The sequence below is a fragment of the Vulpes vulpes genome, chromosome 1 (assembly GCF_048418805.1).
Source record: "Vulpes vulpes isolate BD-2025 chromosome 1, VulVul3, whole genome shotgun sequence".
NCBI lineage: Eukaryota > Metazoa > Chordata > Mammalia > Carnivora > Canidae > Vulpes > Vulpes vulpes.
The window spans coordinates 758,904-891,449 of record NC_132780.1 but is presented as its reverse complement, the minus strand read 5'-3'; the positions used below and the strand labels follow the sequence as shown (position 1 = coordinate 891,449).

The window sequence follows — 132,546 nt, the reverse complement described above, 5'->3', positions numbered from 1 at the left end:
GCGGGGCCCCACCACACGGGGTCTTGCCTGCAGCCCCCTGGGCGGCCTTGGGGCAGAAGGATCCAGCTGAGCCCTCCCCGGCTTCCGACCCGCAGATGCCCCATGACCTGCCTGTTATCTCAAGCCACCAAATTTTGAGATAATTTCTTATGTGAACAGATAACTTCCCATCCTTTTATTTCCTCTAGCCTTTGTGCCTGTGCGTCCCTGCACGTCCAAATGGTGGCGGTGGTGGTGATGCTCCTCGTCGTAATCTTGGTCGTAATCCAGGGCACACCATGGACTGTGCATTCAGGGATAATCTCCGGTGGGTCGAAGCGGTTTGCAGAGGTGGGAGCCAGTGCAGGGCAATGAGACCTGGCCCAAGTGGGCTCCTCGTGAGTGCTCAGCGAAGGGGAGGAGGACTCGAGTGACTTCCAGGGGTGCGGGGCGGGGGGGGGGGGGGGCAGCCCACGTGCAGAGCTTGAGCAGCGCTTGGGTGCGGAAGTTTCACACTAGCTGCCTGCAGGCTCACAGACCCTCTCTGTTTGGCCGGCACGCTGGATTTCAAAATCTGAACTCGAAAAAAAAAATAAAAAATAAAATAATGAAATAATAAAATCTGAACTCGACACCCACCAGAGTTGCCAAAATTACAAATGTTGACGATGTCAAGTGTTGCATATGTGGCTGGAGGGAGTGTAAACGGATGCAACTATTCCAGAAAACCATTTGGCAGAGTCTCCTGGGCTCAACCTCTGCGACCCTGTGGCCCAGAAGTTCTACTCCTCAGTGTTTAGCTCCGAGAGGAACGAGAACACGGGCCCACCCACGTAAATGTGCAAGAATGCTACACGCTTGTCCTTCCTAACAGTAATTAATCCAAAGAGGGATTTGGGTTAATCCAAATTAATTAATCCAAGCCAAAGAGGGATGCGTTGAAACAGGTGACAGGGAGGGAGTCCGTCTTGTGGGACTGAGTCCCTGGCCTGTGGGATCTGATGCCGTCTCCAGGTAGGTCCGTGTCAGAATAGAGTAGGACCGTAGGACGCCCAGCTGGTGGCCGAGAATCGCTTGGATGTGGGGGGAAGCCCCATCCATTGCAACCGGATGCACAAAGCTGATACCCCCTGACCCCCCCCACCTGCTGCACGGTGGGTGGGTGGCCCAGGCGGATGGCTCGGCTCCCTCCCTCCGTGCCGACACCCTGCTGCTGTGTCCACCTGCTCCTGCCAACGGCTGAGCATCCAGGGTGCTAGTCCGGGTCTATTCCCGTGAGATGTGGGCCCCGGGCCAGGTCTTACTTTGGGCTGTTTTCACAAGTGATGGACGGGGAGGTTAGAAAGGAAGCAGTGATTTGTGCCCCCCTGGAGGCTGGAAGTCTGAGCTCAGGGTGCTAGCGTGGTGGGGTTCCGGCGAGAGCCCTCTTCCGGGTTCTAGACCGTCATCGGTTCCTTGAACCCTCACATGAGGGAGAGGGGGTGCGGGCTGGCTCTCTGGCCTCTTCTCATGAGGGCCCTAATCCCGTTCCTATGAGGGCCCCACCCTCAGGACCTTGTCCCTCCCGAAGGACCAAACCTTATCACCTTGGGATTAGGCCTCCATGCACGCATCTTGGAGGGGACACACTCAGCTCATGTCGGGCTCCGCGGGCTCAGGGATTCCCCGTCGGCCCGGCCGAAGCGTTCCTGGAGCTGCTCTGCAGCTTGAGACTCTTTCTCCCCCAATCCTCCGTCTCCCCCTCTTCCTGGGTGTCCCACCGCAGAGCCGTCTGCAGGCTCTCCCCACCTTTCCTGGAATCCTCTTCTTTATCCTTCTTTATCCAACTCAGGCGCCCCCCGCCTTGGTGTCTGCTTCTTGGAAGACCCCAAGTAGACACGGATACGCCGGTAGTAGTACTCCCGCCTCCCAAGGCCGCAACCTCCGGACACCTTTAATGTCTCCAGACTCCCTGCCTCTGCGCTTTCCCAAACCCTCATCTCTCTCCTCCTCTCCAACTGAAGAAATGCAAGAGCTCTGATTCACCCAGCGGAATTTTCTTTTTCCTTTTTTGATTAAAAATTTAATTTTCTTTTTTTAGTTTTCCATTTTATTTTTTAATTTTTAATGTTTTAAAAAGGATTTTACTTATTTATTCATGAAAGACACAGAGGGGCAGAGACACAGGCAGAGGGAGAAGCAGGGTCCATGCAGGGAACCCGATATGGGACTCGATCCCGGGACTCCAGGATCGCACCCTGGGCCAAAGGCGGTGCTAAACCGCTGAGCCACCCAGGGATCCCCAAATTTTTCATTTTATTGTTTAATTATCATTGACATATAACATTGTTAGTTTCAGGTGTCCAACATAATGATTCGATATTTGTGTATGTCGTGATCACCGCACGAAGCCGCCCTTGTTTATTTTTGCTTTTGTTGCCTTTGCTTTTGGCATCAGATACAAAAAAAAAAAAAAAAAAAATCAACAAAACTGATGTCAAGGAGCTCAGCCCCCGTGTTCCCTTCAGGACTCTCATGGTTTCAGGACTTACAGTCAAGTCCTTAATCCATTTTGAGTTAATTGCTGTTGATAGTGTGAGGTCATGGTCCAGTTTCCTTCTCTCGCCAGTGCCGTCCCGTTTCCAACCCCATTTATTAAAGAAGATGTCTTTTCCCCGTTGTATTTCTCGGCTTCTTTGTTGTAAAATAACTGGTCATGTACGTGTGGGTTCATTTCTGCGCTCTTGATTCCGTTCCACCCAGCTGTGTGTCTGTTTTTAGGCCAGCACCATACTCTTTTGGTGACTGCGGTTCCGTAATGTAGTTTGAAATCAGGGAGTATGATGCCCCAGCTCTGTTCCTCCTTCCCGAGATTGCTTTGGCTATTGGAAGTTTTCTTGGAAACAAAAATCGTCACCTCTTTCATGATGTGCTCTATTCCTGTTGTTTTTTTTTTTTAATTTATTTATTTATGATAGTCACAGAGAGAGAGAGAGAGAGGCAGAGACACAGGCAGAGGGAGAAGCAGGCTCCATGCACCGGGAGCCCGACGTGGGATTCGATCCCGGGTCTCCAGGATCGCGCCCTGGGCCAAAGGCAGGCGCCAAACCGCTGCGCCACCCAGGGATCCCTCTATTCCTGTTTCTTGAGACAAACTCTGGCAGCATCTTCAAAAGCCATCTCATCGAACTTCTCTGCTTAGACTCCATAAAGAGGATGAGGAAGGACAGTGTTCCTAACAAATGGTGCTGGAATAATTAGATGTCCAAATGCAAAAAAAAAAAAAAAAAAAAAAGAAAGAAAGAAAAAAAGAACTTCCAGCCACTTCCAGCTATATCTCATATCTTATGTAGACATTTACTAACAGTGGATTGGAATCTACACGTAAGCCATCAAACTCTAAAACTGCTAGGAGGAAACATTGGGGAAAATCTTTGAGCTTGGGTGAAGCAAGGAGTCCTCAGACAGATACCAAAAGCATGATCCAGAAAGGAAAAAAAATGAAAAATTGGACTTTACCAAAATCAAGTTTTTGTTCTGTGAGATACACTTTTAAATAAAGAGAAAAGCCACAGGCCAGGGGTGTGTGTTTGCAAATCACACATCTGACAACGGGATAAATATTCAGTGTATATAAGGAACTCCCAAAACTGGACCGAAACAGAACTGTCCGATTTTTAAAAGGTCAAAATAGCTCAGTAGATGCTTTACCAAAGGAGGTACGCGGATGGCAAGTAAGCAGTGAGAAATGCTCCATCCCGCTAGGCAGTAGGGAAAGCAAATGAAAACCATCCTGAGAAGCCACTAGGCCCCCTCTGAACGGCTTTGGGAACCAGACCCAACAGATGCCAATACCGGGTGCTGGCGAGGTGGTCCGTGACCGGAGCGTTCACACTTGGCTCCGAGGAGTGCGAAATGGCCCAACCGTGGGAGACACAGGTCCACAGTGTCTGGGGAAGTTAGGTGTGTTCTCCCCGTGCGGCCCGGCAAGCTCACGGGCGCGTCCTCGGGGAGACAGAGACTCTCGTCCACACCAGGCCTGTTAACTGGACCGCACAGAGGAAGGCCCGACCGGCCCTGTTGCTGGTCAGGTGTGGGGTTGACGGCACGGGAGCAACATGAGGCCGATCTGGGGGGTGATGCGTGTGCTTTTGTGACACTGGAAGTCAATTTAAATAACGAGTCTTAGTAAAACACACAGTTGTGTCATCTGTGATTTAGGATCTCCGGGCACACAGAGCACTTCCCACATTGGTTCTTTGCACGATTGCCAATTATTTTCAAATTTGTGTGTGTGTGTGTGTTTCAAAAGTTTAATGTATTAGATTTTTTTTTAAAAAATGGTAAAGTCTGGGAGTTGAGGATTAGTGGCCATCTAGGTACTAAAGAAAATCATGCTGGGGACGCCTGGGGGGCTCAGACGTTGAGCCTCTAACTTTGGCCTAGGGTGTGACCCCGGGTCCCGGGATCGAGTCCCGCATCAGGCTCCCCGCAGGGAGCCTGCTTCTCCCTCTGCCTGTGTCTCTGCCTCTCTGTGTGTCTCTCGTGAATAAATAAATAAAATCTTTAAAAAAAGAAAAGAAAAGAAAATCATGCTGGAAAACTTCCAAGTTACCTATTGTTAGTGAGGAGGGGAAAAAAAAAAGCGGGCTCCGTCTTCCGTTGTGGCCAGAGGCCTTAGGGAAAGGGCCCCCTTCCATTCTGCTAGGAATTCTTCGGTCATTTCCTGACTGGGAAGCGGGGTAGGAACTTCCCTTCCCCTGGGGAAGCCACTGGGGGGCATTTCCCAGGTACAGAGCCGCGGCCTCCGGCCTCCGTCCCCAACCCCAGCAAGCAGGACTCGGAATAAATAAAAACGAGTCAGCAAGAATGAAGGACACGCGCCATCAACCACAGCAGCAGCAACGCACCACTCCGCCGCGCCAAGTGCAATCGAGTACGACTAGAAAGATCCAGAACAGAACAATTCAAACCCCAGCTAGGCCCGGAGGCCTTCGGCCCGGGCGGGATAGCGCCGCACCCACGCTTCCAGGCTCCGGAGTCCTGGGGGAAAGGAGCGGTGCCTGAGGCTGCGGACCCCCGCCCCAAGGCCCAGCCTGTAAGGGGGGCCGGGGTCGGGGACCGCGGGACGTAACCCCGCATCCCAGGCGGACAGGCCGGGTCCTGAGCTGCTTGGGGGAGAGATGCGCCCCCGCGCCCCCACGGTCCCCTGGCGGTACGGGACAATCACGTCACAGCGCTCCCACTTCCTGCCCCGGGGCCCCTGACACCTGCCATGTCTGCCCGACCAGCTCTCGGATTTCCTTTGCTTGCAACGAGATACATGTCTAGGCCCCAGAGGCACAAACTGTGCTGACCCCAGAAGGTGAGCACCCCGCTGCGCCCGGGACTGGGTGCCCCCGCCTGCCTGGGCCTCCCGGCACCCCTGCTCCCCATCCCGGGCGGGCAGCACCTCTTTGGAACCCAGGGCTCTTGCCTGGAGCCTGTGGCCAGGCCCCTGCGGGGACGGCGGGGCGACCGATGTCCAGCAAACGGCGGACACTGCCCCCCCCCCGAGCCCCCTCACCAGGCTGGGGCAGCTCCGGCGGCCGGAGAGCTCCCAACCGCCAGGGTCAGGGCTGTGAGGAGCCTGTGGGCGAGTGTGTGCGGGAACGGAACTGGGAAATACCGACCGTAAAACCAACAGACCAAAAATAATGGCAACAAAACGTCCCAAACGCTTCATCAAATTAAATCTCAAGGTTTAAAAAAACCAAGCAGAGCAGCCCCCAGAGGCCTACCTTGAAGTGCCTCCCTCATCCCCTCTCCTCCCCCAGCCAGACACCTGCCGCTCTTCCCTGATTGGCCTCCGCCGTGCAGGCTTTTAAGTTTAAAAATTTTTTGGTTTTTGATTTCATTTTAAAAAATATTTAACTTATTTATATTCAAATTCGATTTGCCAACATGTAACACCCAGTGCTCATCCCGTCAAGTGCCCTCCTCGGTGCCCGTCCCCCCCGTCACCCCCACCCCCCGCCCTCCTCCCCTTCTGCAACCCTTTGTTTCCCAGAGTCAGGAGTCGCTCATGGTCTGCCTCCCTCTCTAATTTTTCCCACTCAGTTCGCCCTCCTTTCCCCTATAACCCCTTTCACTCTTTCTTATATTCCCCAGATGAATGAGACCATATAATGCTTGTCCTTCTCCGACTGACTTATTTCACTCAGCATTATACCCTCCAGTTCCATCCATGTTGAAGCAAATGGTGGGTATTTGTCCTTTCTAATGGCTGAGGAATATTCCATTGTATACATAGACCACAGCTTCTTTATCCATCATCTTTCGATGGACACCGAGGCTCCTTCCACAGTTTGGCTATTGTGGCCATTGCTGCTAGAAACATCGGGGTGCAGGTGTCCCGGCGTTTCACTGCATCTGAATCTTTGGGGTAAATCCCCAACAGTGCAATTGCTGGGTCATAGGGCAGGTCTATTTCTAACTCTTTGAGGAACCTCCACACAGTCCTCCAGAGTGGCTGCACCAGGTCACATTCCCACCGACAGTGCAGGAGGCTTCCCCTTTCTCCGCATCCTCTCCAACATCTGTTGTTTCCTGTCCTGTTAAGTGTCGCCCTTCCCACCAGTGTGAGGTGGGGTCTCATTGTGCGATGTCTCCCCTACCCAGAGCAACTTCCGCACTCATGCAACCCCCCAAACACCGTGCAGCCCGAAAGCCTTGTAGCCTCAGCCGGAGCTGGGCGTCCCGTGCGCCTGGAGCTCAGGGGACTGTGTGTGACCTTACAGACTGAACTTGCAGCTTCCTGGAGGAAGGGATCTGCCCCCTTAGGCTGTGGGTGTTAGTGCAGCGGAGCCTGTGGGCAGCTGAGCGTCATGGGGGCAGCGGAGGGTCAGGGGGGCAGGGGAGGGTCAGAAGGGCAGGAGAAGGGCAGGGGGCAGGGGAGGGGCAGGGGGCAGTGGAGGGTCAGGGGGGCAGGGGAGGGTTGGGGCAGGGGAGGGGCAGGGGGCAGGGGAGGAGCAGGGGGCAGGGGAGCAGGGGGCAGGGGAGGGTCGGAGGCAGGGGAGGGGCAGGGGGCAGTGGAGGGTCAGGGGGGCAGGGGAGGGTTGGGGGCAGGGGAGGGGCAGGGGGCAGGGGAGGAGCAGGGGGCAGGGGAGGGTCGGAGGCAGAGGAGGGGCAGGGGACAGTGGAGGGGCAGGGGGCAGGGGAGGAGCAGGGGGCAGGGGAGCAGGGGGCAGGGGAGGGTCGGAGGCAGGGGAGGGGCAGGGGGCAGTGGAGGATCAGGGGGGCAGGGGAGGGTTGGGGGCAGGGGAGGGGCAGGGGGCAGGGGAGGGTCAGGGGTCAGGGGAGGGTCGGGGGGCAGGGGAACCTCAAGGGGCAGGGGAGGGGCAGGGGCAGGGGAGGGTCAGGGGTCAGGGGAGGGTCGGGGGGCAGGGGAACCTCAAGGGGCAGGGGAGGGGCAGGGGCAGGGGAGGGTCAGGGGGCAGGGGAGGAGCAGGGGGCAGGGGAGGGTCGGAGGCAGAGGAGGGGCAGGGGACAGTGGAGGGTCAGGGGGGCAGGGGAGGGTTGGGGGCAGGGGAGGGGCAGGGGAGGGTCGGGGGCAGGGGTGGGTTGGGGGCAGGGGAGGGGCAGGGGAGGGTCGGGGGCAGGGGAGGGGCAGGGGGCAGTGGAGGGTCAGGGGGGCAGGGGAGGGTCGGGGCAGGGGAGGGGCAGGGGGCAGGGGAGGGGCAGGAGGGCAGGGGAGGGGCAGGGGTCAGGGGAGGGTCGGGGGGCAGGGGAACCTCAAGGGGCAGGGGAGGGGCAGGGGCAGGGGAGGGTCAGGGGTCAGGGGAGGGTCGGGGGGCAGGGGAACCTCAAGGGGCAGGGGAGGGGCAGGGGCAGGGGAGGGGCAGGGGTCAGGGGAGGGTCGGGGGGCAGGGGAACCTCAAGGGGCAGGGGAGGGGCAGGGGCAGGGGAGGGTCAGGGGTCAGGGGAGGGTCGGGGGGCAGGGGAACCTCAAGGGGCAGGGGAGGGGCAGGGGCAGGGGAGGGTCAGGGGGCAGGGAGAGTCAGGAGGGCAGGGGAGCCTCACGGGGCAGCGGAGCTCAGAGCACAAAGGCAGCCGCGCTGCGTCCTGAGCACGAGGACTGGGGGACACGTATGCCCCGTGGAGAACCTGGGGGCTCGGTTTCCCTCCTGCGGTGCGGGAGCCTCAGAGCCCCGAGCCCTCCCCTCCGCACCCCTCCCTGGCGCCAGCACGGGTCGCACAGGTCGCACGGCCCCGCTGCAGTCGCGTCCACCAGGGCCGGGCTCCCCTGGCCAGAGGGTGTCGGACCATCTAGAGCCCAAGCGTCCGGCTGCGTCACCCGCTCCCCGACTTCACCGTGGCCTGCAGCCCGGCAGCGCCGCCGCTGACCCCCGCGGCAGGTGTGCCCCCGAGCCGGGGCGTCCCTCCGATGTCGCAGCACACGCCGAGGGCCTGCTCACCGCCCGAGAAGCTCAGCAGAGGCGAGGGACAGCCGGGCCGCAGAGCGCCGGCAGCACAGGTCACCCCACGGACGCGGATGGCCCATGCGTGGGCTGCGGTTGGGAGGCCGCGTCCCCCTGCCCGGCCCTCAGGAAGGCCTCCCCCAGGGTCGGAGTCCCCGTGTCCTCTCTGGGCGGCGGCCCCTGCGGCCTCATTCCTGGGTGGGGGCGGCCCTGCCTGCGGCTCCTTCCGGGGCCCCCGGGGCCTCGCAGCGCCTCTGGGTCTCGTGTCCACGCCCGGCCGGCGGCCTCCTCGCACGTCTGGATTCCCGCTGCTTTCTGGAACTCTCTTCCGTGGGAGCTCCACCTGGGAGAGGCAGCCCCCGGCCTCGGGGGGCTGGTCGCCCAGCACGCGGCGCCCCTGATGCCCGGGCGGCCCCGGCCGCTGCTCCGCGGCTCAGCCTCCTGACCATCACACGTGTGTGGTCGCCGTGGGTGTGCCCCGAGGCGCGGGGGGCTCGAGGCAGCCGCCTCCCGTGCAGCCACGCACCACACACACGGGAGCTGGTTTCTGCGGGAGGAGCCCCGGACTCCAGAGCCTGGCGTGGGGCTGCCACTTACGGGGCCGTTTCCCTGCGAGTCTCATGCCGCAGGAGGGAGCCTCACGGCCGCGCCCGGGTCTGTGGCGCGTTCAGGGCCTTCTGATCCGGGCGAGGGGGGGATCCCTTAACGGGAGTCACTCTCCATCAGAGAGAATTTTTATTTTTATTTTTATTTTTTATTTTTATTTTTTTTCAGAGAGAATTTTTAAAAAGGGAAAGTGACGTGTCCTGCAGGAATGGGGTCAAGCTCCGCGAGCGCTCGTGTCCCCTTGAAGCCGACGCATGTTCTCGGGGCCGACGCAGCGCGGATCAGGGCAGTCGGGTGGCCGTGTCCCCGGTCAGGCACCGTGTGGTCGCGCGGTGGGACACCCTCTGCGTCACGGGCGCCTCTTGTTTCCGCGTCGCCAGAGTCTGCTTTGCAAAAATATGCAGCCGTGTTAGCAATTTTCTGAACCCACTGGAATTCAAGTCGTTCTCCTCCGCAGCGCCTGGCGTGTCGTTATCCGGGTTGATGTTCTTCCACTGTTGTCTGGTCTGTCACCGTTTTTCTTGATGATTTGTTCATTTTATCGAAAAGAGACACCATTTATTTATTTATTAAAGATTTTACTTATTTATTCATCAGAGAGACACAGGGAGAGGCAGGGACGCAGGCAGGGGGAGAAGCAGGCTCCATGCCGGGAGCCCGACGCGGGACTCGATCCTGGGACCCTGGGATCCAAAATGAGACATTTTTTAAAACGTATGTTACCTTGAGTTCTACTCCTTGATGCTAATATCATTACCCCCCCCCACACGCACACGGTGTTGTGTTTGCTAAACCGTCCTCGGGCACACGAATGTGGCCCAAACAGTCTTTTCCATGACGTGAAATTGCATGTCGCGGCGGCTTGCGCGTGGGTGTCTTTCTCACCAAAACCGCCGCCTTCGCGCCGCTCCGCCGGGCGCCACAGAACCCAGAGCCCGGGAGAAAAGTCTCCCGAAACCGCCTGTCTCGGGGGCGACCCAAGCAGACCCCACGGCCTCAGAGCTGCACACGCGTGACTGACGAGCGGCCGGAGCCTGGGGACTCGGTCGGGACAGTGGGCCAGCGGGCGGTGCCCCGGGCCCGGCAGGAGGTGCAGCTGCCGCGTCCCCAGGATGTGGCTACATGACCGGCCCCGAGTTCCGCCCCATGTGCACAGGCCGGGCCCGTCCTGCCAGACGGAGGCTGACGCAGGCACCTGCACCAGGAGCCCTGAGCCCCGCCTTACCTGCGGCGGCTTCCTCGGTTCCCCTCCGAGTCTGTCCCTGCCGGGGTGCAAGTCCCAGCCGCCACCCTCAGGCTCCCGGGGCCGCCTTCGTCCCTGTTGGGGACCCGAGGTACCGGGGCCCACGCGGAACCGCAGTCGGGATACCTGAGAGGACGGCTGCGGGCCTGGGGGGCGAGGCTCCGAGGAAACCCCGCGTGGAGCCAGGCGTCCACGCTCCCCTCCTCCGGGCCCTTCTCCCCTCCCCGGTCTCCCGGCGCTGGCTCCTCCCCCCGCCCCTCCCACCTCTGTGTGTCCAGGTTTCTGTTTTCCGACCGTCCAGACCCAGCGCACGTGGTGACGGGTCACTGCGTGACTCAGACAGAGAGAAGCCGTCACCCGGGGAGCTGTGGGGAGAGGGAGGGAGAGACGGGGTGGGGGGGAGCCTGGGGGGGGAAGGGGAGAGACGGGGAGGGGTGGGGAGGGGGAGAGGGATTTGGGAAGAGGCTTTTCTGTCCCAGGAGCCGGACGCAGGGAGCCTTGCTCCCAGGCCGCTGGCGTGTGGCTCGCGGGGAGAGGCGAGCCCGGCGGAGTCCGAGCCCTGCCCCGCTGCCCTCGCTCCTCCCCCGAGCGGCCTAGTCCTGGCTCGGGCCGTGGGTTCTGAGCGACGCCGGCAGGTGCCGCCCGGGGCCACCCACAGACCCGCGCGAGCAGGTCGGCGGCTGCCCTGGCAGCGTGGCCGCTTCCCTCCGGCCTGCGGACTGTGGCGGCACCAGGACCCCTGGGGACGCGTCTCGCGGGACCTGGGGGCAGCACCTGAGCGCCCCGGGCTGAGGCGGGGCTCGCGCCTGGACCCAAGGCCTCCGCACCCGGCAGCGGCTTCCTGAGGCCGCGGCCGGGCCCCATCCAGCCTTATTGCTTAATGAAAAACAAATTCCTGAGTAATTTATTTTTCTGAGCTTTTTTTTTCTTTTTTAATTTTATTGTTACTATTTTGTGTCCCCCATAAAACCGCCGGCCGCACGAAGGCGAGGGGGAAGCCCAGGAGCGGGGAGGCAGCTGAGGCTGGGCGCGGGCTGCTGGGCCGCCGCCGTGCTCCCGCCCGGGGTTGGGGGTTGACATTGGGGAATCCTGTGGTGGGGCCGGGCCCTGCGGGGTCCCGAGGGTGAGGGGGCGCAGCGGGCGGCCCGAGGGCAGGACCGGGGTCCCTGGGCCCCCGCCCCGCGCTGCTGCTCCCTGCGAAGGTACAGTCTGCGCCCCAGGCGCCCCCGCCCACGTCTCCCGAGGGGACTCTGGCCTCGGCGCCCTCGCCTGGACCTGAGGGACAGATCCCAGCTGCATCTCAAGGTCACCAGGGCCCCGGACTGGACGCGGAGCCGGAGAAGCTGGAGCTTCCTCCCGCCCGTGAGGACGAGGAGGGCCGTTCTGGCGCCGTTGGGGTTTTACACGTGGAGCCTAGAGCCGCAGCTCCCAGAGCTGCGACAAGGGAGACTGTCGGCGGGTGCAGAGCCTCGGGGAGGGCCAGCGGCCTGGGGGGCTCCCTGTGCCGGTGTATTTGTCCCATACTCTGGGGCCAAGCTGCAGGGCCTGGGATCCCAGCTCCGCTCCGGCCCCTGACTTCACTCCTCTGGGCCTCGATGTCCTCGTCTGCAAAATGGGAACAAGACAGCACTGACCTCATCAGGTAGCTGGGAGGACAAAGTGTGCCAAACGCTCAGAATAGCGCCTGGCAGGTGCTTCCTAAGTGTTCAGGCGCCAAGGAGCTTGTGTGCTCCACTTGTTAAAAATCACGTGTATACGGACTTCACCAACTCAATTCACATTTTCCCGGAGACTTTAATTTCGAAAATGAGGGATGAGACGTCTAGAAGTAATTTTGTCGCCGTGATAAACCCAAATCACCGAGAAATGGGGGCCAAGCCCTCCGTGGCGAGTCAGGCCGCGTGCAGGTCAGCGTGGCTTACGCTCGGCACCGACCCCGGGTGCTCCGCGCTCAGGAGCGACAACAACAGACAACATAGAGCTCCCCCGTCTGTTGCGACTGGATCCGCAGCTCTGGCCCTGGACTCAGGGCTCCGCAGGGAGCTGAGCCCCAGGTGGCCCTTCTCACCCTCCTCCCCCCACGTCCGCCAACACCGCGGACGCAGGAGCCCAGTGGCCAGAGTCCGCCCTGGGCCGACTGCAACCGGAGCGGAGACCTGGGGCCTCTCCAGGAACGGGGGCTTCCCTGCGCAGAGGGGGCCCGGAGGGCGACCAGAGGCAGAGGCAGGCCGCGGTGGGAGCAAGACGACGGGCGGGAGATGCTCCCGTCGGGGTGCTGGGCAGGCGCCCATGTCGCGGACCCAGGGGTCCGTTTCCAGTAGGAGTAAGACACGCAGAGAAACAGTGGGAACCTGGGCTTCCCCGACGAGCCAGGGGACCCTTCCGTGCCCTGCAGGAGGCCGCAGAGGTGGGATCCCCGGGCTGGAACCCGGTCCCTGCCTCCTGCACCCACCCGGGGCTGGCGGGTCCCTGGGGACGAGCCCACGCCCAGAGCGCCGACCCTCCCAGAGGCAGGAGGAGGTGTGACCCCGCACTCCTGGGCCGGCAGCGTGACCGGAACAGCGTTAGGGTCACACGTCCTGGGGAGACAAAGAGCCAGGAGGTGCTTTCCGTCTCAGCTCACACTGGGGAATGGGGGGGGGGGGTAGGGCGGCTGCACCCCCTGCAGGGCTCAGCTCCTGTGGGTTAAATGCATCAAATGCATCGGTCAAAACCACCACACTCCCCGAATCATGTCATTCGGGGCTGAAAATGGAGGTCAGGGGTCAGGGGGGCCTTGAGCTCGGGTTTCCTGAGGCAGGTCACCTCCCAGGCAGGTCGCCTGCACCGGGCCTACGGGTGAAGCTGGAGGGGATGGAGGGGACAGGGAGGGCACGCCCCTGCGGTCCCTGTAACTCAGGAGGGCGGGTCTGGGGGGCGGGACCCTGGGGGGGCCCATGACCCTGGTCAGACCCACGTGTGGGTTTGGAGCAGGACGGTGACAGAGGCCCTGGGCCGTGGGGTGGGGGCGGGGGACACAGATGCCTCAGGACGGAGCGAAGGCTTAGCCGCGGCAGGTGCCCCGAGAGGCCACAGGAGATGTGCACACGGGGAGCGAGCGCTGGCTCTGGGACGGCAACGCAGCTGCTCCGTGCAGGGGTGGGGGCAACACGGTGCACCCCCACTAACGCACGCCCGCCGGCCCCGCCTGCCCCCCCATCCAGCCCTCGGGCTCCGCGGTGGCAGGTGCACCAAGGGGAGGCCAGGCCACGGGGGTTGGGCCCCTCGGGGGGGCCTGGTCGGTTCCGGACCCTGCTGGGGACCCTGTGCGCCCGTCTCTGCGGGTCCACTTAGCACCGCGCGTCCTTCACGGCTCAGGAAAAATTACCAAGAATGTTATTGACTCTAGTTCTAATTTGTCTAGCACTCGTGTTAATGACGCCTATTTAAGACATCCATTAGAGGCCCGTGAGGTTAATTAAACGGACGATTCCAGAACAGTTCTATTAGGAACCCCCCCCCATTAAATTAATATTATAGACATTTAACAGATGTCCTAATTAGGCATTATGGCGAAGAAATGCAAACTAAATTAAAACAAAAGCCGTTGTCCAGAAAGAAAGCTCTTTACCGTAATTTACGGCTTTTTTGGGGAATGTGACTGTTTCCTCCTCGGAACCTGAGATGAGCCCTCGGACCGTCTTTCCCAGCATCTGGAACTCGTCACCCCGAGAGCCCCAATCTTCCGTCACAGGCAGACGTCGCGGCTGGACCCCATCTGGAGTCCACGGGCCTCACCCGCGTGACGGAGCAGAGCAGCGCGGGCCGCAGGAAGGCCCAGGCTCCCACGGCAGGAGGGGACCGAGCCCGGCCCGCTGGGGGGGCACGGAGGGGCTCGGTGGTCTGGGGACGCGGGAGCGGGGCTGGCGAGGGCGGGGCGGCAGCAGCTCGGCTCCTGAGCGGTGCTGCCCCAGCGCTGGGGGGAGCCGGCTGGGCTCGTGGGACGGCGTCCTGCAGCCCGGCGGAGGGCTCCAGCAGGGGCCCCGGCACGTGCCCTCGACGACGTCCCACCAATTCCCTGCAGCCCTCCTGCCCCGGGTGCGGGAGGTGGAGGGAGGCCCTAAAGGCGGCGCCCTAACCCGCAGGGCGGCTGTCCTAACAAGGGTTAGAGACGCCAGACGGCGCTCCCTGCAGCTGCAGAGGCCAGGTGGGGACACGGCAACAAGGCGGCCAGGGAGACGGCCCTCAGCGGGCCCAGCCTGCGGCCCACCCGAGTCCTGGGCGTCCAGCCGTGGGGCAGCAGGTGGAGAATTTTCTGGTGTCCACGCAGCCGACGGCAGAGCGGTTAGGCGGCCCGAGCCAGCGCCGCGGCGACGACCGTCCCACAGCGTCCCTGGAGAGGCTCCGGCCTGTCCTGTGGGCCCTGCAGTCGGCCGCTCGGCCCACTCGCGTTTGGGGGAACAGTGGGTCCCGGGCTGATGCCCCCGGCCCGCAGCTCCCGAGTCTCGCCCTGAGGCGGTGACCACTCTGCTGCCGCGCGGCCCTCCCGGGTCTCCGGTGCCCGACGGTGGGTGCAGGAGCCCGACAGGGCCTCGGCCCTGCTGCGGTCCTGCTCCAGCCGTGGAGGAGGGGACTGGGCTGCAAACGACCACACGCCCTCCAGGAGCGGCCCCGTCCACCTCCCTAGGCCTCAGCCTCTCGGGGCGCTCCCTGAGAGCCAGTGTCCGCCTGGGCTGGGCCCTTGGAGGATGGCCGGTCCTCAGGGCACAGGACCCCAGGGCACCCTAGAAACAGGCAGGCGCCTTCTCCGCAGGCGTCCTTGGGGGAAGGGGACGGAAGCCCACAGAGGAAACGGCCGTTCACGCACAGACGTGAGTCTGCACCAAACAAGAGCGGGTTTCACGAGGCAAGTGGCACCACCACGTTTCTGTAAAGCAGCCGCATGTGCACCCCGGGGCGCCCTCCCCAGCGGAGGACTGGCACGCGCAGTGCGGTTAGGGAGTCACGGCGCCCCGGCCGTGGGCACCGGGCACAGGCAGGTGTCGCGAACGCCGCCGGCCCCAGCGGGAGCCCAGGTGGTAAAGGCCCACGTGACGCCCGCGGAGCAGCCTCCTCATCCCTGCGCTCAGACCCCAGCTCGGCAGCCCGCGGTGCCACAAGGCTGTTGGGGCAAGGCCCCGTGGGCCTGGACGCGGGCGACCCCGAGCCCTGGGAGGCGCCGAGGCAGCCCTTCCTGCTCGGCCAGTCCCAGTTCCCATTTCCCGTCCCAGGGGGTTTGTCCTCCCGGGCGGAGGCCCCGCGGGACCCAGGGACCACGCGTCCGGCCCTGCTGCTGCTCCCAGCCCGTGGTCTGCTGCGCGTTTGCGGCCAGGAATGTTTCTGGCCTCCCCCGGTTGGGGGCACACCGACTTCTCCCCGAAAGGGGCCACCGGTCCTGAGCGTGTGGCGCTCCGACCACGGCACACGGAGGCCGGCCCAACCCCGTCTCCACCCGGGCCTGCCCAGCTCTCCCTCCCAGAGCCGACCAGCCCACAGCCCCTCGCTCGTCCGCTTTCCCAGAACAGCAAAGGAAACCGCAGTTGGCCAGAGGTTGAGGGCGGGCGTGAGCTAAAGCAGCCACTGTCCTCGGGAACGGGCGCCCGAGGGCAGCCGTCTGCACCTGAAGCGGAGCCGCCAGCAGGCACAACCTTTCACCCGCAGCCTCTCAGCGCCTACGTGGATGTTTTACTACTACGTCAGCAATGGGTTCATCACAGAGCGCTCACGACACACAGAAAGGATGAAAAAGAAGTAAAACCCTACTACTGCCACCAGGCAGGTCGCCCTGTGCGGGTCCTGCCAGGCTCTTCTCCCCCGGGGGCGGGACGGACTCGTCGCCATCCAGACACACGCAGCCCCGTTTCCCTGCTCCGCAGCTCAGTGCAGGGTTTCTTTCCAGATGATGAATGGTTCTTTTTTTTTTTTTTTAAAGATTTTATTTATTTATTCATGAGAGACACACACAGAGAGAGGCAGAGGGAGAAGCAGGCTCCGTGCCTGGAGCCCGACGTGGGACTCGACCCCAGGACTCCAGGATCATGCCTGGACCAAAGGCAGGCGCCAAACCGCTGAGCCACCCAGAGACCCCCTGATGAATGGTTCCTAACTCTGGTGGTGACGCGCCGCGGTGGTCGAGAACCACAGCCACCTCGTGCAAGGAGGACACGTGGGTGGTCCCAGTCCTTGGGGCACACACAGTCGCCTCCGCAGCAAAGACCTCACAGGTCCACTGTTCCCTTTGCTTTGAATTTCTTTGCCGATCGTTCACTTGACCGGAGCTGGAATTTGCTTCCATAAATGTAGGAGATGAAACCATCGATTTCCACCGTGAACACGCAGTTTAGCTTGGGGATAACTGGAAGAAAAGGAGGAAAAAGGACAAAAAAGTCCCGACAGTGAAGGTCATGTTGGCGCATAACGTTATCCCTAAAACATCTCGTGAGAAGTGGGGACCCACAGAGCTTGGCAGGACCAGGACGGCAGGTGCTCTTGGCCATTGTTCAGATTTAAACACAATTTCATACGTAGCTTCTAGGGTCAAAGGCCCTACACCAAGTTCCCAGAAAAAGTGCCAGGAACGGGCACTCTTCTCACATAGTTTTCAGACGGGCTCGTGGCTCTACGCCCAGTGGGGACCCCAGACGCTACTTCCTGGGGTTTAAAACGAGACAAGAACATTCAGGGAAATGAAGGAAGCAGAGGGAAAAACCAAGCTGCAGAAGGAACAGCTCCCGGGGTGGTGCTGGCCTCAGGTCCGTGGGCAGGGGGCGTGGGCGTGCGCGTGCCAACACCCTGGAGCGTGAGCCTGCACTCGCTTCCGGGGCCCCAGGGTCACCAGCGGGCCCAGGTCTTGCAACTCCAGGGCAGGCGCTAGTTAAGCCTCCCTGTCTCTTTAGCTCCACCCTCCGGGGCAGCAGCCTCTGGGCAGGGACGCCCCAGCCATGGACACGGACCCCCGTGGCCGCACGCACACCAAGCGGCCCTTCCTGCGATCCCATCGGGCCGAGGCTGCTGGCCGCGCTCCCGGACGCCTGAGGGAGAGGCCCAGGGCAGGGTCAGGGGTGCTCTCCGCAGGTGCGGCTCGCAGTCGGCAGCGACCTGCAATCTGTGCTGACGGAGGCCAAACTGCCCCGAGAGGCCACGAGGACGGGGCTGACGAAGCGGGTGGCCGCGGGCCACGTCACCGAGACACATGCACTTACCTTTCAGGCGGTCTTCTTTGGTGATGATTTTGAAAAGGTGCTTCGTTTCCTGTAGGAGGATTCCCGTGACACCCACGTAGGAGGGGCATTTGGATTTTGTGACTGCGGAGAAAAGCACGTTCCAGGCCTGAGCGTCGGTGGTGCTGGGGGAGCCACAACCAGCGGGGTGGGGGCGGCTGGGGAAGGGCCGTCAGCGGGACAGGGCCCGAGCGATGAGAAGCAACGTCCCAACCCCCCCGCCTGTGGCTCCGCAGCCCATGGGCTGCCCTGATGCGGCGTCCCCCGGAGGGCCTGCGGCCACGGGGCCTGGGAGGGCCGAGGAGCCAAGAGGTCACGGGCGTGTCCAGCAGCACCGAGACCCAGAGGCGGCTGGGCGGGACCTGAAGGCGCACCTGCCCATCGTGGCCCTCCCGCCACCTCCCAAGCTCTGTCCACAACGGGATCCTGCCACAGGCTGTGGAGCAGCGCGGTGAACAGGCAGCCGGCCCCTCGCCTCTCCTGACCCGGGCCCTGTAGCCGGCGGACGTTCACGGAGCACCAGCTATGGGCCTGGCACCGCGGGAGGTCGGCGCCTGCGCGGCAGGGACCAAGGCTGTTGTGGGCTCTGCTCTCAAGGAGCAGGAGGGGAACGTGGGCCAAATCAGACAACTGATTTTCTCTGATCACGTAAGTGCCAGGGTAACGGAGACGGAGGTCAGCTCTAGTGATGGCAGGCCCCCGGGTCGTGACACCTGAGGAGGGACCTGAACACCGAGAAGCGGTCTGTGAACGCACAACCCTGGCACGGGGAGAGAACACGTGCAAGGGCCCCGAGGCGGGGCCAACCCTGGTGTGTGAGCAGCAGAAAGCAGGCGGCTGTGCTCAGACCGGTGCCTCTCAGACGCAGCAAGGAGGGAAACACGGCCTGAGCTCAGGGACAAGACCTTCCCTCTGGCTGCCTGCTGGGGGCCAAGCGGCGTGCCCGCAGGGAGGGGGTTAGGCTCGAGGCATCCAGAGGAGATGGTGCGGGCTCAGCTTCGGTGAGGACATGGGAGGGCTTGGTGCTGAGGCTCAGGAAAGAGAAAACGCAATCCCGCCTGGGGTTTGGGCCTGAACAGCCACGGTACGCACCGGTACCGAGAGCGGACATGGGGACGCCAGGGGCTGACGCGAGGAGGGGCGGAGCTGTTGTGGGATTGGAGGTTGTGGCGCCCTCTGGACCTGTGGGTGGCTTGGGGGGGGGAGGGCAGCTGGAGGAGTGAAGAGGCGAGGGAAGGGCTGCCCTGGGGAGGGGACTGCGAGCGGATCCTCGAAACTGCAGGGAAACGGACCCAAGGGACCCTGTGTTCTGTTCAGGGCTGGGGGCAGTGCCGGCAGCTGCTGTGCCCTCGGGGGGCAGGAGGTCCCGTGCGGAAGGGCGCACAAAGACCATTAGAGGATACAGAGTGGCCAGAACTGCTCACCTCCCACCCTCAATGCTGGTGATCGCGCGACAAGGAGCGTGTCTGACTCCGAGCAGAGCCGCGCGGCCACCGAGTGACGGCACGGGCGTGCGGGGACCACGCGCTTAGGCCAGTTACCTGAAATGAGAGCCCCGTGAAGGTCTGCCTTTAGCAGCTTGGCCTGAATCATCTGCGGCTGCCTGGGAGGTAAACAGAGGCCTCAGTATACGACCATCTGGAGTCCCGAAGGGAGCACACAGTCCGCAAACTTGTGCGGCCAGCTGGCCCCGAGGCCATTCGTGTGGTCGTAGGACTGGGGCTGTGCCAAAGGGCGAGGCTTCGGAAGAGCAACTCACGTGTCCGGCTTGAGACCGCCGCACAAGTCCCGGATGTACTGCTTCCAGAGCTCATGCAGAGGGAGGAAAAGACTGTACCTGCGGCAAAGTTAGAGAAGCAGAGTCAGGCAACGTGAGCTCGGGACGGAACATCGGAAGAGCCGGCGCGTAGCCTGAGGCCAAGGACTGCGAGCTGGGTCGGATCCCGGTGGTACAGTGGGGAACGTGACTACAATCAGGACTTCCGGCCCTGAACCTCTAGCGGTCCCGCTGCCAGAGCCCTCTCGAGGCCACGGCAGGAGGAAGCTGCCGGCCTCCTTGGCCCCGCCGTCCTTCCTGCCGGCCGGCTGCAGCCTGGACAGCTGGTGCCCAAGTGGATCCCACAGACCACGAGGCAACACGCGGATGCGGAGCAGCCAGGATGCACCCAGGGCGACACACCAGCCCCCGGGGGTGCTCACCCACACTTCCTTTCATGAGGGTTGTCTCGCTTAAGCGCTGCTGTGAGGTCGTGTGCTAAGAGCTGACCCCGGGGGGAGGCGGGGGGTACACGGGAGTTGCTGGCTGTCGTGCACGTCCCCACATAAGGTAACGGGTCTGTCTGGAAGGTGAGTGAGCAAGGGGCAGGCCCAAGGGGAGGGACCAGGTGAGGGCACCTCAAAGGCTTTTGTCTGGGGTCACGATGACTGGTCCCGGCGGCTCATGGGGAACCTGTTTCAGGAAACTGTGGTCAGACAAACGGGAACCTCAGGCTCTAACTCCGAGTGGGCTCTACTGGTGCAGACACCAGCCAGGAAAACGTGGGCAGCAGTGGCCCCTTCCTCCTCCTCCACCCGAAGCCCAGCTCTTTCTGCAAGAAGGGCCACGGACAAAGTGACTGACTTGGTCTCGAGGGACGTGGGCGGCTTTCTGGCTACCCAGCTTGGAGCCAAGTCTACACAGTCTGAGAACATGTGCACGCAGAACCGCGGCCAAGGAGGGATGCAGCGTGGGCTGGAGGGAGGAACCCCCCCCCCCAGAGGGACGCATCCTGCCCAGAAAGTTCTGGCTCCCGTGGGCAGCACCATCTCCGGCAGCAGAACCCCAGTGGAGGGCTCCGCCTAGGGCCACTGAAAGCTGTAAAGAGCAACGTGCAGATGCATCAGGTCCTCTTCCTCTAGGAAAGCTGACAGACAGACGGCCTGCTGCCAGGGTGCCAGGCTCACGTATGGTCCGGGCCTCAGCTACGGCGCAGACAGACGGACAGAGGCCAGACAGTACAACAGCCAGAGCCGCTCGGGCTTTCAAAGCCACGTGCAGGCAGGCTGCCCCCTGGTGGCCGATGCAGGAGGAGCGCCCCAGGCCCAGCAGGACCCAGAAGGTGGGGCTGCTGCAGGGGCACATGCAGGGAAGGCACACAGGCGGGGAAGGCGGGCACACCTCTGCTGCTCTGCTGTGATGTCAAAGAGGTGCAGCTCCCTCCTCTGCCTGGCGGACAGGCCTTTGGATCTTTTTCTCTTCTCTTTCCGTTTGCGGCGGGTGAAGTACTCCAGGACCACAGCCTTGCGTTGCAGCTGGTCCTCGCAAGCCTGCTGGCTCATGCGGGGCATGCTGCGCTTCAGGAAGGCTCTCACGAAGGCCTCGGCCTGCTGCGCTCCCGGAAGCTGCACGGGGACAAGGCGGCTTGCTGTCCACTGCTCTGGTTGGGGCAGCCCCAGACCCCGGGCCCCACTGCACCCCGCAGACGGGGTGCCTTCCTGATCACCCACCTCCCCGCCGGGCCTCACACAGCCTCTCATCTGCTCCGTGTCAGCTAACCCCAGCTGTCCCGATGCAAAAGTCACGTTCAAGTACAGACGCGTGACTGCCCCACAAAGCAGCCTCGTCAAAGTCCAACTTCCTACCCTACTTCTCTGAGGCATACTCTGGTATGGATTGAAAAACAAAAGAAAAAAACACCCCAATAACAACCAACCCCTTATATTTGGAATAAAACACTTCTCTGACTCTCGGCAGGGAGGAAAGGCTGAGACACGTACGACAACAGTATTCACTCAGTCACCGCGCGACAAACGCAAGCTCAGAGTAGAACCCAGCTACGCCCTGGAGCGTGAGACGATCCTAACACTTGGGAACAGGGCACCACGTGGTGCCCCGGAGTGGGCCGGGCCTCGGGGGGTAGGAATCGGGACGCTGTGTCCCTGTTGCCATCCTCCTGTCCGCCTGCGCGGGGCCCTGTGGACGCATCACGGCTGCTCGCTCAGTGGGCTCGCACTTCACCGGCAGAAAGGGGGTGCCGGGGCATCCCAGCCTCCCGTGCTCACTCTCTCCCACAGCACAGCGTCACCTGGTGTTGACCTAGCACAGGCTCTTCGGACTTGTGGGCATCAGAACTGCCACAGCTGTGCGCGATCCCGAGAGAACTCCTAACGTCACCGCCTCTCGGGGTGGGAGTTCCACTGCTCACCCGTCCTTCAGGCGCCTGTGTCCTGGGTCGGCCCCAGCCCCGGGGAGCACCGTCTTCCCGCGTCCTGCCTCTCGGCCGAGCCACTCCCTGAAGCCCCGATGCGCTAACCAGGCTGTACATACATGAGGCCGATGTGTCGGGCATCAAGCTCTCCCTAATGGAGAAGCAGGTGACACGGCCGTGAAGATGGGATCCACTTAGTCCTCAGGGCGCTCACAGCAAGGGTGGCAGCCGGCTTTGGGCTCTAACTAGGTTCGTTATCATTGTTATTATTACAGCGACAGGACAGTTATTTGCTTCCTTTAGGTACTCAAGTTGCCTTCCTTCAAGAAGAAACCAAATAAAGGTCAATCGGTCCTGTAGGACCTTGCGCTCACGTTGGGTCCCTCATTACGAGTCGCCAGTGGAGCTTCGGCCAAACTGACAAGGTGTGCGGGATCCCGGTGTCACCCATGAACCACACTCGTGAGGTGCCGGTTGCCTGGCCTCAAGGGTCAAGGGGCTCAGCAGCAGCATCAGGTGGGCCCGGCCCAGTGGCCCCGGCACAGCGGGAGAGCACACGGCCGGGGCGTCCCAGTTAACCCGGCGGGGGCGGAGAGGCCAGCGCCGACAGGGGCCATCACAGCAGCCGGCCTCGACCCGCCGAGCACGGCGCTGAGACGAGGACGAAGGCGCGGGAAGGACATGGACGCCCGGCGGCACCTTCCTGGGGCTCCCGCGCCCCGCGCCTACCTGCACCTCCAGCTCCTTCGCCTCTTTCTGGGAAAACGCTCGGTAGGTGGCACCTGCGGATTCAAGGAAACCAGAGAACAAGTGATCAGCTCCGGCCGGGAAGGCCCAGACCCGCGGCTTCTCTTTTCTTTTTTTTAAAGAGTTTGTTGATTCATGAGAGACACGAGAGGCAGAGGCGGGCCGGGGAGAAGCGGGCTCCCCGGGGACCCCCCGCGGGCCTCGATCCCGGGACCCGGGTCACGCCCCCAGCCCCGCCCCCCCGCGCCCCCAAACCGACGCGTTTCATGTCGTTCTGCTCCCGAACGACCCTCGGGAGTCGCTGTCATCCCGGGTGTGGGCGCGCACCGAGAACCCGGACCCGGGATGCGGACGCCAGCGCCTGCGCGGGCCGGTGGGGGAGGGGCCCGCCGTCAGCCCCGCCCCTCCCCCGCCCCGTCAGCCCCCGCCCCTCCCCCGCCGCGTGCAGCCCCCCCCTCCCCCCCCGCAGCGCCGGGCCAGCGCGTCCCGTACCCTTCATTCTCGGGTCCTCCCGGGCCGGGCTGGGGCGGCCCCGCGTCTCGGCCTCCGCGCCCCTCCGACCGCCGGGGGCTCCGCGGACCTCCCCGGCCCCGGCCCCGTCCCCGGCCCCGTCCCCGGCCCCGTCCCCGCGCCCCTCGGACGCCGCACCGCACGCTCCAGCCGGCAGCCGGGCTCGGGCGCGGGGCTCTGACGCGCCGCCTGGGACGTCACTGACGCGCGACCCCGCGGCCGCGCCTGCGCAGGAGGCCGGCCCCGCCCCGGAGGGCCCCGCGGGTCAGGGCGTGGGAGGCGGGGTCTGCGCGCGGGGCTCGGCGGGGGGCGGGGCGGGGGCTGGGGCGGGGCGTGGGGCTGGGGGAGCGGGTCGTGGGCGGGGGTTGGGGGGCGGGGGCTGGGGCTGGGGCGGGGCGTGGGGCTGGGGGAGCGGATCGTGGGCGGGGGTTTGGGGGCGGGTCGTGGGCGGGGTCTGGGGCGTGGTGTGGGCGTGGCTCTGTGGGCGGGGTCTTGGGGGCGGGGCGTGACCGGGGGCTGGGGGCGGGGCCGGGGCTCCGGGGGCTGGGCGTGGCTCCGGTGGGCGGGGTCTTGGGGCGGGGCGTGGGCGGGGCTCCGGGGGCGGCGTGGGGCGCGCGTGGGCTCCTTGGCCCTGGCCCTGGCCCTGGTGACCGGTTCCGAGGAGCGTCCCCGAGGCCAGGCCAGGCCGAAGCACGCGCCGCCCCAGCGCGTGTGGGGGCCGGTGCCCGCGTCCCTGTCTGGCGCCGCCCGCAGCTGCCGGTGCGTCGGGGACCCGGGGGCGCCCCGGCCTGAGCCCCGCCAGGCCAGCGCCATCAGCGGTCTCCGGCTTCGGCCGCCTCGGGGGGCCGCGTTCTGTGCCCAGGGCCGCCGCGTCGTGGACATCGGGTGCACCTCCCCGTGGAGCCTCTGCCCCCGTGCGGACCGCGGAGAAGCATGTCCTGGGGGTCTCGTCTGTGCCGCGCCGCGTGGGGGAGCCGAGGGGGTCCCGACCGCGGCCTTGGGCCCGAGCACAGACGCCCGCGGCTCCTGCGTGATGGGGCGTCCTGCGCGGCTGCACACACCTGCGCGGCTGCACACCCCTGTGAGGCTGCACACACCTGCGCGGCTGCACATATCTGTGAGGCTGCACACACCTGCGCGGCTGCACACCCTTGTGAGGCTGCACACACCTGCACGGCTGCACACACCTGCGCAGCTGCACACATCTGTGAGGCTGCACACACCTGCGCGGCTGCACACACCTGTGAGGCTGCACACACCTGCGCGGCTGCACACACCTGCGAGGCTGCACACACCTGCGCGGCTGCACACACCTGCACAGCTGCACACACCTGCACGGCTGCACACACCTGCACGGCCTGCTTCCGGGCAGTCGCGGTGAACCGAGCAGCGCGGGGGCTGCAGACTTGCTCGTGCCCCAGTGCAGCCTTCCTCTCGGGTGCTCATTCCTCCCTCCGGCCCAGGGCCAAGCCCCCACCTCCCTGGCCCGGCTCCGTCGTCATCCGCCTTCTGCCATGTCAGGCTCGCCCCGTCCCGGCCTCTCCTTGCTCAGACCACGCACGGACGAAGACTTGCGCACTGAGCAGAAGGCGTCGCTTCCTCACCCACCCTCTTGGTCCTGCCTGCCCTCGCTCCCCGTGTCCCCCCTTCTCTGCCAAGCTTCTGAAAGTCTGGCCTGTGCCACTTCTGCCCGTCTCATTCCCTCGCTCCCACTCGAGTCTTCTCTGGTGAAGGGGACCAGTCTTCCACGTTGGCAAAACCAGTGAAACAAGCATGTAGGGCCTATGGAAGGTCAAAGCCCAGGATGTGCCCACGGCGCGGGTGGCATTGTGCCGTGTAAGCCCCCCTGGTGCTGAACCCAGGGCCTCTGGGGCAAGGACACTGGGAGCCTTTAGTTTCTTAAGACTCTCCCTGCCCTGGTTTCCAGAACTTCATTCTCTGATGAGCTTCCTTCTACTGGTGTCTTTCTCCTCCTCCTACATCACAGTCTCTTTTGTGTGTGCTTTGTCCCTGGGGGTTTTATATTGACGACACCGTCCTGCCTCCACCACAAGCTCTTTCCCTTTGCCCTTGCGGTTTTACTTACTAGCTCTGTGTACTTGCTCCCAAATATTTATTTCTGGTCCCAACCTCCCCCATGAGGTAAGTGAGTTTCCAGGAAGAGAGAGGTCCATACAGAGCCCAGGGTTCTCCTCAAGATGAGGAGACGGAGTTGGAAAATCAGGGAGGCCAAAGTGACTGGCATTTTCAGGCAGCCTGCCAGAGGAGGGGTGGGGTGGGGGGTGAAGCGAGAGAGCTCGGAAGGGAAGGAGGGAGAGGGAGCCCCTGGAGTCCTCACGTTCCACTCAAGTCAGTCACGCATGGGAGGAAAATTCTTGAGGCATCTGAAAGTGCTTCTGAAAAGGAGCAGGTAGAAAAAAATCTCTGGACTCCTACGGGCGGGAATAAGTCTTGCTCCCAACAGCAAACATGGAAAAACCTTGTAATGCCCTGTGTGCGAAAATACTCAGGACTCCACAATTTACACGAAATGGACTGATTTCCTGAAAGACACAAACTACGAATGCCTAGTCATGAAAAAAATTAGATGACCCAAATGTATCTATGAAAGAAGATAAATGTATAATTTAAAACCTTTGCCCAGGGTACCTGCCTGGTTCAGTCAGTAAAGTGCGTGACGCTTGATCCTGGGGGCATGAGGTCAAGCCGTATGTTGGGCGTGAAGCCTACTCAAAACGAAACACAGTGAACAGACAACCACCACCACCCCCAACAACAACAACTTCTCATTAAAAATATTCTACGCCCTGGTGTCTTTAGTATAGAAGTCTACCGATCACTGAAGAAGAAATAGAGTCAATTCAATCCAAACTCTACTAGAAACATGAAGATGAGGGAAGAGTTCCTAATTTATTCCAAGGCCAGCATTACCTTTAATTTGAAACCAGAAAAGACAAAAGAGTGGAGGAAGGCACATTAAAATTTCTCATGCACATTAGATGTGAACATTCTTTTTTAAAAAAGATTTTATTTATTTATTAATGAGAGGCGCAGTAGAAAGAGAGAGAGAGGCAGAGACACAGGCAGAGGGAGAAGCAGGCTCCGTGCAGGAAGCCCGACATGGGACTCGATCCTGGGTCTCCAGGATCACACCCTGGGCCGAAGGCAGACGCTAAACCACTGAGCTACCCAGGACGCCCAGATGTGAACGTTCTTAAGATTTTAGCAACTTGGATCCAACGAAACATAAAGAATATATCACAGCCAAGTGGCACTTACTGTAGGAACACAACCACAGTTTAACATTTGAAAATAAATCAATGTAGTCATTTTTAAGAAAAAGGAAAATCCTATAATCTCAGTAGATGTAGAAACTAATTTGACATAATCCAACATCCAAACATGGCAAACTTGTCAAAAAAATAGTATTCATGCTAAAAATACATGGTAATCTAGGAATAGAATACAATTTTGTCATGGTGATAGTTTCTGTGAAAAACCTGCTAACATCATCCTTAATGGTGAAAGGGGAAGCACTTTTCCCATAAGATCAGGAACAAGACAAGTACATTCATTCTTACCACTTTCATTCACTTCTATGCTGGAGGCGGTAGTTGGTGCAATAAGACATGAAAAGAAAAAAGCCAGCATATATTTCGCAAAGGTAAACCCTATGAATTTGCTGACAGTATCCACCTAAGTAGAAAATTATAAGGAATCTACAAAAAACAGCTATTGAACTTATACAGGGGGTTTAATAGGGTTGCAAGAAAAAGATCAACGTGAACGAGCACATTGCATTTCCTTAAACTAGCAACAGTGAGAAATTTAAAGTTAAAACCACTCACTTTATGATAGCATCAGAAGTTCTAACCACCGACAGATAAATTTGGTAAAAGATGTGCAAGTCCTGTAGACTGACACCCAGAAGACACTGCTGAGAGAAATTAGGGACTCGCAGAAACAAGGGGACGTAGGCCACGTTCATGGGTCAGAAGACTCAATATTGTCAAGCTGTCAATTCTCTTCAACTTGATCTATGGATTTCACGTTATGTCCACGAAAATCCTAGATGTGTTTTGTAGAAACGGACACGTTAATTAAAAATGTATACGCGGGATCCCTGGGTGGCGCAGTGGTTTGGCGCCTGCCTTTGGCCCAGGGCGCGATCCTGGAGACCTGGGATCGAAGCCCACGTCAGGCTCCCGGTGCATGGAGCCTGTTTCTCCCTCTGCCTGTATCTCTGCCTCTCTCTCTCTGTGACTATCCTAAATAAATAAAAATTAAAAAAAAATGTATACGCAAGTGCGAAGGTCCTAGGGTCGCCTACATGATTTGGAAAGGAAGAATCCAGTTGGAAAACCTGCACTAAGTAGAAAGGGAGCACGTGCGTTGCCAGCTGCGCTTGGAGCTTTATGGCCTGGAGCTTTATGGCCAGGTGTGGAGCCGATCGTCCACCCGTATCTCATTGCCAAGCTTGAGTCCGTCTGTGCACACACTGGGTGTTGGGCAGCTGATCTCCTTGGGTCTCTTTCATCTACCACACCCCCCTCTCCCCAACCATCTGGGATTTGGCTCACAGACCACACCCACAACCTTCTGTGGGATGTGCTGGAGCCCCAGAGCCGCCTCCTTGTGAGCGGAGAGTATCTTCTCACGTGGAGCAGCCCATAGACAGGAGGGCCCGCCGTAGGGGAAGAAGCCCTTTCCATCTCTGCCTTGAGGCAGGTCAAACTCTGGGGTGTAAGGGATCGTTCGGAGCCTCCCAAGGGTCCGCCCCAATGTGCGGCCCACTGGGAATCCGCCCTTGCCGTCTTCTCCCTTCTCCTCCTGCTTCCCTGCCACCCCTCACTGGCTTCTTCAGAAGCTCGTTCTCAACAAGTCGGCCACACCCAAGGGAAGCAAGTGCTGGCGGGGACCTAGTGGCCTCGCTGCCCCTTTCCTTTCCTCCCGCTCTGTCCTTTAGGGATTCGGGGCTAGGCTTCCTGTTTTGGAAGAAACCTCCTCCAGGTGTCTCCATCAGCGAGTTCTGCTGACACGCGGGCCTCCTTCAGGAGACCAGCTGCCTTGTGCTCAGAAAGGAGCCACGTTCACCTGGTGTCCCTGCCGCTCATGCAGCCTGGCGACAGACACGGTAGCTGCTGGATGACCCAGCATTCCTGGACTTCCATCTCCTCGTGAGGTTCTGCTCTAAGGGAGCATAAGGCGCCACCTGAGGACGTTGTGTTCTCTGCTGCCTCCCTGACGTGGACGGTTGGGATATCCCAGAGGGCAGCTGGGGGGAAGCTGGATCCTTGCTGCTGTTCTTGGTCCAGTTTCCGGAACCCTGGGCTTTGCGTGAAAACCTTCCTTCCCCCGTGTCCCCGCCTGATGACAGCTCCCACGTTACACACTCTGGTGCTCTGCGATTAGGCAATAATGCGATTGGAACTAATGCCGCAGAGATGATGGTCTGCGGGGCCTGTTCATAAAGCTGCTTCTACAGTATTAAGCTTGATGTGGAGAAAGAGTAAACAGACCTATTTCTTTTTTCCCCTTTTCTTCTGTTTTACATTAAAAGGAATTGGTCTCAAAGCGGTTGTGGGTTTTATGAGTCCTCACGTCTGCTCAGCCTGTTGCTTTTGGGCCGAGACGCATCAGAGGAGCCTTCCCCTGGGATCCGTGTCTGCCGTGCAGCTGGGCAGGCTCTGCAGGCAGATCACGTCCTCGCACCTTGGGCAGCCCCTCGGATGCTTTGCCAAGCTGGTTCCCAGGGACCTGGTGACGCGGCCTCGTACCCTCCTCCCTTCCCCCTCCTGGGTCGCCTGTGGGTGGGGAGGCAGCGCAGCGTAGGAGGGCCCATCAGAGCAGCTTAGCCCTCAAACTTCTTTGCTTCAGCCCCTTTAGGAGCGTTCTGAGGGCGGCCATCCCTTTTAGGCCTGCAAGGCCTAGAGCTTTCACACAGCTGTCAGAGGCTGCGGAGGGCAGAGGCAGGATCAAATCGTAAATGGGTATAAAAAGTCTGGATTGCATCTCCCAGGAAATTATTCAAAAAATTCATAGAATCATTTGAAAATCTGGACCACAAAGGCATTCCTAAGAGGCAATTACATAGCAATATAAGGCTTTCTTAGGAACGAGGAAAGTCTCACATATACATCCTAACCTTACATCTAAAGGAGCTGGAGAAGGAACAGCAAACACAACAGGAGAAGAGAATTAATAAAGATTAGTGCGGAAACAATGATATAGACAGCGAAGGACGGTGGAACAGATCAAGGGTTCCACCGTTCAGAGAAGAGACGGCTTCCCAGGGGAATTGCACCAAACATTTAAAGAAGAACAAATGCATATTCTTCTGAAGCTGTTTCAAAGAATAAAAATGGAAGGAAAACTTCCAAACTTGTTTTATGAGGCCAGCATGACCTCGATCCCCAAACCAAAGGCCCCACCAAAATGGAGAATTACACACCAATATCTCTGATGAACAAGGATGTAAAAATTCTCAGCAAGACACTAACCAATAGGAACTAACAATACCTTGGATGGATTATTCATCACAACCAAGTGGGATGTATTCCTGGGCTGCAAAGGTGGTTCAACCGATCAACGCGATAGATCACATTAATAAAGGAAAAGACAAGAACCATACGATCTTCCCAACTGACGCAGAAAAAGCATTTTATAAAATAAGGCAACCTTTCTTGATGAAAACACTCCAGAGTGTGGGGTTAGAGGGAACATATCTCAATATCACCCAAACCATGTATTAAAAACCCCACAGTGAACATCGTTCTCAGTGGGCAAAAACTGAGAGTCTCCCCCCTGAGATCAGGAACACGAGGGATGTTGATTCTCACCTCTGTGGTTCAACACAGTACTAGAAGGCCCAGCCTCTGCAATCAGCCAACAAAAAGGAAAGAAAAGGCATCCAAATTGTCAAAGAAGAGCTCACTCTCACTCCTCCCAGATGACATGATTCTCTAGGTGGAAAACCCAAAAGACTCCACCCCAGAATTGCTAGAGGTCATATAGGAATTCAGCAATGTGGCAGGATACGACATCACTGCGTGATCTGGCTCAGAGGACTGAAGGGCTCTGGCCCGCAGGACACCTTCCCTTTGCCACCCCCCCCCCCAATCCTCGCAGATCCACACACACGAGGGTCCGCGGGGGCTTCCTGCAGGCCCGGCGCTCTCTGGCCAGGCTGTGCCCTGTGGCTCCCTGCTTGCCGGGGAGGGGGGTGGCAGAGCGGCGCCCTCCCCTGCCCGCAGCAGAGGCCCCGGGGCCTTCGTCCCGGGGAAGCAGCGGGCTCCCCACCCGGCGCTGGGAGTGGGGCACGGGGTGCCCGCCGCGTCCGTGCTCCCTGCGCCGCGCCCTTGCCCGGTGCTCCCCGGCGTCACTGGACGCGGCTTTGCTCCCACCGCGTGGCCTGTCGTCTGCGAGGTTCCTGGAGATGTTCTGAGGAGCTCGCTCCACGGAAATGCCTGGCTCCCGCGGGCCACCCCGCCCCCGCCGGCCCAGCAGGGCCCCCACCCGGGCCACAAAGGCCTCCGCCCCCCAGGCAGGTGCCCCCCCGCCTGCGGGTCTCGGTCGGGCTGGCTCCCCAGTGGGCTCCGCGGCCAAGCCTGAGGGCAGCTGCCAAGGGAACCCCCGTGGCGGGTCCTGCGTAGGCAGGGGGACGGGGAGCGGCCGTGGCCAGAGCAGGGCCTGGGGGACACGGCGCCCCTCGCATCGCTGACGTCCCGACCCACGGAAGCTGCACAGACGCCGCCTGTTTATCCGCCCAGGCTTCCCCCCGGAGTCCTGCTCAGGGCCGGGCATGGGGGTGACGGAGCCTCGTGCACCTGAGGCCCCAGCCGGGAAGCCCTGGGGGAACACGGACGGAGTCTCCGCTGTCCTGGCAGAAAGGGGGCCCGAGAAGGGATGCGCGCCCACGGCACCCCTTTCCCCGCCGCCTTCCAGCTTCAGGTCCGGCGGGTGCCCCCCAGGGGAGCAGGGACAGCCAGCTGCCGGCGGGAAGGGGCGTGGGGGCAAGGGGAGACCCCGGGTAGCTCCCAAGGCTGCGGCACCCCAACAGAGCTCCGTCCACTGCGGGGCGCCCCTCTCCCAGGAGCTCCCACTGAGGGGCGTCTCTGTGCTGGAAAATTCCCGGGTCGTTCTCCCGCCAGGGGCTTGGTTCATGGGGGGGGGGTGCGTGTGTGGCTGGGGCAGGGGAAAGGGGGTGTTCTCCATACTCCCCATAGCGTATTGCCTGCCGTCCCTCCACACACACCTCTGCACCCTCCCTAGAGGTTCCCCAACCTCAGCTTAGTCCTGAAAGCTGGACACCCCTTCCCTTGAAACCCTTAGCCTTTGAAGCTCCCGAAGCCAGAGATAAATGCTGCCAGCAGTGGGGAGCTCGTGGAAAGCCCCTGATGTTGGACTTTGGCCACACATTCAGCAAATATTAACTCAGCACCTTGAGCTCTCCCCAGTCCAATGAATGGAGGGAGGGGCTTCTGTGGGCCCAAGGCTCAGAGATCCGCATCAAAGGCCAAGGGGAGAGGCCTCTCGGCATTTCAGGAAAGTCCAAAGTAAGCTCATCTTAGGTGAGCGGAGGCTGCGGTACAGGGCTGGGGTTGCAGGTGCAGATGGAGTGCGGGCAGGCGGTGCGTGTGGTGGACATGGTGGGCGTGGTGGACGGCCCTCCGGGAGAGCATGTGGAGGAGGACAGCCCTCAGGCTCTAGGCTCTAGGCCAGCCCCAGTCCGGAGGCTGCATAGAAGGAGGCCGACGGCTCCACAGGAGCAGAGCATGAAGAAGGCTCCAGAGCAGCCGAGGGCGAAGGAGAAGGCTCCAGAGCAGCCGAGGGCGAAGGAGAAGGCTCCAGAGCAGCCGAGGGCGAAGGAGAAGGCTCCAGAGAAGCCGAGGGTGAAGAAAGCTCCAAAGCAGCACAGGACGACCGCGTGGGTGTTGACTGTGGCAATGGTAGTGGTCACAGTGGTGGTGGCAGTGCTGTTGAAGAGGACAGTGACCGCAAATGTGAGGATGGCTCAGGACATGGCAGCGGTGACGGTGGTGGCAACAAAGGCAAAGGAGATATTGTCGGAGAAGGTGATGGTGGAGGGGAGGCCTGCGATGAAGGAAGAGAGGACAGTCCCAGTGGAGGGGAACACGGCATGGGCAGCGAAGGCACAGAAGACGGTGGTGACAGATCCAGATATAGTGCAGCAGGGGAAGGCGGTGGTGGCAAACGTGGTGGCACACAAGTTGGTGAACACTTTGGTGGACGGTGTGGCACCTACAAAGGAAGAGAAGATGACGACGGCAGATGCAGAAAAGACGATGGCGGCAAAGGCAAAATCGTGGCTGAGAAGGGGTATTGATATGCTCCTGGAGATGGTGATGCAGAAGACAATCGAATGGTTGCTGGACAAAGCGATAGCAGTGGTGGCGGGGATGACAGTGAAGCAGAGAATTGTGGCATCGGCAGTGCTGGTGGTGATGGCAGCGGTGGTGGCCATGGCACTAAGGTGATTGGAGACCAAAAGGCTGGGGCTGGAGGGGGGTGCGAGGAGGGGGGACGCGCTGGGAGGGTTACCTGAGGCGAGGGGAGTGCGGGCCTCCGTTGCCTGCAGCTGCGGCCCAGCAGGTGCAGGGCCTGGGTCCCCCCGGGTCACTGCCCAGCAGGTGCAGGGCCTGGGTCTCCCCGGGGGGTCGCGGCCCGGCAGGTGCAGGGCCTGGGCACCCACGGGAGAGGCCAGCCCCCGGGGCGTGGTGCCAGGAGACCTACGGGCTGCGGGTCCCGCCCCCGGCGCCAGGTGTCCAGGGCCCCTATGAAGCCACTGAGGCATGGAGAGGCCGAGTCACGGCCCAGGCAGCACAGGCGGCCTAGCGGGCTGCGACCCCAGGGGCGGGACTCAGGGCGCTGGCACCCAGTGGGGCGTCCGCAGTGGCCGCGTGTGCGTGGGCTCCGGGGGCACCGGCTGTGCGCCCCTCCCGTGTGTGCAGGGCGGCGTCCTAGGAGGATGCGGGTGCCAGCACCCGGCCTGCCCGCCCCGCCAGCCGGAAGTCCCGGGGATGGGGGGATGGTGAAGATTCCCCGGGGGCTGGAAGTTAGCCTTCACGAGAAGACACGGGGAGACGTTGAGAGGTCGCAGGGTGACCTCCCTACGGCTGGGAGGGCAGGGACGGGGCGCAGGGAGGAGGCACCTGCTCCCCTAAGGCGCTCCTGCCTGGGCCCGGGAGGGGCCGCGTCCACCACCCGACACCGGCTGGCTCCCCAGCTCCGCGCAGCCCTGGCCTGTGCCCTGCGCGGCCCTGCTGGGCTCCGGGGGGCCCGGGGGTGCCATCTGCACCACGAGGCCTCCCTAGCCCCTGGCGTTGCTGGGGAGTCATTCAGAGCAGCTGGGAGCTAGGTTCCCTGAGGGACGCTGGTTGGGGGGGGGCCTCTCCTGCCCCTTTCCGCGCATTTCCTCACCGCGCAGTGTGAGTGCGGGTGCGTCCTCCCCACCGGTGAGGGCAGCGCCCGGGCAGCCAGCCCCGCAGCCCATGGTGGGCTCCTCGGGAGCCCGCAGTGGGCAGCTCACCGCAGCCTCCAAGGGCCCGCCAGGACTGCCCGCGGTCCCCTGCTCCCCAGCACAGCGGACGGCCAGAAAGCCGGCAGGAGCCGGGTGTGAACGACACAGCGGGGACCCGGAGGACCGCTCGATCCACGAAGGGACCTACCGTGAAGTGAGACCCGTGGGTTCTCAATACTCGAAATCCGTTAGTATTTGACACAAAGCTCATGTTATTGGCATAGCTGCGCGGCACCTGCGGACTGGGTACACCAAGTCACAGCCCGCGCCCCCTCCTCTCTCAGTGACTCGCGCCAGGTGCAGTCCGGTTGCTGTTAGGACTCCAGTGCGTCACTGTGACCTGTGTGTGCACGGGGCTCGCCCGTCCCGGCGGCTCGCTTCCAGGGTGGAGGAGGGGCCTGGACTCTGTGCCAGGGCTGCAGTGGGGGGAAAGGAGCCCGGGTGCCACGGGTGTCCTGGCAGGTCCAGGACGCAGGGAGCCAGGGCGGGGCAGGCGCACCTGACCTCCTCCAGGCCCTGGAGCACCCTGCGCGGCCTCCACACCCCACGTGGTCAAGCAGACACGTTGGGGGGATGTTGGTGGCACCTTCTGAGCTCGAGGGCAACGTGGTAGGTGGCAGGAGCCCTGGGTCGTGCTCTCCTAGGCTCTTGCTGTCCACAGTGCGGTTAGGACGCCAGCTGGAGGCTTGTGGCAAAGGCAGCAGCTCAGCCCGCATCGTGGCTGTACGTGGCAAGGCGGGCAGGGAGTCCCATGCACGGTGGGGACCCCGGGACCTCAGGAACTGCGGGGGCCAGAGCGCGGGACGCTCTGACCGCTCCTGGGACTGCACAGAAGCCCTGGAGCCTGCCCGTGGCCACGCCGCAGACCCGCAGACTTGTGGTAAGGGCTCCTGGTTCTCTCCCAGGACCGGGAGGGTACCGTCGCCTTAGAGCCTGGTGCTGGAGGACCCTTGGGGGGAAACATGTCAGCAGACGTTATTGAGCACCAGGGTCTGCCCCCTGCTGAGTCGAGGTCCCTCAGCGATGCTTGAGGACTCAGGCGTCATGGAAGGGAGGGGCCCTTCCCACCTGGGGTCCAGCTGAAGCCAGGGGAGAAGCAGCAGCTCCCGGCCTCTTGGGCTTTACTTCCAGGGCCCGTCAGGTGGCCTGTCAGCGCTGTGCTCCCCACGCGCCCCAACTGGGCAGAGCCCAAGCTGCCCGTGCCCCGCTTGCCTGCCCGCTTCCCACCCGTGTGGCCAACAGCTTCCTGACCTCAGGGAGCTCCTCAAAGCTCATCGTTGCGAAGGTCCGTCTATCTGTCCCGACCTGCAACCCCCCGCATTTCCACGGCTGTGTCACCTGTCACCTCTTGGGTTGTGGTCCTTCCCAGGTCACCTGGCCCTGCCTTCGCAGCCCACATGCGGAGCCCCACTGGCATCAGTGGCGTGTCAGAGGCATGTATGGGTGAGAGAACATCCGCCAGGGCCACCCTGACCCCCGCCGGGTGCCCGCCTCCGATCCCCTCAGACCCTTGGGAGCTCAGCCTGTAGCTGGTGTGTCTCACTTCACACGCAGGACTGGGCGAGTGTGCTCAGGGGCCCAGGGCGGGCACGCGTGGTCCCCGGGTCCAGCGCCTTCCCCTGCCCCATCCCAGGGCCAGGATCGAGGCCGGGGCGTTGTGCCCCCCACCAGGCCCAGGTCCCGGGGATGCGGGAGCCAGCAGAAGGCCGCGGACACCAGGAGGGTGCACTGGCCTCCGCGGTTGGCTGGGGGGAGCGCGTCCTGGCCTTGCTCCTTCCTGTCATACAGCAGAGGTTAAGCAGAGGGCAGGGAAGACCTTCCGTCCGGTCCGGTTCCATCTGCTTGTTAACTAAGTGCCACCTGCTTCATCCGAGCCAAGGAACGGCCCTCAGGGCCGGGGCCCTCTGTATGCATACGGCCGAGCTGCTGCCGTCCACTCGGCCTCGACACTAGGAGCAATAGCGTTTGGGCAGAAATACTCCAATGCTCATTAACACTCTCCGTTTGAAAGGCTTCATTCCAGGTTCATCAAGGAACCCGTCCAAGAAGAAGGCATCATGATGGTGCTCTGCTCCATCGCTGAGGAGAGGAAGAAAATAGCTAAACAGAAGAAGAAGGGCACAAGGTTTTGGGCTTTCTTTGTAGGTCTGTTCAGAGCCCAACCCAAAGAAACTGTTGGTAAGTGCAAGCTCCGTGCGGGGCGGCCGCCTCCAGGGCGTCGTATAAACAGCCCTTGACACCACAGAGACCCCACGGAAGGGTGACCCATGTGCGATGCTTTGCGCTGAGGTTGCTTCTGTGACATGGTCTCCGTGGACCTAACTCATCCTATGGGCAACACGGGCTTGAGTGTGAATGTCTCAGGAATCCGGGCATCCTTGCAAATGGCACGTGTCCACGCAGACCCGGGGCGTCTCTCCCCACAGGGACGTGTCCCAGCGTCCGACAGTGGGGCTGTGCTGGGTCCCCGCCGGCCTTCTGGCCCTGGCACCATTACGTGTCCCTGCAGAGGGAGCTGGGGGGAGGCTGGCACGGCCGAGCACCCACGAGCAGAGCCGGGGGGCCCTTCTCCACTTGCTCGTGGGGAGAGACGGCCGGGTCCCGGGTCCGGGAGCAGACGGGCCCAGGCCGGAGCAGCAGCAGCCGTCCAGGTGCAGATGAGTGCACCTGCCGCCGGCTCGAAGCGTCTCTCGGGCGTCGTGGGGGACGTTCAGCAGACCCTGGGAACGGCTGCTTTCCCCTCCCGAGTCCTCCCTCCTCTGCAGCCGAGGGGCAGCCTGGCCGGGGCTGCGTTCCGCTTCGGGGCCCGAGGCCGGCCTGGCTCCGTCCCGGGGAGGAGCGGGTTTCCAGCTGCGTCCACGCCGGGCCTCCTGGGAGGCTGCAGGCTCCCGCCTCCTGGCGGGGCCCACCCAGGCCCGGGCCCCTCTGGCCCCGGCGTCTCCATTCAGAGAAACCCTTCACTTGGACGGGGCCGTCGAAGCACAGAGCGGTTGGCGGACCGTGCGGAGAACCCCCCAAACCCCTCAGCCGCTTCCGTTCCCCCCACGTTCCCATCCTGCGTCCTTGTGGTGCATTCGTCACAAGTCAGCAACCAACCCCGACGCGTCACTGTTCTCCGTTCCCGGGCTCGATCGGGACTTTGCTAGTTCTCGCATCAAGGGTCCCTTCCTGTCCCAGACCTTCGGAGGAGGAGTGGCGCCCGGCTCGTGGCCCCTTTTCAGGGACACGTGACCTCCACGGGGCCTCCCTGGGGACGCCCGCCGCGACCTCTGGTTCTGGGGGTCCTTGCCAGGTTTGTCCACGTGACCCCAGCGTCTCTCCTGTCCAGGCTCTGCCCTTTCAGGGTCACTAAGTAGCTGCGCCGCATCCATTAACATCTCGTCATGATCTTTAAGAATCATGGGACTTCTTATTTTTAATTAAAATATATTTAGAGATTTTTCAAAGAATGCTGGGCTTCCTCATGTATATTTTTTCATCTTAAGCATTTTTACTATGTTCAATTTAAATAGAATAACTTCCATATAGTATATTGTTAGTTGGGGATCCAGCAGCTTATGTAATACCCACTGCTCATTAAATCGCAGGCCTCCTCACTGTCTATCACTGGGTACTCTCTCCCCTCAACCCCCATCGTCTGCAACTCTCAGCTTGTTTCCTATGATTAAGAGTCTTTTATGGTTTATCTCCCTCTTTGATTCCATCTGATTATTTTTTCCTTTCTTCCCTATGACCCTCCATTCTGCTCCTTAAATTCCACATATCAGTGAGATCATATGATAATTCCTTCTCTGAGTTACCCCGTTCACTTAGCATAATACCTTCTAGTTCCATCCATGTTGTTGCAAATGGCGAGATCTCATTCTTTTTGATGGCCCAGCAGTAGACCATTGTATCTACACAGCACCTCTTCCTTATCCATTCACCTGTGGATGGACATCTGGGCTCTTTCCATAATTTGGCTATTGTGAACATTGCTGCTATAAACATTGGGGTGCAGTTGCCACTGCCAATCACTACATTTGTATCTTTGGGGTAAATACCCAGTAGTGGAATACCTGGGTTGGAAGATAGCTCTGTTTTCAAGATTTTGAGGAACGTCCACAGTTTTCCACGGTGGCTGCACCAGCTTGCATTGTCACCAACATTGTTGAGGGTTCCCCCTTTCTCCACATCTTCACCAACATTTCCTGTTTCCTGACTTGCTAATGCTTGCTATTCTCACTGGCGTGAGGTGTTATCTCATTGCCGTTTTGATTTGTATTTCCCTCATGTGGAAATGAGGAGCATTTTTCCATGCGTCTGTTTTTCATGTGTAGGTCTTCTTTGGAGAAATGTCTGTTCATCTCTTCTGCCCATATCATGACTGAATTGTTTTTCATGGGTGTTGAGCTTGGTAAGTTCTTGACAGATTTTGGATACTAGCCCTTTATCAATAAACATTTTCAAATATCTTCTCCCATTCTGTAGGCTTTCTTTTGGTTTTGTTGATTGTTTCCTTTGCTGTGCAGAAGCTTTTTATCTTGATGAAGTCCCAATAGCTCATTTTTGCTTTTGTTTCCCTTGTCTTTGGAGACAGGGCAAGGAAGAAGTTGCTGTGGTTGAGGTTAGAGGTTGCTGCCTGTGGTCTCCTCTAGGGTTTTGATGGGTTCCTGTCACACATTGGATCTTTCATCCACTTTGAAGTTTTTTTTTGTTTTGTTTTTGTTTTTGTATGTAAGAAAAGGGTCCAGTTTAATTATACTGCACGTGGCTGTCCAATTGTTCCAAAACCATTTATTGAAGAGACTGTTCTTTTTCCATTTGATATTCTTTGTTAAAGATGAGTTGACCATAGAGTTGTGCATCCACTTTTGGGTTCTTTTTTTTTTTTTTAAATATTTTTATTTTTTATTTTTTATTATTTATTTATGATAGTCACAGAGAGAGAGAGAGGCAGAGACATAGGCAGAGGGAGAAGCAGGCTCCATGCACCGGGAGCCTGATGTGGGATTCGATCCCGGGTCTCCAGGATTGCGCCCTGGGCCAAAGGCAGGCGCCGAACCGCTGCGCCACCCAGGGATCCCTCACTTTTGGGTTCTGATCCAACATGTGTCTGCCTTTATGCCAGGGACATACTGTCTTCATGATGACTGACAGCTTTGTAATAAAGCTTGAAGTCAGGCATTGTGATGTCTCCACCTTTGTTTTTCTTTTTCAAAATTCCTGTGGTAATCTGGGGTCTTTTCTGGTTCCATGCAAATTTTAGGATTATTTGTCCGGCTGAATGAAAAAAGTTGATGGTATTTTGATAGGGATTGTATTAAGTGTGTCGATTGCTCTGGGCAGCATAGATATGTTAACAGTATTTGTTCTTCCAATCTATGAGCATGGAATGTTTTTCCACTTCTGCGTGTCTTCCTCAGTATCCTTCATGAGTGTTTTTTTTTTTTAAATTGAAGTTCGCCAACATATAACACCCAGTGCTCATCCCATCAAGTGCCCTCCTCAGTGACCGTCACCCAGTCACCCCAATCCCCCTGCCCACCTCCCATTCCATTACCTCTTTTTTGTTTCCCAGAGTTAGAGGAGTCTCTCATGGTTTGTCTTCCCTCTAATTTTTCCCACTTAGTTCCCCTCCTTTACCCTATAATCCCTTTCACTATTTCCTATATCCCTGTATGAGTGAAAGCATATGATATGGTCCTTCTCTGAGTGACTTTACTCACTCAGCATAATACCCTCCAGTTCCATCCACATCGAAGCAAATGGTGAGTATTCATCCCTTCTATTGGCTGGGTGATATCCCAGTGTATCCATAGACCACAGCTTCTCTATCCATCATCTGTCGATGGACACCGAGGCTCCTTCCACAGTTTGGCTATTGTGGACATTGCTGCTAGAAACATCGGGGTGCAGGTGTCCTGGCGTTTCATTGCATCTGAATCTTTGGGGTAAGTCCCCAGCAGTGCAATTGCTGGGTCGTAGGGCAGATCTATTTCTAACTCTTTGAGGAACCTCCACACAGTTCTCCAGAGTGGCTGCACCAGTTCACATTCCCAGCAACAGTGCAAGAGGGTTCCCCTTTCTCCGCATCCTCTCCAACATTTGTGGTTTCCTGCCTTGTTAATGTTCCCCATTCTCACTGGTGTGAGGTGGGATGTCATTGTGGTTTTTTTTTTTTTTTTTTTTTTTTTTTTTTTTTTTTTTTTTTTTTTAATTTTATTTATTTATTCGTGATAGAGAGAGAGAGAGAGAGAGGCAGAGACACAGGCAGAGAGAGAAGCAGGCTCCATGCACCGGGAGCCTGACGTGGGAATCGATCCCGGGTCTCCAGGATCGCGCCCTGGGCCAAAGGCAGGCGCCAAACCGCTGCGCCACCCAGGGATCCCCTGTCATTGTGGTTTTGATGTGTATTTCCCTGATGGCCAGTGATGCAGAGCATTTTCTCGTGTGCTTGTTGGCCAAGTCTACGTCTTCTTTGGTGAAATTTCTGTCCATGTCTTCCGCCCATTTCATGATTGGATTTTTTCTTTCTTGGGTGTTGAGTTTAGTAAGTTCTTTATAGATCTTGGATACTAGCCCTTTATATGATAGGTAATTTGCAAATATCTTCATGAGTGTTCTATAGTTTTCTAAGTACAGATCCATTGCCTCTTTGGTTAGGTTTATTCCTAGGTATATTATGATTTTGGTGCAATTCTTTGAGGGATCAGCTTCCTAAATTCTCTTTCTTCTGTCTCATTGTGAGTGTACAGAAATGCAAAGGATTTCTGTGCACTGATTTCGTAAAATGCCACATTGCTATTCCTGTAGGAGTTCTAGCAATTTTGGGGTGGAGTCTTTTCGGTTTTTCACAAACTATCATGTCAGTTTGCAGAGATAAGAGCTTGACTTCTTCATTACTAGCTGGATGCCTTTTATTTATTTTTGTGGTCTCATTGCTGAGGCTAGGACTTCTAATACGGTGTTGAACAACATAGGTAAGAATCAACATCCCTGTCATGTTCCTGACCTTGGGGGGAAAGCTATGTTTTCCCCCAAGGCGAATGACCATTGCTGTGGGGTTATCATAAATGGAATTTATGATATTGAGGTATGTTCTATCCCCACACCATGGAAAGTTTTCAAGAAAGGATGCTGTACTTTGTCAAATTAATTTTCTGCATCTATTGAGAGGATCCTATGGTTCTAGATCTTTCTTTTTATTAATGTTGTGATGCAAACTGATTGATTGGCAGATGTTGAACCACCCTTGCAGCCCAGGAATAAATCCCATTTGGTTGTGGTGAATAATCTTTTCAATGTACTGTTGGATCTCACTGGTTAGTATCCTGGTGAGAATTTTTGCATCATTGTTCATCAGGGATATTGGTCTATCGGTCTCCCTTCTGGCGGGGTCTTTGGTTTGGCATCAGGTTTTGCTGGCCTCACAGAACAAGTTTGGAAGTTTTCCTTTCATTTCTACTCTTTGAAAAACTTCAGAGGAATACATATTAATTCTTTAAATGTTTGGTACAATTCCCCTAGGAAGCCATCCAGCCCTGGATTCTTGTTTGTTGGGAGATTTTCTATTACTGCTTCAGTTTCCTTGCTGGTTATGGATCTGTTCAGGTTTTCTAGCTCTTCCTGTTTCGGTTTCATTAGTTTCTAAGTTTTCAGGAATGCATCCATTTCTTCCAGATTGCATAATTTGTTGGCGTATACTTACTCATGATATGTTCCTATAATTGTATTTCCTCAGTGTCGGTAGTGATCCCTTTCATTCGTGATTTTATCTATTTGGGTCTTTTTTTTCGTTTTCAGAAGGCAGGCTAGGGGTTCATCCATGTTATCAATCCTTCAAGAACCAGCTCCTAATTGCGCTGATCTGTTTCACTGTTCTTTTGGTTTCTATGTCATTGATTTCTGGTCTTATCTTTATTATTTCTCTTCTCCTGATGTATTTCCTGTTTTTTTCTCCAGGTTCTTTACATGTAATGTTGGGTTGTGTATTTGAGACTTTTCTTGTTTCTTGAGAAAGGCTTATATTGTTGTGTACTTCCTCTTCAGACCATCTTTGCTCTATCCTAGATATGTAGAACAGTTGTGTTTTCATTTTCATTTGTTTCCATGAATTTTTTAAACTGTTTATTTTTCTGGTTGACTCATTCATTCTTTAGTAGGATGCTCTTTAATCTCCAAGTATTTGAGTTCCTTCCAAATGTCCTATGGTGATTGATTTGTTTTCAGAGGATTATGGTCTGAAAATATTCAGGGAATATTCCCAATCTTGTGGTACCAGTTGAGACCTGCATTGTGACCCAGTATGTGATTTGTTCGGGAGAATTTTCCATGTGCAGTTGAGAAATGTGTATGCTGTTGCTTTAGGATGACATGCTCTGAGTATATCTATAATGTCCATCCGGTCCAGTGTGTCATTCAAAGCTGTTGTTTCTTTGATGATTCTGCTTAGATGATCTCTCCATTGCTGTGAGTGGGGTGTTAAGAGTACCCTATCGTTACTGTATTATCAACGTTTCTTTAATTTTGATATTAATTGGTTTCTATAATTTTCTGCTCCCATGTTATAGGCATCATTTACAATTTTTAGACCCTTTTGCTGCATAAACTCTTTAATTATGACATAGTGTCTTTCTTCATTTCTTGAGTCTTTAAATTCTAATTTGTCTATAGAAGGGTTCCTACTTGAGCTTTCTTTTGATGTCCATTACCATGATAGATGGTCCTCCACTACCTTACACTCAATCTGGAGGGGTCTGGTCTTTGAGTCTAAAATGAGTCTACAATTCCTCTACCATCGTGAAAGCCTTCTCACTGCACTTTTTAATGAAGAAAACTGGCTTCCGTGTGGTAGCCATGGGTCAGCAAGGGGTAGCCACCGTCCTTTAGGCAGGGACCCTGCTCCCGGTCACTCACAGGCTCCCTGAGCCGCCCTCATTCCTGCCTGGCCCCAGAGGGCACCCGAGTGTGATTCCCCCGCCCCAGGGCCCCTTCCTGTAGCAAACCTGCGGCCTACCCGACCAGATACAACTATCCCTCGACCCAAGCCCTTGAGTCCCAAAGTCATGCACCTGAAACTGGATCCTAAATTTACCTTTAAAAATGTTGATTATGCCCCTTTGAGGTCGCGGGAAGAGTAGGAGTTGGGTAACCTACATTGGACGACTATCACTATACAACTCTGGAGAGCTGGCGTGGACAACCACTGCCTCCAGAGTACAGGTCTCCTCTGTCCCCAGGGTCCCTTAACCACGTGCTTTCAGTTGACATTTCCAAAGTTCAGGGACAAAGAGCGTATGATGGGGAAGACCCAGCCCCACCACGGAGATGATTCTCCTTGAAAACGCACTTGCTTCTCAGCTCTCTGCTTTCAGGCGAGAGGGTTCTGTGGGAGGCAGGAAGCCTCCAGGCTCTGGAGAAGATTTTAGTTGGCACAGGTGCGAGGAGACACCTCGTGCTGCACCTGTGAGGGCAGAGCTTAGGGAAGGGCATGCTGGGTGTCAATTATCTGAGCCAAATGGACCGAAGTCCCCATAAACCTCTGCCCCCCAACTGTGGGTGGAGGGGACATGAGGCCGAGGCTGTGCTGGCCTGCTCAGGAATGTGGCCACTCGTCATGGCACGGGCGTGCTCCCAGCAGGAACCTAGGCCTTTGTGTATGCATAAGGCCCAACTTATTCAACCTTCCTTGTTTTTAGAGGAGGAGGCTTGGAGTCCTTTAGATGCATGGATTAGGAGACTCTCGAAGTCAGTTCTTCAGGCCCTAATGGAGCTGCCACCTGATAAGAAGCAAAAGCTCTTGAATGAATGTAAGGGCATCATCAGGGATCTGAAGTACACAGATGACAAGGAGCTGAACAGACTGGTCATGGGTAGTGAGGACCTGAAGCAGCAGCTGATGTGGAAGCTGAAAAAGTACCTCAATGAATAAAGTTCGGTACGTTGACTAGATGATTCTCCTGACCTACAGCACAGTAGGCCTAATTCATAGGTTCTCCTAATTCATAGGTGATTGGGAAGTTGGGGTAAGCCTCACCCATTCATTATTCATGTGTTGGGCTCAACTCTCTGAACCCATGAGACATGAGAGTCCTGGTTCAGAGGTCCCACACTGATGTCCCCTGGAGCCCCTCCCACCCCCTGGCCTGCCTGCCTTTATTCCTGGGAAAGACACTGACCCAACTCCTGACCAGAGTTGAAGCAGATGGAGCAGCCCTTCCTGAGTGAAGTCACCCAGGACCAGCGGGGTTCTGGGGTGCCCTGGGATGGGCTTTGGGCCCAAGAGGGCAGAGCAGACCTCCAGTCCTGTCTAACTCGGGAGAAGAAAACATTTTCCTGGCTCTCCCCTCGCCTCCCGTGCTTTAGTGTTTCCTTCTGTGTCTCCTTTGGAAAATCTTCATTTATTTATTCTTTTAACAGGTAATAAGAGCCTGGTGCAAAACTCGGAAGACTCCAGAGAGGACAGACGGAAAGGCGAGGCTTCCCCCTGCATGCAGCCTGCCCCAGCCCCCTCCCCAGAGGCAGCCACTGTGCCCCCCAGTCTTGGGTATTCCCTCACTCGCCTTGAAATGGTCTTTGGAAACCATAATCATTTCCTTGCACTTGTGTTTACTGATGAAAGCTTAGAAAAATCCAGAAAAGGATCAGGAGACCACTATCAATGTTACCATCCAGAAAATCATCCTTAAAGGAATGTGTGAAACGTTCCTCCGGCTTCAACACACCTTCTAATACCAGGTGTCGGCATCTCCGACACACTCACATTCTTCCGTTCAGACGTCTTTGAACATCGTTACCAAGTAACACTAACATCTGTGACGTCGTCCTTTAAAATGTCTCGTAAATATGCGTCATGGCCGTGGAGCATCCCGGCACTGAGCCCGGTCCCCGGTGTGGTTTTCACTGCTGCAGCGAACATTTTGCGTTAACCTTCCTTCACATCTTGGACTCGGACAGACACTCGTTCAGACACATTCCCCAGAGTAAGACTGCCGGAGCGAAAGTCTGCGCTGTTTCTGAAGGTCTTACATTCAATCAAAGTTCCTTTGAGACAGGGAGTGTCCGTAAGGTGCCCTCCCCGCCACAGGGTTTGGGGTACACATCTCACTGCATCTGCACCAAGACACAGGAGGATGGTGTATCACAATTCCTTACTAGATGGGGGATTATGGGCATCTTGGTTGGATTCGGTTTTCTTTGCTAGTGGGGGTGACAAGGCCGGGGTGGCCTCCTGCTGGCCCTCTCCCCAGGTGGTGGTGACGCACGCCCCCCAGGCCCAGTGGTTGACTCCCAGCAGAGGGTGAGGGGGTCCCAGTCTGAGCAGAGGGCTGGGTGTGGGCTGGCCCCTACGCTGGCAGAGTGGTGGCCAGGTGGGCAGTGACAACGGGGTGGCTGGAAACAGCTGAGGGCTGCCAGCAGGGCAAAGAGGCAGCCGAGGAGGAGCCTTGGTGGTGGTGGGGGACCCAGTAATCATAGAAAGAAACCACCTGTTTGGGCCGGTTATTAACCTGCTTCGGGTGTGCACATGACAGCGCCGAGCAAGGCTCTTCACAGGCAGACGGTTGTATTTTTAGCTGGAATGAACTCTCTTATTCTTCCGTCTTCTGAGATGTCTGGGTTGGATGTAAACACGACGGAGGTGTGTTGCGATGTGGGGGGGCAGTGAGGCCTGGGGCTCCAGGGTTGGAAGGAGGTGGTCCTCTCCCCATTACTTGTTGAGAGGAGCCATCTAGTGGGCAAGGCGGCGCATCCTCTCTCCTCCCTCCCGCCTCCCTGGGTCACCTGCCACCTGCCAGGCCAGGAGGTGGCTCCTCAAGGATGCCCTGTTAGGACTTCCCCTGGGCTGGGGGGCTCGGGTCTTCCTGAGGTTTGAATAAGCCACGAACACAGCGTCACCATGTGTCCTGCAACATGTCTGCAGAGAAACCAGAACGTGTCTCGATCCCGAACAATCAACACATGGGAATGAAGACCCGCCAGGACTGGCCTAAACCACCCCGGGAAGGGGGCCGTGGGGAGGTAAATGGCTTTACTGGCCAGAGGAGGCTTCTCGGAAGACTTGCTAACAGCGGGTCAGGAGGCGAAGCTGGGGCCTGGCCGCCTGACTCGCAGCCTCGGGGCAGCCGTGGGGACCCCAGATGCTGGCAGGCAGGGGGAGCCGCAAGGGGTTTCTCTCCACTACTGACGTGGTGGCTGTTTCTTTCATTCGTGGGCGTCTCAGGGACGGCCTTTCCCCGTTCTCCTTTGCAACGAAGCAAAGCCCTGAACGATTAACGGGTGAACGTCCATACAAACGACCCAACCCAAACTGGCAGGGCCGTAGGATGACGACGCACACGGAGCGGCGGCGACCACACGCGGGGACACTGTCCTCTGGGAGAGCGACTTGAAGAAGAAAAGCCTCAGGAACCAGGAAGCTGCACACACTTTCCAGCCAACACACTGCACTTCAGGGAGACAGGACGAGACAAGAATCTCAATGGAAACGAGATCAAGATGCCCAGGGCCCTGCTGTTTGGGGCCGCAGGAGAGGAGGGAGCTGCCCCAGGGCCGAGCACCAGGGAGGGAGTCAAGGTGCCTCCTGGGCAGCCTCATCACTGAGTGTAACGCGGAGGAGACGGGGACGGGCCTCTGGGATTCAGATCGGCTGCCTACACCGTGTGCCCCACAGCAACTTCACACTTACGGGCTTGGGGGGAATAAAGAGAAAGACAAACGGGAACTGGTGCTGGGGACCGCTCAGGGTTCCCGGGCAGTGAGAGCCTGGCTCAGAGGAAGCCGCACAGGTGGGCCAGGATCTCCGGGTGTGGCACCGTGCCCGGGGGATTCCAGGGTGTAAACATGTGGATTATGCACCTGTCCCGAAACCAAACAAGAACCAGCCTGGCCCCCAGCTCCCGGGGCTGCCTCTCAGGGACCGTCCACCGCCGCCCTGACTGGCCTGGAGGCCCTCCCTCTCAGAGGCCTGGCCCCGCTGGCACGGGAACGGGTCCCGCTCATCCCCAGGCAGGTGGCACAGGCACCTCGGCTTCCGGGCAGGAGGGCCTGCTGAGCCGGGAGCCCTTTGGGATGTGGGGTCTTCTCTCTGGTGTCTCTTTTTTTTTTTCCTCTGGTGTCTCTGCAACAGGACGTAATGCAAGCCACAAGTGTGAGCCCGTCATAAAGGACCACAGAGAGCACAATTCCACGCATAGCAAATGTTCGAATAGACAATCTGTAGAGATTGAAGAGCAATGAATAGGGGTCAGATTGAAGAGCAATGAATAGGGGTCAGGGGCTGGGGCAGGGCAGAATGTGCTTGGGTGCCCACGGGTGTAGGGTTTCTTTTGGGGTGTTAACAATCCCCTGGAATCAAGTAGTAGGAACGGGTACAGGATTCTGTGAATACACCAGGAATCTCTGAATGGCAAACTTTAACGGATGGATGGATTTTCTGCCATGTGAAATTAATCCCAATACAGCTGTTTAAAAAGCAACTTTTACCTCTCTAGCCACTGCTTCATTTCTCTGTCCCTGTGCAGTGCAGTTCCTCAAATGACTTTGCCAGTTTGGCTTCTGGCTGCTTTCCAGCAGACATTTGGTAGAAGAAATAAAAATAAAATGGTGTTTCGCAAACGCTAATTCACGTGGGAACCGTCGGTGGTTCCTGCTGACATGTAGATCCTGGGGCCTCACTCCCGGGTCCTGCATGTGCAACAAGTTCAGATGCTACCTCGGGTCAGTAGACGACAGCAGGAGGTGACTGGTGCAAGATACGGCAAGTCAGGAGCTTGAACGGTTGCTCTAGAAGTCTAAGTAGCTCAGTTGAAACTTGTAGGATGGGGGTCCCTGGGAGGCCCACTTGGTGAAGCATGTGCTGTCAGCTCAGGTTGCGATCCCAGTGTCTTAGGTTGTGCGCTGCATCAGGCTCCTGGATAGGAGGAGGGGGAGGAGGGTGTGTTTCTCCCTCCCCCCAGGTCTTGCGTTTTCTTTCTCTCTCTGAAATAAACTCGTAAAACTTAAAAAAATAAGTCACGTGCTAGAGCTTCCTGGGACGCGGAGGGTTGGAAGTACCACGCTTTGTTAACAGTAAGATGTTTGGAAACAAAGGGGCTTTTCACAGCGCGGGGTCAGTGACCTTGGGGCCGTCGTACAGCACAGTCTGGTAAAGCAGGGAAGGTCTTTGTTCACGCTCAAGACCTAGTTTCAACGTGGTTTCCACCTGTAAAGCTTGCAGGCTCCCGGGTCTCACGTGCTCGGGGGACAGAGCGTGGGTGTCACTGGAGTACGCGTAAGCGAGGGGGCTGCTGTCAGGGCCGAACAGTGGGCAACGCGGCTGACGTGGGCCGTGGGAGCTCCGCTGGCCCCGAGCTCCCGAGCGCCGCTGAGCAGGCCGAGCTCCCGCGGTGCAGCACACGGAGGCTGTTGTCCTGCAGCGGTCGCGGGGCCTGGTTCTCCCTCCCCAGGACCGAGGCGAGGAGGCCTGTGTCTCAGGAGCTGCCCCAGCACCGAGCGCGCTTCAAGGGTCCCAGGCGCCAGCGCAGGCCGGGAAGTGGTGCCGCCGCGTCCGCACCCACGGTCCTTGGTCCTGGAGCCTCGCGCGGCCGCGCCCTGGTCCGCGCCTCCGCAGGGTTCATCGTTTTAGACGCTTTATCACGAGAGAGGCAGACGCGGGCCGGGGAGAAGCGGGCTCCCCGGGGACCCCACGCGGGCCTCGATCCCGGGACCCGGGTCACGCCCCCAGCCCCCCCCCCGCGCCCCCAAACCGACGCGTTTCATGTCGTTCTGCTCCCGAACGACCCTTGGGAGTCGCTGTCATCCTGGCGCGCGCCGAGAACCCGCACCGGGGATGTGGATGCCAGCGCCTGCGCGGGCCGGTGGGGGAGGGGCCCGCCGCGTCAGCCCCGCCCCCCCCCCGCCGCGTCAGCCCTCGCCCCCCCGCCGCGTCAGCCCCGCCCCTCCCCCGCCCCGTCAGCCCCTCCTCCTACCCGCCCCACCCCCCCCCCCCCCCCCCCCCCGCCGCGCCGGGCCAGCGCGTCCCGTACCCTTCATCCTCGGTCCTCCCGGGCCGGGCTGGGGCGGCCCCGCGTCTCGGCCTCCGCGCCCCTCCGACCGCAGGGGGCTCCGCGGGCCTCCTCGTCCCCGTACCCGTCCCCACGCCCCTCGGACGCCGCACCGCACGCTCTAGCCGGCAGCTGGGCTCGGGCGCGGGGCTTTGACGCGCCGCCTGAGACGTCACTGACGCGCGACCCCGCGGCCGGGCCTGCGCAGGAGGCCGGCCCCGCCCCCGAGGGCCCCGCGGGTCAGGGCGTGGGAGGCGGGGTCTGCGCGCGGGGCTCGCGGGGGGGGGGGGGGGGGGGGGCTCGGGGGCGGGGGGCTGGGGCTGGGGCGGGGCTCCGGGGGGCGGGGCGGGGGCGGGGGCTCGGGGGCGGGGCGGGGGCTCAGGGGGCGGGGCGTGGGCGTGGGCGGGGGCCTCGGAGGAGCGGGCCATGTGGAGTAGCTGAAGTAGCTGCTGCGGCCTGGACCGCCCAGGGTGACACCGGTGAGACCAGGGCTTGGGCGGGACAGTGGAGGCTCACGGGTGGGTCCGGCCGGGCGCCCTCAGTGTTCAGGCCGACGTCGGGAGCCTGGAGAGGTGGGATTCACCGGGGAAGGAGGGCGGGGCGGAGGGGCCCCTCCAGGGCCGGGCCCGGCGGCAGGCGAGGCCGCTGACAGCTTCACTGGAGCAGTCGGGGCCGCTGTGCTGCGAGGAGATGCAGAGTCGCCGGTTCCGTGGTCACCGATGCTCCCGGACAACCCGGCCGAGGCGGGAGCGTGAGGCGCAGGGCTGGGTCTGGTTCACTGGTTCGATCATCACGTGGTGACGGTGACTGCTGGACCGACTCTTAGACGTGCGGCTCGTGGGCCGTGTCAGAGCCTTCTGGGGAGCGAAGCGCCTGAAAACGTCGCTGACATCTGGCCCCTGCCGCCCCCCCGCCACCGAGGAGTCCTCCGTATCGTCTTTGCTGGGCAGCCCAGCGGTCCCTGGTCCCTGGTGGCTTTGGGGAGGGAGGGATGCGCCCTGGGTGAGGCTGGAGGGGTCCCCCTCGGCGGTACCCCAGGGCCTGGGCCTCAAAGCACGGAGCCGCCCGGCAGCAGCAGCGCCACGGATAGGGATGCGGACGCTCAGGCCCTCTCTGCGCCTGCACCTTAACCAGAGCCTCCAGGGACCGGTGTGAGCAGCCCTGACCTAACGGACACCGTATAGGATCGTCCCGGATCCCAGTGGCTCCCCGTTCGCTCAGCAGCAGAAGGAGGTGGGGCAGGAAGCCACCTGGGATAACTGAACCCCATCTCCTTCCTCGTCACCTTTGATGGGATTGGGGCCAATCACTGCCCTTCTCTAGGAATTTGGATGGGGCCGTGTGCGCGCGTGTGTGCGTGTGTGTGAGGTGCACACCTTCTCCCTGGGGCGCCGGATGTAGAACTTACACACCTGAGAGCGGGTCATCTTTAACCAGCTGCAGGGCCCCGAGCAGGTGGATGTGTCAGGCAGCAGATAGCGCCGGCCTTTAGGGTTCTGTGGCAGCCCCATCCTGAAGCACAAGCTCCTCTCCCACCCTGGGGCTCCGTGAGGTACCCTGCATCCCGGAACGTCCCCGTGAGCCTCGTCTGCCTTGAGTGGGCCGGCTGTGTCAGCTGGGACTTGCGGTGGCAGCAGGGAGCCCGGACGCTGGCTGCCTTCCTCTGGAGAGGACGTCTTGGTTGCTGAGGGCTTTCAGGGGCCCACGGGAGGCAGGTGGCCCCAAAGGAGCCGGGCGGGTGGGCAGCGGAAGACCGAGGCAGGGCGCTGCGGGGCGGACAGGCCAGTAAACATAAGCCACGGCCACGGGGAATGGCCCAAGCCGTTCTCACCCTGGGTCTCCCTCCCGGGGCTGTCCAGGGCCGCAGAAGGGGCCGACGGAGCTGCCCTGGCTCGCGGGCCCCTCTCAGATCCCCTGCCACGGATCTGCACACAGCGAGGGTGTAGTCAGTCCCCAAGGGAATATGGTGATGAAGGAAGAACGGCTGCTGGGCAGCCCCGACGTGCACGGCTCTGAGTCCCGGTCGAGGCAACTAGTTTGAGGGTGATTCTGCAAAGCTGGCAGGAGGGAGCAGAGAGCGAGCCCAGAAGGAGGAAAAGACGGTAAAGGGCTCTGTCTAGGTCACCTGTGTGGGCGACGGGACTTGGTGTCCTGAGGCAGGCCGAGCGCCTTTGACATGACCCACCAGGGATGGGAGAGGCATGCCCAGGGGACCCCCGGGCCTCACCCGAACTCCTGCGCCGCCCCTGTGCCTGTGCCACACTGAACAGGCTCTGAGGCTTAGCAGAGGCCCTGGTGGAAGAGCAGAGGACACGGACCGGGCCCCTGGGACGGGCCCTTGGGCACCACCTGGGAGCAGAGGACACAGACCGGGCCCCTGGGATGGGTCCTTGGGTGTCACCTGGGAGCAGAGGACACAGACCGGGCCCCTGGGACGGGCCCTTGGGCACCACCTGGGAGCAGAGGACATGGACTGGGCCCCTGGGACGGGTCCTTGGGTGCCACCTGGGAGCAGAGGACACGGACCGGGCCCCTGGGACGGGTCCTTGGGTGTCACCTGGGAGCGGAGGACATGGACTGGGCCCCTGGGATGGGCCCTTGGGCACCACCTGGGAGCAGAGGACACAGACCGGGCCCCTGGGATGGGTCCTTGGGTGTCACCTGGGAGCAGAGGACACAGACCGGGCCCCTGGGACGGGCCCTTGGGCACCACCTGGGAGCAGAGGACACGGACTGGGCCCCTGGGACGGGCCCTTGGGCACCACCTGGGAGCAGAGGACATGGACTGGGCCCCTGGGACGGGCCCTTGGGCACCACCTGGGAGCAGAGGACATGGACTGGGCACCTGGGACGGGTCCTTGGGCGCCACCTGGGAGCAGAGGACATGGACTGGGCCCCTGGGACGGGCCCTTGGGCGCCACCTGGGAGCAGAAGACATGGACTGGGCACCTGGGACGGGTCCTTGGGCGCCACCTGGGAGCAGAGGACACGGACTGGGCCCCTGGGACGGGTCCTTGGGCGCCACCTGGGAGCAGAGGACACGGACAGGGCCCCTGGGACGGGTCCTTGGGTGTCACCTGGGAGCGGAGGACACAGACCGGGCCCCTGGGACGGGCCCTTGGGCGCCACCTGGGAGCAGAGGACACGGACCGGGCCCCTGGGACGGGCCCTTGGGTGTCACCTGGGAGCGCCCACCGGCGCTGGGTCAGTCCGAGAAGGCCGAGGGGAGGGCCTGCGTGGTGCAGAGCATCTTTCTGGTTACGACACACCGATCGTGTTTAAATGCCCCCAGTAACCTAGATGCGGGGACGGAGTCGATGCCCCCAAACGGGACTGATGCAGTGAGTACCTCAGAACACGCCACGCCAACCATGTCGTGAAAATTTCCCTTTCGGTCTTGACCAATGGCGTGAGTCGGGCACTTGGGAACCTTACTCGTAGGACCGAGCAAGGACAAAGGCTCTGGTCTTCCTCTCCGGCCTGTGGGCGCCTTTGCACGGCCTCTTCTACGGAGCACGCACCGGTAGGAGGCCAAACGCCTACGTCTGTTCAATAAATAAAAACCAATTGCTGACATATCTGCTGTGTTTAGGGCATTTTTCTTCGTCCCTGCCTCATACAACGGAGGGGGAAACGGCAAGTTCCTCATTTATTTGACTGATTTTAGTTTTTAACAGGTCAGCCAGCGCAGGGCTTTGACCCGGGTCTGCCTTCCGCTCGCCGAGCCGCCCTGGCCCCGGTTCCGTCGTCCCGGGGCGTCGCTCTGGCAAAGGTCGGGGCGGACGGGCTGGCGCTTCTTTCCTTCTGCGGTTCTCCTTGTTAGGTTTGCTTTGCCGTGTGCGTGCCGTGTCCCCCCACGTCGTCTCCACCGTGACAGGTGCCCTGACTGCCCACGCCGTGCGTGGATGGCTCAGCCCCCTCCCCCCTGCGGCTGGCTCAGCCTCCGTCGCCGCGCGTCCCGGGCCCGTGCGGAGACCTCTCCATGTTCCCGAGGGGCCTCTGAGACCCCCGCGAGGGCCGCCTTTGCTCAGCCGCCCCGAGACCCGCTGCTTCTTGTTTCCACACCTCAACCCATCTGGGAAGGAGTCTCAGTGAGGCCTCCACCTCCGGGGACGCCGCTGTGGAAAAGCGCTGAGTTTCGCTGCAAGGAGACGGCTGCGGTCCTGGTTGGGGACATCCCGCTGCGTCCGCGTCACAGGTCACAGGCCTGTCCCGCGGCAGGGAGGCCGGGAGGCTCCTAAGGCCCAGCCTAAATGCTGCTTCAGTTCAAACCACGAATGGGGAGCCCGTGCTTCCCTCCCGCACCTCGTCGCAATTCATGGTTTCTCTCCCTGGGCCCCTTCCCACCCCATGACTGTGCTGATCTTGGTCCACGTGGAATTCCAGTTCGCTGTGGGTGTGCTCACCCCTCCTGTGGGGCCACCAGCTCCTTCGCAGAGTGGGGGCCGGGAATCCTCCCACCGTCAGCTCTTTCTCCAACTCGGAGCTGCGTGTGTCTGACTGACTGACAGGAGGTAACGGCCCCGCTGAAGACCGCAGGGCCCGTGGCACACGGACACCCGTGTCTCCAGCCTCCCCTGCCTCTGAGTCCCGCTGGCCACCTCTCCCGTGCTTGGGCCACACAGCTTTCCCTTTTGGGGTGACGGTCTGTGGTAGATCCCCACCTCAGGGGAACCCCAAGCTCCCACCTCAGTGACCTGCTGATGCTCGGCCACCGGGGGGCCTAGTGTGAAAATCAGCATGTCCCAGGAGAGCCCTTCCCAGAGCAAATGTTCTGCTGAAAACCACTGGGAAGTTACAGTTTACACATTGAATCTTCCCTGTGTGTGACAATTGCTTTAATTAAAGATATTTTATTGCTTTGATTTTATTACAGAAGTAGTGTTCATCGTGGCAACGTTGAGCCTTGCAGTCAGCCACCAACGCACACACCATCCCACCCACCATGGTGACGTCAACCCTTAACACCTTGGGGTATAACCATCTAAACCTGTGTGTGTGTGTGTGTGCGCGTGCGTGCCCCAGTGCTTCTAGTCTCTGTGTAATAAAATCCAGATTCAATCCTTATTTTAAACATGCTGCAGGAACTTGCTATTTAAACGAATTCTAAAGTAATTCCTTTCAGGATATGAATTAATTCCTCTAGGATTTATTGGTCCCATGGGGTCAGGGAAAATCTGAAGTTATAAACTGTTTATGGTTGGGAGTGTCTAGGTTTGAAAATCTTTGAAAATTTCTATTTCTGTCCTGCCTCCATATCCATGCATCCATGTATACTTCTTCCATTCTTCCATCCATCCATCCTTCCGTCCATCCATCCACTCATCCATCCATCCATCCTTCCATCCATCCATCCATCCATCCAATCTTCCATCCATCCATCCATCCATCCATCCATCCATCCATCCATCCTTACATCCATCCATCCATCCTTCCATCCATCCTTCCACCCATCCTTCCATCCATCCATCCATCCATCCATCCTTCCATCCATCCTTCCACCCAATCTTCCATCCATCCATCCATCCATCCACCCATCCTTCCATCCATCCATCCATCCATCCTTCCACCCAATCTTCCATCCATCCATCCTTCCGTCCATTAATCCATCCTTCCATCCACCCAGCCTTCCATCCACCCATCCTTCCGTCCATCCATCCACCCAATCTTCCATCCATCCATCCTTCTGTCCATCCATCCTTCTGTCCATCCATCCACTCATCCATCCATCCATCCTTCCATCCATCCATCCATCCATTCATCCACCCATCCATCCATCCATCCATCCATCCATCCATCCTTCCATCCATCCTTCCATCCATTCTTCCATCCTTCCATCCATCCATCCTTCTGTCCATCCATCCACTCATCCATCCATCCATCCTTCCATCCATCCATCCATCCATCCATCCATCCATCCATCCACCCATCCATCCATCCATCCAATCTTCCATCCATCCATCCTTCCATCCATCCATCCATCCATCCTTCCATCCATCCTTCCATCCATCCATCCATCCATCCATCCATCCATCCATCCTTCCACCCAATCTTCCATCCATCCTTCCATCCATCCTTCCACCCATCCTTCCGTCCATTCATCCATCCATCCATCCATCCATCCATCCATCCTTCCATCCTTCCACCCATCCATCCACCCATCCTTCCATCCATCCTTCCACCCATCCTTCTGTCCATTCATCCATCCTTCCATCCACCCAACTTTCCATCATCCATCCATCCATCCATCCATCCATCCATCCATCCAATCTTCCATCCATCCATCCTTCCATCCATCCATCCATCCATCCATCCATCCTTCCATCCATCCTTCCACCCATCCTTCCGTCCATCCATCCACCCAATCTTCCATCCATCCATCCTTCCATCCATCCATCCATCCATCCTTCCATCCATTCTTCCATCCTTCCATCCATCCATCCTTCTGTCCATCCATCCACTCATCCATCCATCCATCCTTTCATCCATCCATCCATCCATCCATCCTTCCACCCAATCTTCCATCCATCCATCCTTCCATCCACCCAGCCTTCCATCCACCCATCCTTCCGTCCATCCATCCACCCAATCTTCCATCCATCCTTCCTTCCATCCATCCATCCATCCATCCATCCATCCTTCCATCCATTCTTCCATCCTTCCATCCATCCATCCTTCTGTCCATCCATCCACTCATCCATCCATCCATCCTTCCATCCATCCATCCATCCATCCATCCACCCATCCATCCAATCTTCCATCCATCCATCCATCCATCCATCCATCCATCCATCCATCCTTCCATCCATCCTTCCATCCATCCATCCATCCATCCATCCATCCTTCCATCCATCCATCCATCCATCCATCCATCCATCCATCCTTCCACCCAATCTTCCATCCATCCTTCCATCCATCCTTCCACCCATCCTTCCGTCCATTCATCCATCCATCCATCCATCCATCCATCCATCCATCCATCCTTCCATCCTTCCACCCATCCATCCACCCATCCTTCCATCCATCCTTCCACCCATCCTTCTGTCCATTCATCCATCCTTCCATCCACCCAACTTTCCATCATCCATCCATCCATGCATCCATCCACCCATCCATCATCTATTAGCGTGTTATATATTTTTAAATTGAGTGTTGAGAGACTGACATGAAGAGACAGGCCGGGAACAGGGCTGGGCTGATGGAGTGCCCTCCACAGGGAGCCTCGCACACTCAATGCCACATATTTATGGTGTTCCCCAAGGACTGGATTACACCAGGAGAGATGGACATCCCTGCTGCACAAATTAAAAATATTCCGCAGTGTGGAGCAGACTAGCTGAAGATGAGCATCTTCTCTCTTTTATTATTTATTTTTAAAAAAGATTTTATTTATTTACTCATGAGAAACAGAGAGACAGAGAGGCAGAGACACAGGCAGAGGGAGGAGCAGGCTCCATGCAGGGAGCCCCATGTGGGACTCAACCCCGGGTCTCCAGGATCACGCCCTGGGCCAAAGGTGGCGCTAAACCCCTGAGCCACCCGGGCTGCCCAGCATCTTCTCTTTCAACAATGTAGTTGAATGTCTCTCGGCCTGAACCCCTCGCTGTATTGATTCGAGGTAATTATTTGTGCATTCGAAATCTGGCCGCCCCAGCCTGGGAGTGCCCCGCATCGCCACACTGCACGGCCACCTCCTCCCCAGCCGTCACTGCCAGGCCGGAAGCCGTTGACAGTTCCGAGGACAATTAATCAGTCAAATGGAATCAGTTTCTGCTGATAAAGGAGCGCCTTCCCTGTAAACCTGCCATTCCATTTTATGGGAATTAACGTTCTGAAAAGGGACTGTCGTCTGCTTTAGTTAAAAGCCCCGATTCATTAGGACCCTGTTTGGAGAAGCCGTGGGAGGTGGTGGTTGGGGGAATTAAGTTTTTACCATCGAGGGGCTTAGAGCTGGGTCACTGGAGAGGAGCAGCTTTTGGGGAGTTAGGGAGCAGGACTATGTTGGGCCGCAAACAGGGCATTGGTCGGTTATGCAGATAACATTGTGTTGGTAGATTGTGCTGTGGACATACTGCAGAGCCTCCAAAGCAGAAATGGAAAATCTTGTATGCCATAACTTACTATAAATAAATAAATAAATAGCACCGAAAACCCAACATTTGCAAGGAAAAGAAAACCCCGTTTATCTGCAATCCGATTTCACTTTCCTATGTTCTTAAATGGAAAACTGGATACATGTTATACAAAAACATCAATTATGTGCTTTGGCGATGGGATTGTGCTTAGCCCTCAGACTTCTTTGCTACAGCCCCTTTAGGGAGCGTTCCGAGGGCGGCCATCCCTCCTGGGCCTCCGGGCCTGGAGCGTGCACACAGCTGTTGGAGGCTGCGAGGGCAGAGGCAGGATGCAGGCTGGCCAGGGCCTCCTGGGGGCGGGATGCTCCCCCAGATGCTCAGGGATTGGGCCCCTCACGAAGCGGGCTGGGGTGGGGAGAGAGCCCAGGGCTTGTCGGGAAGTGGGGAGATTGCTCCTACTCAGCTGCTTGGCACCCATCGCCTGTCGCCACATAGGAATGTGGGCTCCGTCAGCCACATACTATGATTTTCTCAAGAGAAGCCAGAAATTGGATTTTTACATGAGGTGTACTAATATTGTAAAGTTTGCAGGCCAAGCAAAACATGTCTGAACCCACCTCGGAGGCTGTAGGAAGGGAAAGCTGAATGTGGCTTTTGTGATGCAAGACAAACCCCGGACGGGACTGTCTCTTTTTCTTCTGGTTTTCACCTCGCCAGCGCTGAGTTGGCACTGGCCAGGGACTGGAGTGCGGGGTCACTCGCTCCTTCATTCGAACGAATGCAACCGGGACCCGGACTCACCACTCGGTTTGAAACGAAGATCTTGAAAATCCCCTACAACCGCTGTGGGCTCCTCCTTCACTCCATCTCTCTGCCTCCTTGGGCCAAGGCAACCATACCCATCACTCTCCTGCTTTCCTTTTAGGTTTATTTCACCTATAGGTTTTTTTAAAAATATTTTTCATTTATTAGAGATTCAGAGAGAGAGAGAGAGAGAGAGAGAGAGAGAAGCAGGCTCCATGCTGGGAGCCTGACGTGGGACTCGATCCCGGGTCTCCAGGATCACACCCTGGGCCGAAGGCGGCGCTAAACCGCTAAGCACCGGGGCTGCCCTCACCTATTGGTTTTTAAAGAGCCTGTTAGTCCATCCGTCCGTCCATCCATCCGCCCATCCTCTCTCTATCTTTTGGCTTTCGTTGGGTTTTGTAACTGTATAAACATATTATACTGTACGTAATCTTTTGGGACTTACCTTTTTCAACCAATAGGTGATAAGATGCAGTTCATTTGTTTTATGTGAATGTCCAGTCCTGAGAGTCAGTGGCAAAGCGTTTCCAGCGAGGTTGTGCCAGTTTATGTGGAGCGCGTGATCCACATCCTAACACCTGGTATCGTCAGACGTTCGCCTCGTTGGTCGTGATCATTATGGACTCGGTCTGCCCTCCCGTTATCCCTCGTGACGCCGAACACGTCGCCAGTGTTTACCGGCCGTATTTTTTGTGGTTCTTGTCTTCTGTCCTTTTCCCCATCGTATCATCTGTGCTTTCCCGACCGATTTCTACGAGTTCCCTTGCAAGTGCTCGATATTAATCCCTTAATGGAGGCATTTTCCGAGTCTCTTTCCACTTTCTTTATAGGGCTCTTGATAAACAAAGGCTCTTTATCGTACTTGGTCACGATCCTCCATCTGCTCTCTCATCGTTACCATTTTTGGAGGGTTATTTAAGAAATCCTTCCCGACTTCACAATCTGAACGATGTCACCCTTATTTTCTAGGGCTACCACTTATTGATAAGAATATTACTTGTCACTCACCCTCTCAAAAAAAAAAAAGAATCAAGTGCAGGGAACAAATCTGATTTTTGTTGGGTCTCTGCTGGTTGGTGGCACATTAGACCCGGCGTCGAGTCATGTTCTGTGACTCGATGGACATTTTCATGCTCCGCCGCCCTTTGTCATCTCAAAGGGGTCACTGCTGGTGTTGTTTTGAGACTTGAAAGACTCGTGTTGTGTCTGCAGGCACAAGAGGGGGCAGGTCTTTCCTTAGGGTCCTGGGTTATCCATGCATTTCAGGGCCCTGGCAAAGGCTCTTCCCGGCAAAGGCAGGCAGGGGGGCCTGGGGGCAGCAGCCCCACCACGTGGCCAGGCTGACGTTCCCCCAAGCACTGGGCCGCTGCCACCGCGCCACCACTCACTGCACAGAAAGCCCAAGTGTTCTCAAGCTGGACACGCGTGTGCATACACACGGGGAACAGCGGCACCAAGCCTCCTGCCGCTTCTTATCCGGAAAAAGCGGGGTGGGGGGTGCACCCTCCCAAACGCCGGCCACCGGATGCCCGATGCCATCGGATGTGGGGATGAGCCCGTGCGGGGGAAGCGGCCCCAAGACAAGCAGCAATCACAGCCCCTCAGCCACGAGCTCAGGGTGGCTCACCTTGGTACGTCCCCACCGAGGCCAGTGCCCGTCCGTCAGAGGACACGTGCGGGCCGGCGCTCCCCGGTGACTGGGGTGTGGCCCACCCTCCCCAACAAGCCCTCTCCCCTCACCTCCTTCCCATCTCCCCCACCCTCCCACCCAGTCTCCCCCTGCCATCCCTTCCCTCCTCCCCCCTCCTGCCTCCTCACCCTGGGTTTGGTGTTATTTGCAATGATGCCCCCCCCCCCCCCCCGCCGCCAATCCCTTCCAGTCCACCGGGTGGTCTTCACAGCCCAGGCCCACTGAGTCACCGCAGTCCCCCTTCTCAGATCAAGACATTCAAATTTGTCCTCGTGCACGAGCCCCTGTCTGTCGTGGCCTGGGACCAAAATCCAAAGGAAAAGGTGGTTCGGTGCTGGGTCCAATGCCACGGTTTCCATTTCGGGTGGGTGCGTGTTCCTCTGGCTTAGACAGGTCCCATAAAGTTCAGTGCGGCCTGCCCCTTCTTGATGGTCGCCCCGGGGTGCTGCAGGAGGGACCTCAGGGAGCCCGTGTGGAGGTTGCTCTGTGTCAATCTGCTCGTGGGTGCACAGGTGCAACTGCACGACTCCTTCCTTTGAGTCCAGGGCACGTGGTCCGGGAGGTCCACGGTCAGAGGGATTTGCTTCTGCCCCTCATGGACCCCACAGGGCCTTGCTCTGCCCTCCGCTGGCCTCTGTTGGGGGGTGTGAAGCGCAGCCTCACTTGTGGCTTCCTGCACGTCCTTGGTCTTGAGGGGACGACGGGGCTTGCTCCTCCGAGTGAGGGGCAGCCCTCGGTGCAAGAGCAGGCCCCGCAGAGCGGCTCCGGAGCCCAGCTGCTGGCTCTCTCCGATCACCTTCCGCCTTGATGGGTGCTGATCGGCAATAGGGGGTGTGAGCAACTTGCCGTATCTGCGGAAACAGCAGACGCGGGGAGGTCTCCCCACGGCCTCGCCGGGCATCAGCTCCTCCCTGGGGTCTCTGCACCCCGCAGAGGACCTTGGGGGGCTGGGGACTGGCTGGATGGCGGGGCGCCCCCCACCACGGCCTGAGGGCACTTCCAGCACCGCCCTGCACGGGGTGCGCTGTGCACAGGATGCTCGGGCCCTGCGGAGCCCCCAGGCTGTGGCCAGTCCTCCCTGGAGGACCTTGCCTGCGCCTGGAAGTCACACCAACGCCTGCTGTGCTCCACGCACAGGCCACAGCTGGCTCCACGGCCCCACATGCCACAGGTTGTGAGGCGATGAGCAACATCCAGCACAAACACACCTGCTTAGAGACCACCTGGGTGAGCCGAGCCAGTGGGTTCCGGCTAATGCCAGCCGGTCGCGGACTGAGGAGCGGCCCCCAGGCCACGCCGGTTTGCTTCGGACGCGTGGCACCTGCCCACCGCGCGTCTCCTAGAGGCTCGAAGCCACCTCTCCGTGCCAGACGAAGGAGCACCCCTCGCCGCCCCGAGTTCCCTTCTCAAACGAGCAGCGCACCCAGGAGCACTAAATACCCAGATGCACGACTGTGTCCCCCAAGGGGGCAAATGCACGGCACAGTTACCCCGAGCAAAGGGGCAGCGCTCGTGACTTTAGGTGCCACCTCCTCCCAGAGCCCTTCTCTCCTCCCCAACCCGGGCTGGGGGCTCCTCTTGCTCCGCCCGTGGGGCGCCCTGCGCTCGAGGAGGCCGGGGCACGGCTCCCTGCGGCGTGGCACAGCGGGCACGGCGGCGCGCGCCAGGCTCCCGGGCTTGCCATCCACACATGCCCGCAGAAGCGTTACTTCAAAGTCGTTTTTTATTCAACTGTTATCCAGCAGGTATACAATACGGTCTATAAACAAGTGTCTGACCTTGTTTCCAATCTTTATTTAAAAATAAATATTATTGACAGTGGATTTTAATCATGATAAGATGTATCTCTTTTTTTTCTTTTTAAAATCAAAACGTCTCAAAAGAAATAACTTACTTTAATAAAAAAAAAAAGGAAAGGCCCCCAAAGGAAAAGAGTAAATAAAAAAAAAATTCCTAAACACAAAAATCTACTAAAAATAGTTTTGCTTTGTCAGAAAGGCCTTTGACCCAACATTTTTTTTTCTTTTTTTTTCTTTTTTTTTTTTTTTACGTAGTATCCTAAAGATAACTGCTCAACAGTTCGTGCAAAATGAAGACCTGGAGGAAAAGTTTAGAAAAGAAAAAATACATTGAAGTAGAGAAATCACTGGTCCCATGCAGGCCGCATGGTCCAAATTCCATCTTATTTGGGAACTAGATGCGTGATTCTAGGTGTTGCACGTGTGTGACCTCCCCCAAAATGTGACTGGGTAACTGTCCTCGTGGACCTTGTCATGCTTCCCCCAGGCTCCCGGCGGCGTCCGAGGCGTCCGAGGCAGGGGCCGTCACGGGCGTGGGCGGGGCCGTGCCCGTCAGTGCCCCAGCAGCAGGCGCAGGAGCTCGTGCAGAGCTAGCAGGAGCAGGGACAGGAGGGGGTCTGTGGCGGAGCTGGGGCCCGTGCCTGCAGGGGATGAGACAGCGGGCGCCGTTAACACCGGACCCACGAGCCCCGCGGGGCCACGAGCGCGGGGAGAAGCCGCTGGGCGCCCTGCGACGTGCCTGTAGGGGGCCGCGGTCAGAGGCGAGGAGGCCTGGCCCACGCGGGATCGCAGTCCTGGAGCCCAAGTCACTTGAGCTAAATGGCAAGACGACGCGCTTCCTCCCCCAACGCTCCCCTCGGCGTGTGCTGGAACGCAGCCGGGCACTGGCGGCCCAGATCCCCCCCTCCGGGGAGCCTCCGTCCTTGCACACGACTGAGCCCTCCAACCCCGGCCGCGACCTCACGAGTGCCGTCTTGGGCATCCTGTGTTCCGGAGCCTTCCCCGTGGGCTGTCGGCGGGGCCTCGGGGTCAAGGTGGGGCGCTCGGAGATCTCTGGCTCGGGGAGGCGAGGGGTCAGGTCCTGGAGGATGGAGGGTCACCCCCAGCGGTGCCCTCCCCAGGCGGCCGGTCAGCAGGCCTGCACTGTAACCTGCGGAAGCCCCAGGCCTCGCCCGGGAAGCGGGTGCTCCGGGGTCCCGAGAGGAGCCGGTGGGGGACGCAGCGCCCCAGCCCCGGGGAGGTGACCGCAGCGCGCTCGGGGCCGGGCTGCAGGCGCGAACCCGGCCTCTGGCCCCCCCTGCCCACCCGCACCACGCGGAGGCCTCTCCCCTCCCGCGGCTCCCGGCCCAGGGGAGACACGCAGGACGCCGTCCCCCGAGCCTCGCAGATGGGACTCCCGCTGTGGCCGCCCCTACGCAGCCGCCCCGACAGGCTGGGCCCGAGCCACGACCTCCCCGTGGCTCCCAGTCATGTGTGCAAGGGGTTTCCCCCGACCCCGAGTCCCTCAGGCTCCGGCAGCAGAGTGTCCTGGGCCCCAGGGTCCCTCCGTGCGAGGGACGCGGATAAGGATCCAGGGGCCGCTCCTGCCGCAGACTCCGGATTCCACCTGCGGGTTCCGGGAAGCGCGGGCTGCACTCAGGTGTCTGAGTGGGAAGGGGGTGGGCGGTGGCGCTGCGGTCTGCCCCCCCCCCCCCCGCCCCCTGAACCCCGAACCCCAACGCCGCGCTCCCAAGCTGAGAGACACAGGGAAGCACCAGGAGGCGTGCGCCTCCCTCTCAGCCACTGATCCCGCGCCCACAGCCCTCCTGGCCCCCCTGCGGCCCGGATGTGCCTCTTGCATCCCCGAGAAGGACCACGGGGGGACGTCGGTCCAAGGGCCCGGGTCCCCCTTCGCTGCTTTTCCAGTCACGCATCACAAGGGACGGAGGTGGACGCCGCTGCGTGGCTGGGTGCCTGGACTCGGGCGCAGGGAACAGGGGCGCGGCTGGGTCAGCGCTGCCCCCGGGCGCCCAGGGCTCGCGTGGCCGGACGGGCCTCCAGGCCTCCAGGCCTCCTGGCTCAGGTCTGACCCTGACCCTCGTGTGGCACAGGGACAGCGCGGGAGGCGGAGAGCAGGTGCCGAGCAGCGCCGCGGGCCCTGTGATCCCGGCCAGGTGACCGAGCCGGGGACCGCGGGCACGGGACGGGCAGGGGACTCTCAGCTGGCCTCCCCGTACTGCTGCCGGCCTCCCGGCGCCACGCGGGGTTGTAAGATGGAACGAGACTCCGTAGAGACCCTGGGTTAGAGCCAGCCCCCGCCGCGCCGAGCTGGGCCGGGGTGAGCAGCGGGCGCTGGCCGGGCACTCGGCGGCCCCAGGGCCACGCGGGGGGCAGGCGCCTGGCGTCTCTGCCGACGGCATCTCGGGGGCACAGCCAGGGTTGGCTCCCGGTGGCACCTCATCTCCCCCCTGCCCAGCCTCCCAGGGAGGGGCGGAGGGCGGGCACCGGGACGGAGGCGCCTCGGCCAGCGCCGTGACCTCTGTGGGGCGCCCGCCCTGCCCACTCCCTGCGGGGAGCACGCGCCGGGGGGGTCACCAGCTCGGGGGCCCGGCGAGGCCTGACCACAGTGGGAGACGGCCACGATGGCCACCACCTCCTCCCCTCGCCCCTGCGGCCCCGGCACCCACACCTCCTCTGCTCACCCCTGCGACCCAGGCACCCACACCTCCTCCCCTCGCCCCTGCGGCCCCGGCACCCACACCTCCTCTGCTCACCCCTGCGACCCAGGCGCCCACACCTCCTCCCCTCACCCCTGCGACCCAGGCGCCCACACCTCCTCCCCTCACCCCTGCGACCCAGGCGCCCACACCTCCTCCCCTCACCCCTGCGGCCCCGGCGCCCACACCTCCTCCCCTCACCCCTGCGACCCAGGCGCCCACACCTCTTCCCCTCACCCCTGCGACCCAGGCGCCCACACCTCCTCCCCTCACCCCTGCGACCCAGGCGCCCACACCTCCTCCCCTCACCCCTGCGACCCAGGCGCCCACACCTCCTCCCCTCGCCCCTGCGACCCAGGCACCCACACCTCCTCCCCTTGCCCCTGCGACCCAGGCGCCCACACCTCCTCCCCTCACCCCTGCGACCCAGGCGCCCACACCTCCTCCCCTCACCCCTGCGGCCCCGGCGCCCACACCTCCTCCCCTCACCCCTGCGACCCAGGCGCCCACACCTCCTCCCCTCACCCCTGCGGCCCCGGCGCCCACACCTCCTCCCCTCACCCCTGCGACCCAGGCGCCCACACCTCTTCCCCTCACCCCTGCGACCCAGGCGCCCACACCTCCTCCCCTCACCCCTGCGACCCAGGCGCCCACACCTCCTCCCCTCACCCCTGCGACCCAGGCGCCCACACCTCCTCCCCTCGCCCCTGCGACCCAGGCACCCACACCTCCTCCCCTTGCCCCTGCGACCCAGGCGCCCACACCTCCTCCCCTCACCCCTGCGACCCAGGCGCCCACACCTCCTCCCCTCACCCCTGCGGCCCCGGCGCCCACACCTCCTCCCCTCACCCCTGCGACCCAGGCGCCCACACCTCTTCCCCTCACCCCTGCGACCCAGGCGCCCACACCTCCTCCCCTCACCCCTGCGACCCAGGCACCCACACCTCCTCCCCTTGCCCCTGTGGCCCCAGCGCCCACATCTCCTCCCCTCACCCCTGTGGCCCCTGCGGCCCCAGCACCCACACCTGCTCCCCTAGCCCCTGCGACCCCACACCCACACCCTCTGGCCGTGTCCCACCACACTGACTCCCGCCTTGCTCACGTGACTTGCCGAGGTCAATGAATACCATCAAGGGTCTGGCAGACAAAAGCTGGGAACCTACTGCACACGGAGCTTGCCCTTCCCCTGGGCCTCTTGGGGGCCACCGCCCGTGAACAAGCCGGGCCAGCCCGCCACGGGACAGAAGCCACGAGATGTCCGGCGGAAGCCGCTCCAGTCCAGACGGCCGTCGGCGAGAGGGCAGCTGTCCCCAGCGGCACGCGTGAGCCCAGACAACACGGGCGACGGGCTGCCCACCCGACGGGCGGGATCGTGAGCTGAAGGAAAGCTTCCCGTATCACAGCAAAGCCACCGAGTTGGAGTCCCTGCTGCCCAATCACGGAAACGACAGTGCCTCCCACGGAGTCGGTTGCTTTGCGGACAGACGTTACTGAAAAGGGTAACACGGCGACTTTTCCGAGAAGTGCTGGAGAGCAGCGTGGGGCACTGTCGTCCTCTCAAGGAGAAAATTTTCCAAGATAGAAAAGGTGGGGAAAGTAATCTCCCCAACCTTTTTTTTTTTTTTTAAAGATTTAATTTATTTATCCGAGAGGGAGGGAGTGTACAAGCAGGTGGAGGGCACAGGGAGAGGGACAAGCAGACGCCCATGGGGCTCAATCCCAGGACCCCGAGGTCGCAACCTGAGCCAAGGGCAGACGCTTCACCGACTGAGCCCCCCAGGCGCCCCTCCCCAACCATGTCTTACAAGACAGACAGACATCGCTGGGCCCTCAGTGGGAGAAGGACCCGGGTGTGGGGACCTCTGGCTAATCTCTCCCTAGATATCCAGATGCACCCCTGGCTTCCAGGCGAACCAGGTCACAGCGGGCAAGACTGACTTCAGGTGGCCCTGCAGGAAGGGGCCTTGACGCTGGAAGGGGCCCAGGGGTCTGGGAGCCCAGGGTCCCCTCCCCCAGGGCCGGCTCCTCGGAGGGACCTGCTGAGCCTGTGGCTGCTGGGCCCCTAGGGGCTGCCATCCTAGGCCCTGTCCGTGCCAAGTAACTGCAGCAGCGGGTCTGCCCCCCTGCTCCGGGGTCACCCGACCCTCCAGGGCAGGGCTGGGGGTGGGGGCGTGGGCTCAGCAGAGGTTGGACCTCCGGGCCTGGGTGCTCACGGTCCCTGTGCCACGTCCTCCCCTCCCGACAGCGGCAGGAACACGGCGCTGGCACGTGCAGCGGCTCATGCGTCGTGATTAAGCTGGCAAGTCGGGCTGCTGAGAAGCAGGCGGGAAAGCCCGAGGCGAGGGAGGCCGTGTGACGGGGTAGAGGCTGATCCAGCCTGTCACGGTTGAGTCTCACCGCTCTGCTAATCACTCGGGAAGAAACGAGAACTGCTCTTGCTCCGCGAATAACAGCTTTGAGCACCGAGACGGTGAGCAAGGGGAGACACCCGCTGGAGCCGCTTGAGCGGCTCCCAGAGGGCACGGTGGGCACCCAGCGCCCGGGGCGCGGCTGGAAGGCCCTCGTTCCCACTGACACTCCACGCACAACGCCGAAGGCCACGTGTCCAAAACAACCTGGAATCTCTGGGGCCGTCGGAGGCCTCACGATCGAAGCGGAGGAGGAGGTTTGGCTTGGGTCACCCTCTGGGACGGTGGCCGCGTCCACGCTGTCTGGAGGCTGGGCCTGAGTCAGGTTCCTGGTGGGCGTGTGTCTGCCGGGGATCCAGCAGGTCACCCCCGGTGAGTCCCCGACTCCCACGGGTGCAGCAGCACCGGGAGGCCGCCCCCCACTGCAGGCGCCAGGAGCAGCAGCTGTGCCGGGGGCACAGACGGCTCCGCGGCCTGGTGGGGTCCGTAGCACCCGCCGTGCTGGCCGCGGGCGGAGGGAGCTGTGGGCCCCCGGTGGCCTGGCTGCTGCAGCGGCGGAGCTGCCCTGGGTCAGACTTGGCCAACGATGCCCCCGCGGCCCGTGCTGCCCGGACACTTCTTGTCTTCTGCTATAGATTAAAACCTAAAATTTAATTCAGGTTTGCAAAGAGCAAATAAAATTCAGCTACGTGTGGAGCCTGACTCCTTATGCAACAGGGAACAGGCAGGTCTGGCTCTCGGGGCCTGGGCCGAGGGGGGGTCACTCTGAGGGCTGACGGCGCAGGGCCCGGCCCCCGAGTCCCACTAGAATATTCACCGCTGAGCACAGGTGCCAGAGAGCGAGCCCAGTCTCTGTGGGCAGAGACGAGCCGCCGCTAGGCCTGGTGTCCCAACGTCAGGGCTGCGATGCGGGTCCTGAGGACAGTCCCCCCCCTCTGTCACCCAGAGCACAGCAGCATGAGTCTGTCCTGCCTTTTGTGCCGTCGTGACCCACTGCTGACACACGGGCTTCTGGGCTAGAAAAGGTGGGAACCAAGCTGGTGCCGGGGACGAGGCCTTCAGGGCTGATGTGCAGAGCTGGGCCTCTCCCCTTCGGCTCTGCCTCCCCGGCCAGGGGCCTGGCCCCCAAGAGGCAGCAGCCTGCGTGTGGCAGGTCGTGGCAGGTCGTGGCGGGCTGGCCTCCGACCTCCCCTTAGCCAGGGGACAGACGCCGTGTGGTGGGGCAGCCGGGCTGGCCTGGCCCCCACTCGTGTCCCCACCTGCGGCCTGGGCCCCAGCGCACCCTGGGTCCGTGGCACCCCAGCCGACGGCGAGCAGCCAGGGTGCGAGCAGCTGCCGTCGGGCAGGGATGGCACGTGGGGTCACCCCGGCCACGACGGAGACGCCGATGATCCGGGGGTGCCGGCCCAGAGCGAGCGCAGGGTGGGGGTGCTCCCGGGGGCTAGGCTCGCCCTCTACCGTGCCCCCTTCCCCAGCCCTGCCCCTGATGGTGGGGGGGTCCCACAGAGCCCGGCCATGGGCAGGACGAGGGGCTCGGGTCTCAGAGGGGTCTGGCTGGGTGCACACGGATTTTACGATCATAAACTATCCTCTAACACGGAACACTCGGGAGGCGCTTCCGTGAAAGCCCGGACTCGGGCGAGCACAGCCAGCCAGGCCCGGTCCCAGCCTCCTGGGTGTGCTCCCCGCAAGCCACAGCCCCGTGGCCGCCGCTCCTGCCGCCTGCTGATCCCTCCTGGCCCCCAAGGGACCCCAGTTACGTGGCCCCCCTCCAGCAGGTGGGGCGCCCTTGGCTCAGCCGGCCTCGCTCGCCTCCACCACCCAGCCTGGCCCTCGGTGGCACCCAAGTCAGCAGCTGGGCGGCAGCCTCCAGGAGGCCGGGCCTTGACCCTGCCTGGGACCCTGCCGGGCACTCCCGGGGCGCCCAGGGCCACCCTCTGCCCCCGCCCCCCGGGATGCTGCATGGGCCTCCCCCGAGGGGGCAGGTGCCGCCGTGCAAGGAGGCTGCTGCCCTCGTTTAGTTTTAACTAAAGCCTCCCCCCGGGTACTTACTCCCCGGGAGTCCACGCGGAGTCACCGGGCACCAACAGAACCGGACAGAATTAATTTCTGCCATAAAATTAACGGGGGCTGGTAACCAGGGCAAAAGCTAGGCGCCACCCGAGCCTTGGGCTTTAAAGGAAGGCGAGACCTTCGGGAGGAAGGCTGGGCGCGGAGGCCGAGGCGCAGGAGGGCACACTGGGTGCCCGGGGCCTGCCGACTGCCCTGCCGCCTGCCGCCCGGGCCCGGTCCGAACACAGGCTGCCCAGGGGCGGCCTCGGTCCCGGCAGCGGAGGACCCAGCCCCCGAGCTGCTGGAGGCGGGCGCAGTCGGCCCGAGGACGGGCGGGGAGGGCGGCGAGGCGGGAGGGCAGGCGGAGGCGCAGCCGTGGCCCCTTCAGCACGCCCTTCGCCACGGTGCCAGGGGCTGTTGTGTGTAGTCTGGGGACACGGGGATCGGAGACGTGTCACGCGTCCTCGAGGCCGAGGGCTGCCGGGGGCGACAGGGCACCAGTTCGGCTCGAATGTCAGGGAAACGACGACGACGTAAAGCCCGTGTATGTCCCAAAGACCACGCGGGACGTACTGACGCTCAGACGCCTTCACTTGTTTGCCTGAAACTCAGTGAACCGGGCGTCCCACGCCTCCTGTGCTACACGCCGCCCTTCCGGGGCCCCGAGGGTGCACAGCAGAGCGCCCCCACGCGACCTCGCAGGCCACGCCCCAGCCCCCAGCCCCCAGCCCCCAGGGCTCCGTCCGCTCTAACCTGCGGGGCCACTCCCAGACCTCCTGGCACCTGCAGGTGCCTCCCGGCCTCGCCAGCCGAGCCGCCGTCCCCCTCTGCGCGCTCAGGGCCCCCGGCTCCGCCTGGACGCTGCCCGCGCCCTCCGTTCCGGTTCTCCCCAGCTGCACTCGGGTGGCCGCGGGGGTGACCCTTCGACTCCGGCCTCCCGGCTCCCCCTGCCCGCACCCCCTGCAATGCTCACAGAGCACTGGCGGGGCGAACGGACGGAAGAGCCTCTCAGCCCGCGCCTCCGGGGTGCCCCAGACCCCCAGCGGACGCTTCACGTTTGCAATCTCATTTTTCATCCTCAAGCACAAGCCGGCGCCCGAGGCCCCTCGCCGTCACCCATCTGAGCTTTCAGCCGCCCGACACCGAGCGCGGCCCTTCGCCCACCTGCTCCTCCGGCTGCCGTCACCGTTCCACGTTCACCTCCTCTCCGTTCTGCTGCCCGCCGTAAAGACGTGTTTGCTTCCACTACGGTCACGCGCAGCGGCGTGGGCCGCCTGAGATGCCTCCCTCGCGAGGCGGCGTCAGGTTCATACGAGAAACAGACACTTGCATCCTTCACGTAACTGGTACGTCTTCGGGTGACGTCACGGAGGTATTTGGGCGATACCAGTAGCTTTTAGATCTTCTAAAGCAGTGGAACCCGCTTCTAAAGCCGATGGGGCAACGGACGACCTCTCCGGGCCTCAAATGAGTGGACCTGGCCCTCCCTTGGGGGGCACCCTGGTCCCATTGAGTCCCACGTGTCCCCTCCGCAGCCCTCCTGCCCTTGATCCGGAGCCCGCCCAGGTCCCGCTGGGCACCCAACGCCGGCTGCGCGGAGGCTGCACGGGGGCTTCTGGGCCTCGGCCTCCCCGCCGCGCCCGGAGGAGCGCACCTGGCCGTGGGGAGGACGAGGGCGGCAGCTCCCATCAGGACACGGCCGCTCGCCCGGGCCCGGATCCTTCTTTCCTGCTTTGCGCTGAAGCCTTTTCCTTAGAAACACAATTTAGCTGAAAAGATTCACACGCGTGGCGTCAGCTGCCCAGGATGGGGCTCTGAAGAGTCTGCGGCGCGAGCTCCTTAAAGCCAGCGCAGGGGCGCGGCCCACGACGTGTCACCCGCTGGAATACGGCGCCGTGGCCGAGGACGCCGAGGGAATCACCGCCCCGCCTGCCTGCTGCTACGCGGTCTCCGACCTGAATACGGCCGTGACCTGCCCACGTGCAGATGGGGATCCCGAGACGCTCGGACACCGTGTCCCCGTTACCTTCTACCTGGACGGAGCCACCGAGCCTGGGTCGGGCCGCATTCGCCGGCGCCCGCGTCCAGCAGCCGGAGGACCCCCTGCGGGCCTCCACCCGTGTGTGGTGGCCGAGCCCCGGAGACGCCGAGCGTCGGGGCAGCGGGAGCGGCGGGGCCACTGCTCACCCACTCTCACTGGGGCCTGGGCCTGAGCAGAAGCAAGGGCGGGCGGGCACGGGGGCCACCCAGGGCCTCTGGCTGGGGAGGGACGATGGGCCTACGGGGTCGGGGGGACAGCTGCGGGGGGGGCCCTGGGCACGGGGGCAGGTCAGCCTCCTCACCCTCAACCCACTGGAGCCCACGAGCACCCGCCTCCCCCTCCTGCCCCACCCACCCATCCACTCATCCTTCCTTCTCTCCCCCGCCACCCGCCCATTCACCTCCGTCCTTACATCCACCCTCACCTCTGCTCATCCTTCCACCCCTGCACCTCCCTCACCTCCGCTCATCCTCCCTTCGCCCATCTGCTCCCCGTGCTCCCATGCTATTGCCCTTGGGACAAAGCCCAAGCTCCCGACTCTCTCATAGGCCTTATGGAGCCGGAGCTCTGAGCCACCCTTTACCTCAATTTCCCTCTGTGCCCTTTCTTGCCTGCTGCCCCAACCATAGTAACGTTCGGTCATGCCTTTGCTCTCCTCTGTTCTCTCCTGCCACAGGATCTTTGCACGTGCCGTCCCTCCTTCCTGGCAGGCCTTCCCGCTCTCTTTACCGTCTGTCTTTGCTCTTAGCCATCTTTCGGGTTGTGGCTCAGGTGTCATTCCCTCAGGGACCTTTTCCTGACCGGGCCAAGCCCCCCTATTCCTAGCTCCCGTAGCCCATGAGTCTCTCACGTAGGGAAGTAATCTCCACTGCGCCCTGAACTCATTCTCAGAGAACTTCTTGCTCATCTGACTGCCATGCGAGACTGTGAGCTCCTCCCTGAGACAGGGCTGGGCCTACCGGATGCTCCGGGCAGCCCCGGGCTCCTTGGCTCTGGCCACAGCAGACCTAGCTGGCCCACACCCCCCGCTCAGAGTGAGCCACGACATGATGTCAGCTCTCCCTCCTTTGCATTTGTTAAAGATGCTTTATCTGTGCCAAGTGGCATTTGTGTGAGAATCAACTGCAATAGACGTTGCTATAAGGGGACGCACGCCGCAGCTGGGGTTTCCTGGCTCAAGGAAAACTGACTCCCTCCTGAGAGGAGCTGAGGGGCAGGGGCCAGGGATCGGCCCAGCGCGGGGCTCCCTGTCTTTGGCGACTGCTACTAAGAGTGGGTGGGCCTCTTCGGGGTGGGCCTGCCTGGGCTCCCGTGCTGGGTGGGGGCGGCTCCCATGGGGCAGGGAGGGTGTGGCTGGGCACGAGGGGCCCGGCCTTGTGGCCCTGCAAGCAGCCTGCTCAGGCTCCCGGCACCTCCCCGCGGCGGCCACTGACCCGAGCACCACGCAGCACCCTGGTCAGCAGGCATCCGGGGGGAGAGCGTCTGGGAGGAGCGTGAGCATGAAAGGCAGCCGCGGGCGTTCACGTGGAAGAGCCAGGGGAGGCCAGGCCTGGGGCGGTTCTACCTCGAGGGGGACCCGGGGCACCTCCTCCTGGGCCCCGGCCTGCTCCGGAGCGGGTGCTTCCTTCTGCTCCCTTCTCCCGTGGAGGGGCCCCTGCCTAGTGCTACGCCCCCCAGGCTGTCCTCAGCCCTTGGCTTTGCAGCCACAAACAGGCGCCTCCTCCCATTGCCCTGGCCTCCCTGCCCACGCGGCCTGCACCACAGCGAGGGACGCAGGCGTATTGCGGGTGCACAGCGTGGCCTGTAGCAGGTGCACGGACGTGGTGGGCCTGAGAAACCAGGAGGAGTTGTCCTTGCTCAGCAAGGAGCCCCTAACTCGCTGAAAACAACCGCAGCCAGGCCAGGACGAGGACGATGTGTCCCCCCATTTCCTACCCCCCCACCCCCCGAGAAAGGGCGCGGGGAGAAAAGGGACAAAACTAGAGGCCGCCGAGCCGTTCGCAATCTGAAGGCGCTTTCTGTTCTGCAGCTCGGGGCTCCCTTCTATCACGCTCCGTGGTGCTCCCGGCATGGGCAGCGGCAGAAATGCCCCGGAGCGAGGCCTCAGGTCACAGGCCACGGAACGACCCGGACGGTCAATGGCATTCGCCCAAGATGGGGACGAGAGGCAACATCTAAGCAGCACTGTGTGGGTGCCAGGCCCCGAGCTCCGCTCTGCCCGTGGATCCTCCATGGGACGGGCACCACCCGCACGACGGCACATGCGGATGTCGGGGTGCAGGGCTCAGGATTCGAGTCCAAGCAGCTGGACTCCCGTGGAAGACGGGAAGCACGGTAGTCGCGAGGGTTAGGAGGGCACGTACCGCGCCGTCGCGGAGGCCGGGGCTGAGCGGGGCCCAGACCGGGCAGGCTGAACAGTGAGGAGCACTGGAAGTGCCAGGACGGAGGCGGCGAGGAAGACGTCCTCCCGACTTGCCCTCGGCCTCTTTGGGGTTAGAGCTTTGTCTCTCCCATCGCAGGGGGCAGCTCCCGGGGGAACGGGCCAGCCCACGTCCCCCGGGCTCGTCCTTGGCGCACGCTGGGCGTCCAGCTGGGAGCACCCAGGCAGCGCCCTGTGCGTACTCGGCCTCCACGGGCCTCGGGCGTCTCTCCCCAGGTGGCAGCCCTCCCGGCAGGGCGGTCCCTCCTGAGCTGGACGGAGCAGAGCCCGCAGGGGTGGCCCGTGCGCGGATGGCAGGGGGCACAGGCTTCCGGAATCTCTACCTGGGCCCTGCGTCGTGCACACCGGGGCCCCCCGAAGCCAGTCACAGCAGCTTTGATACTTCAGTCCAGGGAGTGGTGACGCACAACACGGCGGCCGGGAACTGCCCGCGGATCCCGTCGTGGGGCGCACAGGGCTCATGTGACAGCCCAGCCCCTCGTGCAGATACCTGCATGGTGCACTGCGCAGTAGCAGCCACACCGCGGCCCGAGGAGCCCAGGCTGGTCCGGTGCCTCCCAACGCCCCCCGGGAGGGATGTTTGTCAGCCTTGGAGGAGCAGGAAGGGACCAGCGGGTACAGGGGCCGGGCCGTGGCCAGCCGGCGCCCTCCCCCGCCCTTCCGTCAGACAGAGGGCAGCTTCCCAGGCCCGGGGTCGAGCTCCTGGGAGGAGCCTGTGACCGTCAGCGAAGCCCGAGCGGACAAGGACAGCAGCGTGTTGCTCCCCCTCCGGTGCCGCACAGACGTGTCGGGCCGGGCGGCGTCTCCGGGAAGCTCAGGGGCTCAGGCCGCAGCGGGCCTGGCCTGGTCCACGCGGGCATGGCCCATCAGCGTCGTGTTACAGAAGCACTTGACCTCATTTATCCCCACAGATGCTCCGGCGGGGGGGGGATCCTTCACATCCGGAGCTTTAGAAGCCTGCGCCCGGCGTCTTTAATGAGAAGCTCGTCGGTGGGCTCGGCTCCCGGTGACGTTCGGAAAGGCTGGCTCTCCTCTCCCGGCCGGGGACGGGGTTGGGGACGGGGCCGGCTGGGTGATGGACAGCGGCTGGGCAGCCAGGCGGGCGACGTGTGTGGCACAGAAGCCGTGCTCAGTAAACTGTCGTCTTTGCAGCCCGCAGGGGGCCTGATTTGTCGCTTTGTCCCTTGTGGGGGGAGAGCGGCCACAGAGCCCGCCGGCTAACCACCCAGTGGAGGCGAAGGCCAGTCCCTGTGTGTGACTTCCCCGAGGGCACAGGATGGGCCGGGGCTCCCAGCAGCTGGGACCGACCCCAGAGCAGGAGGACAAAGCCCCGGTGCCTCTTCCCATCCTCAGCAGCTGCACACTGCCTCCAGGAGGCCTCCTCGGATTGCTTCCGCTGGATTAGGGCTACCCCTCTGGGGACTCCCGCCGACGCAGCCCGTGGTGGAGACGCTGCAGAGCGGGGTCCGCGGGTCCCGCTCACGGCCACCACGCCCTGGCCGACGAGGGACGGCGGGCCCCGCGGCCAGTACTCACGCGCGGTGGCGGCCGCCGGAGAGGATGTGGGCATCCCCCGCCAGCGCTGAGGCTCAGCCGTTTTCCCTATGAAATCCCTCAACTTTCTCTTTCGGGGATGCTCAGGGGGCCTCGCCCTCTCCTCCCCGGGACACATGTTGCCAGATTTATCTTCTCTTGCATTATAATCCCTGCACGGGGCTGCTTATGGGAGGCAATGGTTGGGGTCCTCGCGGGTCCGGGGCGGAGGGAACGCCAGGGGACGGTCGCCTGGCCCCGCTGGCCCCGCTGGACGCGTTCCCAGCCCCGCGGAGCTTCTCTCAGGCCACACAGGCACCATTTCCACCAGCTTTGTCGTACACGGGGCCCCGGGTGGGGAGTGAGCGCCTGCACCTTGTCCACTGCTCCCTCCAGCGATGGTTTGCAGTCGCTGGGCGACACCCAAGGATGCTCCCCTCCCCTCTGAGGCTCCCTGAGGCCGGCCCGCCCAGCCCTTGGCTGTCATCCTCTCATTAGTCCCTGAGATATGGGGCCAGGGCTCTGCGGGCGCCAGGCAGTGCTTGGCCACATCGGGTGGCTCTCGGCAGGGCCCAGGGCGCCTTCCCTGGAGCTGGAGCCTTGAGGCTAATTAACCACAGAGCTGAGCCCCATCCGTCCCGTCCCTGTCCCCGCAGAGGGGGCCTCCTGCCAACCCGCAAGCCATTCAGGTGCAAACTGTTCTTGTGAGGCCGCACTTGGCTCCACCGCGGCGCCCGCCGGCGCCCTTCCCGATGAGAAGGCTTTGAGTGCAAGATGCCCTGTTTTGTTTTGTTTTTTTTTTTCTTCTCTCTCTTTTTTTTTCCTCTAGAAACGGCAATCAGCAACAGAGTGTTCATAAAAAAATAGGTCAGCGTTCAGATTAATTAGGAGCCAGATGTACGAGGACGTGGCTACGAAGGGGCCCGGTCTCCTGCGCTAGCTCTGCTGTGCTAATCCAGCCCGTGTTATTTTTAAGCACAAATAATCAAAACGTCTCTTGACAAATGAGACGTGAAACGAATGAGTCTGTGCACACGAACTTTTAGCGCAAATACGTACGTGGCCGTGCTGGGCGCGTAAGGGGCGCAAGAAGGGTTTTCGGGGCTGGCCGGGCAGGAGCTGAAGGACAGGGATCCAAGTCGGTGGCCCCCCGGCCCCGGGCCCGGGCATCACCGAGGTCGCTTGCCTGACCAGCGGGCGGTGGGGGGGGGGCACAGCGTGGTCTGGGACGCCTCCGGCTCTCTTCCGGGCGCAGACACGGTGCTGGGGGCCGGGACTGTCATTCTGAAGCGGCCACAGTGTCCACTTGCCCCAGGCCCGGAGCGGAGTGTCCTGGGGTCGGGCGGGCCGGGGTCCGTGCTCCCCCTGAGCGCTGGCTTAGCACTTGGTGCCCCCCAGCCCCGCCGTCCAGCCGGTGCCCTTGCCCGAGGTGCTCGGGAGGGTCTGGCCAGTGAGGGGCGCTGACGGGAGCTGGGGGCAGCAGGAGAGTGAGGCCCGGGCACCCGGTGGTGGGGGGGCGCTCAAGGCTCCCACGGCCAACCCCTGGAGACTGGCTCCCACCCCTGGCTGGTGCCCTAGCCCTGCCCACACCCGGGGCCCTGCCTGGAAGCGCCGCCTGCCTTGCCAGCACCCTGCCTGGTGAGCGCTGACGACGCTCGTGCCGACCAGCAGCGGTGACAGTCCTTGGTGCTCCCTTGCCCTAGGGGCTGCAGGGACCCTGAGGCCACTGCGTCACGCTCCCCGGCGGCTCTGGGCCCCAGGGAGGCTCAGGACTTCACGCTGCTCCCGGCACGGCCCTACGGGGCAGGGGGATTGGTGCCGGCGCTCAAAGCACCACCTCAGGCTTTGTCCCACCCACAGCCCCAAACCCGGGTGGCCCTGGGCGGTGGGCAGCACGGGGCTTGTAGGACGGCAGGGGTCCCTCCTTGGGATCAAGGCACCGAGGGCATGTGTGTGGATGAGGGGTCTGCTCACGCGCGGCTCCACGCCCAGGGCGGGACGCAGGGGGCCTGCAGCACCACGACTCTCGACACCTTCCCGTGGAGATGGAGGCGGCAGGCGTCCTACCCACCTTCCAGCCCTTCGAACGACGGGACCTACAAGGACACTCGGGGTTCTTTCTGAGACGTGTCTACATGGCTCCTGCCCTGTTCTGGAGCTGGCAACGGTTTCAGGGTGACAGAGGCCTCAGGGGCCAGGCACCGGGTGGGAGCCAGTTGCTGTGCTCCGAGCCAGCCCATGGGGGGGGGTGGAGGAGCCCCAGCCTGGCTGCTGCCCCGATCTGCGGGGACATTGAAGAGCTGCCCCGCGGCTGGCCAGGGCCCAAGGCCCACGTGTGGGAGGTCCTGGGTGCTGTGCCACCAGAGCCCAACAGCCGCGAGGACCTCCAGATCTTCCAAAAAGGGCACTGTCTGTGCCCCCGTCCACCGACGGGCCCCAGGTGGGGCTGAGTCACCCCGGCGCCCCGCAGCAGCCAGCCCAGAGTCGGGCGGTCGGCGCCGTCCAGGCACAGGGGTCAGATGAGCCTTGGCGGGCTCAGGGCGCCAGGGTCCCGGCCAGGGGGAGAGGGACAGTCAAGCAGAGTGAGCTTGCAGCCTCCGTCTCATCAACATCTTCCGCGAACGCTCCTGAGTTCACCCTCAAACATCTTTTTCACGGGACCCTTGGTTGACCTCCGCTGGAAGGGCACCGCGGGCTCCCTCGGCCGACCACTTGCTGCCCCCCCCCCTGCCCCCAGCCAGAGCGGGGCGCGGCGGCCGCCTGGATGATAGCGAACACGTCACGGACACCCCCACTCCGAGCGCCCCCGAGGCCCGGGATTCCCACCCCACCTCCCAGGTTCCTGTCCACCTTCCAGATGAGGACACCCGCGCAGATGCCCCCACCTGCTGGAGGAGCGCTCACCGGCCTCCGGACTGCCCTGGCCGCCGCTCTGCTCACGGGCTCCAGACGGGGTTTCCTCCCTGGGGCCCAGGGCACTGAGCATGGGGTTTGTGTCCCCAGCGCCCTCCAGCCAGTGGCTCTACAAGCCAACGAGCACTTGCCCAGGAGCCCGACTGTGCTAGGCAGAGGCCGCTCCCTCCCCGCAGACTCCCGATCCCCTTCCACCAAGAAGAGACAAGACGCAGGGTTGGGGTCGCCCCGTTTCCCCCTCCTGCCTTGCATCTTTGTTGCACCACGTGACCCAGCTCTGGCCAAAAAGCGAGCACAAGTAATATTTACCCCGTGTGGGCCTGGCTCTTGCTGGACAGCCTGCCTTGCCGTCCTCTACAAGGGCTTTCCTCTGAGACGACGACCCCCGCCCGAGTGATTCCAGGGGCCGAGCTCTCAGGTTTCCAAGAACGACGCGTCCTTAGAACCAAACGTACAAGACAGAGCTCAATTCATTGCACGCAACGCACGCCCTAGAGCATCAGGGCCCGTTTCCTTGGGAAACTGGATCAAGAAGCGTTGCTTCCAGGGCCACTTGTTGCAGACGGTAGAGTGTGGGTCAGCCTGGGTCCCTGAATGAATTCAGGGAACACAACCCACCCCCCCCCAACAGCGGCACAAGGCACAAGATGTGACCCAGAAATAACACATTTGCATTGTGCTGAGCCGCTGGCACTTCAGGGTCTATCTGTCACGGCAGCCGGTGCTGTCTTGCACTCACACACTCACACGGGGAGAGAAAAGGCCGAGTCAGGTGCGGGAGGTCGGGGCTGTTTGGGGAGACGCCCTCCCCCGGTCGCAGCTCACCCACCTTCTCCCACAGCCTGGGGGGACGCCTTGCAGGGGGCCAAGAGGAACGAGGCTGCACAGAGAGGCCCCCAGAGGGCCCTGTGACGGAGTGAGAAACTGGACGGACGGGTCGGGTGTCGACTGTTGGGAGGCCTCAGACTCAGCCGGGGAGATAGGCTGGGGTGGCAGGAGAGCCCGGGAGCCTGCATCCCGGACGAGCTCTGAACGGCTGGTGGGGGGCCTACGCTTGCAGGAGCATGAGCGTCGTCGGGCGCAGTGCTGCGCCCCATCCCGCAGGCACGGTTACCCACGTCGCACAGCCCAGGCGTCTGGTGCTGCAAAGCCAGGAGAGCCGGCCTCTCTGGGACTAAGCATCAAACCGGCCGGGATGGGGGGCCGGGGGGAGGCTCAGAAAGGGAGTTCCCGGCCTAAAATCAGACACGGAGGGTGATGGCTGGAGGTGGCCTGAGTCTGAGGCCCACCTTGGAGTGGGCAGAGGGAGTGGGGGAGGCCTCGGGAGGAGGTCCCTCCCCGCAGTAGACCTTGGCTCCCTCCACAAAGCCTCCTGCCTGGAGTGAGCGGCCCGGCCTGGCAGTCAGCCTGGTCCCCTCCCTGTGCTCTGACCCCCTCTTGCCTGCCCCCCTATGCCTCCAGCCCCTGCAGCTCCCTGGGAGAGCAGGTGCTCGCCTCGGGGTGCCCTCCTGTCCAGGACAAGGCTCCATCCTCTCCCCACCCGCGGAGAAGCCCAGGACCACTGTGGACGCAGCGGGGGGAGCAGAGGCTCCCGGCCAGGCCGGCGCCCACAGCCTTGCCCGAGGTCTCCGCGGTCCTGCCGCCGCCTTCTAACCAGCTCCTCCCGCCCTGGGCGCTAGTCCTCCGCCCTCTGGGCCCTGACGTTTCCGGGAGAAAACGGGCGGGTCCTCCAAGCTCAAGACAGGGCTCCCACACCGCGGGCGCCGCTGCACCCAGGTCGGCACAGGGCGCCCCCGCCGCCTTCATACGCGCTCGACTCCGGAAACAGCAGGAGGCAAGTGGGCTGCGCTGCGGAAGGCCTGGCCCAGGCGCACCCCGGGGTGCCAGCAACCCGCGGCCGAGCCAGGTCACCCCGCCCCCCCGCCAGGGCCCCCCCACCCACACCTGCCCTTACCTGAGCCGCGCCGGTGGCACAGAAGGGCCGCCTGACCCCGTGGCGGTGACGCTGAGGATGCCGCGGCCGCGACGGTGGTGGTGGCTGTGTGGGCCGTGGAGGCGGCTGCCGCCTCAGGGACTCCCGGGCTCTGGGCGGCGGGAGGACTCCCCGGGGGCGCGCTTTTGTCGCCGCGGCCGGGGTCGGAGGTGGCACGGCCCGTGCCGCCGGTGGCTCCCACGGTGTTGGCGTTAGCGGCGCTGGCGGGGCCGTGGCGGCGCGGGCCGCTGCTCTGCATGTGCGACACGGCCTCGGCGGCCTGCATGTTGGGCGGCGCGAAGCGCGAGAGCACGCGCAGCAGCGCCTGGGCCTTGTGCTCCTGCGTGTCATCGTCGCTGTAGTCGGACACGCGACATTCGTACACGCCCTCGTCCTGCCGCCGCACGGCCGACAGCCGCAGCCGGTGCGAGATGTCGTTGCCCTGGACGCGCACGGTCTGCAAGAGAGCAGGGGCAGGGTCAGAGGCCGGGAGCGCAGGTGCCCCGCACCCGCCGCTCCCCCCCCCACCCCGGCCTTGGGCCCCCGGGCGCAGCGCTCCAACACCTCCTGGACGCACGTGTGCCCCTGGCCACCCGGTTTCCTTTCATTCCATGCTTCCCCAGGGGCACGGGGCGCCCAGCCCTGACTGGCCCCTGGACGGCCCTACCCGTTTCGTCGTGTCCACGTCCTCTTAAGTGAAGCACCATGCTGCACCCCCCGCCCCGGGCTTCTGCCTTGCAGAGCTGCGGAACCTGGGACCCATCCGTCCTCCCTCCCTTCTGCACCTTGGAGCAGTCCAGGCGGGCCTCCTGCGGCTAAGCACCCACGTGTCCGCACATCTGCACCCTCGCTCCTTTACTCCACGGCCGCCCCACTCCCCAGAGCACGTGTCAATAAATACCTGCCCCCAGCCCTTCGCAGCTAACCCTCTGCCCTCCTGAGGAGGTGGCAGGCGGCGCTGAGGCTGCTGCTGGGTCCCCGGCCCACTGCCTTGCAAAGCGCCTCCGCGGCGGCCTGGAGGACACGCCGGCAAGCACCCACTTCGGAGCCCTCCCCTCCGAACTGAGGCCCGGTGGCCACTTCCACGCTCCAGCTGGGAGAGCCCCGGCGCAAATCCCCGGAGTTCTGAGCCCCGCGACCCCCGCCCACCCCATTCCCACCAGCCTACAGAATCCAGCGCCGGGACCCAAAACCCAGGCCGAGAAGGCTGCAGCGGAGGGAGGGCGCCTCTTGGGCACCGGGCGGCTGCATGCCTGGGGGTGGGGGCAGGGGGAGGCCTACGGGTTGGCGGACGGTCACCGCCTGCTGGGGGGCAGCGCGCTCTAGTCGCTGGGAGATGAGCCCGCAGGGGACGGGACGCGACCGCAGGGGCCTGAGCGCTCCCGCCGGACCGAGGAGAGTTTTACAGGTGAGCACCGAACCGCACGGAGGAAGGAGACTCAAGCCCGAGACCCTTGATTTGCACAAAAGCGAACCGATTCCGCTCGCGGCGACAGATGGCGCCCCGACCCGCCAAGCAGCCGGCAATGCGGGGCTGCGAGCGCGGCCCAGGAGCGGGCGCCCGGCCTAGGAGGGAGGAAGGTGTGGGGCGGGAAGCGGCCAGAAGGGGTCTCCCGCGGCCCGCGCTGGGCTCCACACTTACGCTGATTTTAGTTGCATCCTTATTTGTTACCTAAAATGCAAAGAGGGGGAGAGACACATTAGGCTCTTGGCCTTCAGGCTCCGGGAACTCAGACGCGCCTCCGGCAAGGGGGCCTCTCCGCGGGTGGGCTGGGGCTCGCCGGGGCGCGGGATGCGGCCGGGCTGAGCGGGGCAGGGAGGATGCGAGGATTTCCTGGAGTTTTACCCGGAAGGAAGGAAGCAGGGCTTGGACTCGCGCGGTGCCTGGCCGAGGAGGGGCCGCCCCGGCACACCTGCCGGCAAGAGAACGGGCTGGATTGCCACCAGGGTGGGAAAAGGCTCATCTCCCTGCCCTGGAGCGCCCTCGTTCCCTGCCGTGCGTCTCTAACTCCCCGTGGAAAGCTGGATGGAGGCCCCGTGTATCTGGACAGGACGCACAGGGAGACGTGAGCAGTAACTCTGGGTGGGACCCCGGGGAGAGGCTGGTACGTGTGTGCGTGTCAGAGTGTATGTGGGACGCTGGCTTAGGAGGTGGACAGACAGTGGGGGCCTTCCCTCCCACCCTGTGGGGGCTGGGGGTGCTCCGGCGGCCTCTGGATCCCGGCCCAGGGAGCTTAACTCCCCGGCCCCGTGCCTTGGGGACGTCCGAGCAGCAGAGGGCAGGGAAGGCCCCGGCCCCACGGAGCGGTCTCCCTTCCCGGCCCAGCTCCCAGTGGACTGGGGCCGCGGCGGCGAGCAGGAGCGGGCCAGCTGGAAGAGGGGCTGCTTTTGTGGGGCGAGGCTGCAGCTCCCGGGGTTTTAAGGGAAAGGAGAAGGGACGGGACTGCGAGGATTTGTGCGGCCGTTGGAGGTGCGGTGGGGAAGGGGAGGGTGGGAGACGGGCTGCTCCCCGGCACCCGCCGGGCCCCGGTCACCCCGGCCGAGTGGCCTGAGCCCGGGAGCGCGGGCGCCGCGGGGCTGCGGGTTACCTTGCTCCGGGCACCGGGCACGCTGAGCGCCAGCTCGTGCAGCAGCTCCCGGGGCGGCTCCTTGAGGTACCACCACTGGATCTCCAGCGAGTACGAGGCGGCTCCGCGGGCCCGGAAGGCGCAGGGCATCTCGATGTCGTCTCCCTCCCGGACGGTCACGTCCTGGGGGACTTCGGTGAACGTAGCTGGGGCGGGGGCGAGAGGCGTGACCGGGTGCGGGGCGGGGGCCGCGTGCTCCCCCCCCGCCCCCCTCCCAGGGCGGCCCGGGCGCCGGCAAAGTTGGGGGAGGCCGGGGGGGACCAGAGCAGCGACCTCCCCCCATCCCCCCGCGACCTCCGGCGACCCCGGCGGGCCGGGCCAGGCGGCGGGTCCCCACTCACCGTGGGCCGCGCAGAGCAGCAGCGCGAGCAGCAGCGGCGGCAGGTGTCGGAGGGCGCCGGGCCGGCCGCGCTGCTCCATCCCGCTCCTCGGGCTACGGCGCCTCGGAGCCTGCCATGCCCGCCCCGCCCGCCCCGCCCGCCCGCCCGCCCGCCCGGCGCCAAGCAGCCCGCGGCTCCCGCTCGCCCGGAGGATGGGGCGCGGGCCCGGGGGCGGCGGTCGGGTCGGTCCGGCCGTGCGGGGCGCGGGGCGCGGGGCGCGGGGCGCGGGGCGCGGCTCAGGCTGTGCCGGGGGCGCCGCGCGGAGGCCGGGCCGCCCCGGGACCCATGTCCCGCCGGGAGCTGCCGCCGCCCCCGCCCCGCCCCGCCCGCCGGTGCCGCCGCCGCCGCGTCCGCAGGGCCACTGGGGCTCAGCCGGGGCGCGCACACCTGGCGGCGGACCCCGCGCGGGCACAGCGGACCGGAGGGGCGGGCCGGAGCCCGGGGAGGCGGGGCGGGGAGGGGCGGGGCGGGGGGAGGAGGGAGGGGGAGGAGGGAGGGGGAGGAGGGAGGAGAGAGGAGGGAGGGGGGAGGGGGGGAAGGGGGAGGGAGGGGGCGGTCAGTGCCTGCGCGCCAGCCGCCTCCACGCGGCACCACCCCGCCCCCGAGCGCGCCCCCTTCCCCTCCCCCCCTCCCCCCTCCCCCTCCCCACCCCGCGGGGGCGCCCGGAGGGACCCGGCTCCTGCTGGAGCGCAGCCCGCCCTCCCCGCCCCTGCGCCCTCCCCGCTCCGCCCCGGAGCGCGCCCCCTCCCTCTCCCCTCCCCTCCCCTCCCCCTCCCCCTCCCCACCCCGCGGGGGTGCCCCCCCCCCGGCCGCGGCCCCCCTGCCCCCGCGGCCCCCTGCCCCCGCGCGCCGTCCCCGCAGCCCCCCTCCCCCCTGCTCTGGGCCAGGAGCCGCACCGCGCTTGGTCCGGGCCGGGGTGGGGGGCGGGGGCGGCGCCGGGGCCGCAGTGCCCGAGCCTAACCCGGCGAGCAGGTGCGGGTGGGGAGCGCAGAGCGGGCCCGCGGGCCGAGGCCGAGTGACGGCAGGGGCGGGGCGGGGCGGGGGGGCTGCGTCCCCGGGGTCCCGGGCGGGGGCGGGAGGCCGCTGCGCAGCCCATGCCCCGCCCCTGCCCCGCCCCCGACCGTCCCCGCAGCCTCCCGGAGCCCTGGGCGGGGAGGGGGGCGGGGAGGGGGGCGCGGGGGGCAGCCTGACCCCCACGGACCGGCCACGCGTGGCTCCAGCGGGCACCGGGCTGCAGGGGCGAGTCCCTCCTCGCCGGGGTCTCCCGTGCCTCCTGCCCCGTGGGAGCCCCCAACTGCGGGTTCGGGTTTCTGGGTCGCTAACCTCCAGGCTGGAACCTCGGGGCCAGTCCTGGGCAGGGGCGAGGGAGGGCGAGGCCGCAGCAGGCGGGCAGGGGCGAGGGAGGGCGAGGCCGCAGCGGGCGGGCCGAGCTCCTTTCCTTGCTTCACCAGTTTCCCCGCAGCTGGGAGTCGAGCCCCAGGGCAGGTACCTCCCGGCTGCCGCCCGCTGCCCTCAGTCCCTTCCCAAGTCTTGCCCTTCCCGCGGGATGCCCCTGGACACTGAGCCCTCTGCCCTGCCTGGCCCCGCTCTCCGCACCCCCAGCTGTGACCCAGGAGTCATTGCCACCCCTCGGGCCACTGCTGCTTGGCTCAGGAGCCCTTGTGTGCCGAGGTCTGTGGCTGGGAAGGGACCGTGTGTAGGGACTTCCTCTCCTACAGTTCCCCGGCGGGGACTCCAACCCGAGGAGGCAGCTGCCAGCTGCTTGTCTTTCATCCCCCCAGGGCCCGCTTTCCCTTAGAAATCCTACCTGGGGGGGGGGGGGGAATCCCTGGGTGGTGCAGTGGTTTGGCACCTGCCTTTGGCCCAGGGCACTATCCTGGAGACCCAGGATCGAATCCCACGTCGGGCTCCCGGTGCATGGAGCCTGCTTCTTCCTCTGCCTGTGTCTCTGCCTCTCTCTCTCTCTCTCTGTGACTATCATAAATAAATTTAAAAAATTTAAAAAAATATTTAAAAAAAAAGAAATCCTACCTCGGGTTGCCAAAAGGAAGATCCCGCAGGCCCCACTGCTGTCCTCGGCTTCTGAAGGGAGGGGGCAGGCTTGCACTGTGCTGCAGAGGCTCAGGCCCTTGATGGCATTCTAGGAAAGTGGATTGGGGGCACCGACAGCAGACGGCAGGCGGGGCTCTGGTGGCGAGGGCTACCCCTGGGGGACGGCAGGTGCCTGAGCGGCAGCCGTGTGCTGCTCTGAGGCCAGACCCAAGCAGAGACGAATGGCCGGCCGTCGGGGATACGCAGCCGGAGGGCTACACCGCGGCTCCCCCAGAGACCTGAGTGTTCCGACCCTGCAGCACCGGGGTTGGGGGGGGCAGGTGTATTGGTGTTACCATCAAGGAGGGTCACGGCCATCCTTTCACCTGCTCTTCAGGTACCAGGCGCCGGGTGCACCCTTCCCTGGCGTTAGTCCCCACCGGGACAATCAAGCCACCCTTTCCGCTCCTCTGCAGCGGCTGACAAGGCCCAGCCGCCGCCCTCTCTGCCGCTCCACCGCGCGGTGCTCGTTGTGGGTTTTCTGTCCTTTCCCTGCTCTCTCCATGGCCGCCCGGCTTCCTTCCTCCAGCGCACCACGCCGTGCTCCCGCCCCAGGGCCTTTGCCCCAGCCGCGTCATCTGCCCGGGATGCTCCTTCCCCGTACCTGGCTCGCCAAGCGTCCTGTTCCTCTGCTTTTAGCTCAGCAGCCGCCTTCTCAACGAGGCCCTGGGCCGTCTGCAGGCCCCGGCCCCCAGCACTCCCTCACCCGCTCTCCTCTTGCTCCTTTCCTTGGTACTGACCCCCCTCCGGCGGAGGCTGGGTGATGTCCTCACCTATCCGCATCCACCGTGCTTCTCGTCCGTGGCCTGCAGCCTCTACGAGGCTGGGGCTTCTCTGCTGGTTTGTTCACGAGGCTCCCCGGCGCCTACACCGGGTCTGGCGCAGAGTAAACCCGATAAGTACTTGGGGGACAAGCGAGCAAGCGAGTGAACACTCACCTGACCCGTCACTGCCCTGCGGGGGTGGAGGCCGATTTCACTGCACCTTCGAGTTGTTGTGGCTGAAGCTCAGAGCTCCCAGGTCCCCAGGCCGCAAGCTGGTGAGCGGCAGAGCCCTGTGGCCCAGCTCTGTCTTCGTCTGGGGCCCGATTTCTGAACAAAACACTCAAATGTTTGCGCTCTGGGTGCGGCTCTGGTCCCTGCACCCGGAGTGCGTGTGAAGAGCAGCGCCCCTCTGCCCTTGGTTGGGGCGGACGGGACCCTCCCTGCGGCGTCCTCACGGCTGGTTGGGGGGCGCCCGCAGTTCTGTGTCCGGGGACCGTCTGCTCCTCGGTCCCCCGTCGCCGAGGCGAGGGCAGCAGGTGCGCCTTTGGGCCCCGTGTCTCTGACCCCAGCTGGGCCAGGCCCCGCTCAGCTCAGCACGTGCCACGGCCAGGAGTGTTAGTTGTGGCCGGAAGGGGCCGGAAGGGGCACTTTGTCTCCCCCCAACCCCGCAGGGGAGCTGGTGCCTTCTCGCTGCGTCTTGAGTCGCATCGGGCGGCTCTAAACAGGCGCGTGGGACGGAGCAGGCGTGTGGGTTCTCCTGTTCTCAGAAGGAAACGTCTCTCTGCGGACGCAGTCACCCCGCTCACCCCTGCCTCTGTCCCTTGGGCTCCCACAAAGGTGCCCCGTTGGGAGGACACGTTGGTCGCGTGAAGTGAGGCTGGTTGCCCACTGACGGACTTTTGAGAGCATTTTGGAGCCGCTACAGCCCCAGTCCTGACCGTTCATCCGTAGGCAGGGACAGACGATGTCCTCCGGGCTGCAGGGATTTTCCTCTCGTCTCTCCATTCACGGGCCCCGAGATGCCTGCAGGGTCACTGTGAACTGGGACCGCGGGTGGACGGCCTGTGGCGTGGCCATTAGGCCCTCGGTGTCCCTGAGCCACCCTCCCCGGCCCGCGCTGCCTGTGCTCCTTGTACCGGGGACAGAGTCGTGGCCTCTCGGAGGCACTTCAGTTTGAAGGGACTGCCCAGCTTTCCCGAAGGCCCCTTCCGTGACAGCCCTAAGTGAATGTCTTTCCTGGAATTCACTTTCAAAATGTATTTATTTTAACGCTCAGGTCCTCTCGGAGTTTTGGTTTCCACGTTCTTGCCTCGGCCGACCTTTCCTGTCTTCCCCGTAGCGCGTGGTACAGCAGCGTTGATTCGGGGTAATGTATTTTGGTGTTAAGATGTGGCCCATCCATAAACTTTTCTATCGATAATCCCGGCGCACTCTGCGTACCCGACAGCCTGAAGGAAAAACGCTAGATTTATGGGGGCCTGTGTTTTTGGCCAGTTGAGTCGTTCCCTGGGCTTCGCCGTCAGGGGATAAAGGCCTGAGGCCTGGGGACCACCCGGGGCAAACGCGAGGTCAGCTCCTCCAGATGCAGGGGGCGCGGGGTGGCCCTTGCCGTGCCCTGGACGGTGGGGAGGAGCCGATGACTGGCTCCCTTGGGGAGGGACATGGGGGAGGTTCCTGTTGTCCTCTTCCCTTCCCAGAGGATGGCAGCTGGGCTCCAGCCACTGCATCACGTGCAGACGGGAGGGTCCTCCGGCCACCGGGGAGGCAGGTGGGCCCCGGCCCTGCCCCTGTCCACGGGCTCCCAGAAGCAGGCCTGGCTTTTGCAGCCCCGGGTCTGGCCTGTCCTGCTGTGCTGGTGTCACTGCGCCGGGTGCCCTGCGCCTGGGGCTGTTTGTTTGCTTGTCACAGACAGGATTGATTGGGCTTGCGGGTTGCCTGGAGGGACGCAAGGAGGGGGGCAACTCCAGGCAGAGCCTGCTTCACCTCGAGGCCTATCTGGCCCACCTGCCTGAGAGCCCCGTCTGGGTTGAGCCGGCTCGGACCGGCAGGCGTGGACTCCAAGGCGTGCTGCCCGCGGGGGAGTCCGTAGCCTCCTGCCTGCAGGGAACCTGCATTTCAGCCCAGAAGAGGGCAGAGGTACACCTGCAACGAAGAAATCAGCCCTAAGCCTGATGCTCTTAGCTGTGTGCAACACGCAACCCGCCGCCCACACGCGCACGTGCACCTACACGCCCCTCGGCGCACGCTTACCTGCTTACCTGGAGGGAGCCCCGGGGGACAGAGGAGGACCCGACACGGTCAGCCAGGCGGAGACTGGGAGAGGCAGACGACCTGGCCAGGGTGGAGGCCCGGGGTCGGCGAGCGGGGCGGCTGGAGGGCAGCAGGCGGCCGGGGCTCCTAAGTGGAGCGTGCGTGGTGGGGCTGGCAGGACGGGGCCGGCCGGGGCGCGTGTGGCCTCCCAGCCACGTGGGCCTTTGTGTGCCTGGAGCAGGGGCACTCAGACGTGGACAGGACAGCGCCCCGGTCCTGGCCTTGCAGCTTAGCGAGGTCAAGTCGGGTGCGGGTCCCGGGCAACTTCAGGGAGCTGGGGGGCTGGGTCCCCCCTGGTCCAACCTCTGAATGTGTGGCCCTTTGGCTCGGGCCCGCGAGAGGAACTTGAGCGGCGGGGTCAGTGGCCCGAGGTTAGGATGCGTCAGGATCCCAGGGGAGCAGCGGCCCGTGCAGCGGGGAGACCCGGGGCCCCGAGGAGCCGGGGAGGGCCAGCAGCAGAGCCCAGGGATGGCGGCGTGAGGTAGGGCTGGGAGCAGGGAGCCCTGGGGGGACAGGCGGGGAGCCGGCAGCAGCGGAGGGTGGCCGCGCCCTGTCTGGACTCCGAGAGGGGCCTGTGCCGAGCGCCCCCGTCCCCGCTCTTCCCCCTGCTCTCGAGAGCTGCTGACGACCAACAGCGCGCTGGGCGCGGGGGCTTCAGGGTGAGCCCCTCGGTGCCCAGGTCTAGGGGCACCTTCCCTGCCCCTCCCTGCGCCGTGGCGCCCCGGAGCTGCCTTGGCCTCCGAGGTCTGCCTGGAAAAGCCCCCGAGCCTCCGTGCCCCAGCTGACGATGGGATTTCGGTTCCGGCCCCCGCGGCTCTGTCCCCGGCGCCTCCGTGAACCCGCCCAGGGGCGCTGGGCCGGCCTGGGCAGGAGGGTCTCGGTGCTGCCCCGGCGGCCTGGAGCCGGGGGTCCCCCGTGGGCCTCATTACAGCCCGTCCACGTGGCGTTCATGGGATCTTGTGCCAAAGTAAATCTTACAGACCCGGGACGACTTTGTTTTTAGATTTTTAATATTCTCCATACACTTGGGGTTTCATTTCCCACCAGATCTATTAGTTTAATTTAGTAGAGGGCGGGCTGTACGCTTAACCAAAAATTGCTTTGACGTTATGGGGAGTTAAGAGGCCGGGGCCACACGGATCTGCACAGACCGATGGGTCTGAGATAAGACCCTGTTATTTGCCCGTGTGCCTGCTTCACCTCCGTGGCGAGGCGGGCGATCAGGCCAGGGGTTGGCCCCGGGCTCGGGGTCGGGGTCGGGGTCGGGGTCTGGCTCCGGGCTCCCTCCAGACCACAGTGAGGCTGCTGTGGGACAGTCCCAGGGCGGATGCTCCCGGGCCCCAGGCGTCTGTCGGGGCCGAGCAGCCTCGTGCACCCTGGGGATCCCCGGCCCGGGCGCGGTGCCGGAAGCCAGGCGGGTGTTGACCCCGCTCCCCCTCCGGGCACTTCGACCCCTGTGCTGCTGCTCCCGGGGCTCGTGTCCACCAGCTGGCCTTGTGCACAGTCGTGGGGGGACCCATGTGGTGACTGTGGGCCGAGTCCCCGGTGTTTCTGGGCCCCGGGAGCAGCTCAGGACCTGCCGCACAGGCTGAGCGGACCCCGGGCCTCTTTCCACGCCTGGCTCAGTGCTGCTTCCCGTGGCAGCTCCGGGGGTGGGGGGCACTGGCACCCTGGGGCCACGTCTGGGCCCCGCCAGCGGTCAGTGGCGTCTGCCCTGGGTGGGGTGGAGGGGCGGGGGACTGGCCGCCTCCAGGGAAGCCCCCTGGGCGCCCGGAGCGGGAGCGCCTCTTCCCCACCTTCCGGTCGGGGCCGCAGGTCTGCGCCTGCCCTTGGCCGGCTTGGGCGTGAGCCCCGCGACCCTCCTGGTGGAGCCTTCCCGCGTGGGGCTACCTGCAGGGACAGCGCGCTGGCCTGGCCCCTCTGGACCCCGGGCACCTCCCGCCTGTGCCGCCGGCGGCTTTCTCAGAGGCCGGTCCGTCCGTCTGTCCGTCCTGCTTCTGTCTTGGTCGGTGGCTGCTCCCCGCCCCGGGCCGCCGCGGGGAAAGCCGGGGGTCAGGGGAACACGCGGCGGCTGCGGGTTTGGCCTCGATGATTTCAGGGTGGCTGCGCGTCCGGTCCGGGGGTTCGGGGGTCACCCGTCGCCCTCGCTTAGCGCACCCGGGCGGATGCAGGGGCCGGGAGGGCCGGGACCCTGGGCAGGGGCTCCCACGGCGGCCTGAGCACGCTGGCCCCCCCCCTGCTGACCCAGCCCGGGAGCACCCCCCACCCCCGGCAGCGCCGTGACCTTCACGCGGACTTGCCCCCTTGTCCCTCCTGCCGGTGGACTGGCAGCTGCCAGAGCCGCTGTGTGTGAAATGTCAGCGGTTTAATATCAATTCTGGAGGTTTTATTGCCTTTCCCCCCCGTGTTCCGGTGGGATTTTGATCCAATCAAGGCCGATGCCGAGTGACGGTGGATTTGTGTTCCCGTCCCAAGTTGACAAAAGGTCACCCTGCCTAGGAGCGGGGGCTGAGTCCTGTCCCGTCCCGGCCCCGGCCCTGCGGCGTCGCCTCCCAGGGGGCCGGGGAGGGGGGGGCGGCCCCTGCTTCCCCTGGGCGCCGGGGCTTAAACCTGGGCGGTCGCCAGCCACAAAATGCCCTGGTTTGGCTTGCAAAGTGTCTTTGATGCTCCAGACCTAAATTAATTTTTCACAGTAATGTTTCAAAATGTCATTTTTCCCTTTGCAACAACAAAAACGCGCCGCAGAGAGGGTGCTCTCGTGGGAAGCGGCATGAGGCAGGGCCCAGGCCCCGGCTGCACTGGCGCCCGGTCCTCCTCGGTCTGGCTCGGCGCCCCACTGTCCCCAGACAGCGGGACACCTCGTCCTCGTGTCGGCCGGGGAGCTGGCACGGGTGGCGGACGGCTGGGAGGGTGTGGGTCACGCCTTGGGCTTGCCCTGCGGCACGTTGAGGGGAGGTATCCGGAGCTGCGACCCGGCCTGGCAAGCGCCCCGAGTCCCGGTGGAGGGCCAGCCCCACAGGCGAGCCGCGGCTCCCTGCTGCGTCCTCGCGGGCCTGCCCCACGGGCTCCGCGGTGCCGCGGGTGCCGAGGCCAGAGGGACACAGGGCTGCTGGGACCGCAGCTGGGCGGCCTCGGGGAGGCCACGCGGCCAAGCTGAGCGGAGGCAGGGGTGGGCGGCACCTGAGCGCAGGGCGACAGAGGGGCGGACGGTGCCTGTGCGGAGACGGCACAGCCCCCCCAGCAGCCCTGCCCACGCCGCACCCCGCACTGGGCCTCGCCGGGCGTCTCCGCACACGTGCAGGGGGGGCGTGTGTGCACACGTGAGTGCACAGGTGTACCTGCGTGCAGACGGCCTGCCTCTCCGGGTGCACGTGGGCGCCCGTGCACGGCCAGCATGCATGGGTGTGAATGGGGCGCACCTGCCCAGCGTGTGCGTGGGGGGCTGGCGTGGGGGGCTGGCGTGCGGTGCAGGAAGGCGGGGGCCACGCCGCAGCCAGGCGCCCGCAGGCGGCGAGCAGGAGGCAGGAGACCAGCTCTGCCCCCACCCCCTCCCGGCTTCTCCTCGCCCCCATCCCTCCCTCTCCTCCTGCCCCTTCCTCCTCCTCCTCCTCCTTTGTTCCACGCTGCTCATCGCCCTGGGATGGCAAACGCACGCTGGCCCCTGCCCCGGTGCCCTTGGCCAGTCCCCGTCATCCTGGCTGCTCCGGGAGGCTGAGGGGCTGGGGGTCCGGGCAGGCCCTGTCCACATGCCCCGTACAGCCCCCCATGTGCGCGCCCCGTATGCCTGCCCTGTCATGTGCCCCGTCCACGTGCCCCATCCACCTTCTCCCATCCACCTTCTCCCATCCACCTTCCCCCGTCCACCCTTCCCCATCCGCCTGCCCCGTCCACCCCACCCCGTCCGCCCTTCCCCATCCAACCCGCCCCATCCACCCTGCCCCGTCCACCCCATGCCTCAAGTGCTTCCCGTCCCCGTGTGGCCCGTGTGGCGGGGGCTGCGGTCCCATGTCTCTCTCCTAGGCCTTTGGGGCCCAGGTGGACGTGCCAGGCGTGAGGGGCAGTGAGGGGTGCTGGGCAGCAGCGTGACGGGCCCCCCTGCTCTCCCGCCCCACCCATGTGGCCCCGGGCTCGGGGCTCCAGGTGATCCAGCTTCCACGCAGGGTCTAATTTTTCCATGTTGGTCCCACCAGGAGGATAAACATCCGGGGTCTGGGGGCTACGCCCTGGCCCCCAGGGCCCGTCCGCCGTGTGGGTGGAGCACGCCCGGGTCCCCAGGCCTTGTTCCTCGCCAGCCCCAGCTGCACCCCTGCCCCCAGCCGGAGCCCCACGGAGCCCTCGCCCTCTCCCCTGCAGGCCTCCGCTGGAAGCCTGGGCGACCCGGCCGGAGACGGGGCCTTCGGGGACCCGTGAGCCTCAGCGCTCCTGTGACGTGTGGCACCTGCGGATGGGGAGGCCGGTCACACGCGGGAGGAGGAGCCGGCCCACGGGTCCTGCAGCGCCTGCCCGGTCCTCTCGCCCTGGCTGCAGGGTGAGGGCCTGTCCCGGTTCTTCCTGCGCAGGCGGCGGCCCCCACCTGCCTCCCTGCGCCCCCCGAGGCAGGTCTGGCCCCATCTGCGTTGTCCGCGGCCCCTCAGCCCGGCCAGCGCCCCGTTCCTTCACCGCAGCGGCCCTGGAAAGGTCCCTCGGGTGCCGATGTTCTCAAGCCGGAGGGACCCCTTGACCCTCGGTGCACCCGGCTCGCGTGGGCGCGCTCTTGCCCCTTCCTGCCCCGCCCCCCCCGCTCCCCGCGGGCTGGATGCCTCTGTGCAGCTGCCGGGCGCTGCCGTCTTCGACCCTGGGGCCTGGGCTCTCCCCCCGGCTCCAGACGGGGGTCCTCGGGGTGTGTGGCGTCCGCGGGGATGGTGCACAGGAACCTGCCAGCCGGGCCTGCGAACCTGGCGGTCACGTCCGCCTAGTGACCGGCCTGCCCTCCCGGTAGCCCACCCGGACAGATCCCAGCGCCTTCCGCCCCCTTCGCGCCCACGGACGGGGCACTTGTGATCCGACCCTCGGGCTGGTTCTCAGGTCGTTTGTTCCCTTCACCTCGGCTGCCACCCCGTCCTGCCCGGCCACCTGGGTGACGCCACGGTGTCCCCTGGAAGAGTTGCTGGCGCTCTGTGCTGGGGGCTGGCCCTTACGGGGCCTCCGCCCGTCCTGAGACGCGGCGACCGTCGGGGCCGGGGTGCCCGGCCAGGCCGGTCAGGGCCCCCGTGTAGCCGTCACTGCCGTGTCCCGTGCGTCCGCTGAGCGCCCAGCTGAGAGTAACCTGCCGTAGACTCTCCTGGAGCCAACGGGCTGACGGCACCAGTGCCCGACGCCCTGGACGCGGCTCCGGGGTCGCTCCCGTCCTGCAGGTACAGTCTGAGCCCTGCGGCACGACAGTGGGACGGGCGCGCGGTGGAGCCGGGCCAGCCCCCCAGGACCCCCCACCCGGGCGCCCCTGGGCTCTCCCGGCTTCCTCTCCGATCCGGGGATTTCCCCTCGTAGCAGCTCAAGTGGGGGGGGGGGCTGTGTAGACGCAGCTACTGGGTGACTCAGTGCAGACTCTAGTGAGCAACTGGGTAATTATTTCCAAAAATATTGACTTGTAATGTGAAGAAAGCTCTTCTCCATGCCACCCGTCAGCAGAAAATTGCCTTTGGTATTAACATTTCATCAACCGCATAATGTGAATTGATGTAAATGCATAATTAGATATAATAGCCTGGGAAAATTCACTCTTATTTATAAAATTGGGCTTGTTAAATTAGAGCGGGAGCTAACGGTTTCCATCTCGCTCTTAAAACAGGTCGGAGGCCTGCGCCGGCCTGGTGTTGCCGCAGCCCCGTGTCGGGGGCGCCTGGGTGTGCCCGCGGCCCTGCAGGGGGACCCGGGACAGGCCCCGGGGGAAGGGGGGCGTGGGCACCACGTGTCTGAAAGGCGGCTCCCCCGGGTCACGAACGTGGTGGTCAACAGGCAAGGAGGCCGCTCCCCGAGGACAGTTTCCTCCGTCAGCCCTTGTTGTTCTAGGAGGATGGGGACCCCCCGCCCTGCACCCCCTGAGCCACCCGAGTCGGGGATGTCGTGGGCGGTGGGGAAGGTGCCGCACACGCAGGTGCCTCCAGTGTGCTCCCCGGGCACCGGGGGCTCGCGGGGGCGGCGGGAAGAGTCGCCTCGCTGTCCCGTCGCCCGTGATAGTCTTTCCTTCATTGGCCAAGCCCTCCGTACGCCTCTCCCCCCGACGCCGGACCCCGTGCTGGGTGTCGGGCCCCCAGAGACGGAGAAGATGCGACTTCTGATGGTTTGGAGCTCAGCATGTTGGTGGCAGGGCAGGCATTTAGATGCATCCTCGCGTTGGTGGCAAGTGACAGAGAATGAATTCACGGGGCCTGGCGCAGACAAGAAAGACGTCTACGGACGCTCGGGAGTCGTGTGGAGGTCAGGCAGGGCTCGATCCAGGGGCTCGATGAATGGATCCGGGCGCCTGTTGTCTCGGCTTCTCTCCAGGCGCTCATGCACGTCGGCCTCCTTCTCTCCCCTCCTCACACCGCAGCCCCCCGCCCCCCCGAGGGGACCTTCATAGGGAAGAGCTGATTTAAGGTAACGCCCCCCCCCCCATGTCCTCCTCTTACGGGGTCTGCAGGCCAATCCCACTGCCCAGCGCCTGAGATCTCGGAGTGACCCAGTCCTGGCCACTGGGAGTGCACGGCGCCCGGCCGTGGTGGGAGGCCCAGGGACGCGCAGGGCCCCGGGCTGGACGTGACGTTGTGTCACAGTGAGGGGCCCGGCCAGGGTCACCAGGAAGGTGTCTGCATGGCAGGGCCGCCCCAGACCCTCTGGGGAGAAGCCTGAGCTGATGCACAGAAAGACGATCTTGTGACGTCCGTCACGCCCTGGGTCGGCCTGGACGCTGGAGCACCCCTGCCCCTCGCTTCCGCCCACGGTCCCCTCCTGGTCTGTTTGGACGCTGCAGGTCCCAGCCTGCTGTTGGGGGCGGCCTGGTCCCTCCCTGCTCCTCGCTCAGCAGCCGTGGCTCCCTCCTCGATGTGCCCCTCAGGGCGCTCCCCGCCTCCAGCCCCGGGGCCCACTGCCTGACCCTCTCCCGTAGCAGCAGCTGCGCCCTCCTGGGTCGGGGGACGCCCCCCCCGGCCCCCGTGCTCTGCCGCCAACCCCTGAAAGGCCTGGTACGCAGGCAGGTGGGGCAGACCGTCCTCCGTCCTCAGCCAGGCCTGGAACCTGCAGGGAAGCCGGGGGACAGGCCTGCCCGGGGCTGCCCGGGGAGCGGGCGTGTGCGTGGGGGGCACCGGCGTCGAGACGGATTTCTTATTTCTCAGGAACGAGGCGAACGGTGAGTGATGAGCCCCGGGACGTGGAGGCGTAAACGGGGGCCTGCCGTGTTCTCGGAGGGGGACTGTGGAGGCCCCCATTCTGCGACGTGCTCACCGCCCCCCCGTGGGAGTGGTTGCCCCGTGCCCTGTGCCCCCGGGCCTACTGGTCCACCTGCGAGGGTCCTGCAGCAGCGCCACGCGGACCCTCCTGCGTCCTCTTGGCGCCAGGAGCTCAGCCTTCTGGGATTCTGGGAACCGTGCGGGGATCCAGGGAAAGTGCTGCAGGTCCCCTTCGCGCGGAGAACAGCGGCAGAGGGGGACGGGGAAGGGCCTGCAGGGCTCGGCGCAGAGCCGGCCGCGCCTCGCAAGTGCCTGCAGGAGCCCGAGCCGCCCTCCCCGTCGCCCACCTGGCCCGCTCCCGCCCCCGGCACGGAGGGGACCCTGGCCACGGAGGGGACCCCGGGCAGGGGCGTTGTGCGCCCTGCCCAGGCATCCCCTGGCCCCTGTCTTCCTCCTCCTCCTCCCCTCCCCCGGGGACACAGGTCCCCTTTTCATGTGGGAAGAAAGCTGCCCGCTTGTCTGCAGGAACAGCTGGGCCTTGTCCCCTCAGCTGTGGCTGAGCGCCGCCGCGGCTGCACAATTCCGGCTGTGTCCCGGGGAGCCAGGGGCCAGCGGAAGCGCCTTGGCCCCGGCCCAGGAGCCGCGGGGGGCACGGCCAGGGCTGGAGGCACGGGGAGAGGGGAGCCCGTGGCTGGGGGCGTCTGTGTTCTCCCGCAGCCCCTCCTGGGGCCCCTGCGGGGCAGCTGAGGGCCTGCTCCTCCTCGCTGGGGCGGGCGGCAGATGAAAGCGGCCCCGGGGTCGCCCCCTTGGGCCCCTCCTCTGAGCTCAAGGCGCCCCCGGGCTGGGAGCTGCTCCGCGGGGCAGAAAGGAGGAGAGCGGCGGGAGACTGCGGGGTCGGGGCGGCTTCCCTGCCTGGCCATCCCGGGGACACTTGCTCCTGGCCCAGGGGCCGCACCGTGGATGCCCCCAGGCCCCGCCACTGGCCTGCTGTGAGCCCCTGTGCGGGCAGGGCCCTCGGTGGCCCCAGCTGCTCCTGCACCCGCGCTCCGCAAGCACCGCCTCACCCCCTCCGAGGGCAGCGGGCGCTGGTCGTGTCCCCGCGGTGCAGCCGGAGAGGCCCGAGGCTCGGGGCTCAGGTAACGTGCCCGAGGCCCCAGGTCTTTGTCCCTCGGCAGCCCGGGCTCCGAACCAACAGGCTGCCCAGCTGCCCGCGCTCTGCTCCGGCTGCCGCTTCTGTTTGTTCCGACGACAGCCCCGTACCGAGTCCCCACCCGCGCTTACTCGCGGGCTTAATTCCATGAGGGGAGCTGGTACCGACGTGCGCCCATGAAGGGAGAGACCAGAGCGTCCCCAGCCGAGCGCTGCGCAGAGCGTCTGACGACAGGGGTGACGCCCGGGCCTGGCGGGCCGGGGAAGGCTGCGCGGAGGACCTGCCATCGAAGGACGAGATGGGGACAAGCTCCGTCCCAGGAGCCGGAGGAAGCGGGCTGGGCAGCCAGGCGGTGGGCAGGGCCCCGGGCGGCGGGGTGGGGCGTGGAGGGGAGCACAGGGCCCCCCCGGGAACCAGGGTGCGCCGCCCCGAGGCACCAGGCTCCCTTTCTGGGCGTTGGGTTCACCGGGAGCCCCTGCTGTGCAGGGACCAACGTGACAGGTGAGTCTCGGCAACAGGCTCCCCCGTCATCCAGCGAAGGCCAAGGGGTGGGGCACGGGAGAGCAGAGCCCGTCTGTGGTGGGGGTGGGTCCTCGGTGGCCTGGGCGGGACGAGGCCCCGGGGGCGTCCCAGGGGAGCTGCACTGGGAGTCAGGCTGCTGGGCCGGCCGTCGGGGAGGAGCGGGGTCTGGAGTCCGGGGGGGCTGTAGGGCTGTGAGTGGCCAGGTGGGGGGCTCCCGGAGTGGACTCCGAGCGCCCGAGCGTGGCAGCGGGTGGGGCCACGGACCTTCGGGTGGCTCGGCCCGAGCTTGGCCCCATGCGTCGCGGCCTGGTAGGGTGGATGTCCTCGGGCCCGGGGGAGCGGAGGGAAGCCTGCTTGGTTTCAGAAGGGACCCGGATGCCTTTTCTAGCGATTAATAGGCGGTTGGGGAACAGCGGGGCTTGTTTTTAAGGGAGCCCGCGGCCCGCCGGTCGCTGCTGTCCTCGCAATGTCTCGCGTCAGAGCCGCCGCCACGTGGCTGCGGGGAGTCCCCGGCCTCTGCTCGGCTCCCAGGGCCAGGTTCGAGTCCTGCACGTCCCCAGACCATGGTTCCTCCGCGTGGGGGCCCAGAGCGCCCGAGGTTCCGACCTCGGGTCCGGGGCAGGAGGCCCGAGGCTCGCCCGGCGCGGCCTGGGTCGCCCTTTTCCTCTTCACCATACGAGCCTGGGGGTTGGCTTTTAGGCAAACGGACGTAAACCACCGAGGAAGCCCTCAGCGGCGTGATCCACGATCACAGTTGTTGAAAATTAAGGTGCTCGTTCCTGTGAGCGCATGTGCCGCCTCTCTCCGCTGCGATTTCAAGACTAACACGGCTTAGCTCGTTAAAAAAGACTAGTGAGGAACATGGCTTTTCTTTAAAAAAAAAACAACAACAAAAAAGTCCCTTTATATTTTGCTGTGATGTGTCTGAACACTGTGCAGTTAGTCACGCCGCAGACGGGACAACGGTGTGACTCCACTTAACCGGGCTGGTGGAAGCCCAGCGCGGGGCACCCTGCAGCCCTCGGGGCCCCTTGGTCATTCGGAGGGAGGCCGGGGCTGGGCCCCTGGGACCAGGCCCTGGTGGGGTCCGCTGTGTCTGGGCCCTTGGGGCGGCTGTCAGCCCCTGGTGTGGGGGCGGAGGGAGGAGGTGGGACGGGTGGGCTGGTGTGGGCCTGGGCTGGCCACCGGGGGAGGTCCGGGGGGCTGGGAGCACAGGGCCGTGGGGACGGGCCCACGGGCGATGGTGATGAGGGCGACCCGAGGGCTGGCCCGGGTGCCCCCCGCCCCCGTGTCTCCCGCGCACACACCTGCTGCCGTGGGGCCGGTATCAGGGCCTTGGGCGGGGGGCAGGCTGTGCTCCCGTGGCCTGCAGAGGCCGTAGCAGGGGGGCTGCTGGCAGGGCTCAGGGGGCCTCGGTGAGGGCGAGGGCACCCGGATGCCCCACTGCGGGCCCTGGAGGCTCCCTGCATGGCCAACCCGTGGGCACAGCTGTACTGCCGCAGGGACGTGGGGAGCCCCTGGTGCTGGGGTGTCTATGGGGAGGGGGGAGGGAGGAGGGGCCCGGGGAGCCTCTCCCCAGCACACCTGCTGCCCCAGGTCCCCGAGGCCTCCAGGTCCCCCCAGCACACCCGCCGCCCAAGGTCCCTGAACCCCCACAGCACACCTGCCGCTCCAGGTCCCGAGCCCCCCCGCAGCCTGCCCGCCGCCCCAGGTCCCCGAGGTCCCGTCAGCCTGCCCGCTGCCCCAGGTCCCCAAGGCCCCCAGGTCCCCCCATCCTGCCTGCCGCCCAAGGTCCCCGAGCCCCCCGAGCCCGCATCAGCCACCTGCCCGCCTCTCAGAGGCTGCGGTCTCCGTGCTCCTGGTGGCCGCCCTCTCCGTCCCCACCTGGCTGGGGCCCCTGCAGGCTACGGCGCCTTGGCTTGTCCCCGGGTCCACGCGGCTCAGGGAGGACGTCCCTCCCACCATCCCGCCCGGGCCGCGCTGCCGCGAGTCACTCGCGTGGTTGCAGGCTTGAAAGGGAAGAGCGCTCCACGCAGCCCGTCGCATCCCGGGGTGCCGCCGCCCTCACTGCTCTCCACCGCGAGGGCACCTCCGCCCTTGCCCCCGCAGTCGGCTGGCAGTGGCCCTCCGCGGTCCCGAACCTCCAGTGTCTCCCGGAGTCGGCCGGCCTGGGTCGGCCCCTGCTCCTCTGCCCGCCCAGGTCACGAGGACCAACGTGGAGCACCTGAAAACGTCCGAGACAGCTTGATCGGCGGCCCCGCCACACGCTGGACGACCAGCGACAGCTGCGGCCGTTGTGAAGAAGGCACCGCTTGTCCCGCGGTGGGAGGACTCGGAGGACGCCGCAGTGTCCCCGTGTCCCCGTGTCCCCGTGTGACCTTCCTGCCTCTCCTTGCGCCTGATGTTTTGACACCTGGTGTTTCAGTAGCTTCAGCACAAGAGGCGACGCCTGACCCGCGTCTACGCAGTGGCGCCCGGGCCGGAGCCGCGGGAAGGCTCTGTGACCCGGTGCGAGCCACTTCCCCTGCCTGGGCCACGGGTGCCGCGTGGCTGAGCTGGGCTGCGTGATCCCTTTCCTCCCTATATCCCCGGGGCCTGGACGTCTGATTTATTTAATTTTTTAAAAAAGGATTTTATTTATTTATTCATGAGACACATGACCCAGTGCCCTCAGCGGCAGCAGCCTTGGGCCTGAGCGTGCAGTCGGGGGCTTTCCGCCATGTGCCAACCCCTTTACTGGGCGACGACGAGTGCTGGGAATAGGATGTGCGATGGGACTGAGCCTCGCAGGGAAACATCTGTAGGACACGGGGAATCCCGAATTCCAGCTAAAGGGCCTTTGGAGGCTGCTTGCAGGTGCAGGTGATGGAAGGCCGCTCTACGCGTGGACCCACAGGGCAACTCTGACTCAGTAACTAAAAGGATAGGCTTCAGGCACGGCTTGATCCAGGGCTCCAACCCCTCTATTTCCACGTGTCGGTCAGCTTCTCTTTGAGGTCAGTCCCCCGTGGGATGCTCCTGGCGTCCATAGGTTGTGGCCTGAACCAGCTGAGAAGCCCGGGCAACGAGAGCCGCTGCCACCCCCAGGGCTTGTGGCCAAGGTCTCAGGCATGAGGGACATCTACCAACCGGAGTCATGTGTTTGTGTCTGAACGCTTCCTCCCTCCCTGCCCCTCTCCCTCCCCTTTTTTTTTTCTCTTTCTTCCCTTTAAGGATACCGAATTTATTGATTTCATGAAAGACGTGTTCTCATGAGCAATTCAAGCAAACGACAGAAGCAGCAAAGGGAAAAAGAAAAAAGAAAAAAAAGCAAAAACGAAAGGTGTCGGTTGTTCCAGACAAATCTCTAGGGACACAGACGGGCCCATAAATAGAAGCGGTTTGACAAGCCTGGGCTTATTCCACACGGCTATTCACGAATAAAATCGTCAAATTGTGCTTTTGGATTTAACAGCAGCAGCAGGGAGGGGACAGGGAAGTGTCCCTCGGAAACGCGTCCCGAGGATCCAAAAAAAAAAAAAATAAAAGATTATGAAAAACAACATGCGTGGAGAGTCGTTTTAAGGATGTCTCGACTCTCGAGGGTCTCAACTGGCTCCGACCGATGCGGTTAGTGGGGTTTGCTTCTTTCTTCAGGACACTTGTCTGTCCGCCCGCTACATCGTTCCTCTACCTTGCCCACGATGGTAATGTTTGGATGCTCTTCTCCCGGCTTTTTTTTTTTTCCCCACTTTATTTTTTTTAATTATTTTTATTTTTATTTTTTTATTTTTATTTTTTTATTATTTTATTTATTTATTTATTTTTATTTTTTATTTTTTATTTTTTATTTTTTTAATTAATTAATTAATTTATTTTTAATTTTTAATTTTTTAATTTATTTAATTTATTTTTATTTATTTTTATTTTTTTCCACTTTACCATATTCAACGATTGTCATTCTTTTTTTTTTTTTTATTTCGAAGGCGTTTTTTTTTTTGTTTTTTTGTTTTTTGTTTTTTGTTTTTTGTTTTGTTTTTTTGTTTTTTTGGTATTTTAATGTTTGGTTTTATTGCAAAATAGCTGTTTTGTCTTTCCGAGGATCATGGTTGTGTGTTGCCTGCGGCCTTCATGCGGCAGATTGCCCGGCTTCCGGGTTTTAGATCCCGAGGGCAGCCGGAGTCATGCAGGTTTTGCCCTCCAGGCTGCCTCCCCGCAGGCTTTGCTTACTTAGAAAGTAAGGACTGAGGACCCCACGCCCCGACCTCGACCTCGCCATTTCCCCCCAAGGCGCTCATGGCGCCAGCTCCCTTTTCCTTTTGTTACTCTTCGCCTCGGTTCCACGGTCAGTTGGGCCCTAAAGAAGAGGCGGTGTTCCCTGGGTTCCTTCGTGTTCCCCGACCACGTTTTCCCGGAGTCTTTTCACTCCGATGCCCAATGGCACGGCCCTAACATTTTAGGTGCACACTTTCCCCGCAGGTGTGTGGACTTTTCTCTTTCACCCACTGCTTTGAAAACTATCCAGGAAATGACAAAACCGGGCGTGACTTCACGCACCTCTCTCCCCTGCCCGGAAAGTCCGTTTCTTTTTCCTCTGTGGATGCGAGATGAATTATTTTCTTCGTTAACCATGGTGTTTCTTGACAGCTATCACTTCAAATAAATAAAATTAAAAAAAAACGTATTTATTCATTCATGAGAGACAGAGAGAGAGAGAGGCAGAGACCCAGGCAGAGGGAGAAGCAGGCTCCATGCTGGGAGCCCAACGTGGGACTCGATCTCAGGACCCCGGGGTCACGACCTGGGCCGAAGGCAGATGCTCAGCCGCTGAGCCCCCCCGGGTGTCCCTCATTTCAAATAATTTGTTCCTAAAGACACTGGTGCCCTTTGGATGCAAATATGAAGCTCTTCACCTTGAGGAGAATTTCCTGTGTGCCCTGGGACGTCAGGGGTCCGCAAGTCGGCCCCTCCCGTGCTGCTGGGAGCCTAACCTCACCCCGAGCCTTCAGCAAGCCCACGGCGCGGCCTCGGGAGGTGCCCGTTGAGGGTGGGCCGCTGTCCCCCTGGAGCCAATGCGCTAAGAATGGAGACGACACAGGGGAGCGGGATCCCCCACCCCGGGGCGGGGGTGGCCTCGGGGCTTTGCAGAGACCTAGGGGAGGGCTCTCCACGGAGAGCAGAGCTGGATCTGGCTCCGTCCCATCTAGACCTCGGGGAAGGGACGGCTTCCGCCTTCATCTGTGTCACACGGATGGGGACTCCCGGGGCCCACTCTCCGTGTGCAAAGTGTCGCCAAAGGAGACCGAGTGGAGGTGAGAACCCTCTAACCAGTGGGTGGACTTGCTGGATGCGGGACTTTGGGCTGGTTCGTCCCCTCTCGGGGCCTCAGATTCCCCAAGGAGCCTCCGCGGCCAGTGGCTGTCCAGGGGCACTTGCGGCCCCGAGGTCCTGCGCAGGTGGACGGTGGACGGCCACGGTGAGGGCGGCGGGTGGAGCTTACCGTGAACCTTTTCCTTTAAGAATAACTTTTGCTTTTAAGTAGGTTGCGCTTCCTGCGGCTCGGTGGCCTCCCTCTCTGCTTAGAAAGCAAACCCTTTCTTCAAAGCTAAGCTTCCTCCTAGGCCCACGGGATTAGCACACACTCCGGACTAATGGTGTCCAAATTAATGCGATTTATCCTCCTGGCTTTCAAAAGCTGTGCTCTATTTGTGCAGCTACGGGGTTTTTTTTTTTTTTTTAAATTTTTTAAAAAAATTTCTGGACCAAAATTTAGGACACTCGGACCAAGGAAAGAGACTTTTCGTCCCCGAGGCTGGGGCTCCCCAGGCTTCACGAAGGAGAGGAGGACAACGGATGCCGTGCGCTGTCCGCCGCCGCTGGATGCCCTACCTTCAGCTGCGTGTGACCCAAACAAAAAGCCGCCGATGAACCCAAACCACCGAGTCTTTCCTGGTGCGTTTAGTGGGAGCCGGAGGAGAACGCCGGGGACCGTCGTTGGCCTCTGCTCGTCGGCAGGCAGCCCAGCCTGCGCCCACTGAAGGGGCAGGGCCTTCGGCTCAGCCTCCACCGTCTGGGCTCCAGCAGCACCCGGAGGGCTCCCAGCAGCCCCGGCTCCCCCGAGGCGCGTGCACCCCCGCCGCCCCCCGCAGTCCTCGGGAAACCGCTCCCGCTCGTGGCGCAGTTTAGCTAAACGATTACGTCCTTACATCCGTGAGTGTGATCCTGCAGGGCCCTCCTCTAATCACGGCCCACAGGCCCTTCCAGGAGCTTTCGGAGAAAGAATCCGCAGTGAAATGGGGGCTCGTGGGGCGGCAGGAGTGTCCCACACGCCCGGGCACCCACAGCTGCGTCCACCCCAGAATCCACGCGCCGTCTTGCTCTCCTAGGAAGGGGAGCGAAGGGCCCAGTCCCCAGAAGCCACCCCTCGGGGACGGCCCGACGTGGATCCCCAAGCGGCTTCCAGAAGTTTCTGTCCTCCCAGTAACTTTGCTCGGCTCCGAGTTGCTCGTATGCGTGTTTCAAGGTAGTTTCAGGTGAATGTTGTGATTGATTATATAATGTTGTGATTGATATATATTGATTATATATGTGATTGAGTGAGTTATGATCACGAAGGGAAATGTATGGGGCATGCAGGTAACCGTCGCCGTGGGCCCGGGGCAGATCGTGGGAGCCTGGAGTGACCTGGGAAGGTCTGCAGGTGGGGACGGAGGGGTCTAGGACTGGAATAGTGGACGAGCTACGTCGTGTCTTTCCTTCCCTCCTCCCACCCCACTTGCCCTCCTTCCTCATCTCTCGTGTCTTATTTTTCGGGCCTTGTTCGTGGACAGAGGTGGAATTTTTCCAGTTGGGCCAAAAGTTCTATAGGGTTTGTTTTTTGACTCGCTTTACGGGTTCAAGGTAATAGTAGGCTGGGTCCTGGGAGCCCTGATTTCCGGCGTCTGCTCCCCTGGGGTCTGTACGTCGCTGGGAGACGCCACCACCACATGCGCTGAAGCTCCAAGAGGAGCGGCTCCTTCTTCAATCACTCGTGCCCGTGGCCACAGGTGTAAGGACGTCAGCCTGAACCGCTCGCGAGGCCGTGGCTAGCGGGAGGGTGAGGTGCGCGTGCCGCACGTCGTGTTTTCTCAAAGCCCCTCCTTTTGCGCTTTCCGTACGACCTGACTCAGAATTTCTGCGCTTGAGATGCCCGGGGGGCTCAGCGGTGGCGCGTCCGCCTTCGGCTCAGGGCGTGACCCCGGGGTCCCGAGATCGAGTCCCGCGTCGGGCTCCCTGCACGGAGCCTGCTTCTCCCTCTGCCTGTGTCTCTGCCCCTCTCTGTGTGTCTCTCATGAATAAATAAGTAAATCTCAAAAAAAAAAAAAAAAAAAGAAGAATTTCTACCCTCATCATGGCCTTTTCCATTCACGGGCATTTGGGGAAAAAATACAATTTTAATATCCAATCGTTACTGATTACTGGTGTCTTTCTGAACACGGGTCGCCGGTGTCCATTCCCCGGCTCCGGGCTGGCCCTGGCGCTCCAGTGCTCCGCCCGTTTCCCGGTTTACGGAGAAGACAGTTTTCATCTAAGGCCGCATCCCACGATGTTTATTCCGACAGATTCTGACATTAAAATGGTCTACGAAAGCATCTATATCGCGTTATTTTGTGCAAACAGCCCTTGTGCAAACAGTGGGAACCCGGACGCCCCTCCTTCGGCTAAGACGGAGGCGGTTCCTTCCTCCGACATTGTCACGCTGCACGTGACCTGCTTTTTTCTAACGTGTTTATTTTTTTTTGCCTTTTTTTTCTTTTTTTCTAACGTGTTTAGTTGAAAGTCCAGTTTGCTGCTTTTATTTCTCGTTCGGCGATGAAATCCACCAAGGCTATTAATTTTCCTCTGTGCGTACTTTTGGATGAACCCCCTAAGCTTTGATACGGGGATGTGAACGCTCCACTTTTGTTCTTTTCTAAATAGCACGAAACTCTCTGTTTGACCCGAGGATTTCGTGGGACAGCTTTAAATTCAAAGTTTGGAAAGCTCCAAGGGATTAGGTTTACGTTTTTATTATTCACTTCTGGGCGTGTTGTGTCGTGATGAGAAGATTGTGGCCTGGATAAATCTACAGCATTTTGGAAATTAGAGGTTCCTGCGGTCAAAGGTATTTATTTTTGGGAGCCTATCACGGGCCCCGGAAGAGTGCGTGTATTTCCTATGGGAAATGGAACTTATTCATGTGTAGTCAGGTTTTCTTCATTTTTGTTCATTTTGCTTCGTGCTAACGTGTTCTGTCCCGGGCTGACTGGGGGCCTGGGTGGTCCTCCGGGTCCTGGGAGCCGCTGGACTGGCTGGGACTACGGGCCTGTCCATCCTCCTTCCTTGTTAGAATCTGCAAAGTGGGGCTGGACACTTGTCCTGCTTCCTCGGGGTCGGTGCCCTGGCGGCTGAGGATAGACCTTGGGGAAGGTCTGGGCGCCGCTGAGAGGCCGTGGGCAGAGAGGCTGCCTGCACCCCTGCGCGGCGACCATCCCGGCCTCGGCCTCCCGGCTCCCGGGCGCTCTCCGCGAAGGCCTCCTCCTCCCGGGGGTGGGCGGGGTGGGGTGGGGGACTGGCTCTCTGCAGGTTCCCTGAGGCCGGAAGGCCTGTTCCTAGGGCTCAGTGGGGAAGATGGGCTGCAGGGAATTATCCTAGTACATTTTTATTTTATTTATTTTTTATTTTTATTTATTTATGATAGTCACACAGAGAGAGAGAGAGAGAGAGAGAGAGAGAGGCAGAGACACAGGCAGAGGGAGAAGCAGGCTCCATGCACCGGGAGCCCGACGTGGGATTCGATCCCGGGTCTCCAGGATCGCGCCCTGGGCCAAAGGCAGGCACCAAACCGCTGCACCACCCAGGGATCCCTATCCTAGTACATTTTTAACATGCACTTTGTCTTTTTCCTGGTTTTCAAGCCGTTCCCACAAATCTGCCCTGATGCCAGGCTCTGTCTGTGTGCCTCTGTGGGTCACTCTGGCCCACGGTTTATCGTGGTCCTTGTTCCGGGCCTTCCTGACAGGAGGTCAGTCCCCGCTCTCCCCCGGGAGGCTCGGCAGCACCTGCAGGCTCCTTCCTGCCTGGAAATAAATCTGCATTTTTCCCGTTTATTGGAGGATCTGATGCTCTGCAAACCGGAGGCCCGGGAGGGGGCCCTGGGGCTGCTCTGACCTGGAGCCATCTGGGGAGGGGGCACCAAGGCTTCCCTGGGGCTCCGCACCCCCTCCTGGCAGCTGGGTGTCACGGGGAGGTGGGGACGCCGCCGCGCTGGGTTCCCGCGGACTTGGGGGGCCGTCCCTGCTGACTGGGGGCTCGTGGCGGTGCTGGGACCCATCCGGTGTCGCCGTCCAGGTGACCACAGCGCAGCGTCGAAGCCGGGAAGGCCGCGCTGGGGGAGGCCTGGTGGCACCCTGACCCGAGGAGCCCCATGATCTCCAGCACCCACAGCGTCTGGCCTGGGTTGTCTGTGGGTCTGGGTGACGTGGGGGTGGGAGGCCTCGGGGTGCTCGGGGTGCTTAGGGCGGGGCCTGGGCCGTCAGGAGCCTTGGGTGCCCGCGGCGGCGCCCGGAGAGCACGGCTGCCCTGAGCACTCGGCCATGGGTGCTGCGCCCCGGCAGGTGGACCAGCCCTCTCCTGCCCCCCGGGGGCTCCGCTCCAGCTCAGAGCGGCTGCTGTCGCGCGCGCAGGTTCTTGCATGGACGGATCTTTTAGGGTTTTCCTTCATCCTCATCCAGCCGAGTAAAGATTCTGGAAACGTTGGCTTCGAGGCTCCTTCTAATACGATGTTTTTTAAAAATAAAGGGAGTCGAGGAAGTGCCGCACGGCGAGTCTATGCAGCCTCTGGAGTCGATGGGCCCATGTGACTCTGGGCCAGTTGCTAGGCCATCGACATCTGGGTTTCCTCAACCCCAAATCGGGGTCGCGGGCACCACCTGGGCCCCGGGCTGCTGTGATCAACACAAGTGGGGAGCAAGGGGGAGCGTCAAGATGCCGTGGTGGCAGTTGTCACGTAGGAAGCAGAGGCGGGAAGCAGGCCGCGGGCCCAGGCCCCCCTGCAGGGTGACATAGCTGACCCCAAGCCAGGTGGCGGCCCGGCCCGTGTCCCCGGGTAGGCAGGTGACAAGGAGGCTGTGACCAAGCCCCGCCAGGGCGATGAGCCTGCCGGCCCCAAATCCACGCCTCCCACTGGGACCCTCTGGGCTCCCTGAGTCTAGGGGCAGCTCCTGCCTGGCTCCTCCCTTCCTCCTGGGAGAGGGCGCTGCTGCTGGGAGGCCCCGTCCGCCCACGACGCACCTTCTGTTCATCGCGGGCCCCGTGGGGCCTCGGCAGGCGGCTCCCCCACAGGCCCTGCCTTCCTGCCCGCACCGAGCGGGGCTGCCGTGCCGGGCGCCGGGGCCCTTTGTGGCCCCCAGGGGTGCTCACGTCCCTTCAGCTCTCACTTCCTGAGGAGGCGCAGGGTGAGTGGGCTTCCGGGGCATCGGGGGCAGTGTCCTGAGCCCCTCTGGGGTGGGCCCCGGACCAGCGTTGCCCGGTTCCGAGTAGACACCCCTGCTCCGTGGTGGGCGGGCTGTGCGGGGGCTTTCCCCTGGGCGCACTGTGGGTCCAGATTCAGGGAGGACGCCGGCCAGGCCCTTGTTCTGCAAGCAGGTGGCGGGCAGGGGCCAAGAGCAGGACGCGACAGCCGGCCTTTGTGCACTTGGGTCCTTGCCGAGCTGAGGGGCCCCGGGCGAGCTCCGTGACCTCTCTGAGCTCCGTGTCCTCGGCTGCAGGTCCCGTCTTAATTCAGGCTCCTCCGCGGGCAGCGGCCGCCTGGAGAACGTGGCTCAGAGACCTGTTTGAGGGGAGACCCGGGAGGGGGCAGGCGGGGGCAGAGGCGGCAGGTGCACAGGGAGCGGGCGGGCTACTGCCGGGCCGAGCGGCGGCTCCCAGAGCGCCCGTCCCCGAGCTTCATGCACTGGCTCCCACCCGCGGGGCAGGGCCGCCTCTGGGAGCCCCCGCCCCTGTGGCCCGGCTCCCACGCGGGGAGACCTCGTCCTCTAGCCCTGGAAGGAAGCTCCGGCGCAGAGAGGAGGGATTACGGCCGCCGGGTGTCCGCCTGCGTGGACCCACCCGCCGGGAGCTCCCCACGGCCCAGAAGGGCTGCAGAGGCGCGAGCGACGCTGCCCCCAGCTGCCTGGGCCCGTGGGCGTAGGCGTCTGTCCGCTGCGGTGAGGCCGCTGCCTTCTGTTACCGTGACGCGGGCGCGACGGCTGCGTGACACCGGCCAGCCCGCGGGCCAGACGGCAGCCTGGGCCCAAAGCCAAGCCGTGCGCGTGCTTCGCTGGGTTCAGGGGGATACGCAGCCTCTGCTGTTTGTTAAAAACGTGAGCGCTTTCGTGCAAAGACCGGGAGCTCCAGTTTTCCCTGGAATAGCGGAACCCTTGCCTCCGCGGCCCTGCCCCGGGTCGCTTCTGTCCTCGGCCGCTGCCGGGAAGAGCCGCTGTGTGTCGTGGGGCCCCGCTGCTCGGCTGCCGGGAGCACGCGATCCCTTTAGGGCAGGATGTGCTCTCCAGGCTGCTGCCCCCGTCACCCTGTCACCCGGGGGCCACGCTCATGGTCATCCTGCCCCCGCGGGACTGAGAGCTGGGGGCGAAGCTGGGCCCGGGTCAGGAAGCCCTGACGGCCGGGGGGGAGCGGCGTCCGCTGAGAGCGGGGAGCTGGTGGCGTCCCCCAGGGTGGACGCTGTCGGCGGGTCGGGGTCCAGGAGAGGAGCCGGAGCCTGGCCGGGTCCTCCCGTCCCTCCGGGGCTCGGCTAGGAGGCCGCCGTGCAGACGCCTGCGGGCCTCCCCGAGCCAGCTCCGGCCTTGGGGAATCGCCGCCCCGTGGGCTGCCGCCTGCCTAGGCCTCCGAGGGCCCACGCTGGCCGCTAAGGACTGTGGGTTTTTCCTGATTCAGGTTAAAAATGACTAGTTTGGAGCTTGGCTGCAACAGATCCCGCGCAGAGAGCGGAGTTGAGAGCAATGGGAGAGACTGATGGGACAGCGCAGGAGTGTCCCCTCATTCCCAGGGCTCGAGCTCTTCCCAAGCCGCCGGGCTGTCTCCTACGGTAGCGTCAGGGTCCTGACAGTTATGCGCGGGGGACGGGGGTGGGCGGGGGGTGGGCGGAGGGTGGGCCCCTCCGTACGGGGCCCCTGGAGGGTGGCAGGCCTGGCATCGGGCCGGGAAGGCTCAGACTCGCATCTCCAAATAGGCCCTCCCGGCCCCTCCACTTGGGGCTGCTCTCCTGACGCGGGCTCGGGGTCCTGGGGACGGCCCCGCCCCAATCCCAAACCCTTCACCTCCTTGGCCTTTCACTAGTGCCTTGTCTTCCACCGTGAGGGTCCCGGGTGTTGACTCCACCTTGCGAGTTGGCCGGGCCGCCCCTTCGAGGTAACTTCTCCGACCCCAGCCGCCCGACTCCGAAGTGGAAACCAGACGGAGCTTTCCCGAGGTCGTTCTGAGAAATAAATGCGGAAGCCACTGGGGACGGACTCTAAGTCGTTGAGCACGAGGCCTGCATGATGCACACAGGTTCGTGGCCCTGCTGGGGGACTCAGGGGTCACAGCCGTGTGCCGAGGGCGTCGGGTGGACCTTTCCCAGTGATAACTTGGCTGTGGGGACCGTGACCTTTTATCTCTCGTCGCAGGCCCGGTCCCCTGGGAGGCGGGCAGAGGGATGGCGACTCCTGGAGCCCCCACCCGCCCGAGGCCCAGGGGGTGGCCCTGAGAGCGAAATTTAAATGCGGTTGTGCCCTTATCAGTTCCCCCCCAGAAAGCTGACGTGGAGAACTTGCTCCGGGAGCCGGGCCCGACGTCCACACGCCAGCGTCCCTCCCACGACCCAGACTTCCACGCCACGCCAGCTTGGCACGGCGTTGGCCAGGCTGCTTTAAAGCAGCATTTATTGCCTTTTTGTTCAGATTATGAAAGTCCCACGTGCTCACCGGGGATAATTCAGAGAATATGACAGGGCGTCAAGGGAAGAACGCAGGCCTCCCGTCACGCGCCAAAGAGACGGTGCCCTGAGCACTTTGCTGGGTTTCCGTTTGGTCTCTTCTTTCCTCTTCTCCTTGTCGTTGTAGAATCGTTCAAGGAGAAAGGAGCGAAATACCAGGGAGGACAGGCCACCGGTCAGCGCGCCGTCTGTTCATTCTTCTGTGCCGTGGGCACCTGCCCCTGATGGGGACGCCGGCCGTGGCCTCGCGCACCGCGCCCGAGAACCATCGCCCTATGCGACCTTATGGGAACGACGTCCCGGCCGTCCAGTTCCACGGAAGGCTTGTACGGGGCGGGACGCTGCACGGCGACCTCCGTGTCCCCTGCGGGCGGGTGGGCCTCCTGCGGCGGCCTGGACCCCGGGGCCCCTTCCTGGGCGGCCCGGCCAGCCTTGAGCCCCGCGGCGCGGGCACCGTTGGCGTGACTCGGGGTTGCCGCCGTGTTTCCAGAGCTCTTCTAGTGGTTCTGCTTCCTTCCCACCCACAACTCTCGGGTGTTTTTGCCTCCCCCGAGTCTGGGGCACCACTCGGGGCCTCCCGACAGCCCCACCGACCCGCCGACGTGCTCTGGTGGGGCGTGATTGCCTCTTGGTGTTTCGATTCGAATCTTTCTGGGTATTAGTGAAATGAAGCATCACGTCCTACGCTTCTGGGCCGTTCGGGCTCCATCTCTCACGACTTTGACCATTAAGCGATTGGCCTCTATCGCCTTGCAGAAGCGCTTCCCGCGCTCTTGACGCCCTGAGGCTGACTGTACGCGTTGGGGTACACGGTCCTAGAAGGTGACTCGCCCTTTTTTATTTTTATTTTTTTAAGATTTTATTTATTTATTCATGAGACAGAGAGAGAGAGAGAAAGAGGCGGAGGCACAGGCAGAGGGAGACGCAGGCTCCATGCAGGGAGCTGATGCAGGACTCGGACCCGCTCGACCGCTGAGCCCCCCGGGCTGCCCTGACTCACGCGTTCAGATCTGCTAATGGTGTCTCGGGCACACGGACACTTACAGTTTTAACGTGATCCCACGTACCGCTGTATCCTTTGGGGCGGTGTGTGCGCGGGGTGCTGTGTGTTCAGGAAATCGGTCCCTGAGCCTTCTACGTTTTCACGTCTGTAGGTTCACAATTCCCGCAAGCGAAGGTGCGAGTATGTACGTGAACGTTCTTGTACGTGCACACACACGCGTGCACAGTGTGTGCACCGCCCCCTCTACATTGTATGTGGATGTCGTGGAGCCCTGCATAGGGACCCTTGTCCCCGCACGTCGCTGGAGCAGGTCACCTTTTCCCACCAAGGTGTATTTTTTTGTTTTTTTTTTTTCCTCCAAGTGGTGTTTCTACTTCTGCTTCTAGATGAGCCTGGGTCTACTTTCCCTTCCCGTGTAACACGACATTGGTTCAATGAGGTTGGCTCTGCAACGACTCGGTTTATTACCTGGTGTATTTTCCCCTCTTTACGTTTTCTTTTCAATTAGTTAATAATTAATTAATTTCCATATATATATATATTTTTATTTTATTTTTATTTTTTTATTTTTTATTTATTTTACATATATATATTTTTTAATTGAACGTTTTCTTTTAAAAATTGCGTTGCCTTCCCTTTTTCCACCCGTCAGTTTGAACTTTAATATCATGTCGCTAAGCTCCGTAAGAAAATAGCATTGGATGCCCAGACCAGTTTGTTTATCTGTTCACCAGTTGAAGACAGTTGCATTTTTTTCCAGGTTTTTTTTTTTTTTTTTTTGTGTGTGTGTGTGTGATTATGAATAGAGTCACTATAAACATTTATGTACAAGATTTTATGTGAACATAAGTTTTCATTGCTCTTGCTTAAATACCTGAGCCTGGAATTGCTGTATGAAATGTAAGTGCGTGTTTAATTTTAGCAGAAACTGTCAAACTGCTTTGGATGGAGGCTGTCCCAATTTGCATTCCTACCAGCGACTGTGAGAGTTCCGCTTACTGTGTATCCTACACAGCATTTGGTATTGACAGTTAAAAAAAAAAATAGCCATTTTAATAGGTAGGTAACACCGTCTTACTGTATTTTATTTTATTATTATTTTTTATTTTATTTTACTTTTTTATTTTATTTTTTTCACGTTTTATTTATTTTATTTTTTATAGATTTACTTTTTATTGGTGTTCAATTTGCCAACATACAGAATAACACCCAGTGCTCATCCCATCAAGTGCCCCCCTCAGTGCCCGTCACCCAGTCACCCCCACCCCCCGCCCTCCTCCCCTTCCACCACCCCTAGTTCGTTCCCCAGAGTTAGGAGTCTTTATGTTCTGTCTCCCTTTCTGATATTTCCCACTCATTTTCTCTCCTTTCCCCTTATTCCTTTTCACTATTTTTTATATTCCCCAAATGAATGAGAACATATAATGTTTGTCCTTCTCCAACTGACTAATTTCACTCAGCATCATACCCTCCAGGTCCATCCACGTCGAAGCAAATGGTGGGTATTTGTCGTTTCTGATGGCTGAGGAATATCCCAGTGTCTACACAGACCACAGCTTCTCTATCCATCATCTTTCGTCTTACTGTATTTTTAATCTGCATTTCCCTAATGACTAATGACGTTGAGAACCTTTAAGCGTGTTTACCTGCTATCCGCGCGTCTTCTTTGGCAAAGGGCCTTTTCAAATCTTTCGCCCACTTTGTACTGCTTTCCTATTGTTGAGTTTTGAAATTCTTTGTTTATTCTGGATACAGTTTTGTTGCTGTTGTCGTCCAGTGCGTAATTGGTAATTTGTAAATGTTTTCTCCCACTCCGTGGCTATCGAGTGTCTTTCACAAAGCAAAGTTTTCAATTTTTTAAAAATTTTCTATTTATTTATGATAGTCACAGAGAGAGAGAGAGAGAGAGAGAGAGAGAGAGAGAGGCAGAGACACAGGCAGAGGGAGAAGCAGGCTCCATGCACTGGGAGCCCGACGTGGGATTCGATCCCGGGTCTCCAGGATCGCACCCTGGGCCGAAGGCAGGCGCCAAACTGCTGCACCACCCAGGGATCCCCAAAGTTTTCGATTTTGATCAAGTTCAATTTGCTTTTGTTCCCTAAGGGAGGTCAGGTCTGAAGATGTATCTGAGAACTCTTTTCCCAGCCCAAGGTCATAAAGATTTTCTCCAGTTTTACATTTATGTCTACGATACATTTTGAATTGATGTTTGTATAAGGTATGAGATGTGAGTGGAAGTTCTTTTCTCCTTTTTCTTTTTTCCTTTAATTTTTGCTTAAATCTACCCAATTGTTTAGTTATCATTTATTTGTTGAAAATTCTTTTTTTCTCTACTTAATTGCCTTTGCCCTTTTGTAAGAAAGGACACTGGCTACATTTCTCTGGGCCCATTTCTGGGCTCCGTTCTGTTCCGTAGATCTCGCTATCTTAAAAGCTCTCACGCTATCTTTACACACTCACACTGTCTTCATTATTCTAACTTTCTGACACACTTTAAAATCAGGTAGTGGAAGACTTGGGACTTTGTTGTTACGTTTCACAAATTTTTTGACTACTTTACTTTCTTTGTCTTTCCAAATCAATTTTAGAGACACTTTATCAATATTCGTAAAATTCCCTCCTGGGATTTTGATTGGAATTGCATTGAATCTACAGATCATGTCAATATTGAGGCATCAACCCTTAAACACAAATTTATCACTCCGCTTATTTAGGTCTTTTATCTTATCAGCATTTTGTAGTGTTCAGTGTATAGGTCCTACACGTTTTCTTAAATTTTTACCTAAGCATTTGATTTTTTGTAAGTGGTGTACATGCAGAATGGTGCTGTTTTAAATTTTTTTTGAATTCCCTTTGTTTGCTGCTAGTATATAGAAATACAATTGATTTTTGTATGTATGTCTTATATCTCATGACCTTGCTAAGCTCCTTTATTAGTTAGGAATCATTTTTATCGATTCCTTTGGGTTTTCTGCTTAGCCCTTTGTATAAGGGCTTATTTTGTCTGCTGGAAAAAAGGGGATATTTACTTCTTCCTTTGCAATATGTACACCCTTTATTTCCTTTTCTTGCCTTTTTATACTAGTTGGGACTTTCCATATAATGTTGAACAAAAGTCATGAGAATAGACATCCTTGCTTTGTTTCTGACATTAAGGGGAAAGTATTCCATCTTTTATCATCAAATTTGATGTTAGCTATAGTTTTGTTTTTTTGTTTTTGTAGATGCTGTTTATCAGATTAAGGAAGTTCCCTTAAATTCCAGGATTGCTGAGATCTTAAAAAAAATTACAAATGGTTGAATTTTGTCAAATGCTTCTTCTGCACCTGTGAAGATGATCACAAGCTATTTCTTTTTTTGTTCTGTTAATATGATGACTGACATCTATTGCAAAGTTGAGCTAACCTTGTGTTCTCAGGATAAACCTCATAAGATCATGATGCGTTATTATTATTTTTTAAGATCCTATCCAACCCTTATTTTTACACAGTTAAAAGAGAAGTAGTGAGATTTGGCCAAATAGTTCAGTATCTATAGTGAATGGCCACACAATGGCCTCAGGCTCAAGAGCAGAGACGTCAATGTATTAATTTGTATATCCTCAGAGTGTAGCACTATATTTGCTCATTAACATTTTTTGGATGGATTATGGATCAGGATGTATTGTAGGCATTAAAAACATCTCTGAAGTTCTGCTAATATGCAAAAAACCCATGGATTCTACCAAAGACCATAGCAATCACTATATTTATTTATTAACAGTGACAGAGGTGGTGGAAAACAGGAGGCTTAACATGACAGAAGGAAGGAACAAGGAAAATGGAATATTCTTCATGAAAAAGTATCCCAAAATAATTCTGAGTAAATAAATTGAACTATTACTGGAAGATTTTCAAATTTAGAATTCTTGCTAACTTCCTTGCCCAGATTTACCTTTCATATTGATTAGATGTATAAAATTTTATTTATTTATTTTTATTGGTGTTCAATTTGCCAACATATAGCATAACACCCAGTGCTCATCCTGCCAAGTGCCCCCGTCAGTGCCCGTCACCCAGTCACCCCACCTCCCACCCATCTCCCTTTCCACCACCCCTAGTTCATTTCCCAGAGTTAGGAGTCTCTCATGTTCTGTCTCCTTTTCTCATATTTCCCACTCATTTTTTCTCCTTTCCCCTTTATTCCTTTTCACTATTTTTATATTTGTGTTATTCTTTTTCTCCTCCTCCTCTTCCTCCTCCTCTTCCTCCTCCCCCTCCTTTTTCTTCTTCTTCTTCTTTCTTCTTCTTCTTCTTCTTTCTTCTTCTTTCTTCTTCTTTCTTCTTCTTCTTCTTCTTCTTCTTCTTCTTCTTCTTCTTCTTCTTGTTCTTCCTCTCCTTCCTCTCCTCCTTCTCCTCCTCCTCCTCCTCCTTCTCCTCCTTCTCCTTCTCCTTCTTCTTCATAGAGAAACAGTGGAGGAAGGGACAGAAGCAGAGGGAGAGAGAAAACCTTAAGCAGGCTCCATGCCCAGCATGGAGTCCAACATGGGGCTCAATCTCACAACCCTGACGTCATGACCTGAGCTGAAGTCAAGAGTCAGATGCTTAACTGCCTGAACCACCCAGGCACACCTCTGATGTATTATTTTTGACGCATCATATTTCTTTCAGAATATTATTGGAATTGATTTGCTGCCATTTTCTTGAGAATTTTGCATGTACACTTATGAAAGATATTGGTCTGTAGTTTATTATTTACTTACTTACTGATTTACTTAATTCCGGTGAAGCTAACACTCAGTGTTATAGTAGTTTCAGGTGTGTAATACAGTGATTCAACATTCTCTGCATTACTCAGTGCTCCTCAAGAGAACCGTACTCTTAATTCCCTTCTCCTGTTGGACCCATTCCCCCGCCTACCTCCCCTCTGGTAACTGTCAGCTTGTTCTCAATAGTGAAGAGTCTGTTTTTTTGTTCGTCTGGTTTTCTTTGCTGATTTGCTTTGTTTCTTTTTTCTTACATTCCACATATGAATGAAATCATATGGTAGTTGTCTTTCTCTGACTGACTTGTTCCACTTAGCATTATACTTTCCAGCTCCATCCATGTTGTTGCAAATGGCAAGATTTCATTCTTTTTTATGGCTGAGTAATAATATTCCATTGTACAATGATACCACGTCCTTATCCATTTATCATTCGATGGACACTTGGGCTGCTTCCACACTTTGGCTATTATAGATAATGCTGCTATAAATCATAGGGGTGCATCTATCTTTTCAAATTAGTGTTTTCATTTTCTTTGGGTAAACACCCAGTAATGATTACTGGATCATATTGTAATTCTATTTTTAATTAAAATTTTGGATGCTGGGGATCCCTGGGTGGATCAGCAGTTTAGCGCCTGCCTTCAGCCCAGGGCGTGATCCTAGAGTCCCAGGATTGAGTCCCACGTCGGGCTCCCTGCCTGGAGCCTGCTTCTCCCTCTGCCTGTGTCTCTGCTTCTCTCTCTCTCTATATATATGTCTCATGAATAAATAAATAAAATCTTAAAAAAAATTTGGATGCTTGTCGTTTGTTGATTGATTGATTGATTTATAACATCTTTTGTCAGATTTAGAATAAGGCCCTGCAGGCCTCACAAAATTAGTTGCAAAATATTAATTCATTTTCTATGTTCTGGAATAAATTGGGTAGAATTGTTATTATTTTGCCCTTAAGCGGATGTTTTTCCTCCTAAATTCAAACTAACAATCTCTGTCTTTTATTCAGTATGTTTAAATCATTTACATTTAATATAATTATTGATATGTTTGGAATTGATTAAATATTTTATTGTTTGTTTTCTGTGTGTCCCTTCTACTCTTTGTTCTTCTTTCTTTCCTGTCTACTTTTAGATTATTTGGATTTTTTTGGGGGGGTTACACTTTGTTTTTATTAATCTGTTTGTTCTTTTGTTTTTAGTGGCTGCTCTGGAGTTTTTAACTTCTCAACATAGTCATTTTCTCTATTTTGTCTAGAATTCTAGTTGTAATCAGTGGAAGAGATAGGCTATGGTGGGCTTAGTCAATGTTGGCTACCCAAAAATTGCCTTTTCAAAAGCGCAATTTTGCTTTTTTTGTTGTTCTAAACATCTTTCTACTCTGTTGTTCTTCTAAAATAACTGGGATTTTTGTTGTTGTTGTTGTATTAAGGATCTCTTTTGTTTGTTCTTCTCCTAAGTAAAACTCTGTAGAAGGCTTTGTTGGTGCCCTTACCAAATGGCTTTGTGTCATATTTACCAGCTCAGCATGCCCATATCCCAGTTTCTGTGAGTTGCTGTTAAAGGTTTGTTCTTGAAATCTTCAAAGGACCGTTGTTGAGCACTGGAGCTACCTGCTGGCACGGAGAGCTGGAAGTCTCTGCAGTTGACAACCCTCTCACCCTTAAGCAACCTTTAGCCAAGAACTGGCTCAAGTCCTTTGCCACAAGACCTAACAAACCTCTCCCTTCCTCATTGTGCTTTCCCACTTCTTCCTTCCTTCCTTACTGGTTTCTTCTGGGATTACTTCTCTCTAGATTATTCACATTCCAATCCCTACCTCAGATGATATTCTTACACTGACCTTTTTGAGTTTAGTCTTCTTTGAGTGTATGGCTAAACCATTTATTTCCACTCATCTTTATTTTTTATGTAAATGAATTTCTCAAGAACTATATTGAATTTATCCCACAACTTATGGTATATAGAACCCCTGCTTCACTTAGCCCTAAATATTCTAATTTGGGACTGGGATTTTCATTTTTAACACACAAGTAGTTTAGGAATGTCATTAAAAATGTCCTATAGTTTTGTCTTAAAGTTCTTTTCATTAGCAATTTCTAATTTAATTGTACTAGGGTCTGAGAATGGTATTTGTGATATTTGATTCTCTGAAATTGTTTGAGACTTCTGCTTTGTTCTACTGTAAGTTTGTTTACTTGTAAATAAGTATTTCTGCTTTTCTGTGAAATAATGCATACTTTCTATTTGTTGATTGCACGGTTCTTTATATATCTATTAGATCAAGCTTGATACAATGCTGTACAAATTTTCTATATCCAAAGTAATTTTTGTCTGCAGGACCAAGTTCGGATACAGCGAGTTAGAATCTCCCACTCTGATCATAGATTTGTCAGCTTCTTTTTGTAACTCTGTCAGTTTTGCTTTATGTATTTTTGGGGCTACAATGCTGTAAGGTACATAGTATTCATGATTGCTATTATCTGCTGGGTGAGTCCTTTCCTTTTAAATTACATAGTGTTTTTTTTTTTATCTCTACAAAAGGCTTTTGTCTTAAATTTGATTTTATCTGCTACTAATATTGGTATTCCTGCTTTGTTGTTTTGCCTGGAATATTCTTTTTCCATTCCTCTATTTTTGGCTTTTCTGGGTTATTTATATTAGTGTATCTTTGTAGGAAGCACCATACCACTAGATTAAGAAAATTGTAGTCTGTTAGACTCTGTCTTCTAATGAGTAACTTACATCTGTGTGTATTTATTATGAATATTGAAGTGATCTATTTGGACTTATTTTTATTATCTTGTTTTGTGTATATTTTTTTTGCCATGGTTATTCTTTGCTTCTCTCCAACCCCCTTTCTGCTTTACGTTTGATTACTAAAGCTCTTATCATTTTCTTCTGTTAATTTGGGAATTACAGATTTTATTTCTATTTTTAAATGATTATCCTTATTTTTTCTTAAACATATTTTTAAAGTTTAAATTGGTTAAAGTTACAAAACACAAAACAAATCAATCATCAGTGTTCTCATCATCAGAAATTAATTACTTATCTTGGCATATTTTGCTTCCAGGAAATCATTCTATTACTTTTATAAAAATGAAATATGCTTATTGCAAAGGCTTTAAACAAGACAGAAATGTACAATGAAAAAGCTTAAAAAAGTTCATGCTAGTCACAGAACAAACCCCACTACCCTAGGAAAATATAATTCCAGACACTTGTATATGCAAATATGTGACAGAAGGCAACATGGATACAGTGACTTTTATAAAAATCTGACCATCTCTGGATGTTCTTTCAAAATGTAAAGTATTATATTATAATGTTATTATATATAATTAAATATTATATATATAATATATCATATATAATTAAATATTATATATAATTACACATTATATTTAATATTTCTTAATATTTCTAGAACTTAGAAATAAAAGTAACTGAAGTGAAATTAAGGGAGTTGTTAAATATTTTTTAAAGTAAACAAAATTAATTCCCAGGAAGGTCTCTTACAAATAAAAAAGAAATTTTGAGAAGCATCAGGAGTCTATAGTTATTATTTTTCAAAAGTATGTTTCAAGTTTCAAGTTTGTTTCAAAGTCCTGAATTTACTCAATGAACTCCCTTTTAAAATCTTTTTTAAAAAAATATTTTATTTATTTCTTTGAGAGGGAGTGAGAAAGAGTACAGGAGGAGCAGGGGAGGGGCAGAGGGAGAAGTAGACTCCCCTCTAAGCAGGGAGCCTGACCCAGGGCTCCATCCCAGGACCCCGGGATCATGACCTGAGCTGAAGGCAGATGCTTAACTGACCGAGCCCCCCCAGGCGCCCCAGACTCCCTTCTTTAAAAGAGGAGACCTTGATCAGCTTCCCTTCCATCTGTCGAGCATTATCAGTTAGTTAGGTTTTGACATTTTCCTTACCCAGGTTAATGTACTGTGTTCCATAATCCTCATTCCCTTAGTTGCTTAATATTTGTTCTATATTTAGATAAATTCTCTGCTCATCCCTAGTTCTTTTACCATGGGTCAAAATTCCTGAGTTTATCTTTATTATTACTATTATTGTTGCTGATCTGTTAATGGACTGGATTTATTTGTGAATAGGTTCTTTTTTGCTTTTTTCAAGAAAAGGGTCCATATGTTCTATATTTCTTGAAGTATTTAATGCTTTGAAATGGCTGCTTCTTGCCTTTACACAGGAGTGACTTCAGCTGGGTGTCATATTTTTGGCTCACTTTTTCTTTCCTTCAGAACTCTGAGATATGAACATTTTTTTTCTTCTGGTTGAATGTTACTGCAGAGAAGTCAGATTCTGGCCTGATTTTCCTATTGTATATGATTTTGCTCTTTCTGCTAGAATATGGGAGGTTTTCTCTCTTAACCTTGGATTTCACTAACTTAATTAAGATGGGACATGTCTTTGTGTGAGGTTTCTGTATCAAAATTTCCTGAAATACACAGTATTCTTTTGATTTTGTTATGTTTTTGGCAGATTCAGTTATTTTTTTTTCAATACAAGGAAAATTTCTTGCATGATATCTTTGAGTATGTATTTTGTTTCATTTGTTGGGTCTTTTCCTTCAGGGAATCCAACTTTTCCTAAAATAATCTTTTTTTTTTTAATAGTCAGTGTCTGTCTCTGTAATGGTTTTGATTTGATTTCTTCTTTTGCTTCTTCTTGTTTTTTTTTTTTTTTTATTTCTTTGGGCTTTTCTTCCTCCTCTCTTTCCTTCCTTCCTTCCTTCCTTCCTTCCTTCCTTCCTTCCTTCCTTCCTTCATTTCCTTCCTCCCTTCTTGGTTCCCTCCTTTCTTTCCTTCTTTCACATTTATTTTTATTATCCTAAGTTTTCCTTCTATGTCAATAATTAGATGATCAGCAGTGTCCTTTCTGTTCTTCTATAATGACGTCTTTTGGTCTCTAATTTTGTTTTCAAAGGTTTTCAATCTCTTTTTCCATCCCATTTCTGTAGTTCTATCATCTCATCTTTGAGTTTTAGTTTTACTAAATTCATATTTCTATTAAAAATTTCTCTAATTTCAAGCAATGGTGGACTTTTATCTTCTGGTGCTGGAGTGATGCATCTGTCTAGCTTGTCTAGTTGTGTGTTTGTCTTATCTCCATTGTGTTGTGTTCCCACCTCCCTTCTTTCTGTTTTGTGTTTGCATGGCTTCCACACTGAGGCATTTTGTCTTGTTCACACATAGCATCTGCCTGGGCATCTTCTCTGCTCCGATCACTGTACTTGAGCCTCCTGGGTCTTTCCCTCTGAGCTGCGGGTGGTGGCTGCATACCTGCTGCCTAGTCACTGTCTGAAGTGACAGTGTGTGGGGTGGGGAATGAGATCATCTTGGGGTGGTATGCAGGCTTTGTAGGAGTAGCTGGCCCTGCAACCTCTTTGGAGGGGTTGTTAAATGTTCTTGGGCTTAGTACACCTGCATGGGAACATTGTCATGCTGTGGGAGATCCTTTAGGGCTTTGGGACATTTCCCTACCCACTGTGTTGCCCTGGAGCTTTCCCTCACCTCCAAGTGTCTGTCCCGGTGTTTGCTTCAACAATCCCCCAATTCTCCTCAGAAACAATTTTCACTTCTCCAGGATGAGGAGAAAAAGGGCAGAGATACCTTCTTGGCCAGGTCTGTGGAAACAGCCTCTGAGATGTGGACTGGTGTGTTAATGGTTGGTGAAGGCAGCATCTAAGGGGCTGGGAGAAAAGGAAGACAGGAAAGTGGAAGCCAGTGAGGTCTGGGCTCAGGCTCAGGCCCTCGGAGAGTGGCGTCAGCCTGCTCACACAGGTGGTTCTGGACTGGCAGGTATGCTTTAGAGTTACACAGATTGTGATCCAGGAGATGGGTGAAGGGTGCCCAAGGATAGCCGAAGGGGTTTGGGGGGGAGTACTGCATTATCCCGCCTTGTATGTCTCACAGTTTCACTCTGTCCAGTCAGAGTTCCTGGGGTGAGTGATGGCTGACAACTTCTGGGGGAAATATAGCTTAGACTAAGAGGGTAAGAAGGATAAGCTACGACCTTCACTGCTCCAGTTAGTTCTGAGTCTGTAACTGATACTCAGCGGGTCCTTCCTCAACCACCCATTTTAGATTCCTCTAAGCTGGTCTGGGTGGCTCACCTGGTGGGTGGGCCTGGCCTTCATTCCCCGAGGGGTCTGCACTCTGTCCTCCGATTGCCATAATTACCATTGGTAATGAACATTCATAAGCCCCGAGAGATGATCATCAGATCCTCTGCATCCCAAACGTGATTTTCCTTTCTCTATCCCGTATCCTTAACCCTATCTTCTCTGGTAATTCTGCCGATATGACGATCCCTTTCTTTTCCTGCTGGCCTAACGGTGTGAGGAGCCCCAAGTGACTAGGTGGCAGCTTTGCTTTTTAAGTTTAATGAGACTCTACTATGTTTCCTGGCGAAACTTCTTCAGGGGATCGAGAAGAGTGGAAGAGGTCATTGGGAGTGATGGATAGCAGGGCTGAGCCCTCTTCAACTTCTTATTTCTTAGATTAAAATATTCCATCTATTGAAGAGAGAACACTATAACATGGCCTTCGCTAGTCTACACCTTGAGGACAATATGCCAACCCTGCAGGGTGTCATCTCCAAGTTAGTGCCTCGGGCTGGCGGCCCTGGGGTGGTACAACATGTGGCAGGCCCAATGAGCCCTGTGTATGTCCCATCCCCTTTCTCATGGAGTGGGTCACTTGAGGCAAGGTGATGTTGTGTGGGGTTCAGTGACAATGAGTCATGCACTGTTTGCTTTGGACAGTGATGCTATGGGCATGGAAGGCAAACCTACCAGAAATATGTATTAATCCCCCACAGGATGAGTCACCATTCTTTCCAGGGAAGAAGAAGTTGGATATAATTTACTCGCTGCTGGTGTTTTGCTGGTGTCTTTGAGGATGACACCGTGTGGAAGGCTCTGCTGAGTGGCTGAATGTGTATTGTGGTGAAGGTGTTGTGGTGGCTGATGATGCTAGTTGACCCTCCTGGTTAAGAGCACCTGTCCGGGGATCCCTGGTAGTTCAGTGGTTTAGCACCTGCCTTCGACCCAAGGCATGATCCTGGAGCCCCAGGATCGAGTCCCATGTCGAGCTCCCTGCATGGAGCCTGTGTCTCCCTCTGTCTGTGTCTCTGCCTCTCTCTCTCTCTGTGTATTTCATGAATAAATAAATAAAAATCTTTTAAAAAAAGAGCATCTGTCCGCCTGATTGTTAAATGACCCCCTTGCAGTGGGTGCTCCCTGTGGGCAGATACAAGCTCTCCCTGTTCTTTGAATCTTTTTCTTTCTTGACCCTGACAATCAGCCGAACAATTCACCTGCCCTGAAACCTACGTATAGCCTCACCTCAGGCCATTTGTCTATGCAGAGTGGATGACCAGATGCTCTGCTGGGGCTCACAGGGCTCCCTCTGTGTGCAGCTGTACGTGGAAGAGGACCTTCATCTGCATCACCATCCTGAGTGGACCCAAACCATGAACCAGGTCCAGGTTTCCCCCTCCTCTGCTGGCTGCTTATAGAGATCACCCCACGCCCCCAATAAAGCCATAGGTGAGGATTGGCACAGCAGAGACTGGCGATATGAGGGGTTGGGTCTTTGGTTTATAAAGCTTCCTTGTGTTTCTGGACCTGCTTGTGCCTGATTTTGGATGTATGACTCTCACAGAATGATGCATTGCTAACACTCATCACTGTGGAGAGCACTCAGCCTCATATGGACAGCTCTGGTTGCAGTCACTTGATGCGTCACAGTTAGAAGCCCAGTCTCTACGTGGCATTCACATTCCAGGGGCTGATTTTTGAATAAGGTATATTTGTGGGCGGCAGATAGCATGACTTGGTCTAAAATCTTAGAACTCTGTGCTGTAACTGTCCTAATGGGGAGACTCCACGCTGCACTTTTATTTACCATAGATCTTGCCAGCACCACAGGATCTGCTGAATCATATGACCCAAGTGTTAGATCTGCTGGCATTGCATTCTAGACCTGTGGCAGAGCTTTCTCTTGCTCTGGGTCCTACTCAGAATTGCTTGTTAGATGAGTCAGAGACGTATTCACACCTTTCTTCGGTGGTTGGAGGTATAATGTGCACAAGCGTACCTGAGCCTCCTGGGCCAATGTGACAGGCCCTAGGGCCTCTGCCGGTTATCCTCCAACTTCTGTAGGGCAATTGTGGACTAGTGTGATGTTCTGCGAAATGTCCAGATGCTCAAGGTCACCTTGGGCTGCACTGTGACAGAGAATAGGAAAGTTAACATAGCTCTGGGGAAAGACCACAGATATGTATTATTGTCTATCCTATGTGAATGGAAACTGCTTCTGGTTCTTTTTTCTAATGGGGATTAAAAAAAATCACTAGATGACTAGCTGCATTGTAGGTAGCAGAGGCTCTTGGTCTGTCCTAGGTACGGACACCATATCTGGTAAAGGAGCTGTGCCTGGGGCAAAGTTCTGTTAAGTCTGAGGTGGTTCACCGTTATCCACTGTGATCCACTGTGGATTTTGCAGGTCCCGGACTTGTAAGTTAAACGGGGGTCATAACGGGACCCTTGCTACTATGTTCTTTAAGTTTTTGAAAATACCACTACTTTTTGCCTTTACCCTTGGGATGTTGTATTGATTTTGATTGGTTTGGTGAGTGGGTCAGGGCGGATTTCAGGGCTGGCATTTGGCCTTTCCTACCATGCTGATGGCTAAGTATGTCCATCCTGACTGTGCATATTCAGGAACTGAGGAGATGGCTGATTTGGGGTCTGTGGACCTACTGGACACACTGTGGGAAAGACTTTGTTAATTCTTTGCACCTATGCACTTTTCCTGTAATGAGGGGTGAGGGGTGATGGTGCTTGGAGTCCCCAAGTATCAATGTCAGCTCAGATGCTCTGTTCAGTACTAGAGGCAGAGGATTTCCTCTTTCTCCAATGTGCTGTTACTCAGAGCTGGAGTAATTGCTGCTGTTTATGCATTTAGTTGCCCTGCAGGGTCTTCCCTCAGTTGATGGGCTCAGACCCAGAGCACTGGGACTGGGCAGCACCGGGACTGCCCACTGGTGAGCTTTATCTCTGGTTTCTGCTCATTTCCATCCATTCTTGAGCAACACCTTTCCAACCACCTGTATATCTTGCCTCTAGATGTGCCGTGGTCTGCCGGGAATCACTACACATCTCTGTAGGTCAAGGTCCCCAGGTTGCCATCTTGACCTTGCTTTCTACCCTGCCCCTGATGATGGAGCGCTGCCGCACGGCCTCCGCTGCTCTAGAACCCTCCCGTCCTTAGTGACTCTAGGGAGCCAGCTCTGTAAGATCTATTGTCAGCACAGCGTATAGAAGACAGCAGACACTGAGCTTCTCGATGATGCCTATCCCTCTCCCCCGGCCCCCTCCCAGCTCCTTCCCTGCTCCTTAGTTAGGGACACTTCTTATGGATTCCTTCTAGCAACATAGTCATATGGTAAGAACTTGGATCTTATATAACAGATGCATTCTAACATGCCAACTATGCTGAGATCAAAAGATCTGAAGCCCTTATTTAACACTCTAATGAGGCTGATCTCACATTTTCATATATTATTTTAGGTGAGACATTTTTTTCCAAGATTCTAGGAGCCATTCCAGAAGTTATTAGGATTGGCTCCCAGAACCTGACAAAGTTCTTTATAGCCTGATATTCTGTGCCCCTTTCCCACCTACCCTTGGTTTGACACCCCCGAGATCCACTTCCAGGCAAGCTTTCCAGGCTCCTGTGGGTTTGTGTCTTCCAGGTCCTTCCAGTCCCTCGGTGAATAATCCTTCTCTTCCCTTGGAAGGACCAGCATTTCCACGGTCGGGCCCTGCTGAGATGCAACCTGGCCATCCTTCTAGTGGCCAGTAGGGGAAGTGGAGGCGGATCTTGAGGAGGGAAGACTCTATCATCTTTCAAAGGACTTGTCATCATGGGGGCCTCTGGATATATTTCAGGCAAGGAGATCTGCTGTCTTCTAGAAAGGGGTAGAGGACGACTTCTGAAGGCAGAGAGGGTTTGGGGAGTCGGGGAGTTCAGTGTCCTCAAGCACGCACTCAGATGTCACTATCACAACTCCCAGGGACCCAATTTTTTTCCATCAAGGCCTTGACTTGGGCCTGGGAGGCATCAGTCCTTCTGAAGTTGTGTTGCCCTTGCGGTCTGATCCTACGGTTCCTCTTAGGCCTGGTCTGCTCTCCCCCTGTATGGGGGCTACGTGTTCCAGCACGACCGCAAAGGCCTTCTGTCTGTCAGATCAGACCTTAAGTTAGTTATCATGGGCTGACCTGAGTCTGTCGGTTTTCCCTTCAATGCATCAAGCATTTAGCAGCACCCAGCTGATTCTGCAGATCTTACCGCTGAGATTTCCTCCACGTATCTCAGATTCTGGACTCGAGTCACCTGGCACAGCCCCACCTCCCTGGGTGGTCCCACTCTCTCCTAAACACCTTTTGTAAATTAGCTCTTGTCTGCCGGCTCATGCAGTGGCTCCCCACCTCCTGGGGGGTGGTCTCGGTCCCCATGACCCCTGTAGGGTGCTCCCCGGGGCTTCCGATGCTGGAGTCCTGGCATTTTGTGATCTACATGTGGCAGTTGACTGCCCTTTTGTGTTTTTAATTCGTCCCTCATGATTGTGATGTTTTTGAAGACAGCTTTGTGATTTACAAGTTTTTCGAATTATATTCTATGTATTATGACGGCATGAATTTGAAGCAGGGCAGGCTCCCAACAGGAATTTATAACCCGGTCCTGAGCGGAGTCCCAGCCAGTCTTTTCCTATGTCTGCATTTTTAAGTGGTCGATGTCTCTGAGTACATACATCTGAATTGTGCTTTTTTGGTATGTGGCTGGGTTATTACCATGGTGGGTGGTTTGTTAGAGTAGTTTTTGAGGCTCTACTACGTGTCAGGTGCTGTGCTGGGTCCTTCACCAAGATTCTTTCATTTAATCCTTCTCACATATAATCTTCATTTCATTTTCCAGGTGAGGAATCAGACTCAGAGGGTAAGCCAGAGAATAGCAGACAGCGGGTGGCCGGGCGAGATCGTCTCCCGGCTGTGACTCCCGGTCTGGCCTTCCTGCCACCCCATTGTCTGTCCTTTCATTCCCTCCCTTGCTCACTGAATCCGAGAGCGTGCTCGGCTCCGTGCCTTGTATTTTCAGGCGTCTTGGTGCCGATTCACCGTCAGGAGAGTGGAGTCCTTGAGTCAGTGAGAATGCCTGGGCAGATCCTGGGTTCCCCAAATCGGAAGAGGGGTCAGGAGATGCCTTTCGCCCCGTGGACTCTTGTGCAGATTAATTGAATGTTCCCTCTCATGAGCCTGGGTCATGCTTTCCTGGAGTTTAGCCCAGTGTTTGCACTAAATCATAACAAGGTCTGTATTTGATTTTCGGCAAATATTGACTAAGGCCCCACAGAGAGCTCTCAGGGTGAAATTAGAGGGGGCTACATCACTAATAACGGGATTTGTATACACAATTTCTCAAGCGAGACTCATGGAGGTTTACCTGAAGCTGTTGCTGCCGGAGCGCCTGGCACAGTGGTGGGACTTCTCGCCCACGCCAGGGAGATCTTTCCCTCCCGCTGTCTGGCAAGTGGGTGCTCACCAAGCAGCTTACCTCATTCCCTGGGGGTGGGGGGCCGCCTGCAAGCACCCCCACCTTATGCAGAAGGAAAGCAAGGCTCAGCAACGATGTGAGCTTTATCCCAAGTCATAGAGTCAGGTGCTGCCCGGCCGATCCTTGCCTTTTGTCACTGATCTCTTGGCGAGTGGCATTTGTGACTACGCTGAGCAGACGGCTTGGATACGAGAGGGATCTCAGCCTAGGGGCCCGCCTGTCTTCAGGGCAGGGCCGGGGCTCCGGGGTCGGCGGGGGCAGCGTTGGGCCCAACCTGAAATCTGGTACCTCTGGGGCGCTGTTGGGAGTGAGGGTAGGAGGAGGGCTGTCGGGGCCTGTGTGAGAGCCCCGACCTCATTGGCTTCAAGGGGGGAGACCGGAAGGGCAATTCCATCTTTGGCTTCTGAAACAGAGTGTGAGGCCAAGGCAGGTTTTGAGGTTAACCCAAGTGTGATCATTGTCATCAATGACAGAGAGGAAGGAGGATTCCTCGGCTGAACGGACTCTTCCCCTCTGGGCAGGTGGCGAAGATGGTGCTTTCGTGGATGTCCGGGTACTCGTGCCTCAGGACGTCGGGGCGGCCCTAAAGGTTCCATCACGAAGCTGGCTTGGGTCTTGGTGATGATGGTGCCTCCAGGATTGATCATAAGGCGCTTGAGCACGTGGCCAGTCTGCTGTGCCAGAGCGTCCTGGGTGGGGAAACGTCTGCCACGAGGTTTATTAGAGTCTGGATCAGGAGACGGTGGGTGTGTCCACGCTGGCCTGTCCGGCGGCCGCCTCTACGCTAGCCGGCCTCCCAGCCGGGGTGCAGAGGGGACTCCAGAGGCAGCTGCGTCTGCTGAGGACACGGGGAGCGCGGTCAATCCGTCCTCAAATTCCCAGGGAAGAACGGGTCCTTGGATCCTCACGTCCCACCGCAGCCCCGTGTCTGCCGAGGAAGACCAGGAGGTGGCTTCTGAGGGGCCCGCCTGCCGTCCCCGTGTCCCTCCGCGCGGTGAGGGGCTGGGTGTACGTGGATGGCCTGTCTGTCCGTCTGTGGCTCCTTCTTTCCCAGGGCAGCTGCTCCCGGGACAAGTCCATTCCTCGAGTTTGAGGGAGAAGGTGCTGTGGACGGCGGTGGCACCTCAGGAGACGAGGGCACGTAAGCCAGCGCAGGCCGGGGAGACATCAGCCACAGGAACGCTTCTCCCGGTCGCTGTGCAATAGGAGTCCATGGATCGCTGGCGAGAGGAGCGGCGCCCGCAGGCAGGCCCCCCGCGCAGCAGGCCGCGCCCCGTCCCTGCCGCACCCCGTCCCAGCCAGGGGAGGGAGTGTCTGTGTTGCTGGGGGGGCTCCGGCGGCCTGGGCGCACAGCCGGTGGACCGAGGACCTGCTCCCCGATGCTCCTTCGTCGGGGCCGGGATTAGGCACCCACCTGCCCTGCTGGGGTTGGCCGAGTAGTTGAGGAGCTCCTGAGCCCTAAAGGGCACACAGGCTTTCACTCTGCTGCTGCTTTCTGGGCGTGGCGGCTGTTCCATCATATCGGCTAAACGCCGGGGCTGCACTTGCTGCCAGCAGGTAGCCGGAGCCGTCAGTGACATGGGACCAGAGTAAACGAGCACGAGGACCCATCTGGGCAGGGATGGGACAGAAGTGCTGTCTGGGAGAAGGGTGGCCTGGTGGCTGGGGCTGCAGGGACGGCCAGAGCCCCGCGCAGGCCCGGCGGGCGTAACGAGGAGCCCCGGGGCGCAGGGTGAGGCCTCGAGGCAGGGCGGCCGGGCCTGGTGCTCCCTCCGCCCAGACCCTCCTCCACCTCCCTGTGGGGCTGCAGGGCACCTGCGAGCAGACTCGTCAGGGGCCCCTGGCGGGAAACACCCAGCCCTGTGGAGACAGACGGGCCACATGCCGTGTATCAGGTAAGCCGCGCGGCCTACCGTCCCCGGAGCGCCGCTGTTTGCCAGGCCAAGCCCTCCACGTGCATTGTCCCATTTAATGCTTTCGGCGACCCTAGGAAGTGGACACGGTCGCCGTCCCCATTTCACTGACGAGGGCACCGAGACATAAGGGGGTTTAGGAGGGGCAGAGCCAGAGGCCCTCAGTGCACATCCCTTGACTCTGCAAACTGTGTGCGGAACCCGGGACATTCTGCGGCCCGGAGCGGCCCATGGTCTCCCTCCCACCCCCCCCCCACCCCGCCTTACAGAGCGGAGGCCCGGGGAGGGGGCGGCCTCAGCAGGGAACTCAGCACTCTGGGGCTTCAAGCTGTCGCACCCTTGTGTGGGCGGGGCCGCCGGGGACCCCTCACCCGCCGTCCCCAGGTCCGCGGACTTGCTCTGAATGGGGGCTCATCCGGTGCCTCGCCTTCCCTCCCGCGCCTCAGCGGGGTCCTCAAAGCAGAGGCAGCAGATCCCGGGGTGGGAGCTTGGGTAAAAGTCACCTTAACCGGAGTCTCCGGGGGGCGGGGGGAGCAGCTTCAACAAACTCAGGTGCGAGGCGACGCTCACGATGCATCTATGGGTCGGAAGGCGAGCGGTCAGGAATATATAAAGAACACCCGGAAGCCAAGGAGAAGAAAGGGAATTCCGTGAGATGCGGGAGGGATTTGCATAGGCAAGGTGTGCCCAAGGCCCGTAAGCACCTAAGAAGGCGCTTGGCATCATCTGTCATTAGAGAAATGCGAATAGGACTACCAGGAGGTGTCCTTCGCGGCCACCACGGTGGCCAAAATTAAAGACGGACGTTAGGAAGCAGTAATGAAGATGTGGAGCAGCTGTCGGGCTCATGCATCGCGAGTGGAAATGCAACGGGACACGATCATTTGGGAAACCGTTAGCATCTTCTTTTATTTTATTTTATTTTATTTTATTTTATTATTTTATTTATTTCATTTATTCATTCATTCATTCATTCATTCGTTTTTATTTATTTTATTTATTTATTCATTTTATTTTTTAATAATGAATTTATTTTTCATTGGTGTTCAATTTGCCAACATACAGAATTATTTATTTATTTAGCATCTTCTTTTAAAGCTGAACACACGCAGGCCTCCTGACCCACCGTCGCTCGCGCCCCCGGGGTCCGAATCCGGGAAAAGGGACGACTCGTGTGCATCAAAGGACAGAAGTGAACGTGTTCGTAGGAGCGTTGCTCGTCATTGCCCCAAAGTTGGAGAAAAGCGCACAGGCTGCCGGCCAACAGCCACACGACGCGGCGCCGCTCAGCAACAGAACCTATGTGGCGGCTAATGGAAGTTCAATTAAAAAAAAGAAGGAGAAAAAAAAAAAAAGAAGAAGGAGGAGGAGGGAAGGACTAAAGCAGAGCACGGCGGCTGGCCCGTGTACCGTGTACCGCGCAGGTGTCTCCCAGACACGACGCTGGACGCACGCACGGGAAACCTGGTGAACGAAGTTCAAGCGCTGAGGGTGCCAGCTGTCTGCCCTCAAGGCTGATGGGGGCGCAGCAGGTGCCGCAGGCCGCAGCCCAGCTGAGGGAGGGTCCCCCGTCCGCCGCCTCCCCCCGCGCTCCGGGATCCAGGTCGTCCCCCTGAAGCTGAGCTGGGGGCAGAGCGACCGTTGTCAGACCCTCACGTGGGGCGTGAGCCGGGGCGCTGGAGCTCACTGCCTCCTGCCCGGGGGCCGTGGGGGGCGGGGGCTCCGCAGTAGCTGGGGGGCTGGGGGGGCGGTGACCCGAGGTCGTCGGAGCCCCAGTCCCTGCCCCGAGAGCTCCCTGTGGTGCCCGGGCTCCGCAGTGCGGACACCCTAGGCCTCCCCGCTCCTCCCCAGACACCGACCTCCCCCCCCAAGAGCCACCGGCCGGGCCCCGAGCTGGACGGTCACTCACCGTGGCCCCGGGTCAGGGACACAGGGTGCGTGTGCTCAGCAAATACGCGCGGGGAGAAGGCATTGCTCCTCGGGTCAGTCTCTGCTCCCGCTGAGCTGCTGGACCCCCATTCTGCAGATGGGGAAACCGAGGCTCAGAAAGGCTCAGTGACAGCCCAAAGTCACGGCTGCTTTCCCTCCCTGGACGCTATTCACGGGGCCATGTGGCTGCGTGGGCAACGGAGCATGAACCAGGGGTCGCAGGCCCGCAGACAGTAACTCCGCTCCCACGGGAGGCCACGAAGGGACCATCGGGCCGCGTGCGACACGGAACGGCAGTAGTGCGAGGGCTCGTTCGCACGAGGAGGGTGGAACCTGCCTTTCGGGGATGACGTCTCAGCCGAGACCTCACTGATGGGAGAAGCTTGGGGAGAAAGTTCCGAGTAGACGCAGAGCCCACGTCAAGGTCCTGGGGTAGGCCGAGCCGCATGAGCGAGGAGGCGGGCAGGGAGGACCGGGAGGTGCGGGGCCGGGGTCACGCAGGCTCGTGGGTCACCGTGGGGAGAAGACGGTTCATGCTCACGGGGGTGGAACCCGCAGGAGGGGGCGGCGCAGGGTCTGAGCCGACTTTGCAACACCCCCTGGCCGCTGTGTGGCCGATGCGCTAGGAGGGTGCTGGGGCCTGGACGTCCCGTCAGCCCCTTTCCTCCCCCGCGTCCCCACCCCGGCCCGGGGCGGACGTCCTGCTGCTCACGCCACGGCGTCTGGGGCCCCGTGGCCCGGCCCTGGGGACAGCCCCCCCGTCGGTGTCGAGGTCCAGGGCGTCGTGGGCTCAGCTGGGCAGCGGCTTCCTGAGCGCCTCCCCCGCTGCACTAATTCCAGGCCCCATCGCCGCGCCCTCCCTCCCCGTCAGGAGCAACCTCATTAATTCAGGCTGCGGGGCCGCCCCCCAACCCCAGACTCTCTCCCTCTCCCTTTTGGGCTGCGCGTGACTTATAATCAAATATGAAATTCATGCATTTTTTAGTAAGTTCTCGGCTGTTTTTTGCCACTGAAAAATTCATGGCGTTACGCAGTCCCTTTAAGTAATGTTTATTCATGTGCGTTCCGCCCGCGCACGTCGGGTGCTGGGTGCTGGGTGCTGGGTGCTGCGCCCACCAGACCGGCCGTGGAGGCGAAGGCCTGCCCGAGCCCGGCCTCCGTGTGTGCCGCTCACCCTGCGGCCGTGGTCTATGTCCTCCGCTCCCCTCACCTCCCCCCACCTGCTGGGCCGCGACCCACCCGTCTAGGCCGACCCTTCCAGGAGGCCCTCGCGCCTGCAGCCTGGTGCGAGCCCTGCTGTCCCCCGGCTGCGCGTGCTGGCGGCGACGCTGTCCGCGGTGTCACCCCGACTCCGTGCCGCAGGCCAGGGCTCGCTGCTAGGCCCAGAGGGAGCCCGTCAGGGCAGCGGAGTCAGGGCAGCGTCCTGGGTCCGGTGACACCCCCTCCCCTCCCCAACCCCAGCCCTCCCTCCACCTCCAGACCTGCAGTCACAACCGGCACGCGGACGGGGGACACCCACGGCCCAGGTGCCCCGATTTCCAGGAAACACCAATGATCGCCAGTGTCCCCGGATGGCCTGTGTTTCTGAGTCATGAGAGCCCCCGGGGTCACCTGCTCAGGCCTTGGCGACTCTGCACACTGAGCACGTGCCCCTGCTAAGGGCTCACACCTGTTGGGCCACTCGCTCCTTCAGAAGCAGTTCACTGTGTGGAGGTGGCCCGGGGTGTCCGAGGTGGCCGGGGTGGCCGGGATGGCCAGGATGGCCGGGGGTGTCCAGGGTGTCCGGGGTGGCTGGGGGCTGCTCACCAGAGCCGGCCTCCAGGACTCACCTGGCACCTGCAGGTTAGCGGGCCACTCGGTGGACCTCGCCTGTGAAGGGTCCCACATCTGGGCCCCCAGCTGGGACCCCGGGGCCGACCTGGGTGTGCTCCGTGGGTCTCCTCCAGCCAGGCGGCCCAGGCTGCTCTCCCACAGGACACCGGGGAGCAGGAGACAGTGGGGACCGGTCACTTGCACGGCGTATGCCATTGGCCAAAGTCCTGAGGGCAGCAGGACGGGGAGCGTTGGGCCGCGTGGGTCACGGGGCAGGGCCGCGGGCAGGGCCGGCGGAGGAGAGGTGGCCACTCCCGCATTCAGTCCCCACGGGGCGCTGCTCGGGGCAGAAC

General features: G+C 59.9%; 3 protein-coding genes and 1 long non-coding RNA gene across 9 annotated transcripts; 1 reads left to right on the top strand and 3 right to left on the bottom strand.

The window, feature by feature from the left end:
• Positions 1–16,197: 16,197 nt before the first annotated feature.
• POP4 (POP4 homolog, ribonuclease P/MRP subunit) lies at positions 16,198–48,517 on the bottom strand. 4 transcript variants are annotated; one of them, XM_072749543.1, is made up of 8 exons: positions 48,494–48,506; positions 22,421–22,473; positions 21,689–21,936; positions 20,662–20,885; positions 19,264–19,341; positions 19,046–19,107; positions 17,487–17,588; positions 16,198–16,639 (listed from the first exon to the last, which is right to left on the bottom strand). In XM_072749543.1, exons 3-8 carry the CDS (start codon positions 21,830–21,832, stop codon positions 16,503–16,505), a joined length of 747 nt encoding a protein of 248 aa, XP_072605644.1. In that variant the 5' UTR covers positions 21,833–21,936; positions 22,421–22,473; positions 48,494–48,506; the 3' UTR covers positions 16,198–16,502. The 4 variants fall into 4 exon arrangements, with proteins under 4 accessions (XP_072605644.1, XP_072605638.1, XP_072605666.1 ...); XM_072749537.1 differs by lacking the exons at positions 21,689–21,936; positions 48,494–48,506 and adding exons at positions 22,698–22,799; positions 22,931–23,161; XM_072749565.1 differs by lacking the exon at positions 21,689–21,936 and having other exon boundaries at positions 48,494–48,517.
• On the top strand, positions 31,456–44,058 carry LOC112912598 (uncharacterized). Its single transcript, XM_072749527.1, has 4 exons — positions 31,456–32,441; positions 35,500–35,666; positions 43,169–43,407; positions 43,890–44,058. The coding sequence occupies exons 1-3, from the start codon at positions 31,561–31,563 to the stop codon at positions 43,399–43,401; spliced, it is 1,281 nt and encodes a 426-aa protein (XP_072605628.1). The 5' UTR covers positions 31,456–31,560; the 3' UTR covers positions 43,402–43,407; positions 43,890–44,058.
• LOC140597927 (uncharacterized) lies at positions 44,058–46,711 on the bottom strand. The gene is made up of 2 exons (XR_011999972.1): positions 44,978–46,711; positions 44,058–44,493 (listed from the first exon to the last, which is right to left on the bottom strand). It is a non-coding gene; the product is annotated as an uncharacterized lncRNA (long non-coding RNA).
• Positions 48,518–60,788: 12,271 nt separating the features above from the next.
• VSTM2B (V-set and transmembrane domain containing 2B) lies at positions 60,789–82,336 on the bottom strand. 3 transcript variants are annotated; one of them, XM_072749498.1, is made up of 5 exons: positions 81,906–82,057; positions 81,526–81,710; positions 80,580–80,609; positions 78,920–79,394; positions 60,789–61,523 (listed from the first exon to the last, which is right to left on the bottom strand). In XM_072749498.1, exons 1-5 carry the CDS (start codon positions 81,982–81,984, stop codon positions 61,435–61,437), a joined length of 858 nt encoding a protein of 285 aa, XP_072605599.1. In that variant the 5' UTR covers positions 81,985–82,057; the 3' UTR covers positions 60,789–61,434. The 3 variants fall into 3 exon arrangements, with proteins under 3 accessions (XP_072605599.1, XP_072605592.1, XP_072605581.1); XM_072749480.1 differs by lacking the exon at positions 60,789–61,523 and adding an exon at positions 65,268–67,002 and having other exon boundaries at positions 81,906–82,331; XM_072749491.1 differs by lacking the exons at positions 60,789–61,523; positions 80,580–80,609 and adding an exon at positions 65,259–67,002 and having other exon boundaries at positions 81,906–82,336.
• Positions 82,337–132,546: the final 50,210 nt, after the last annotated feature.

What these genes read in the sequence shown, in the direction of transcription:
- POP4 (XM_072749537.1), bottom strand. An exon ending in AGCAGAACGACATGAAACGC is followed by an intron (nt 22,474 to 22,697) that starts GTCGGTTTGGGG and finishes TTGAATCCGCAG; the next exon opens with GTGCCACCTACCGAGCGTTT. An exon ending in CAAAGAAGACCGCCTGAAAG is followed by an intron (nt 16,640 to 17,486) that starts GTAAGTGCATGT and finishes CTTTTCTTCCAG; the next exon opens with TTATCCCCAAGCTAAACTGC.
- VSTM2B (XM_072749480.1), bottom strand. Translation starts at nt 81,984, where the DNA reads ATGGAGCAGCGCGGCCGGCCCGGCGCCCTCCGACACCTGCCGCCGCTG. An exon ending in GCTGCTCTGCGCGGCCCACG is followed by an intron (nt 81,711 to 81,905) that starts GTGAGTGGGGAC and finishes CCCCCGCCCCAG; the next exon opens with CTACGTTCACCGAAGTCCCC. An exon ending in TGCCCGGTGCCCGGAGCAAG is followed by an intron (nt 80,610 to 81,525) that starts GTAACCCGCAGC and finishes TTTGCATTTTAG; the next exon opens with GTAACAAATAAGGATGCAAC.
- LOC112912598 (XM_072749527.1), top strand. Translation starts at nt 31,561, where the DNA reads ATGGAGTGCGGGCAGGCGGTGCGTGTGGTGGACATGGTGGGCGTGGTG. An exon ending in GTGGTGGCCATGGCACTAAG is followed by an intron (nt 32,442 to 35,499) that starts GTGATTGGAGAC and finishes TCCGTTTGAAAG; the next exon opens with GCTTCATTCCAGGTTCATCA. An exon ending in CCAACCCAAAGAAACTGTTG is followed by an intron (nt 35,667 to 43,168) that starts GTAAGTGCAAGC and finishes CCTTGTTTTTAG; the next exon opens with AGGAGGAGGCTTGGAGTCCT.